Source organism: Oryx dammah, unplaced genomic scaffold, assembly GCF_014754425.2.
Source record: "Oryx dammah isolate SB20612 unplaced genomic scaffold, SCBI_Odam_1.1 HiC_scaffold_28, whole genome shotgun sequence".
Classification (NCBI taxonomy): domain Eukaryota; kingdom Metazoa; phylum Chordata; class Mammalia; order Artiodactyla; family Bovidae; genus Oryx; species Oryx dammah.
In genome coordinates this window covers 42,024,273-42,168,451 of record NW_024070212.1, presented here as the reverse complement: position 1 = coordinate 42,168,451, position 144,179 = coordinate 42,024,273, and the positions used below count along the sequence as shown (strand labels likewise).

General features: G+C 38.7%; 1 protein-coding gene and 2 long non-coding RNA genes across 3 annotated transcripts in view; 1 reads left to right on the top strand and 2 right to left on the bottom strand.

Annotated features, from left to right (window-relative positions):
• LOC120856817 overlaps positions 1-16,155 on the bottom strand; it is a 19,327-nt gene extending 3,172 nt beyond the window's left edge. The window contains exons 1-2 of the long non-coding RNA XR_005719491.1: positions 16,070-16,155; positions 8,597-8,602 (exon numbers count right to left, since the gene is read on the bottom strand). This is a non-coding gene — a long non-coding RNA (uncharacterized LOC120856817). The remainder of the gene's footprint in view (positions 1-8,596; positions 8,603-16,069) is intronic.
• A 56,464-nt stretch (positions 16,156-72,619) lies between these two features.
• PALMD (palmdelphin) lies at positions 72,620-133,891 on the top strand. Its single transcript, XM_040232241.1, has 8 exons — positions 72,620-73,114; positions 100,370-100,450; positions 106,163-106,287; positions 125,650-125,764; positions 125,902-125,935; positions 126,054-126,167; positions 127,937-129,031; positions 133,532-133,891. Exons 1-8 carry the CDS (start codon positions 73,070-73,072, stop codon positions 133,573-133,575), a joined length of 1,653 nt encoding a protein of 550 aa, XP_040088175.1. The 5' UTR covers positions 72,620-73,069; the 3' UTR covers positions 133,576-133,891.
• LOC120856816 lies at positions 83,545-104,556 on the bottom strand. Its single transcript, XR_005719490.1, has 3 exons — positions 104,475-104,556; positions 100,962-100,972; positions 83,545-83,555 (listed from the first exon to the last, which is right to left on the bottom strand). It is a non-coding gene; the product is annotated as an uncharacterized LOC120856816 (long non-coding RNA).
• Positions 133,892-144,179: the final 10,288 nt, after the last annotated feature.

Here is a 144,179-nt window from a genome sequence, read left to right as displayed (position 1 = left end):
TCCACAGATTCCCCCACTTCTTAACAAAGAACTTCCAGCCCCAGGCCAATTCCATGTTCCCAAACTCCCACCCTCACAAGTGGGCCCAGGGCCACTGATCCACAGGTAACCAGGGCTTCTGAGGTGATCTATGGGAGACCATAAGACAATGCCTCTCTTTCACTTGGGTTAATTTCTAAAGGTTGGAGTATTTAGAGTTGTTTCTCAGACTTCACTATTTAGTGAAATAGATTTTTCTATTTTTACTTCTGCTCTTTCCCTGTCAAAAGAGAAACACTCCACTTTTATATTCAAAATTATTTTCCTCTTCAGTGTCTAAGGCTTTATGGCTCAACTAAGCATAGGATCTGACTCTTTTTGGTTTTTGAATGAAGTTTCCACCCCGACCTGCTCAGCCTGTACAAACGGCTCTGTGAACTGCCCCGGGATCACATCAGACATCCACAGTGCCTGAACCTTAGAAGGAGCAAAGCGCAGGTCCAAGTTGATTCTCCGCTAGGGGAATTAAAACTAACTGAAGGAATAGGACAAAAATGGGTTGTATTAGACCCTCTTATAGATTCTTCCAGTTTAGAAGAGAACATCTGAAAATGATAATACCTTAACTCAAAGAAATAAATGCTTTAGAGCAAAACTTCCAACAAGGGGACAACAGGTGAGGAAATATTTTTAGAGATTTCTGTCCAATCACAGTCTAAACAGGATCACAGAACAGAGGTAGGCTCCTCTCTTGCTCATACACAGGTTGACTCTTTTTTCCTTTTTTTTTGGCTGTGCTAGGTCTTTGTTGCTGCACACAGGCTACTCTCTAGCTGTGTACAGGCTTCTCAATGCAGTGGCTTCTCCCGTTGTACAGCATGGGCTCTAGAGCACCTGGGCTCAGTAGTCAAAACACAGGTTTTGCTGCTCTGAGGCATGTGGAATCTTCCTGGACTAGGGAACAAACCCATGTCTCCTGCATTAGCAGGTGAATTCTTAACCACTGGCCCACCAGGGAAGTCCCCAAAAGATGGCTCTTGATGAGTACTACCAGCCTACCAAATAGCCTCAAGCTCTGAGTCCTGAGTAGTCCAGATGGTATCCTTTCCTGTCTCCAAGAAACTCAAATATCTGTACTCAGACCTGGCCAACTGCCACCCACAGAGAAACCTTCACACAGGTTTATTGTGGGAATTTTCAGATCCAAAAACAACTTGACATTTAAGTTCTGCCACTAATTACTCTAACAATCAACCCACTGTTTCCCAGTACCACCTCGAGCTTCTTTCATTTCCATCCAAGCTTTTTTTTTTTTTTTTCGAAACAAAAATCTTTTCTCACTTGACTGCCTTTGCATTCTATCTTCACAGATTTGTGAAAATATTTCCTCTGGACTTATTTTATTTTTGAAGCCAGCTAAGGCTGCTCTCTATCCTACTGCAAGAAGGCTTCTTCTCAAAGTGTATAGACCGTGGTTGGTCATGCCGCTGTTGCATTTGCTTGATGTGGAGAGGGGAGAAATGGGGCCTTTGACAGTTACAGAGATTTATACTGGATTCTTTACAGATGGGAAAGCCTCACAACTTTCTTTGAGGATGAATAGTAGTAACTTCATATTACAGATGGAGAAATAGAGGCACCAAGAGGCAAAGTATTATGCTTAAGACCAAGTACAGCTCTTAAGGCACAGAGACTGAGTTTGAGCCCAGGTCTGTCAAACTGTAGCTCCTATTCCTCATCCCCAAAAGCCTCCCATGGATCAGAAAGAGTTCCACCACTGGTCCTCTCCACACCAGGCAGGGTCCTGCCTTTAAGTTTAGCATTTCACTTCCCAACAGACATTTTAATGGACATTTCTGCATTTGTTATGATAGAGGGGGCTTCCCTGGTGGCTCAGCGGTAACGAATCTGCCTGCCAGTGCAGGAGACACAGGTTCGATCCCTGGGTTGGGAAGATTCCCTGGAGAAGGAAATGGCAAACCCACTCCAGTATTCTCACCTAAGAAAATTCCATGGACTGAGGAGCCTGATGGGCTACAGTCTATGGGGTCGCAAAGAGTCAGACACAACAGAGCGATGAAACAACGACAATATGATAGAGGAATATTTCTGTCTTGTCTTTGTCTCTAAATAGATGTCTCCATTATTTGTCTCATTTTGTGTTTTTTTTTAATATCACAGAGGTACATACTATCCTACAAAATATTAATGCATACTTTCTTACAAAGTCCTAGCCTGTTAATGTACTCTGTCTCTCCTGTAGGCTACACATTTGGATGAAATTACTTAGGAATAGTTAGCCAAATTATGGCTATTAGTAAGATATGAAATGAGACTGAAAGATTTAAATCTGCAGTCTCAAAAATCTTGTTTCTGGTTGATAGAGCTTTTACTTTCTTCAGTTAGTTGTAAAATTTCCTTTCTCCAAAGATGATTTTAGTATGATTGATTGGGGAAAAAATAGTGAGCCTTAAAATCTATAACAGATTGATAAGCTGCAATGAAGTAGAAAATCAATGTTACTACAAATTGGTAAATACTAGACAGATTAGGTGAAGGTTACATAGAGTCAAATATTTATATAGAACATGCCTAGAATTCTCAGTATTTAACTTTCCCTTTAAAGAAAACTTCCCTGAATTTAGATTTGTGTGGGTAGCTTTGCTAAAGAATTCTACATAAAAATGCTTAACAAGTGAGATCAGCTTAGTTAAATATTTGTGAAAAAATGAAATGTGTATGCAAGAATATAAATCCTTGAGTCAATACCACCAAAAGAAAACACAGCAGCTATGTGTAAATGAAGCAACAATTTTGAAATACTAAAGAAATTTGCAAAATACTATCTGGTTACAATAGTCGACCACCATCCTGCATGTAAAGGGCAAAGTGGCCAGGTTTCTTGATTTGGACAAAATTCATGTCATCTGCCTTGGGTGGATCCTCATTTAAAAGGCTGAGTTCTAAAGGTAAATAAGATGATATAAATTCATCTTTTCCTTATATTCAGAGCAGATCTGTGGTTTATCAGCAGAATCTGTTCTTAAAAAGAAAATATTAAACTATAAAACTTTCAGAAGAGCACATATGAGAAAATCTTCAGAATCTAAGACTAGGCAGAAATCTTAGTTCAGTTCAGGCCTTCAGTATGTCCAACTCTTTGCGACCCCATGAATTGCAGCACACCAGGCCTCACTGTCCATCACCAACTCCCGAAGTTCACCCAAACTCATGTCCATTGAGTCGGTGATGCCATCCAGCCATCTCATCCTCTGTCATCCCTTTCTCCTCCTGACCCCAATCCTTTCCATCTTCAGAGTCTTTTCCAATGAGTCAACTCTTCTCATGAGGTGGCCAAAGTATTGGAGTTTCAGCTTTAGCATAAGTCCTTCCAAAGAACACCCAAGACTGATCTCCTTTAGAGTGGACTGGTTGGATCTCCTTGCAGTCCAAGAGACTCACAAGAGTCTTCTCCAACACCACAGTTCAAAAGCATCAGTTCTTCGGTGCTCAGCTTTCTTCTTACATGTAGGCAATTAGTATGCCAATAATAGACTATATAGTTCTAGGAGCAAAGACTGACCATCCATCTTTATAGTTTCCACACCTTGTAACATTCTGTTATACCCACAGTGGGTGCTCCCTGCAGAGCTGCCAACTTACCTAGTACTGTTTTTTTTTTTTTTTAAACCAGTGCTATCATCTTCAATAAACATGAAATATTTTCACTAAAATATTCTGCAAATGTGGACAGGTGAATCAGATCAAATTAATTTTTTAGTTCATGTATAGATATCTTTATCAAAATCTGTACGGACATATAATTGGTGCTGAGAGAGTAATAATTACACAATAAAAATTACACAAAATCTAAGCATAAGTATTAAGAAGAGGTGGCAAGAATACACAGAAGAACTATACAAAAAGGATCCTAGTGACCCAGATAACCATGCTGGTGTGATCACTCACCTAGAGCCAGACATCTTGGATATGCAATCAAGTGAGCCTTAGGAAGCACCACTACGAACAAAGCTAGTGGAGGTGATGGAATTCCAGTTGAGCTATTTGAAATCCTAAAGGATGATGCTGTGAAAGTGCTACACTCAATATGCCAACAAATTTGGAAAACTCAGCAGTGGCCACGGGACTGGAAAAGGTCAGTTTTCATTCCAATCCCAAAGAAAGGCAATGCCAAAGAACATTCAAAACACTGCATAATTGCACCCATTTCACATGCTAGCAAAGAAATGCTCAAAATCTCCAAGCTAGGCTTCAACAGTACATGAACCGAGAACTTCCAGATGTTCAAGCTAGATTTAGAAAAGGCAGAGGAACCAGAGATCAAATTGCTAACATCTGCTGGATCACAGAAAAGCAAGAGAATTCCAGAAAAACATCTACTTCTGTTCCATTGACTATGCTAAAGCTTTGACTATATGGATTACAACAAACTGTGGAAAATTCTTAAAGAGATGGGAATACCAGACTACCTGACCTGCCTCTTCAGAAATCTGTATGCAAGTTAAGAAGGAACAGTTAGAACTGGATGTGAAACAACAGATTGGTTCAAAAGTGGGAAAAAAGTACATCAGGGCTGTATATTGTCAATCTATTATTTAACTTATATGCTGAGTATATCATGCAGAATGCTGGGCTGGATGAAGCACAACCTGGAATCAAGATTGCTTGGAGAAATAGCAATAACCTCTAATATGCAGATGACACCACAGTTATGGCAGAAACAAAGAGGAACTAAAGAGCCTCTTGAGGAAGGTGAAAGAGGAGAGTGAAAAAGCTGACTTAAAACTCAACAATCAAGAAATGAAGATTATGGCTTCCAGGCCATCACTTCATGGGAAATAGATGGGGAAACAATGGAAACCATAACAGACTTTATTTTCTTGGGCTCCAAAATCACTGAGATAGTGACTGCAGCCATCAAATTAAAAGGCGCTTGCTCTTTGAACAAAAAGCTACAAGAAACCTAGACAGCATATTAAAAAGCAGAGACATTACTTCACAACAAGGGTCCGTATAGTCAAACCTATGGTTTTTCCAGTAGTCATGGATGGATGTGATAGTTGAACTATAAAGAAGGCTGAGCACTAAAGAACTGATGCTTTTGAACTGTGATGTTGGAGAAGACTCTTGAGAGTCCCTTGGACTGCAAGGAGATCCAACCAGTTCATCCTAAAGTAAATCAATCCTGAATATTCACTGGAAAGACTGATGCTAAAGCTGAAACTCCAATACTTTGGCCACCTGATGCAAAGAACTGACTCATTGGCAAAGACCCTGATGCTGGGAAAGACTGAAGGCAGGAGGAGAAGGGGCAACAGAGGACAAGATGGTTGGATGGTATCACCAACTCAATGGACATGAATTTGAGCAAGCTCTGGGAAATGGTGAAGGATAGTGAAGCCTGGCATACTGCAGTCCATGGAGTCACTAAGAGTTGGACACAACTGAGCAACTGGAAAACAACAAAACATAAAATTCAAGAATTATTAGAAATAAAATACTAGAACATGCCTTGAGAGATTGTCCATCATAATTTTACATCAACATTAAAAGATCTTTTAGCCATTTTGTGTGTAAACATAGTGTAAATGCTATAATGTCTATAATTGTTTTAAACTGTTTAATGTGTTATACATGTCAATCCCCAATAACTCTAGCATATTATTTTAGTTGTAATATTTTGGTACATGTTTACCCTTCCATAGTTGCCAGATAACTGCAATATAAACTTTTCTAAAGCTTTGAATCTTTCAGGTATTGGTTCATTTGTTACTTTGGCAGAGCTAACAAATGTTCTCTAATTTTATTATCCCATTTCCTTTTGAATGACCAATTCCTCTTATTTTTTTATTTTTATATTTTGATATAGAAATTCACCTTGAAAAATCCATAAAACAAATATATGATGAAATTGACAAACATTCTGGACCTTACCATGAATTCTGACTTTGGAAGGCAGAGGAGAGGGATAAATACCATACAGTACAAAAAATCCATGACAAATTAACTGATGATAGTGAAAATTTTCATTTTTTAAAATGTATCAATCTATAACAATGTAAGATTATAAAAGAAAACTTCAAAGAAAAGCTGAAAGCCTGCCCTTATCTGTGTCCATTATAAACTTGAACTATATCCAGTCTGGGGAACTTGACCTTTATGTTAACTCAAAGCATAATCTCTAGAGACCAATCCTAAAACAAACATGGTGGACTCCTAAAGACGAACAGGAAATCCAGCATTCAACCTGGTGACCAAATCCCTGCCCAGGTCTCCAATATTCATTAACCTTGAGTTCAGGCACCACTGCACTGAGAGACATTTAGGAAACTTCTGTCCTGCTGGAAATTCTGAGATAAGCCAGAACTGGAAAGAACACTGTGAGAGAACCTAACAGACAACTCTAAAGAACAAAATCGGCTTTCACAACTGAATTACCAAGCCCAGGTAAATTGAGATGAGTGACAGGTTTAGCAGAAGAGAAATATCAAGAGAAAATTCCAGTGAGGAGAGGAGTGTAGCATGGGATGGGAAGCAGGAAGTGGAAAAGGAGAGTAAGAAACTAAAAGGAAAACAACTGCAACGAAGATCAAATCTGAGAACTTTGTAGGACACAGGAGGGCAGACAATCCCATCTCCCAACTTTCAGAAAGGCATTTCTCACCCCAAACTTTTTCACACAAATGTGCACACAAACACACATGCACACAAACACACATCGCACACTTTAAAAAGGTTAGATTACACAAGAGGGTTGATTACAATAAGTTACACTGAGATACCACAGAAAAGTGGCAGGAAAATATCCTTACCCAGCCCAGTGAAGTGGGGTGGGATGATGGAGGTAGGGTGATCAAGACCAAAGAGGAAAACTCCGAAAGGGAGCTTGTGCGTGTACCTGAGCTCTATAAGCATCTTCTTACCTGGCATCTGATTTCCTGACAGGTTGGAATAGTCCCAGAGCCCAGTGGTCGCTCAACATGACTGTAAGAAGGAAAGCTGTTGGCTAGCAAGTGAAGATGTCTGTTTGAAGGGGAGCTCTTTCCCACCCCTCCTCCAGTTTAGATCAAGAGAGATATACTAATGGATAGAGCTCTCTTTCTAAAGCCTTACTCAGACTTTTAAGCAAATCTTCCAAAGACTTATTAATATTGCTACTTTTTGTAACATAAAAATTAGAACTGACTTATTCCCAATTTATCTTAAATTATTAAATTTTTATTTCAGCATCCTTCTACCTGAGAAACAATGACTCCCAAACTATAGTGTCAATAACCTCCCTCCAAGGAGAGGATGAGGTGTATGAAGAGAGTAACATGGGAACTTACATTACCATATGTAGAATATAGATAACCAATGGGAATTTGTTGTATGACTCAGAGATCCAAAACAGGGCTCTGAATTAACCTAGAGGGGTGGGATGGGGAGGGAGGTTCAAGAGGGAAGGCACCTACGGCTGATTCATGTTGATGTTTGACAGAAAAAGAAAACAACAAAATTCTGTAAAGCAATTATCCTTCAATTAAAAAATAAATTTTTAAAGAATAAAAAAATAAATAACTTCCCACAAAAAAAAAATGCTGATTTTAATCCAAATTAAGCGGAAACTTCCTTGGAGAGTGCAATTAAAGATAAAATATATTGCCGTTCATGAGACAGAGGCTTTCACAGCGTCTTGACAGAATTCTGGGCCTTAATGATTATAGAAGATGTGTGAATCAGGCAGTTTATTAAAATCAAATATATGTGGTGTCACTGTGTGTATGTCTATGTATATGTCCAGAAAAAGAGAAATAAATATGGCAAAATGTTAGCAGTTATTGGATCTAGGTGGAAAACATAAGAATCTTTAATATCCTTTCACCTTTTTGTATGCTTAAAAAAATTATAATGAAATGTTGAGAACTTATGTGTATAACCTGAGCATTCCCATTCAAATTATCCTATTATACTATAAGTGTTTTTCTGGTACCTTTTTTCACCAAGTATATCATGGCTACTTTTCCATAGCAATAAAGGTACGTGTGCAGTATTATTTTCAAAAGAAGTCCATTGTATGGCTTTGCTTTAACTTTTTAAGACTAATTCTCAATTACAGATGTTTAGATAGTTTCCATTTGTTGTTATGTTAAATTAATGCTGTAGGCATTTTGCATACACGTCTTTGCTTGTATACAAAGCTAGTGGAGGTGATGGAATTCCAGTTGATCTATTTAAAATTCTGAAAGATGATGCTGTGAAAGTGCTGCACTCAATATGCCAGCAAATTGGGAAAACTCAGCAGTGGCCACAGGACTGGAAAAGGTCAGTTTTCATTCCAATCCCAAAGAAAGGCAATGCAAAAGAATGCTCAAACTACCGCACAATTGCACTCATCTCATATGCTAGTAAAGTAATGCTCAAAATTCTCCAAGCCAGGCTTCAGCAATACATGAACCGTGAACTTCTTGATGTTCAACCTGGTTTTAGAAAAGGCAAAGGAACCAGAGATCAAATTGCCAACATCCACTGGATCATGGAAAAAGCAAAAGAATTCCAGAAAAACATCTATTTCTGTTTTATTGACTATGCCAAAGCCTTTGACTGTGTGGATCACAATAAACTGTGGAAAATTCTGAAAGAGATGGGAATACCAGACCACCTGATCTGGCTCTTAAGAAATTTGTATGCAGGCCAGGAAGCAACAGTTAGAACGGGACATGGAACAACAGACTGGTTCCAAATAGGAAAAGGAGTGCGTCAAGGCTGTATATTGTCACTCTGCTTATTTAACTTATATGCAGAGTACATCATGAGAAATGCTGGACTGGAAGAAACACAAGCTGGAATCAAGATTGCCAGGAGAAATATCAATAACCTCAGATATGCAGATGACACCACCCTTATGGCAGAAAGTGAAGAGAAACTAAAAAGCCTCTTGATGAAAGTGAAAGAGGAGAGCGAAAAAGTTGGCTTAAAGCTCAACATTCAGAAAACGAAGATCATGGCATCCAGTCCCATCACTTCTTGGGAAATAGATGGGGAAACAGTGGAAACAGTGTCAGATTTTATTTTTTTGGGTTCCAAAATCACTGCAGATGGTGATTGCAGCCATGAAATTAAAAGACACTCCTTGGAAGAAAAGTTATGACCAACCTAGATGGCATATTCAAAAGCAGAGACATTACTTTGCCGACTAAGGTCCATCTACTCAAGGCTATGGTTTTTCCAGTAGTCATGTATGGATGTGAGAGTTGGACTGTGAAGAAAGCTGAGAGTTGAAGAACTGATGCTTTTGAACTGTGGTGTTGGAGAAGACTCTTGAGAGTCCCTTGGACTGCAAGGAGATCCAACCAGTCCATTCTGAAGGAGATCAGCCCTGGGATTTCTTTGGAAGGAAAGATGCTAAAGCTGAAACTCCAGTACTTTGGCCACCTCATGCGAAGAGGTGACTCATTGGAAAAGACTCTGATGCTTGGAGGGAATGGGGGCAGGAAAAGAAGGGGACAACAGAGGTGAGATGGCTGGATGGCATCACTGACTTGATGGACGTGAGTCTGAGTGAACTCCGGGAGCTGGTGATGGACAGGGAGGCCTGGCGTGCTGCGATTCATGGGGTCGCAAAGAGTCGGACACGACTGAGCAACTGAACTGAACTGAACTGATTTCCATATATAATCCCTAAAAGTAGAAATACTAGGTCAAAGAATGTACATTTCTTTACATTTTGAGACACTTGCAAGATTACTCTTAATACAATTTGCCGTTATATATTCCCTTCCATGGGCTTCCCTAGTAGCTCAGCTGGTAAAGGACCTGCTGGCAATGCTGGAGACCTGGGTGCAACCCCTGGATTGGGAAGACCCCCTGGAGGAGGGCATGGCAACCAACTCCAGTATTCTTGCCTGGAGAATCCCATGGACACCAGAGCCTGGCGGGTTATAGTCCATGGTGTCACAAAGAGTTGGACAGCACAGCGTTACCTTCCACAGTGCATGAGTGGGCCCATTTCCTCACAGTCTTGCTGAACACTGGTTACTAATTTTTTAAAGCATTTTCTACTGATAAGATGGTAAGCATTCTTTTAATTTGCTTTTATTTCATCATTGGTGATTTTAATTTTTATTTCATATGTTTATTGGCCATTTATAATTTGTCTTTTGCTTTTCTGCTGGAGTATTCACAACCCCCTTACTGATTTTATAAACCTCTTGTATAATAATCTCTTTTATAATAAAGCCATGTACTTTTTGTCTTTTAACCTTTTTTATAGTGCTTTCTATATCTCATGGAGATATTTTCATATAACCAATCTGAATTTTTCTTTGGATTTTGGCTCTAAATATCACTTTTAGGGAATATCCTTTTCCATCCCTAGGTTATGAAAATCTTGCCTGTATTTTCTTCCACTATCATTATGCCTTTTTTACATTTAAATGATAATATATTTAGACTTTAAATTGACATTAAATAGCCATACTTTTTGTTTTGTTCTGGTTTTCCCCAAACCAAGTAGAATAAGTACTTTTTTCCCCAACACCATATCTTTCCCAAGTGTCATTCATCAATAACCTCAGGATGATTAATTCTGCATCTTAATTCACTTTCTCTCTACTCCTAAATTGTTTGCCAATCATGGCCATTTGAATTCAGAAAGTACTACTAACACAAATATTCACGCAATGATATTTCAGGACATTCATAAACATTTCTGAAGTTCTGAAAAATCACTTCAAAACCATAAACAAGTTCCCCCAAAGTATCAGCTTTCCTGCCCAGCCACCCCCCAATTCCCATCTTCCAACCTCCCCCTCCCCACAACTGATAGGAAATGCACTAAGAGTCTCCACTCATTTAAGAAGTGAGCTAAGTATTCTTACCTGGAAAATCCCATGAACACAGGAGCCTGGCGGGCTACAGTCTATGGGATAGCAAAGAGTCAGACACAACTGAGTGACTAAACAACAACAGCTAAGGAAAAGGTAATATTTTTAGCAGTCTTGAGAGTTTATCAAAGTCTTCAACTCACAGAGGGGCTTCCCTGGTAGCTCAATTAGTAAAGAATCTGCCTGCAGTGTAGGAGACCCAAGTTTGATCCTTGGGTCAGGAAGATCCCCTGGAGAAGGAAATGGCAACCCACTTCAATATTCTTGCCTGGGAAATGCCATGGACAGAGGAGCCTGACAGCCTACAGTTCATGGGATCACAAAAGTCAAACACAACTTAGCAACTAAATCACCACCGACTCGCAGAGAAGGACGGAATTTTCTCCCAGGCCACTGCTGTTTCACGTGCTCTACACATGTGACAAGTCAGAGTGTAGCGTTTCCTTAAGAAGACTTTTCAGGTATTCTCTGATCACAGATGTGGAAGACAGGGAAACCTGAACCCAAGCGTAAAGAAAAAAAAAATCTGTCCAACAGTTTTTATTCATGTTTGTCTATGAAGTTTTTTTCCTCATTGTGAGTGTGGAGTCTATGTGTGTGTTTGGCAGAAATGAGATTAAAAGAGACATGTTTCTGTTTCTACAGAATAAAGTAGAAGGTCCTTTCTATTTTTTTCATAAAATGGTTAATGAAGTACTATAGAAAAATAGATTTCCATGAATCAGGCAGAATAAGCTTAAAGTGTTTGCTGCTTCCAAATCACATCTCCTCTTTCTCTCTCATCTGAAGCCAATAATCACGGTGTTTCACATCAATGAATTTGCTTTCTTTTAACACCTAACCTTGTTAGGCCTAAGGTTAAAAATTGCTCCCTGAGCATTAATCACAACTTTCTTTCATCTCTTCCAAGCAGGTCATAACCTGTCCCTCCAAGAATACCACCCTCCCCACCAATTTCTCCAGGGAAATAGGCATCATTCTTGCCTATGTTGGTCTTTTGTTGTCTTTTTTGCCCAGCCACTGGAATAAGGATGAAGTCATCCGGTTAAACAGGTTCATTTCTTCCCAGTCAAGAAAAACCAGCCCAATTCCTTCCATAAGATAACACTGTAAGCTGTAGTCATTTAGAGATCTATTACTGAGTATGTGACCTATGAGACTGAACCAGAAGGCACCAGAAATATAGCCCCATTTACTCACCTGTTATTCAATGATGAAAGCAAGTACTAACTTTGTGAAACTTAAGTGCTTACCTTCTACAGTCTATTTGCACTCATTAAGTTCACCGTTGGAGGATAGAAAAATTAGCATAAAATAGGATATCTATGATTACTTTTGGAAGTGTGGGCTATCAGCCAGTCCACCACTGTGCACTTGAATGATTTTTCTCTCTTTGGTCTTTGCCTAAATAATGTCAGTCAGTCCAGATTATACTGAAAGATTGGCAAGATACAGAAGAGAGTTGGGAGGTACCATACCTTTGGAAAAGGTATGATTTAGCCATGTGGAATCCACCCTGTTTCAGATAGGGAACTTTCAAGCTTTGGCATGTCTCCTTGTGCTGATCTGCCAACCTCCACACACTATGTTTTGAAAGTACTTCCTCCAACTGCTGCTGAATTGGCAGGGTGGACCTCCTGTGGATCAGTTTTTCCATTCTCTCAGTCCTACTTAAGCATGGTGATCTGTTGTCTGTCAGCCTTCTATTCTAGAACAGGCCCTGCCCTTGGCCTGTTCAGAAATCTGGGAGCTGTTAGAAAAAAGAGCCCTATTAATGGTGTGTACCATAAAGCCAGGCATCTAAGCCTTCCCCACCTCACCAGCCACATACCACTGACTTTGAACCAGCCAAAGGCAGGGGCAGAGCCCAGGATATGTAATCATTTCGTTTGTTTTTAAACCACATTCCTTTACTGAATGCTCCCTGTTCTCCTCACATATCCTGTGTGCATGTGATGTGTGACCAGAAGCCCTTTGGTCTTCATGAAGCCCGGGGGTCATCTCTCTAGACTCAGCCCAGAGCTATCAGTGACATCTCATGACAAACTTTTGATCCATTCCAAAGAAGGAATTTTACTTTAATCACCTTCCAAATAGAAAGTGAAATCAACCACTCTTTACTGAGTACCAGATCTTTGCCCAGCATCGTCTAGAACACTCCAAGATGGTACAAATGTGGTAAGTCATTATCCCTGACTTCAAGGTACTTAAAATTCTATTAAAGAGACAAGGCCACACCCAGAGCTACATGAGAAAGACAAGTAGTGACAGAAGTATGGTTTTGTCTTAGTAACATGGGAGATGGGGATTTCAAAAAGAAAAGATGTGAGATGGAAAGGTCAGGGAAAACTTCATGAAGGAAGTTAACCTGAAAAGATGAACTGATACTGTTTTGCATTGTAGAAAAAAAATCAGAAAGTAGGAAAACAAGTACATCATGATGAAAGGTTTTTGATGTTTTCAAGGGATAATTGGATAGGAAGTGACTTTTGCCAAAGAATACATCTTAATAATAGGAAGAGGTACCATTTAATGAGTGTATGTGTAAGGTACACAGTATAGTGTCATATCTGACATATATGAAATGGCATTTAATCTACACAATAAGTTCAGATACTATTATTCAGTTCAGTTCAGTTGCTCAGTCATGTCTGATTCTTTCTGACCCCATGGACTGCAGCACACCAGGTTTCCCTGTCCATCACCAACTCCTGGAGCTTCCAATGAATATTCAGGACTGATTTACTTTATAGTTGTCTGCTTTGATCTCCTTGCAGTCCAAGGGACTCTCAAGAGTCTTCTCCAACACCACAGTTCAAAAGCATCAATTCTTCAGTGCTCAGCTTTCTTTGTGGTCCATGTCTCATATCCATATCTGACTACTGGAAAAACCATAGTTTTGACTAAACAGACCTTTGTCAGCAAAGTGATATTTCTGCTTTTTAATTTGCTGGCTAGGTTGGTTATAGCTTTTCTTTCAAGGAGCAAGCATCCTTTTAATTCATGGCTGCAGTCACCATCTGCAGTGATTTTGGAGCCCCAAAGAACAAAGTCTCTCACTGTTTTCATCATTTCCCCATCTAATTGCCATGAAGTTATGGCTCAGTCAGTTCAGTCCCTCAGTCATTTCCAACTCTTTGAGACCTCATGAACTGCAGCACGCCAGGCCTCCCCATCCATCACCAACTCCCGGAGTTTACCCAAACTCATGTCCATTTAGTCAGTGATGCCATCCAACCATCTCATCCTCTGTCATCCCTTTATCCTCCTGACCTCAATCTTTCCCAGCATCAGGGTCTTTTCCAATCAGTCAGCTCTTTGCATCAGGTGGCCAAAGTATTGGAGATTCAGCTTCAACATCAGTCCTTCCAATGAACACTTAGAACTGATCTCCTTTAGGATGGACTGGTTAAATCTCCTTGCAGTCTAAGAGACTCTCAAGAGTCTTCTCCAACACCATGGTTCAAAAGCATCGATTCTTCTGTGCTCAGCTTTCTTTATAGTCTAATTCACATTCATACATGACTACTGGAAAAACCATAGCCTTGACTAGATGGACCTTTGTTGACAAGGTAATGTCTTTGCTTTTGAATATGCTATCTAGGTTGGTCATAACTTTTCTTCCAAGGAGTAAGCATCTTTTAATTTCATGGCTGCAGTCACCATCTGCAGTGATTTTGGAGCCAAGAAAAATAAAGTCTGACACTGTTTCCACTGTTTCCCCATCTATTTGCCACAAAGTGATGGGACTGGATGCCATAATCTTCATTTTCTGAATGTTGAGTTTTAAGCCAACTTTTTCACTCTCCTCTTTCACTTTCATCAAGAGGCTTTTGAGTTCCTCTTCATTTTCTGCCATAAGGGTGGTGTCATCTGCATATCTGAGGTTATTGATATTTCTCCCGGCAATCTTGATTCCAGCTTGTGCTTCTTCCAGTCCAGTGTTTCTCATGATGTACTCTGCATATAAGTTAAATAAGCAGAGTGACAATATACAGCCTTGACGCACTCCTTTTCCTACTTGGAACCAGTCTGTTGTTCCATGTCCAGTTCTAACTGTTGCTTCCTGACCTGCATACAGGTTTCTCAAGAGGCAGGTTAGGTGGTCTGGTATTCCCATCTCTTTCAGAATTTTCCACAGTTTATTGTGATCCACACAGTCAAAGGCTTTGGCATAGTCAATAAAGCAGAAATAGATGTTTTTCTGGAACTCTCTTGCTTTTTTGATGATCCAGCGGATCTTGGCAATTTGACCTCTGGTTCCTCTGCCTTTTCTAAATCCAGCTTAAACATCTGGAATTTCTCAATTCATGTACTGTTGAAGCCTGGTTTGGAGAATTTTGAGCATTACTTTGCTAACGTGTGAGATGAGTGCAATTGTGCAGTAGTTTTAACATTCTTTGACATTATCTTACCACTGTTAGCCTCATTTAAAGATAACGAAACTAAAGTTTAAGGTGGCTAAGTAGTTTGCTCAAAATCACAGGCAGCAGTAGTGTCAAGATTCAAATACAGTTCTGTTGGACTCCAGAACCAAGGCCTTGGCCAGGTTCACCCAGACTTCTGATGTACTATTATCACTCTAGGTGGCCACAAAATTCCCAGTCAAAGCCCATACTGCTCAAGGTTCCTAGAACCTCCATCCTTGAGTTATATTTGTTTAAAAACCTGTGATAGCAGTCTGCCTAGGAAGAGCATCAAACTATCTCTTCATGTGCTTTTATAATAAACAGACTGCAGTGCCCTGCTGGTGAAGAATGTGGATGCTCGGGCCTACAAGGTTACAGTGCTCCTCATTATAGTCCAAAGTAATCCCAGAATTTATGACCTATCCTTACATAATTGGCAATCAAAAAATCCCCTGCTTTGTGTATGGACAACACTTTCAGTAGTCTCCCCTTATTCCAAGGATAGGTTTCAAGGCCCCAGTGGATGCCCAAAACTGCAGGTAGTGCTAGACCCCAAATATACTGTTTTTTTCCTGTATATACATATTTAAGATAAAATTTAATTTATAAATTAAGTACTCTGAGATTAACAATAGTAGCTAATAATCAAACAGAACAACTATATATACTATAATAAAAGCTATGGAAATGTAATTTCTCTCTCTCAAAACATCATACTGTACAAATGCAATGCCTATTCCATCTTAACTATTTATCATGCACTGCAGCCATAACTTTTGCAGTTTGAGCTGTGACAGCAAAACTAGAGCAAATTTCTTTTTCCTTCTTCACAATTTCAAAGATAGATTTGTTCTTACTGTAAATCATAGCAACCTCAGAGTACAATTTTTTTCTTTCCTTGTTAAGTCAAGAACTTATACTTTTTCACTTAAAAGAAGCACTTTCTGGCTTCTCTATGGAATATCTGAATTCCCAGCATCCCTGCTCTTACATTTTGAGTCCATTTTTAAGTAAAATAAGTATTACTTGAACACAAGAACTGCAGTTTTGCAACAGTGGATCTGATAACCAAGATGGCTACTAAGTGACCAGCAGGTGGGTAACTTACATGGCATGGATACACTGGACAAAGGAATGATTCAATTCCCAGGTAAGAAAGGAGTGAGACAACATGGGGCTGCATCACGCAACTTGGAGTGGCATGCAATTGTTTATTTATGAAATTTTTTACTTAATATATTCAGACCATGGTTGACCATAGATAGCTGAAACTATGGGAAGTAAACCTGCAAATAAGTAGAGTAACTACTGCACTTAAAGCCCCCCACCCTGCCTGCCCACAGCAGCCTTACAGATTCTTTGACCTGCCTTAGAATAGATGCAAATACTTCAGGCCCACCTAGTCATGTCTAAGCCCAATCTAGATCTCTCAACTCCTCCATTGTGGGGCAGCACCATCCACTACCTAAACTATCTTTTACATAAACTGCACTAATGCCCCCCACAAATTCATGTTAGTCTTCTCCTAATGCTTAAGTAATAGTTTAGCAATGTGTCCATTTATTCAGTGTATTCTTATTAAATGCTCACTAGACACTACTCCCTGTTCTGCCACACAAACAGTATCATAAAAAATTTTTATTCCCCTTCTTGTTCTTCCCTATCCTACTCCCTAGAGGTTAGTTACATAACCCAATAACATTAAAGTTATGCTGTGAAAGGTTATCAGTATTAGTAAATGGGTTGTTGGCTTGTAGGAGGTGCAATCTAATAATTACAAGCCTATATCTTAGTTTTTCTAGGACAGAACCAAAAATGGATTCTACTGGCCTTGAGTATATTTTGATGGGAACAGGATAGAGCCAAGACTGCTGTCAGAGGGATGTAAAAGGAAGATAAGGAATTGTGGAGACAGATGGAAGAGGAGATTTCCAGGGTCCACCTGTTAAAGTTATCTGTTGCTACATAAAAAATTACCCCCAAATCTTTGTGACTTAACAATAAGTGGGCTTCTTGTAAAGAATTCACCTGCCAATGCAGGAGAAATGGGTCTGATCCCTAGTCTGGGAAGACCTCACAAGCCACGGAACAACTAAGCCCTTGCACCACAACTATTGAGCCTGTGCTCTAGAGCCCAGGAACTACAAAGCCCATGCACAGAAACTAGAGAGCAGCCCCTACTCACCACCACTAGAGAAAAGCTCATGCAGCCACAAAGACCTGGCAGAGCCAAAAATAAACAAAATCATTTAAAAATGATAATTATTATATCTCAAATCTTCTGTGGATAAGCAATGCACAGGGCACTGTGAGAAAATGGCTTGTTTCTGTTCATAATGTCTGAACCTCAGCTGGGAGATGCAAAGGCCAGGGGATAGATCATCCTGTGGTTTTTCCACATGACCTTGGCTTCCTCACAACTGGTGGCTAGATTCCAAGAGCAAGTGTCCGGAGAGAGAGACAGAGGAGAGAGAAAAAAGAAAAGCAGAAGTTGTATCCTTTTTATGACCTAGCCTCAGAAGTCACAAGGTATCACTTCTGCCATACTTGATCAGAACCTAGATTCATAGGATGGAGACCTAGGATCCACCTCCCGGGAGCCCCACCTCTCAGCGGTGTAAGTCACACTATAAAGAGAGCACAGGGAATTGAATAAACCTATCTGTATGGCCATCTTTATAAAATACAATCTACAATGCCACTTAGAGGTAAATCTGAATGAACTCCTAGATGATACAATGTGTGTGGTAACTAGATGTTTTTGCAGTCTCCCCTACAGGCATTTCTTGGTAGTAAACTTTATTAACATACCTAATGTTAATATTAACATTATTAAGCTGGAAACCAAGGTCCTCAGTATCCCCTCCTTTATATTGTTTCAGGTTGCTGCTGCTGCTGCTAAGTTGCTCCAGTCCTGTCCGACTCTGTGTGACCCCAGAGACAGCAGCCCACCAGGTTAGAATTGACCAAAAGAGAAACGAGTATGGGATTTGGTCACCAGAAGTGAAGCAGTGGGCATTACTCCATGAAGACTATTGAGGAGAGATACAGTGAGGAACAGTTGCTCAGCATGTTCTGGCTTATCTTTGCTCTCCTCCACCAGGTTTCCAGCTCTTCCTCGTCTGCCCATGCCCACCACCAGGCCTTTGGCTGTGGACCTGTAGAGGCAGCAACTGTACAGATCATCAGCTTTTCATAGACCTTACATAACTTCCTGTTCTCATTCCTGCTTCAATGGCTGGAAATACTTTGATTCTCAGATTTTTCCCTATGACTCCAACTTATTCACCTGCATCAGTGCCTTGAGAAGATGAGTTAGCCACTTTTCTTATTCTCCAGCTCCCTCTTGTTGAAGTTCAATATCTCAGCTAGTCCTACAGTTTTGTAAAGTCTAATTCCTACAATAAATCTGTGATTTGATAACACTCATAGTGTCTCTGTTTTGCTGTCTGGGCCCTGACTAATAGAATTCATCCTGAAAAATCTTGGGAGTATCTGGATCAGTCATAGCAGCAAATCCACCTCCTTTCTGTTCAGACAATGTAAATGCTAGGGCATGAAAAGAGCCCAAGAAGTCAAGAAGTGGAAGTGACAGCAAACCAAAGTAATAGTCCTCTGAACAAAGCCATTAAGTTACTGTGCCTCTAGCTCTGTGACGGCAACAGGTAGAAAGAGGTAGGTCTCACTTTTTTTTTTTTTCCTGTTAATAATGCCTGCATTCTGGAACCTGAGGCCCTATGAAGCTAGGAAATATATAGAATCATGAAGAAAGGAAGTGTTTCTTGGCAACTGACTAATCTATAACAACATTGTCACTCATCAACCTGAAGTTCACAAAAGCCACGCCTTGGTTCACACGGTCATCTAATACCTGAGTAGAAGAACACCCTCCAGACCTTGAGGGAAGGACCTGCCTGACAAAACAAGAACAGTGAGTGTCTGTTAGAAAGAGCTTCCTTTGTGATACCGAGAGAACAGAAACAGAAGGGCTTCTGTTTCAAGGCCAGTATCCCCTGGGGAGAGGACACGTTCCCCTTGGTTTTCCCACCTTCCCAATCTGGCTTCACTTCTTCAGCCTAACCTCTCTGAGCCCTGCCAGCAGGCGTCAATTAAACTGCCACCTACCAGACACCTGCCTGAGCACTCTGTATCATCGTTCCTTCTTATGAGAAGGTAGCAAGTGTCTACCACTCACTCCAACCTTAGTCTAGGACCAGAGGAGGTCATGTCTCAGCCCTTCACCAACAGGAGTAGAACTGCTCTTCTTTACTGCAAAATGTCATGTCAAAGCCAAACCTCAGTCTTAAATTTCCTAAAAGAATGAGTAGAGCTCTCAGGAAGGGGCCAGGCCAGTGAGCCCCTAATGCACTAAGTATGTTGCTTTTCTAGCCCACTCACGCTGGGAGAAGTAAAGAGTCTTTCACACAACAGCCTCAGCCTCATGTCTTTTTTCCAAAGCCATAGCTTGACAGAATCATCCAATTAACAATGGGCTGGATACAGGTAGCAATTATTAAATGACACTATTTGTGAAAGTAATATTGTATCTTAGATGCAGTTCTGTCAGAGGAATTAGATGAGAAAATGTCAAGGACAAAGCGCAAGTATTCAAGCCCACTGTTTTTGTGCTTCTGCTGCCCTCCAGAACATTCTTCCAAGTCACCATGATCTAAAGCCAATTAAGAGCAAAATCAGACAATACCATCTTAAAACTCATTTTAATTGAATGCATTGGAAATCCAGTGCTATAACGATACATACTCTAAAAAGGTAAGCTAAATTTAAAAAATCAGTTTAAATTTTCTTCGCATATGTGAAGCATCAAGTATTGATTTTATGTAACCAAGGGTAAGAAGAAGAGAAATTCACAGACAAGAGCAGTAGTTCTCAACTAGGAGTGATCTTGACCCCAGGGTATATTTGACAAGATCTGAAGATATTTTTGGGCATCACAACTGGCAGGAAGGGGGGATGCTGCCCCTGGCATTTAGTTGGTAGAGGACAAGGGCGCTGCTAAACATTTTATGATGCACAAGACTTCTCCTCTCACTAATAAATAAGTATCTGGCCCAAAATGTCAATGTCTTAGATGGGGAAATCTTGGACTAGTGACACCAAAAAATGAACTTAAATTCTTTTCAGCAATCATGAATTTTAAATAAAGTGTAACACTTATAATCTAAGTTCACACTTTGAACCCCCTTCACCCTCCTTAAGCCTGTGTACCAATCATAGTACTGATAGATGACCTATGGAATGAGAATTTAAAAAACACAAAACTCTGCTTACAATCAAGATAAGCATCTCCATAGCACAGAACCAGACAGCAATGTGAAATGGAGTGCCTTCCACACTCTGGGTATAGGTGCAGTGGCAGCCATGAGTTTGGTCCCTGTACACAATGGAGACATGGGAAAAGAAACCAAGTTTCACTGTATGAAAGCAGGTGGGAATGCATGTACACCCGTGGTAGAGTCATGACAATGTATGGCAAAACCAATACAGAATTGTAAAGTAAAATAAAAAATAAATAAATTAAAAAAAAAAGAATAAGTTGAGAAAAGCTGCTACACAGAATTCTCTGAAGCAATGTCTTGCAGGAAGCTGAATGCCAAGGCAGGTAAAAGAAAAATACATAAATATTGACCAGTACCTGAACCTAGACACTCAGTGCCTGAATCTGTGATATCCTTAATGTCACCATGAGATGGGGACTTGAGTCACCAACATAAGAACTGCTTCTGGTCTTTGAGCCGACAAGAGAGAGGGTGAGAGAATAAATCTACACATCAAATTCCAAACTGCATGAGAAAAATTAGCACTCAAAAAAGTTACTTTAAAAAATCAACGGAGCATAAATTTACTGTTAGTTGTTCAGTTGTTTCCAACTCTTTGTGACCCCATGGACTATAGCCCACCAGGCTCCTCTGTCCATAGAATTCTCCAGGCAAGAATACTGGAGTGAGTAGCCATTCCCTTCTTCAGGGGATCTTCCCAACTCAGGGATCAAACCTGGCTCTCCTTCATTTAGGCAGATTCTTTACCACTGAGTCACCCAACCAAGAGAGATTTGGCAATAGCCGGAGACATTTTTGATCATCTTAACTGGCAGGGTTAAGTGTACTATTGGCACCTAGCAGGTAGAAGCACTGGAAAATTCATCAGAATTCAGAATAGCATGATGAAAAAATTATTTCTATATGAAATAGTAGTTAAAAGACAAAAAACAAATTAACTAACAGTAGCTCCAGGAAGGGTATTAGAAGGAATGCAGTTGATACAATACTCAAAGATAAGGTAGATAAAATGGCTTAAAATATGAAGAAGTCTATGACCACTATTAAAAGAGCACTCTAAGTACAAGCAGGATAAACAAAGATAAGTCTGCATCTAGACATCAGAGTAAATCAACAGAATATCAATATGTAAAGAGAAATGTTTTAACAACTACCAGGGGAAAGGAGAGAACACCTAAAAGTAATGACAATAAACAAGTTTCTTAATGTTTTCACTATCAGTAGATTTCTCATCAGTAGCAATAGATGCCAGAAAATAACATAATGATATCTTCTAAAACCTTAGGGAAAGAATGCTTAACCTAAAATTCTATACTCAGCCACATAATCTTTCAAGAGAAGAGGCAAAATAAAAGTAATCTCAAACATAATAAAAATACCCATAGACTCTACATAAACAAGGCTCTTTTTGTGTAAATAGAGGCAAAAGTGTTTATGTGTGTAATATACATGTAAAACTGTATATAATCACATATATTTGACTAAAACACGTTTATTGCATGTATATGAGTGTACATGTTTATACAATTTTAGTTTCCAAACCAAGAGAGGAACAAAAACAGGGAGTATGTCTAAAACTATCACAACAATAAAGAAAGAGAGGGGAAAAAGAGGAAGAAAGAAGGAAAGAAATGAAGAAAGAGACAGAAGGAGGGAGGGAGAAAGGTAGAGGCAAAGGGAAAGGATGATAACCAGAAAGCAGAGCTGAGATAGTAGAAGCAAATCCAGTAGTGCCAGTAATCATAATAAATGCAAAAAGAATAACCGAACTGTGGGAGAGTGCTCGGTGGTGTCTGACTCTGCGACTCCATGGACTGCAGCCCACCAGGCTCCTCTGACCATGGGATTTCCCAGGCAAGAATACTAGAGTAGGTTACCATGCCATCCTCCAGGGGATCTTCCCAACCGAGGGATCAATTGAGCCTGCATCTCCTGCATTGACAAGTGGATTCTTTACCACTGAGCCCCTTGGGAAGCCCAAATAACAGATTATCAAGAAAGAAAAATATATAGTTTGCAAGAGACTTGTTAAAGTGCATAGAAAGTTTGGAAATAAAGGTCTAAGAAAGATACATCATGAAGATATTAATCAAAAGAACTCTCATGTTTCAAATATAAGTGTCAATTTCCTTCCTTCTCTGTAAAATAGTATGATGGTGCATCATAATGCTAGTCTCTCGAGGTTAGATGACATAATGTTCAAGTGTGTCACACAGGCCCAATAATAAATACTCAATCCTGTTGATTTAAATCTCTTATCCTGAAACAGTGTTCTAAGAGCCCCCATACCAGCTAAAGATTGTTCCTCCTCTTATAAACAGACAGCTTATCCTGGGAGTTAGCACCGCCTTTTTCTGGTGGCATGAGCTTCCAAACCACTTTACTTTCTCCATACTGGGAAACTGACAGCTTAGATTCAGGAATAAAGAGTCTATATTAGGTATTAATGCCTTTCAGGGTAAGGTATTCAGGGAATTTCACAGGTGCATTACAAAGATATAGAGACTAAATCAAAATTCCAACTTCCTGGGACTCTGGAGGGAAAGAAGTGTGTTTTATGTTCCATTCTCATCAGTGCTTAATATTCCTGGTAGATGAGTACACTAGAGAAACAACTTCTAAGACTGAAAGAAGCTCTGAAAAGAAGTCTGATCATACTGTTATTTACCAAATGGGGTCAAATTCTAAAATCCTGCTGGATGAAAAAGTACAAAATGTAAAATGTTATTATAGCTTTTAGAATTTTCAAACAGCAATAGCTTAAATTAAAAACAGTGTCTTAAAATTTAATCTGAGGGTTTCAGCTTATAATCTTCAGCATAGCATAATAGTCCTATGATAATAACATTTTCAGTTACACTTGGAAAGACAAAATTTGACCATAAATATAAGGTAGAGTTTGGTTTGACTTTAAATTATATAACAGCTACACCTGCTTAGATATAAGGGGTGCCTTATCAGACCTTCCGGAGAAGGCAATGGCACCCCACTCCAGTACTCTTGCTTGGAAAATTCCATGGACGGAGGAGCCTGGTAGGCTGCAGTCCATGGGGTCTCGAGTCGGACACGACTGAGCGACTTCACTTTGACTTTTCACTTTCATGCATTGGAGAAGGAAATGGCAACGCACTCCAGTGTTCTTGCCTAGAGAATCCCAGGGACGGGGGAGCCTGGTGGGCTGCCGTCTATGGGGTAGCACAGAGTCGGACACGACTGAAGCGACTTAGCAGCAGCAGCAGTATCAGACCTTCTGATAGCTTTTTTTTTTTCTTTCTTTTGAAAGGTTCCAAACCATGTACTTTCAATATCATATTTAGCAAGAAAGTATTTTCAAGCACCTTATCCCAACCCAGCGTCTGAAAAGCTGCCACTCTGAGTCAACATTGCCCTAAATTTTGGAGCTAGTGTGCAGCAAAATGCCAATTCTCACCAAACCTGCGTGAAAATTTTAACAAGATGTCCTCTACTTTTATTTGATGTAGCAAGAGAAAAGGACAACTTCCTTGCTCGGAACTGAGAAGTCAAAAAAATCAAAGGAAATATTTCCAATGGAAGAAAAAGCAATACATCACATTTGTAATAACTTCTTTCTTGCTAACCATAAGCTCCATAAAGACAAAAACTATGGCTAAACTGGTAATATTAGTACCTTTGACAGTAAATAATGCCTTTGATATAAAATTAGCTATCATAGAGCATGATCCAATAACTCAGATGGGATTCTCTTGGACCAAGCCTTCCTCCTTGATTTTTGTAATTGTTCACTTTCCCACTCTGAGTACCCCCCATCCCTCTCCTTATTCCCTCACTCTCCCTTTAAAATGCCCAGTAACCTCTTTATAAATTGAAGTTGAATTCAGTTCTGGACTCTTTTCTTTATTACAGTTATATATCACTGATGAAAATCTGTCTTTACCACTTTGACTACCGCCTGACTTTATCTTCAACAGTACTTGTATATTAAAATAAAATGACTTTTAAAACTGCCAACTTTAAGAAATAGAACCATCCCAATTTTTAAGGACTGTTCAATAAATCTATAAAGAAGGGGAAAAATGAAAAGAAGAAGGAGATGATAAAGAAAGCCATAATGGTTATTTTGACTTTAAATTGACTGACACAACTAAGTTTATAAGGGAAATTTTGCAGCTAATAAATATGAATCTTTTTGAGCTCCTCTGGAATGGAGAATACTAACATTGTGTCAGAAATAAATACAGAGAACCACTGCAAGCCTTCCTTCCTCCATTTATCCTTTCAACAAATTCTATTGAGCACCTAGTATATCAAGAACCAAGCAAGCAGGCAGAATAACCAGGCAGCCAAAAGCTAATGGAAATTAAAACTCAAGACTAATAAGAGAAAAGGAAAAAAGAAAACAGAGCCATGCATGCTGCTGCTGCTGCTGTGAGTCGCTTCCGTCGTGTCCGACTCCGTGCGACCCCATAGACGGCAGCCCACCAGGCCCCCCCGTCCCTGGGATTCTCCAGGCAAGAACACTGGAGTGCGTTGCCATGTCCTTCTCCAATGCATGAAAGTGAAAAGTGAAAGGAAGTCGTTCAGTCGTGTCTGACTCTTCACGACCCCATGGACTGCAGCCCACCAGGCTCCTCCATCCATGGGATTTTCCAGGCAAGAGGACTGGAGTGGGGTGCCATTGCCTTCTCTGAGAGTCATGCATAATTTATTATTATTCTTATATCTTATTAACATTTTAGAAACTAGTAAGTACCAGCACTGTGCCAACCACATACATATTTTTTTTTAACTTTTAACTTTTTATTTTTTTTAACACCATAAACATCTTGTATTGTGGTATATCCAATTAACAATGTGGTAGTTTCAGGTGAACAGCGAAGGGACTCAGCCATACATATACATGTATCCATTCTCCCCCAATAGAAAGACATGCCCAACCCCAGAACATTTTATCAAATGATCTGGGGATGGGCAGATCTGACCACTCAATTCTTACAGTCTTTCACATAGCTTCATACCCTATTGTTGCTCTCTTATCAATGTGAAAAAGAACACAGATTGTTAAATTGTTCCCATTACTGTATATCAAGTCTTGTACCATTCTGATAAAACCTTAGATTAATCTAAATTTATCTGACCTGGGAAAGTCTTCTAATATTGTCATCAGATTCAAAAAATGAATAGCATGAACCCTCCATCCTCCACAGTTAGCTTTCTCCTGGCTATAATCTTCATTTTTCTTGCTGGAGCATGCTCCTAGGAATGACACCATTGGTGCCAGTTTTCTGGAATGACCATCAGAGGCCAGGCAGCTACACAACTCTCCTGTGGTTTCTAATGCCAGAGGGCCACACTGGGGCATGGATCAGCTTTGCCACAGAGGATCCTCCAGTCCCACAACAGAATCTCTGGCTGCCACACTGAGAACCAGCAACTCTTCAAAGTTACTTTTCTGATTGCCCCCCAAACTCTCTTCCCAATAGTGTTTCTTTATATTTTTTGAAAAACACGTGTCAAAACCAATACAGTATAGCAAAGTAAAATTTAAAAAAAGAAAAACATTGATATGAGGGATAAAACTAGAGGACCACTTGCTCAAGTTCCTAGGGTTTTCCAAGTTGACTATAAGTTTTAAACCTAAATACTAGACTCTTAAGTAAAATCTAGCATGGAAGTCATTGATCCTGCTGTCAGATAAGTAGTAACATGACGCAGGCCACAAGAGAAAGTTTTGCAACATCACTACTTACCTGTCTAATGGGGAAGAAATCCTTTGGAAATCTCTAACAACCCAAAATCTGAATTAGTACCACCAAAATGAGAACCCTTAGCAATATTTAGCGGCTTGGAGAAATTTGATTTACCTGAAGAATAAAATTAAGCTTAAAAAAGAAGTTTTTGAATAAAATGATATTAATAGTATCAGACAGCCAAGTCTTTGGAGACCAAGAGAAATATATTGAGGTTTGAAGTCTGAGAAAGAGAGGCCATTCATAGAAGAAATTCATGGGGATGTAGAAAGCCGTGACCACAGAGGAAAAATCAATCCAGCCCTCAACTTCAAAGAGGACAGCAAACAAAGGGGAAATCTGAGAAGGAAATATATAGGGGATTGAGAAACTACACCATTAAAATTACTGAATATGAAGATGTCAAGGGGAGGGGAAACAGATAAACTAACTCAAAAGAAATTGAGCTTTCTACACAGAGAAAGCACACAATTTTTTGGAGAGGTCCAAAATTTCACAAGGAAAACGTTATTATTGTTGTTTGTTCTTTCCTATTGCAGCAGCCTAACTGGAAAGCAATAGAGTCAGCTAGAAAAACACAATGCAGGCTTCTGTTCTAGGGGAAATGGAAAAAAAAAAAAAGAGGTCCAAGGTTGCCTCCTCCTTACCCACTCTTGAGGCACATTTTTATACCATTGTTGGACTTTGCAGTTTTCCTCTGGTTGCCATGGCATCAGAGAGACAAATGCCCTGCTTCCATTTTAAAACTGAATTCCCTTACAAACAAAATTGTTTCCATTTGAGAATATTCTCACCCTCACACTCCATCAGAGCTGTTTCAAAAGAACGTGTCTTTTAAAAATATGGATGAAAATTCCTTGCATTCTTCTAATTAGGGAAGAAATACATAGTTCTTTTTTAAGAACTAGAAAATACAGAAAAATATTTTCTAAATGAAATCAGATGAGTTTGTGAGCTCTTCACCTACAGGTGACCAATGGCTCACATTAGGGCATATCTATTTCAGGTATTTTCTCTATGTAAATATATTTTTTGTTTTATATATTACAAAACTGCAGCCCCATTATGTATACAGTTGTGCATGCTTCCTTTTCATCACTTTATATCCTATAGATGTACTCTTCTAAAGCTGGGTTATAAAATTCAGAGGTGGTCTTTATAGAACTTTAGCATTTTTCTCATTTGCATCTTATATATTCTTATCTAAAGGAGAATTTAATAAGATGGCAGTCTGGCCTTTGTATCCCCATGAATCTAAATGTTTGAGAGAAGTTAGTAGCAGAAAAGGATGAGTTAACTGTGTTAGGAAATTCTTGGAAATTTTTGTTCACTTTCCATTACATCATGTCATTGAAAAGGGAGTAGGGATAGCATCAAATAAGGTTTGTTTGAACCAAAAAGGTTTGAGAAAGTAACTATAAAATGTTATGGGTTTGTTTCAACAATACATGTTCTCCACAAGTACCAGAGAAATTTACAATTAGCAATTCTTTAACCTATTCATTCTTGCAAAGCAGATCAAGATTACCAGGCTAGTCCCATAAACCAGGAAACTGGACTCTGAAGAATATAAAAATCCCAACAAAGAAGGTGTAGTAGTGGAAATTACATCAGTTTTGCCTCGAACAAATGTGATTCAAATCCAAGCCCTGCAATTCAGTAGACATGTGACCTAAAACATTGCTTTAATTCCCTAAATCTCAATTTCCTTATCTCTAATAATTTGGATTGAAAAACTACCCAGCCACAGCACTGCAATAAGAATTAAATGAGATGAAATGGGGGAAATGCTTTAACATCATGCCTGACAGAGGGTAGTTGTCTGGTTCAAATTCATACCCTTCTTTCAATGGCAACCTGAAATAAACTTAAAGCTCTACTTCAGAATTACACCATTTCTGTAAACAATGGTGTTTATGTTTTTTTATGTGAGTGATTAGTGATTCTACATTGTTTTTCTTACATTAACATTCTTGTTAACACTGCCTCCATTCTCCTTTCAGTAAAAGTTATGTAATGCAAAAAGTTTTCTGCTGAAATTTTAGAGTCAGGAAGAAAAGGAATGTTCATATTTCCAACAAGTTTCTTTTTCTGAATTCCCAGCTCGGTAGAGGAAACAAGTTAATTTGTGTACTGTCAAAGTCAAAAGAGAAAAAAAGACTTCCCCTGTTCACTATTAAGAAATCTCCTTAACTATTCTACCAGGACTTCCAGAATCAAGATTAAAAAGAGAAGAAAAAAAATTATGTTTCCACAGGTTTCATATCAATAGGAGGATGTTGAAATTGTGCCGGTAAACAGAGTAAGGAAGCAAAAGCCTCGTTAGGACCTAATTATTTTGTAATTAACCTACTGAAAGTAGATGCAATCCAGAGTTTGCTCAAGAGATTTTTGAAGATTAAGAGATTAAATTAAACCAATTATTTACTAAACCTGAAAATATATGGCAAGCATCAAAAAAAATTCTCATTTTTTAATATTCCTAGGGTTAGTCTAAGTCCTAATAAAAAGTAAAACTGTCATTATTTTCCTTTTGGATATTATCTTTATTTAGCATGTTTAAAAATCACTTGTATAGGTAAATCAATGTGACACTGGAAACGAATAACTTATATCCCATATTTATAGTCACCCTAAGTACAAACTACTAATGCTAGTACTAGAAAATTGATGATTAGATAGATAGCAAAATACTACTTCTGAACCATTTTTTAAATTAGTACTTAGATATAAATCTGGCCTAGTCTGCTGAGATAGCCTATAAGTTTCTATATAAGTCAGTGTCATTTTACAAATGAAAACAATACACAGAAAAGTTTTGTGATTTGGTTAATGATCTAAAGGCTTGAAAAAATGCAAAAAATAAAAAAGCTATAAAGACTTGAAAACTAAAATAAACATGTTTGGATTTTTTCCTGGGACAGTGATGAGTTATTGAAAGTTTTTGACCATGAGGCTTACATTCTCTCTAAGAAGTCTTAGGAAGATCATTCAGAAAATAGTTTGCAGAATAAACTTAAGGAGGGAGAAATTGTGACAGGAATTTTAAACAAAATTATTTGGCAAAAGGGTAATTTTAAAAAGAGACAAGTTTGCTTCAACTGAAAGTGGTTTTGTTTCAGTTTGCATTTGGGGTTTTTTGTCTCTCCTACCCCATTAGAAATTCCTTTTCTATTGTCTCCTTTTCTTTAGAGGAAATCTGGTCCCTGTCCCACCCCCTTCCTTCCCCCGTGCATTCTTGGAAACTCCTGCCTTGTTACATCTTATTCTAGCTTTAGATTCCAGCCTCTGGTTGTAAAACTTCTCTGCTGCTGCTGCTGCTGCTGCTGCTAAGTCGCTTCAGTCATGTCCAACTCTGTGCGACCCCACAGATGGCAGCCCATCAGGCTCCTATGTCCATGGGATTCTCTAGGCAAGAATACCTGAGTGGGTTACCATTTCCTTCTCCCAAAACTTCTCTATTTGTAGCTAAAGAAGCAGATTTCCTGATTGGGCATCATGTTTCACGTTCACCGCCCCCAGCCTTTCCCTCAGTACATATGTCTGAGTCCCTCAGAGGAGCTGCCTTCATGCACAGCCGTAGACTATAAGTCCTTTGTGAGATTACATCTCATCAAAAGAGTTGCAGAACATCTGTCATCCAGCATTCCCAAATAAGTCTTGACTTTGACCCCCACAAAATGTTTCAAACTGAGATGGATTTCTTTGCAGTGAGAAATCACAAATTCACCACCAAAAAAAAAAGTTTCTTTTTAAAATACCCATTCCTGAGGGTTTTGAGAACTAAGGTAGGTTGGCAAGGGTTGGCAAGAGCAGAGTCTGTGATTTAGGTGTTGCTTTCAAGGCCCAGCCTTCTTATAAAAGGAACATGGTTTCTCGTTCTCATGTGGTATGCTGCCTACCTAAGGGAAATAGGGTATTTTTTGTTTTTCTTTTTTGCTATGAGAATCTTTCTTCTTTGGGATACATGTTTTTACGCGCAATAAACTGAAAAAATAGGAATTTTGATGATAAAAGGAAAATATAATGATGTTTATTTTTATGTGATCAATAAGTAAACCTTCATGAACTAGTTAACACTCAAGAAAATGCCACATATTTGACAAAGCTCATTGACTTTTAAATTAAAAGAAATACTTAAGAATGTATCCACTAACTCTTCATTTTGAATATGAGAAAAAGGGAAACCTCACTTGGTAAGGGCATAATTCCTTGGTGAACGGAGTATAATAAAGAATATCCCAAAATTTATGTAATAAAAAAGTCTTCTAAAATACCTGGCAAGTCATTCAGTTTAGGGATTATCTCACATGAAAAATATTCAATAGGGACATTACTTTTGGACTAATAGGTTTTCTATATTCCAGCATCTAGTTAGCATGCCTTACTTATTAACTTTAATATGGGAGCTAAAAATACTTTTTCAATCTCTGGCACTTTCTCAGAGTGCTTATCAAATTACATTTGAACTTGCCTATTGTCTTTATCCACCACTAAGCTGTCAGCCTGGAGAGGACAGGGACAACATCTGACTTGTTCATCATTATTATTTCACTGACTAAAGATTGTAGGTTTCAGGAGCTCCTTGTTGAATAAAGTTAATGCTTTTAACATCAGAGTTGCTTTTTAAATAAACGGCTTATTTTTAAAATAATTTTGGGTTCACAGAAAAGTTGCAAAGATAGTACAAAGAATTCTGATAGGCCCTTATCCAGTTTCAGTTTGCCCTAGTGTTATCATCTGACTATCTGTCTCAAAACTAAAGAAGCCAGCTTCAGTGAATTACTCTGAAGTAAACTCCAGACTTTTTGCAGATCTCAATAAATTTTCCCATTAACATTCTTTTTCTATTCCAGAACCTGATGCAGGATACTACATTGTATATAGTTGTCATCTCACGTTAGTGTGACAGTTTCTCTGTCTTTCCTTATTTTTCATGACTTTAAGAGTTTCAAGGAGTATTAACTATACATTTTGTAGAGTATCTAGTGAGCGAGTAGTGAGTAAAGTCGCTCAGTCGTGTCCGACCCTTTGCGACCCCATGGACTGTAGCCTACCAGGCTCCTCTGTCCATAGGATTCTCCAGGCAAGAATACTGGAGTGGGGTGCCATTTCCTTCTCCAGGAGATCTTCCCGACCCAGGAATCAAACCCAGGTATCCCGCATTGTAGGCAGACACTTTAACCTCTGAGCCACCAGGGAAGCCCCAATTCTATAGAGTATTCTATAGAGTATCTATAGAATTATTTTTTTCCGATGTTTTTCTCATAATTAGTCAAAGGTTATGGTTTTTGAAAAGAAAGCTGCAGAAGTGAAGCGTCTTTCTCCTTATTTCATATAAAGGACACTTGATATGCATGTGACAACATGGTGATGCTAACCTTGGCCATGTGGTAAAGACAGTGTTTGCCAGGTTTCTCCACAGTGAGTCACTATTCTGCTCATTCCTTACCCTACCCTTTGGAAGTGAGTCAGTAAGTCCCAACCACATTCAAAAAGTGGAGTAGGGAAGTCCCCACACAAATTATTAGGAATTCTTCTGTTAGGAGATTTTTCTTTTCTTCCCCATTTACTTTTTTATTCAACCATTTATGTATGTCACTGTGAATGTATTCATATTTTATATTATAATCCTATATTATGATTTATCTTGCTGTGCAAACTATTGACATGCTTCTTTGACATGCTCCATCCTTTAATTTTTGGAATATTTCCTTACTCTTTAGTACTAGAAGATGCTCCAGGTTCATCTTGTATTTTCCCTAACCAGGCCCAGAGTCAACCATTTTCTAAGGACCCCTCAGTTCAGTTCAGTTCAGTCGCTCAGTCGTGTCCGACTCTTTGTGACCCCATGAATCACAGCACGCCAGGCCTCCCTGTCCATCACCAGCTCCCAGAGTTCACTCAGACTCACGTCCATTGAGTCAGTGATGCCATCCAGCCATCTCATCCTCTGTCGTCCCCTTCTCCTCCTGCCCCCAATCCCTCCCAGCATCAAAGTCTTTTCCAATGAGTCAACTCTTTGCATGAGGTGGCCAAGGTACTGGAGTTTCAGCTTCAGCATCATTCCTTCCAAAGAAATCCCAGGGCTGATCTCCTTCAGAGTGGACTGCTTGGATCTCCTTGCAGTCCAAAGGACTCTCAAGAGTCTTCTCCAACACCACAGTTCAAAAGCATCAATTCTTCAGTGCTCAGCCTTCTTCACAGTCCAACTCTCACACCCATACATGACTACTGGAAAAACCATAGCCTTGACTAGATGGACCTTAGTCGGCAAAGTAATGTCTCTGCTTTTGAATATGCTATCTAGGTTGGTCATAACTTTTCTTCTAAGGAGTAAGCATCTTTTAATTTCATGGCTGCAGTCACCATCTGCAGTGATATTGGAGCTCAAAAAAATAAAGTCTGATCCCTAGGTGTGTTTATAGCAGAATGTTATTGAGAAATCAAGGTCTGTGCAGACAGTACATGTTTCTCCTGAGATGTTATTGCTTCTAGACTCTCTGTGGACTCTTGCCTCAGTGGACAGAGCTAGGTGAGATATATATATATATGTATATAGATGTATATGTATATGTATACATATATGTGTGAACCTAAATACACATTTAATTTTTTCTGTATTAATTCATCTCTCTGTATATTAAACCACATGTGAGTTCACACTAATGTCTTTGACTCTAATCCAGTACCAGAGGGCTCATTCTAGCATTCCCCTCGTGCTTGCCTAGAACCTTCCACTCCAACGTGAGAAACATGGCTTCCGTTCACTTATTTGTTCTGCCCCAGTGTATATGTAAAGCAGGTTCATAATTGTTAACTCATACCTCCATAAGAAACAAATTTACCAACTAGAATACAGTGCTCACATATAGTTCTTTTTTGTCTTCAAGCTTACAATTTCAGTCAAAACTCTGTTTTTCAACTCAGCTAGCTCTTTTTCCCCTCCTAGACTCTTTCGTGCAGTCATGTTGTACATTTATACTATAGTTAGAATCATTGGCCAAAGTCTGCACTTCATCTTGGGATCTCTAATACCTTCATTGGATACACTGAGATTTACTGTATGTGATATACACTCTATACATTGTGACAAATACATAGTTAGGCATCCACCATCCCAGTGCCATACAGAATAATTCTATTACCCTAAACTTTTCCTCTGCATCCCTTTCGTAGTCAACTACCTCTAGACCAACTCCTGGCAATCCCTGATGTTTTGTCTCTGTACTGTTATTCTTCCAGAATGTCATATGAATGGAATGATAACAGTATGTAGCCTTTGTGATCTAGCTTCTTTCACTTAGTATAAAGCACTTAAGATTCATCATGTTGTTGGGTAAATAAATTACATATTCTTTTCTATTGATGAAAAATGTACCACTGAATGGATATACCACAATTTATTCATTTTTCTGATGAAAGACATTTTGGTTAAATCTAATTTTTTGTGAACATAAAGAAAGCTTCTATAAACATTTATATACAGTTTGTGTTTGAATAAAGGTTTCAATTCAGTTGGGAAATACCTAGGAGTATGATTACAGAGTCATAGAGTAAATCTGTTTAACTTTATGAGAAATTCCCAAACTGTCTTACAGGGGCCTTTTAAAATGTTATGATATAGATGGCAGAATTCAAATCATTTTTTTTTAATTTTTACTTTACAATTCTGTATTGGTTTTGGCATAGATTGACATGAATCCACCACAGCCAGTTCAGCTATAAAGTTAAACTGCAGCATTAACAGTTTATTACTGGGAGAGGAGCCAAGATGGTGAAATGGGAAAACCCTGAGCTCACCTCCTCCCATGGGAGCATATACAGAGCAACTATGAACAAGAATTTACAGAGCAACTATCGACAAGAACAACCTGAAGATTAGACTATTTCCAGAGCAACTATCAAAATTACAACTATTTACAGAGCAACTATCAACAAGAACAACCTGAAGATTAACAGAACAGATATAAAGAAGAAACTAAAATAAGATGGATGAGAGCAGCAGAGACATGGTATAATCAAGACACTCAGGTAGGCAACCCACAAAGGGAAGGAATATGACAATCACACAGGTCCTCCCCATGGAACTAGGGGTCCAACTTCCACAATGGGCTCCTCAGCCCAGGAGTCCTGAACTGGAAGTTAAGCCCTAGAACATCTAGCTTTGAAGGCCAGCTGGGCTTGCTTTCAGGAGACCCATAGGGTTGTAGGAAACAGACTCCATTCTTAAAGAGTGCACACAAAATCTCACACACTCTAAGACCCAGGATAGAAAGAGTCATTCCAAAGGAGTCTGACTTAGACCTACTTGCCAATCTTCAGGAGCCTACCAGAGAGGCAAGGAGCAACCAGGATTACCTGGGGATATAGATGATGATGCAGCTATTTGGAGGAGCTCATTCTACCACAAAGACATTAGGCAAGTGCCACTTCAGAGTCCTCCCTCTAACTTCTTAGCCCTGGGATCTGGCCCCACCCACGAGTCAGTCAGCACTTGTCCTGGGACAATCCTTCCCAAAGCCACGCAGTCAGCCCTGTGGGGACAAAGGCCCGCCCATGAGCAGTAGCTGTAGGCCCCCATTTAATCCCAGTCACCCCAGGACTTCCCTGGTGGCTCAGTTGGTAAAGAATTGACCTGCAGTGCAGGACACAGAGGTTCAATCCCTGGGTTGGGAAGATCCCCTGGAGAAGGGAATGGCAACCTACTGCAGTATTCTTACCTGGGAAATCCCATGGACAGAGGACCCTGGAAGGCTGCAGTCCATGGGGTCACAAAGAGTTGGACATGACTGAGTGACTAAACCACCACTACCACCACTACCCTCAGACTAAATCCCACCTACCAGTAGATTAGCCCTATCCCAGCAGGAGGAAGCAAGCTTAGGATCCCCCTGGCTCCAGCTTCACATGTCAGAGAGATATGGTATATGTATACCATGGAATATTACTCCACCATCAAAAACAATGTTATTTTGCCACTGGCAACAATATGTAGAACTAGAGGGTATTATGCTAAATGAAATGTCAGACTAAGAAAGAAATACCATATCATTTCACTAATATGTGAAATCTAAAAAACAAGACCAATGAAAAGGCATAGCAAAACAGAAACAGAGTTACAGATGAAGAATCAAACAGGTGATTTCCAGAGGGGAGGAGGCTGGAGGGAGGGAAGAAAGAAATAGGTAAAGGAGATTAAGAGGTAAAAACACACAGTTAGAAAGGAAATGAGTTATAGACATGAAATGAGCAGTGTGGGGAATATAGTCAATATGATGTAATATCTTTGTATGGTGACAAGTGGTGACTAGACTTACTGTGGTGCTTATTTTGAGATGCATAGAACTACTGATTCACTAAGATGCGCACCAGAAACTAACATAGTGTTATGGGTCAATTATACTTCAGAAAACACATACAGGGGAGAAGGATTTGGATGAAGGTGGTAAATGGGTACAAACATCCAATTATAAGATAAATAAATACCGAGGCTATAACATCCAACATAATAAATATAATTACCACTGTTAGATATTATGTATGAACGTTGGGTTAAGAGTAAATCCTAAGAGTTCTCATTACCAGGAAAAAATATCTTTTCTATTTAATTTGGTATCTATACAAGATGATGGATGTTCACTAAACTTATTGTGATAATCATTAACTTTAAAACTTAAACTTTAGAAACCATAGTTAAAAGCTCATCTATAGAAGATCTACAACCACTGGTGACTGGAGGATCTCAAGCCAATTATATGCAGTTAACATCATCTGTAAATAGTGTTGTATTACTTATACACAGAATTACCGGGTTAAATGGTCTTTGTCTTGAGGATGTTTATAGCCAAGTTGGTAATTCATAAAGACAACCTAATTTCAGATGAATAATGTGGTAATTCTCTAGAAAGCAATTAAAATTCTATAAATATTAATAAGCAGCCTGTTTGTCCTACTTTAAAGCATCATGCTTCTCAAAGATAAAGGCACTGGATGATCATTTTAAAAAAAAGACTGAATAATGGTTTCTCAACGAAACCATTTCAATTATCAATGAAGACTTCTGTAGATCGTATATGTTACATAGCACTTTTCAACTGACCTCCTGATTAAATTATTCCTAAAACATCTGCAAGTTATTCTCATATCATCTTGAATCTTATTTAAGTCTAACCACACACTTTAAGTGTTTTTCTAAATCTATTTGCTGAAATATAAACTAAATTGTCATTTCTTCAAAAGGCAAGACCATTTCTTCTGTTTATTTACTTTACTGTACAGTGTCAGAAAGTCCAGTGACAAATAAGCAGACATTTTCAAATACTCAGCTGTGTAATTTACATGTTGCCTATCTCTTTGGTTGTATCCCTCAAAGAGAGAAGATGAAAAAAAATTGTAGATTATCAATAGAAATAAAAGGTATTGTCCTCCTCTGTTCATGAATTCACATGCAGTTTCTGAACATCTGAAATAATAATGGACTTTAATTCTAAATGTATTTATTAAAATATATTTCTCCCACTTTTGTCTCCCCCACCAAGAAAATACAAAATTGTAGACCTAACCATTCTAGAACTTGTCTGTGCCTATACATTTTACACAGACTAAAATTTTAAATTTATAATGGGAACTATGCTCTTCACTCTGTAACTTTATTAATGGGAATAATCTTTTAATCATTATATCAAGCTATCTTCAATGTGGATCAATAAAAACAACTGAGAGGTAATTTCTTCTCTGAAATCAGGATCCAGGACCCACTTCAGATATGTGCAACCTCGTGCAGTCACAAAATCTCCAGAGTTACAGAGGCCCCATGTTTGGTTTAACCCTCTGCTGTCTCCCTCTTGTAATTCTTAATAATTTTTGAATTATTCAGAGGGCCTTCATTTTCATTGTGCACTGAACCCTGAAAATTATGTTAGAATTATGTTAACCAGTCCTGTTAAAATCATATTTTAATCAATTATCAAGACACTGTAAAGGCATTCTGCAGAACCACCCATACTTCTTCCTTCTACCAGATTCTAGTTTTAGGATCATAGACTCATGAATCAGTGCAAAGACTTGGTTCTGCAAAGACTACAGTTCTATAAATTTCTCTCTCCTTATTCATCAGGGATCAAGGGAAGGGAGGGAAAAAAGAGGGGAGGGGAGTTATAGCCAAAACACTCCTTTGCAGTGTTTATATTTAGACTGGAACTTTCTAATGGCCCAGATTAATGAAGAGGCTACTGATTTAAGGGGCTATATCTGGCAATCTGTTCCCGGACTTGAAATCAGAGGGAACAAGGTGCAACGGATGAGATTTGGTGTTAGTAGATTTGAGTGTGAATCCTATATTCACCATTCACCATAAGTTACTTAAACACTAAAGCTCAGGGGTTTGGTTTTTTAATTGTATTTTAATAGTAGAGATGATAACTCCCTGCAAATTTTTGTAAAATTACAAAAAAACATGGCTTATACTCCATATTATTTTGGAACTATCCTGTCTATAAAAATATACACTCGAGTGATTAAGACTTTAAATATTCCTTAAACCCTCTCTTTCTGGACCATTCTCATTTCAGGGTTCTCTTTGACTTTACCATATTACCATCAAAATTTGTCACATATTTATATCCTAGCTGAAAAACACAAAGGCATTGAGAATAGATTCCAGTACATAGGTTCTTTACGCTTGGAAGACCTTTATTAAACTGCTTGGAGAACTTCCTCTGGTGGTACAGTGGATAAGAGTCCACCTGCCAGTGCAGGGGACATGGGTTCTATCCCTGGTCTGGGAAGATTCCACATGCCTCGGACAACTAAAGCCATGTACCACAACCTCTGAGCCCCAGTGCTGCAAGTACTGAGACCCGCGTGCCTAGAGTCCACATTGTGCAATAAGAGAAGCCGCCACAATGAGAAGCCTGTGCATCACAACAAAGGATATCCCTCACTCACCGCAACCAGAGAAAGCGCATGCGTAGCAACCAAGACCCAGTATAACCAAAAATCAATCAATAAATGATTTAAATAAATAAGGTGCTTGGAAATGAATAAAAATAGATAGGAGAAGTGCACCAAAAACATGATTTTTCAAGAACTGACCTAATTACCTCACCAAAACCCTATAAATCTACATCTCTCCCTCTTGGACTGATTTTTCTGGCTTTCTCCTTCTGCTCACTATTTAAGATAGTAGAAATAAAAAGAGGCTTTTTAAAACTTTTTAAATCTAACTTTGCTTGTGAATCTTTACTTCTCCTTGGTAAAAAAAAAAGAAAGCTATATTTGAATTCATCAGTATTCACGGGACTATTAAATTACACGGTTTACTCCATTGGAGAGCATGTGTGCGTGCTCAGTCATGTCCAATTCTTTGCAACCCTATGGACAGTAGCCCGCCAGGCTTCTCTGTCCATGGGATTCTCCAGGCAAGAATACTGGAGCAGGTTGACATTTCTTCCTCCAGGGCATCGTACCAACCCAGGGAACAAACTTGCATCTCTTATAGCTTCTGCACTGGCAGGCGGATAGCTTACCACTGAGCCACCTGGGAAGCCCCTTACTCCATTTAAAAATATGAATTTTCAATGTCTCTACACTGAAGAAATCAGGTTAAAATATGTTTCATGCTGTTATCATCACCAAATGATGTAAGTAAATTCCAAAAGGATGCCATCACAGGGTACATTCAATGTCAACTGTGTCCAGAGCTATTTATAATTAAGTTTCAGTTGATGCAGGTTTTAAGTAAACAATCTAGATGCTTTATCAAATTCCACCATCAAAACTTACCCTGCCACAGTCACTTAAGCATTGAAACTTTGACTCAATGACTTTCATTGTGTGTGCCTGATTGTTGACATTGGCCCTTGAGAGGAAATGACATTAAACAAGAGGCTGGTGTGCCAAGGTGCACAGCCTTAGAGCCAGCCCCCTCTCACCCTACCTCAAGAAGTTCAATTCACTTAAAACCAGTTAGAAGATTAGTTTGTCCTATAAGACTCAGATCAAGGTTCTGAAGCTTCAGTAGGTTATTCCAATCTACTTTACATATTTGTTCCTTTCTATTATGACTCTGTATTACTTTCCAGAATAATGACATCAATCCTGTTACTTGATGAACTGGTTTTCCATTAAAATCATCATTGGATTTTAGGCTTAGTACCTTTGGAATTATCTCATGTATCCCTTTTATTTTACAGTCCAGAAAACTAATACCAGATTATCTAAGTGACTTGCTCAAATGTTACAACATGTTATTTGCAGATTTGGAGCTGGAACTTAGTGTTCTTTTCATTAGACAGTATTATTTTCATAAACAGTCAACTTTCTCTAAAGTTTATCATACCTGTCTGTGTCCTTTGCTAAAATCTGCCCCTTACTCACTTGCATCAGAATATGCTATGTTAGAGAAGCAAGATGCTCAAATATAGACAACAATCTCAGATACAAAAAGAATATTTTTCTCCATATTTGGGTAAAAACTAGGAAAATAATATTTATTTAAAGTGTGAAAATTCCCCCCAGGGATTTGCAGTACTTTGAGGACACCACATGTCTAAACATCAACAGATTGCAAGGCCAGGGGTGGGGGTGGGTGGGGTGGGTGCTCATATTAGCTGCCACAAACATGAAATATTGCACAGCAAAGTAATTTCCAGATGGCTACAACAAGATGGCAGGATGTGAATTTCTTTTCCTCATGTCTTCACCATTTCATTAAGGGTCTAGATATGCATTCATTCAAGTACATCTTATTCTTTGCCAAAACCAAAATACACATGGAATAATCTTCAGCTACTCTTAGAAACCCTATAGCTAATCCTAGCTATAGCAGGGTGTGTGACACTAGGCCAAGGGAGCCTACCAAAAGTTTAAAACACATGCTCCTTCCCTCAAATCTCATTACCATAGTACCATGCTTAGTCCATCCTGGTTCAATCTCCATCCCCCATCGCTAGTTCATAAAGATCTTTGGAGTCTAGCATCCCATGAGAACTTGTTAGAAGTACATTCTTAGGCTTCACCTAGACCTACTGGATCAGAAATATTGAGAGAGAGGGGGCCTAACAATCTGTCTTAATAAGACCTCCAGCAAAATCGCAACCACACTAAGGTTTGAAAACCACCAGGCTAGCCTATATCCCTTCACCTTATTTTTCATCAGTAATAAGAGAGAGAAGTATGAGGCAATAATAGTGTTTGAAATATAATAAGGGTTTAGAAAAAGTCTAAGACAGCTGCTGTAATAAATTTACTGAGAGCTAAATGAGTTGAACAAGTGAAAAAAAAAATGTCCTGTAATAATATTCAACCATCCAATGAGCAAAAATTATGCATCTCATTTCAAATTTCCTGCAGTTAAAAAGAAATAAAGAATGTATGAGTGCATGCACGCATTCTCAGTTGTGTCTGACTCTTTGTGACCCCCATGTGCTGTAGCCTGCCAGGTTCCTCTCTCCATGGAATTTTCCAGGGAAGCATACTGGAGCAGGTTGCCTTTTCCTGCTCCAGGGGATCTTCCTGACCCAGGGCTTGAACATTTGTCTTCTACATCTCCTGCATTGCGGATTCTTTACCACTGGACCACCTGGGAAGCCCCAAAGAATGTATAGGGTGGGGGAAAGGTCAAGATAGAGTGTATGGTCAAGTGTATCAGGTTTGCATTTTGTCACTTTAAGTAAATTTCCAAGAATCCCCTTTCTTAGGACAGGTGAGTTTGGAGCACAAAAGATAGTGCATGACATTTGAAAGGTGAAAAAGAAAGAGCTGTCATCTTCCTTTTGTGCTGCAAAGGTCAGGGCCAAACTCAAGGCTTTGCTGTGGCACCTGGGCATGTCCTTCTTGTCGTTCCACTGATCAGCACAGGGCAGCAGCCAAGCACACTTCTGCTTCAGCTTCTCCAAATCCTGGGACAGGTGCAGGTTTAGCTCTGTGACAGAAGTTGCCAGCTTCTCTTGCAGGATACACCCATCACCCAAGTTAAAGTTAGTGCAGATCTGTCTTAAGGACCATTTCGTATTTTCATTCCTTTCCAACTGCCCAACATGTGAATTTTCAATTCCTCTACCAGACAAAGAAACAAAAACCTACTATAAATTGTGCAATCAGCTCCCAAAATTGCATATGGTCAAATTCCTGAAGTAAATCCCTTTATAATGTGTGCTTATTTTTATATACTAGAGATATAGAAATAGATATAGATTATATAGATGAGAGAGTGAGAAAGAGAATAGTTCTTTGATCAAACTGTAACTGATACAGATTTAAGTACCTGGAAATGGAATGCTACTGCGGCAAAAATGTAAAATATGGGAGAGTGGCTTGAGATGGGGTGACAGGCAGAAACTGGAAGGATCTTGAGAAGAATGCTGGTGAGAGCCTAAGGGACCTAGAAGAGACTGATAATGAAATCCTGAGGGAGGATTTCAATGAGGGTTTAAAAGAAATTGAACAAATGGATAAACTGTGGAACAGCCAAACAATAAAAATTAAAAATATACATTTTTCCACAGTTTAAAAAAAATGATCAAGCCATAGAAAGACATGGAGGGGCCTTAAAGGCATATTACTAAGTGAGAGAAGCCAATCCAAAAAAGCTATGTGTGGTGTGATTCCAGGTGTATGATATTCCGGAAAAGGCAGAACTATGGAGACAGTAAAAAGATTAGTAGTTGCCAGAGGTTAGAGGGGAAGGACGGATGAATAGATAGAGCACAGAGAATTTCAGTTCAGTTGTTCAGTCACTCAGTCATGTCCAACTCTTTGTGACCACATGGACTGTAGCACGCCCTCCACCAACTCCTGAAGGTTACTCAAACTCGTGTCCATTGAATTGGTGATGCCATCCAACCATCTCATCCTCTGTCATTTACGGACAGTGAAATCCTCTGCCTGATAGGATAGCGGTGGATACATGTTATCATACACTTGTCAAAAGCCATAGAATATACACCACCAAGAGTGGATCCTAATATAAACTATGATCTTGGGTGATAAAGTGTCAGTGGAGGTTCCTCAGCTGTAACAAATGTCTCATTGTGGTAGGGGATGCCAATTGAGGGGAAGCTGTGTCTATGTGAGGACAGTGGGGTCATGGGAACTCTCAGTACTTCCCATACAATTCTTCTGGGATTCTAGCCCACTCCAGTATTCTTGCCTGAAGAATCCAATGAACAGAGGAGCCTGTTGGGCTATAGTCCATGGAGTCACAAAGAGTAGGCTGCATGGAGTCACAAAGAGCGTGCACACACACAATTGTTTTTTAAAAATAAGGTCTAGTTTAAAAGAAAAAAAGAAAATGTGGGAAATGTTATTGAGAGCTGGGGGAAAGAGTGTCCTTATAATGGAGTGGCAGGTAATTTAGGCATCTGCTGCCTGCAGTGATGGGCAAAGTAGAAAGTGTACCTGATGAACTCAATAATCTAGCAAAGGAGATTTCTAGGCAGAGTGCTAAAAGTGCCACCCGGCTTCTTTGTGTCCCTCATAGTAAAATGTAACAGGAGAGATGAATGAAGAACAATATTTAACTGTAAAAAGAAGCTAAGACTTGCTGAGTTCAAAAATGAAATCTTATTCTCAGCACTTCCAAGCTTCTCAAATTAAGAGGAGACTTCAGAACAGAGATCAAATACAGTAAAAAAAATATATATATATATGAGATCCTTTCTTAAGAACTTAGAAAGATCTAAGATGGTATCTGGGAAAGTTATTCAGTCAGCCAAAAGGTCCTCTAAGGTCTGAAACTAAGTCTCACAAATTCATTTCTTTAAAAAAATCCCTCTAAGACCCTGAAAGGTGATGTCTCTTAGTACGCTCACAGGAAGCTCAAGGCGAAGAGAGTGCTATCTTGAAAAGAAGTGTACATGTGCCTTTTGTCTAATAGAGTGGATTATAGTTGATTCACTTAAAACTCACAAAATTTGTAAAGAATTATGTCTTCTTTAATTTAAGGGACTGAGACGGTAAATGAGAGACCTTTGGATCCCTGAACCACTATGGGCAAGAAGCAGGTTGAGAGAACCACTCAAGTGCAAATACCAGCCATTTCTTATGGAAGAGGAAGGAAGGCTCAGAAGACAGAATCCAGAGCCCAGGTAGCAGAGGCAAGAGTCTTGGAGTATCCTTCCAAGGCAGTAGAGCTGAGCAGAGCTGAGCACTCATCAAAGAATTGTAGATGTGTGCCTCAGTTCAGTTCAGTTCAGTCACTCAATCGTGTCTGACTCTGCGACCCCATGAATCGCAGCATGCAAGGCCTCCCTGTCCATCACCAACTCCTGGAGTTCACTCAGACTCACGACCATCGAGTCAGTGATGCCATCCAGCCATCTCATCCTCTGTCGTCCCCTTCTCCTCCTGCCCCCAGTCCCTCCCAGCATCAGAGTCTTTTCCAATGAGTCAACTCTTCGCATGAGGTGGCCAAGGTACTGGAGTTTCAGCTTTAGCATCATTCCTTCCAAAGAAATCCCAGGGCTGATCTCCTTCAGAGGGACTGGTTGGATCTCCTTGCAGTGCAAGGGACTCTCAAGAGTCTTCTCCAACACCACAGTTCAAAAGCATCAATTCTTCGGTGCTCAGCCTTCTTCACAGTCCAACTCTCACATCCATACATGACCACTGGAAAAACCATAGCCTTGACTAGATGGACCTTAGTTGGCAAAGTAATGTCTCTGCTTTTGAATATGCTATCTAGGTTGGTCATAACTTTTCTTCCAAGGAGTAAGCGTCTTTTAATTTCATGGCTGCAGTCACCATCTGCAGTGATTTTGGAGCCCCCAAAAATAAACTCTGACACTGTTTCCACTGTTTCCCCATCTATTTCCCATGAAGTGATGGGACCGGATGCCATGATCTTCGTTTTCTGAATGTTGAGCTTTAAACCAACTTTTTCACTCTCCATTGATGTAAAATGCTATCGACCACTGACTCTGTGTGTGTTTCGTGTTTTTGCCCTTTTTGAAGAGTTTGAATTGCTATTATCCTGTGCCTCTCTAATGACTGTTGGGTACTGGGCATTGTAGAGGACAGAAAACTTGTTCATAGGTTTTCAGATCTCGAGGAACAGTGTGAGATATTGAGGGGGTTCAGAATCAGCCTCCCCAAAATATGCCACTTTGACAAGTAGACAGTTTAGATAAGGACCTAGCCCAGAAAGAGAGCTGCAGTATTACCAGTTGTTGTTGTTGTTGTTTAGTCACTAAGTTGGTAGCCCACCAGGCTCCTCTGTCCATGGGGTTTCCCAGGCAAAAATACTGAAGCAGGTTGGCATTTCCTTCTCCAGGGGACAGTATCACCAGAGAGAACGTCTTATCTGAGTGACTTATCTGGGTGGCCAGACAAATACCCAATTACCAAATGTGCTTTTCTTACTGTCGTGTGAATCATCCTCCTCCCTTTGATCCCACTCCTTAGCTCAAGAAGATATATTAACCACAATGGCCAGACCTGCCCTTAGGCGTCAATATCTTTCTGGGTCCCTGTACATAAGTAAATAATTTATGTTCGTCCTATTAATCTGTCTTATGTCAATTTTACTTTTAGAACAGCCAAAGAACCTAGACAGGTAGAGGAAGAATTTTTTTTCTCCCCAACGATATACGTGTTAATAAACTTCTGTTTTCCTCTTGTTAATCTGTCTTTTGTTACAGGTGCCCCAGACTAGAATTTAGAAGCTGATAGATAGAACGTCTCTGATATGGCTTAGAACTTAGAAGGAGAAAAAAAGATTTTCCTCCTGTACAGTGCCATGAGGAAACTCTGGCCCATGTGGAAAGGCCCATGTGGAGCAGAACTGAGGTGCCCAGGCAACAGTTATGTAACTAAACCGTCTTTGAAGCGGATCTTCAGCCTCTGCTAAACCGTCAGATGACGGGAGCCACACTGACATCTGATTTGCAGTGTCGTGATATGCTCCTCCTAAATTCCACAAAACGATGAGGGATAATAAGTGATTCTTAATATTTCAAGGCACCACAGTTTGGAGTGATTTCTTATGCAGCAACAGAGAACAAACACAGCAAAATTGGAAACGTAGGAGATCAGCGGGGGAAAGAACTTGAAGATGATAGATAGGACACCTCTGGTGTGACTAACCACAGGGGCCAGGCTGCTTAAGAAAACAAATGATGCTTAAAGGAAGGTCATGGTTTTCACTGGGAAGTTTCAAATGAAGACAGAGTATTCTAAGATATTCTGCTGTCCCTAATAAAGATATTGAAATGGCATAAATTCTTACAGTTAGAAAAGTATGGTTGGGGACTTCCCTGGTGGTCGAGCGGCTAAGACTCCATGACCCCAATGCAGGGGGCCCAGATTTGATCCCTATTCAAGGAACTAGAACCCACATGTTGCCACTAAGACTTGGAGCAGCCAAATTATTTAACTAAATAGAAAAGGAAATATGACTGCATAATAGTCATTCATTTTCAAAAGATTTTATGATCACACATTCTTAATAACTTACATATGCCTGGTTCTTGCACAGTTACTTTCAGATACCCTGTCAGAGAGTGACTATTAAGTCCATTTTTTAGATGAAGAAGCTGAGGCTTGAAAAAGTCACCTAAGCTCGCAATAGGAAACGGCAGAAGCATCGCTGGAATCCAGATCTTCTGGTTCAATGCATAGCTTTCCTCCCTCTGATCAAGTTGCCACTTGGAGAATACAAAAGAAATGTTAGTTCTGTAGTCTTGTCCTCTCAGAATTTAAAGCTTTGTTAAAAAGAAAAGATAAAGGGCTCCCCTGATGGCTCAGTAGTAGAAGAAATTGCCTGCCAATGCAAAAAACAAGGGTTCAATCCTGGATCCAGGAAGATCCCACATGACATGGAGTAACTAAGCTGCAACTACTGATCCTGTGCTCCAGAGCCCAGGAGGCACAACTACTGAAGCCTGAGTGCCCTAGAGCCCATGCTCTGTAACAAGGGAAGCTACCAAGATGAGAAACCCTGGTAGCACAACTAGAGAGTAGTCTCCCTACACCCCACCCCTACCTCCTCTTCCAACTCCACCCCACCCTGCTCTCTGCAACTAGAGCAAAGCACGAGAAAAGACCCAGTACAGCCAAAAATAAAATAAACAAATAAAAATTTTAAATGAAAATATATAAATAAACAAAGTAGGTCATTAATCGGAGAAGGCAATGGCATCCCACTCCAGTACTGTTGCCTGGAAAATCCCATGGACGGAGGAGCCTGGTAGGCTGCAGTCCATGGGGTCGCTGAAGAGTCGGACAAGACTGAGCGACTTGACTTTCACTTTTCACTTTCATGCATTGGAGAAGGAAATGGCAACCCACTCCAGTGTTCTTGCCTGGAGAATCCCAGGGACGGCGGAGCCTGGTGGGCTGCCATCTATGGGGTCGCACAGAGTCGGACACGACTGAAGCGACTTAGCAGCAGTAGCAGCAGCAGGTCATTAATGATAGCTAGCACTTTATTCTCATGGAAACAAAGGACCAGAGTGGATATTAAAGGCCATAGACATTTAGAGATGGAAGAGATTTGCTTGCAGTAGAGAAAAACTTCACCTAGGACAGGGGGTTTTAGTGGAGGAGTTTAATATGCATTATGAGAGAAGGAGGAACTGTTCCTTTTGAAGATATAGAAAAAATCATGAGCAAAGTTTCAAGTCAGGAAGCACAGCATATTTTGGAAACAGAAGTGAGACTATAGGCCCTAACGGTGGTTCTACTTGACAATTTTTCAACTTTGTGATGGTGCAAAAGTGATATGCATTCAATAGAAACCACATTTCAAATTGTGAAATTTGCTCTTTTCCACACTAGCGATATACAGTAGATACCCCCTCCTGTTACTAGGCAGCGTCAGTGAGACACAGCTGTCAGTCAGCCCCATGATCATAAGAATGAACAACCAACACAGTTACCACCATTCTGCACCCATACAACCATTCTGTTTCTCACTTTCAGTACAGTAATTCAACAAATTTCATGAGATAGTAACATTTTACTAAAAATTGGCTTTGTGTTAGATGATTTTAGTGAAAAGTAGACTAATAAAAATATTCTGAGAACATTTAAGGTAGGCTCGGTTAAGCTATGATGTTTGGTAGGTTAGGGTATTAAATCCATTTTCAACTTACAATATTTTCTGTTGACCGTGAGTTTATCGTAACCCCATAATAGTAGAAGATTTGTACTTGGATTCAACAGAATGTCCATACTGTATCCCAAAAGAACAACTAGAAGCAAAGTACTCTGGTGGCTGGTGGGAGGAATTTAAGTTTGATACCATATGTAATGGAAGGTCACTGGAGATTTCTAGACAAGGCGTTGACCCATAGAAATGGACATTCACAGAGGAAAATCCAGCCTCTGGCATAAATATAGTCAGACTTATTTTACCTTTCCAATTTGTTGATAGAAACTGTATTTGCCTTAGCAGGAGGCCTAGCATCTCTCTCCTAAAAATGGCATCCCATCCTAACCCTGGGAATTATCCAAGAATTCTAAGGGCTTTCACAGTTCAGTTCAAGGGGTCATTTGTTCTCCTAAATGCTAGGAGAAGGTGAGAATGGGAAGACCCATCAATCTACTAGGCCTATAACTGGGTTCACTGTCACAGAACCCCTGAAATGTCTAAAAGATGAGTGTCAGGGACTTCCCTGGCAGGCCAGTGGTGAAGATTCTGACCAATGGAAGGGGTTTGGGTTTGATCCCTGGCCTGGGAACTAAGTTCCCACATGCTGGGTGGTGTAGCCAAGAAAATTAAAATAAATAAAATAAAGGACAAATATCAGTGAGGCGAGCATTTAATTTATTTTATTTTATGAATTAATTAATGTGGGGTCAGTGACATCCATACTGGACCAGATTTCAGTCACGGCCACAGTGTTTCCCCACACTTGCATCTCAGTATTATTCCTCTTTAATCCTCACATGCTTAGCCATTGTCCCAAGAGCAGAACCTTGTGCCAGGGCAACTAGATCTGAAAAGGCATCCACCACCTGACATTCAGCATCAATCTGCCCTCCTTTAACACTTGAGCCACCTATTAAACCCAGAGCAAGAGCCATTCAGCCCTTCCCTTGAGGTCTTTCTAATAAGACTTAGCTCACTTGGTTGTTCTGAAAATTAAGTGTGTCAACATATGTAAAGAATTTATACCATCTGGTACAAAGCAAGTTCTCACTGAATGTTATTATCACTATTATTACATTCAAGACTACATCTCAAGAGGGCGGAAAACATCTTAGAGATACAGGCTAAGCATAATATTGTTTACAAAATGATTTCTAAAAAAAAAAAAATGATCTAGCTCTTATTAGTGCCTTAGAACCAAAATTTGGTCACTGTCCCTTTTCCATAGCAAAGATTGAGCGCTGCCAGTAGGCAAATATTCAGTCTAGGTAATCATTAAAAATGAGAATGGATGAGTCAGAATTTCCAATCCACACTAAGCTATATGTGTTATAAATAGGCTTTCTCTAATGGAGTGAGCAAGTCACAGCAAGGCAACTTTAGATAAGAAAAAGAATTGTGTTTTTAAAGAAAAAAAAAGTTGTAGAGTGAAGGATGGAATCACTTTATAAAGAATAAAATATAATTCATATACTATATGGATTTTCTGTGCCGATACTTGAACATATAAGTCCCTTTTCTTATCTCATTTTCCAAACTTCACTCAAGTTTTGCACATTAGTGTATACCAGTGAAACTAAACTCCTCAAGGAATATACCAAGTATCTCTGCCATTAGGAATCATGAACAGGACTCAGATGGGGCAAGTTTCCTCAAAGAAATCTTGATGGGTGAGCACTCAGGGCTACTAGCTGTGCTGTACACGCTGCCTTTGAACCGGACCTTCATTATTTGTAAATTACCCTCTCACTCAGAGCAGTAATGACCCAGGGAAGCTGCTTCCTGAGGATTAACCATTCGGAGGCGGGAGGATTTTAGGAACTATTAGCCCTTTTTCTCCTCCTCCTCTTCAGGAAATGCCAGACCCTTTAACAGGTATTACCTAAGTGAATACTGCCAGTCATTCAAGTTCTGGTTAACCTCAACTCCCCACTTTTATCCTTGCACTGAAACAATAGTTTAACTAAAACATTGTATTCCAAATCCTTTCCCCATTGCCTTCCAATTTCATTCTGTATCCCAAAGACAGCAGTATCTAGTGTTAAACTTTGACCTAAATCATCACCTCTCTTTTATTAAGAATTTATTTTCCTTCATTGGGGCTCTTTAGTGACACATCACGACTATTTTCTTTATAATATTTCACTGGGTTTCAGTAATAAAGCTGCCTTGGTAACGAAGAAAGTAATACTACAATCAAGCGTGACTGTGGGTGTCTGCCAGTCATACAGAAACAAAAGAAGAAAGCTCTGGAAAAGAACATGAAACTTAATGAGTTTGCTTGGCAGGTAGTCTGCCTGCAAACCCTGAATCCCTCACTGTGACAGCACATTTCCGCCTGTGCCCTGGGTGCCAGCACCTGTTGCCCTTTCCTCTCCCCTGTGGCTCCACAGGGCTCACTGTGGATCCATGTGTCTGAGGCTGTATGTCTCTCCACCCTCTGGGGACAGCGACTGGCCAGCTACAAAGCAGGAGTGACTGACAAGAGATGGAAGCTTCCTGTTTCAGAAGGTGTTTTAAATTCCAGAGGAATATCTGTGAGCTGGAGAGGAAACGCTGAGGGGCCCAGCATCTGATGAGCAGCTGATCACACTCTGGATGTCGTCATCATGGTGTGTCATTTAAGCAACGGGTTTGAAATGGCTAGACTCCCTGAAACCGGAGGGCCAGAACCAGGCCAAATTAGCTCAGCTTTTCATCGGGGTAATGACTGTGATCTTTTGCATTCCCTAGAGTACTTTATATTCATGGATCTTAAGGGGAGTTTGCCGACAATTAATCTCAGCAGAGGCCTGTGAGTTTCAGCATGGACAATGCCTCTCATATACTTATTTCTAAGTCTATGGTGTGCACTCACGTGAACTGCTTGCAAGAACCAAGCCTAGAAAACCATCATAGTAGTAGCAATATTGCACCTTCTAATAAACGATTCTATCGATCACTCAGTTGTCCATGCTAAGTCTAAAAATGGAGAAGCACAAGCAGAGTAGCTTTAAATCAGAGCCTTTACCCAACAGTGATAAACGCACCAAACTGCCCAGCAGTCCCAGTTATGAGCTTGAAATCCGAACACCTAGAAACCAGGCCTGGGACTGACCAGTCTTCTATGAAATGTGCTATCAGCAGAATACTCTTTTAGATCCAAATAATATTCCTGAGAGAGAGAGATCAACAAAACAAAAAGATAATTTCACAAACATGGTGAAAATGGCAGTTTTCTCAGGAAAGTTTATTATCAGTAGTTTTGACTGTGAATGGAAAGAAAGATCACAGAGTCACAGGGTTTTAGAGCAGGAAGGGGTCTTGGTTAACATCTAGACCAATTTCCTTATTTTACCAAAACAAAAATGTAAACTAACTCTCCCCTCCCCCACCAACTATCAGCCCATTAAGAACACATTTCTGGACTTCCCTGGTGGTATACAGTGGATAGAAATCCTCCTGCCAATGCAGCAAAAGTAGGTTTGATCTCTGGTCTGGTAAGATTCTACGTCGCAGAGCAACTAAAGCCCGTGCTTGTAACGACTGAGTGTGTGTGCCTAGAGCCTGTGCTCTGCAATAGAGCAGCCACTACAATGAGACACCCATGAACCACAAGGAACAGCAGCCCCTGCTCATGGTAACTAGAGAAACCTGCTCCAGCAACGAAGACCCAGGGCAACCAAAAATGAAATACATTATTAAAAAAAGAAGAAGAAGAAAAGATTTCCACTGAAGGGGAAAGAGGCAAGTAGGACCAGGACACAAACATTTTCTGGGGAGACCAGAGCTTTGTGAGATTCTTTCATGATGATACTGGCCACAGGGATCAAGATGCTGAAAGAGAAAATAAGAATAGTGGAAGGGCAGATGGAAGGAAACCAAATCAGTATCATTTCATTTCCCAGATTCTGCTAGACGTTCCTTGAATCTAGCCTGGAAGGTAACAAACAAAAATGAGGATACCAGGTCTAAAGTGAATTCAACAAACTATAATCCAATGTCAAATAAAATTGCCACATGCATTTCTGGGGAACCTCGAAGGTACTCCGTAAAATGTGGCAATAAGTATATGCCTTTTGCCAAATATAGATTTGGCCCTATGTTCCCTCATAATAATGTTAAACAAAATGTGAATGAATAGAGAATTAATAAAACTGGGAGGCAGCGTTCTACAAGCTTTCCACAAATTTCCTTACAAATTTAGGACTGTAAAATATAAAACTAAAAATATGTTCTATTTGACAATTAAAGTCTGCCATTTTCCAAACTCTTTGACAAGGCTACAGTCTCACACTGCTTCTAAAAATTCCTTTCACAGTTGCCTCTATAGAAGTTTATGCTCTGCACTATTCTTAGCTCTCAGCTAGGTCTCAGCAGTTGGAGAATTCCAGGGAGTCCTCAATGCCAAATTCCAGGACACAAAGCTAATACCACTGTTTTAAACTTCTCTTTTTAAAACAAATGCATAATTTTAGGTTTTAGTTATCAAACAAATACTGCTTTTAAATATAATGTAAGTTAAAACAAATATTTTTCTATAGCAAACTGAAAACAGCAACCATTTCAATGAAAGTTTATGGCAGAGGTGGCAATGTAGGTGATAAATATAATATGTATATTTATATACATCTTTTAAAAATAAGCTTCAGATTTAATATGTATTCCTGCACCAAACTTTCGAAGAAAAATTGATATTTCACATAATAGAGCAATTTGATCACTAAATTTAATAGGCTATACTAGATTTCTCATCTTCCCAGAATAATTTATGATCAAATATTGATCCAATAATAATTGAGCATCTAAATGCTTATGAATAAAGCACTCAAAAACCCCAGACTTCATGGAGCTTACATTCTAGTAGAAAAAGACAGACAATTATAAAAAAAACACACACACACATTAAAAAACAGACACATGTGGGGACTTCTCTGCCAATCCACTGTTAAGACTCCATGCTCCCAATGCAGGGGGCACAGGCTCAATCCCTAGGTGGGAAACTAAGATCCTGAGTGCTACACACAACACAGTCAAAAATAATAATTAAAAATGTTTAAAATCAAGTAATTAAATTAAAAACAGTGAAATTATATAATATATAGAAGTAAGAAGGTGGCAAACAATATGTGAAAATAGAACAGGGTGAGACAATCAGAGTGGAGATGCTTTACAATTTTAAATAGAGGAACCTAGGTGTACATAATTGAGAAAGTGATGTTTGAAAGGCTCCCGGAAGTGAAAGAGCTGGTGTGGATTTCTAGAGAAAGAGGATTCCAGGCAGAGGCCTGTATAAAGGTCCTGAGGTAGAGAACATCAGCTGTGTAAGTAGGAGGGGAAAAGGAAAAGATGAGGTCAGAGATTATTAAAGGCTCAATTCATGCAGGGCTGTGTAGGCTGATGTTAGCATTTTGGCTTTTACACTGAAGGTTATATGTAGAAAAGGGATATGATTTGCCTTATGCTTTACAAGGATCAATCCATGTTGAAACAAATGGTAAGAAGAAGAAGCAAGGATGGAAATGGGGAGACCAATGTGGGGTGAGAGACAACAGAGGGCTTGTACTGGGGTGCCAGTGATAGAGATGATAATAATTGATCAGATAAAGCACAAAGTTTAAACGTAGGGCAAACGAGATTTTCCAACTGATTGGATATAGGGCAAGAGAGAAGAAGATCAAGGGTATCCCTTTTAACTGCTCAGAGCAGTTAAAACAGTGATGTTTCCATCGACTGAGAAGGAGACAAATGGAAAAGTATTGCAGGAGTGAAGACCAGATATTCAATTTTGGATATATTGTTTGTGATACTGATTAGCTCTTTGAGTGGAGATTTCAAGAAGGCAGCAAATAGAGGCAACTATTTAAAAGAGTTTTGCTGCAAAGGAAAGCAAAGAAATGGAGTGGTAACTAGCAAAAAGAGCGGACTGAGTAGAAAGCTTTGGTTTTCATTATTTGTTTTAAGATACAAAATATAATAAATAGTATATTTGTATATTGGTAATAATGTTCTAAGAAAGTGGAAAACTAAGGAAGCAGAGAGAGTGAAAGGGAAGAATTGTTGGGACTCTGATCTTTGGAGTGCTGCAGTCCATGGGGTCTCAAAGAGCCGGACATGAGTTGGTGACTGAACAACAATAACAGAATGATCTTTGGCAGGAAAAAAAGATGGGATCCATCACACAAATGGGAAGACTAGCTTTCTTTCTAAGGAGAAACAATAGAAACACATGTATAGGGTCAAGCTAAAGGATGAAGATGCTGCAGACAGATATAACTGGAGGTTAGAGGCTGGAGAACTTTCCTTCAGATGTGACTGAGGATGATGGGGGAGGTATTTGAGGTTTGAGGAGAGATATGAAAAGAAAATAGCTGGAAAACTGGGATAGCCAGTAGACTAGGAAAACCATTTCCAGGAATCATTCCATTTCCAGGAAATATCAAGCATCAGAGGCCCATGTGAAGCAGACAGTCAATTTACAGTGGGACAAATCGTTGCAAATGATATAATGAGGCAAGGTATTTTTTTCTTCTCTTGTCCTGTTGATTCATTGGTGTAAGTATGTAGGAGACAAATGGATTTAGAAGCTTTTATGAGGAAGAACACTGAAATGAAAATAGGCAGGGAAATATACACAGGTGTGATATCCTGTTTGCAAATGGAATTCAAGCTTGATCAAGAGTGAAGAGAGGTCATAGAGAGGGTGACAGTGAAAAAGTTAGTGAGATCCACGGATTGCAGATCTAGGTAAAATCAAATTGTTGGAATCACAGTTCCAGAAAGAGGGAGGTAGAAGATAGAAAGTACTGGTCATAGAGGGGGAAGAGATGATGAAAACATTACAATTATGGGTAATGACAAGATTCAGAATAATAATCTTTTTATTCACCCAGAAAAAATTACTATAGAGAAGAAAAATAGGATGTGACCAGAAGAAAATAAGAAAGGATTAAATGCAGAACTGTTGAAAGAATCTGCAGCTTTTCAGAAACGACTGCTAAACTGCTTCTCTGGGAATTTTGTGGGTGTGGAGAGAACAGTGACAGGTGGCAGACAGTGTGAGAAAGGGGCACTAGGAAGATTTCATTTCTCAAAAAGAACTATCTGCACCTACCTCTTTAATTCAAAATTTACTTGAGTCATAAATGCTCCTCTTTCAAAATGCATCTAGTGCCTCAGTTATCTACCCCTGAGTATGAATTGTAATCATCAGACTATTCTCATGCTTTCTTATCTCTGGACTTAGATATGAGGAAGAAGAAGCTCTGGGTAGAAAAATGAAAAGACGGAGTAGACATTTTGAGTGATATTCACACCAGGATTATTTTTAATAACCAAAAGTGGAAACAACTGAAATATTCATTAACTGATGAGTAGATAAATAAAACATGGTATGTTCAAACAATGGAATATTATTTGGCCACAAAAATATATGAAGTCCTGATATATGCTACAACATGAATAAACTTAAAAACATTTTGCTAAATAAAAGTCAGAAACAAAAGGCCATATATTTCATACTTCCATTTATAGGAAATGTCCAGAATAGGCAAATCTATAAAGACAGAAATTGTATCAGTGGTTGCCTAGGGCTACACATACAAGAAGACTGAGGGTGATGGATAAAGGGTATGGGTTTCTTTTTGAAGTAATAAATATGTTCTAAAATTGATTATGGTGATGGATAAACAACGGTGAATATACTAAAAATTCTCTTTAATGGGTAAATTATATGATATGTGACTTATATCTCCATAAAGTTGTTTTAGAAAAAAAGAAATTTCAAATAAGTTTTGGTGGGCTTTGCCCAGCTGGAGGACAGAATTAAAATAAATTCCGGGAAAGAAACTTTTGGAAAACATTAAAAGGAGCTTTATCTTTCTTGGAATTTGACCTAGTGAAAAGTGAAGTCACTCAGTGTTCGACTCTTTGTGACCCCGTGGACTGTAGCCTACCAGGCTCCTCCGTCCATGAGATTTTCCAGGCAAGAATACTGGAGTGGGTTGCCATTTCCTTCTCCAGGAGATCTTCCGGACTCAGGGATTGAACCCGGGTCTCCCACGTTGTAGGCAGACGCTTTACCGTCTGAGCCACGAGGGAAGTCTACATGTGTGAATGTGTGTGTGTGTTCAGTCATGTCCAGCTCTTGCAACCCCCTGGACTACATGTAGCCTGCCAGGCTTCTCTATCTATGGAATTTTCCAGGCAAGAATACTAGAGAGTAGGTTACCATTTCATACTCCAGGGGATCTTTCCAATCCAGGGATGGAACCCGAGTCTCTTGGTCTCCTGCACTGGCAGGCAGATTCTCTAGCCCTGCATCACCTGGGGAGCCTGTCATACACCATGTTGCTGCTGCTAAGTTGCTTCAGTCGTGTCTGACTCTGTGCGACCCTATAGACAGCAGCCCACCAGGCTTCCCCGTCCCTGGGATTCTCCAGGCAAGAACACTGGAGTGGGTTGCCATTGCCTTCTCCAGTGCAGGAAAGTGAAAAGTGAAAATGAAGTCGCCCAGTCGTGTCTGACTTGTAGTGACACCATGTACTGCAGCCTACCAGGCTCCTCCATCCATGGGATTTTCCAGGCAAGAGTACTAGAGTGGGGTGCCATTGCCTTCTCCATCATACACCATGGAGCTCTCTTAAATCAGCTCTGTCTCCACCTTGGGGCTCCCCAGCAGAGACATGGACTGACTGATCAAATGCAGGCTATTTTGACATGGGACTCCCTTGACTTAGGAACTCCCCATCAGCCTATCCAAGACTCTTTCAAAATTGCAGTGAGCTCTGAAGTCTTTCTACACAATCCTTTCCTTTCCCATCTCCTTTGACAGGTGGCAGACCTGTACCACAGTCTGTTCCCCCTGCCTACTCATGCTCCCTCTCTATAAATATCTGGGAAAGAATGAGTCAGAATTGAGCCATACAATTATACACCTGTGTCTCATTCAAATACTATCTTTTATAAACTTTTGAAAGTGTTTGTAAAATTTTCATGTTTTAGACCTATATTTTTATTTAATTCAGTAAGGAGAATGATCAGGACTGGGTGGCCTCTAGAGCAAGCCTCTAGTGGAAATAAACTCACAGCTCTTATCCCTAATGGATGTCTTCTGAAACATCATAGGAAGGACCTTAAAGACAGCAGTTGACTGCTACCTGCCAACAAGGTAAGGTATCATTGATCCAGAACTATGAGGAGAGGGATCTAATTCAAAAAGATCCCTGAGTTTTCAACTTAAGACAATTTAAATATTATATCCTCAGAGAGGCCTTGCTTGACAGCTTGGTCTAAATTGGATAAATACCCTATGACTTCCCCTTAAGAACCTGCTTGCCTGTGCAGGAGGCACAAGAGAGGGGTTCGATCCCTGGGTTGGGAAGATCCCCTGGAGAAGGAACTGGCAACCCACTCCAGTATTCTTATCTGGGAAAGCCCATGGACAGAGGAACCTTGGGGGCTACAGGCCGTGGGACCGCAAAGTCAGATACACCTACCATTGCTGCTAACCCCAACCAGTAACTTTGCCGAAAGCCCTGAGTTATTTTCTCTATAGCACTTAACACTATATAAAACTGAGCTTTTAGATAAAGGTAAACTGTGTTTACTTTTCTCGTGTCTGTTTTCACCACTGAAATGTAAGGCTCAAGAGAGCAGAGACAGCGTCAGTGCTACATAGAACCCTCTTGCCAGCCACATGTACAGTGCCCAAGTCACGGCAAATACTCAACAAATACTGGCTGAGCACATGAATTTAACCATGCCACAGCAGTCATTTCCCTAAGGTGTATAGCATTGAAAAGGTTCACACTTGAACAGACTTTTAAAACTCAAAAGATTTTTAGTCATCATTTGATTTCCATCAACATGTTTGAACCAAGATTTTATTTGTCATTCCAAGCGATTCATCTTTCCAACTCACCACAGAGGCACTGATACAACACCAGCTGACACACACAGGTGATATGCAGGCTGTAATTCGCATAAAGACCCTACTGATATCCAGCAAGTTGAAGGATTACTTCTTTCTGTACAGGAGTTGACCACTCAGTAAAACATGAATGCTTAAGTTCGCATTCCTTTTAGACTATGGGAAGTGTTTTCATCCCTAAATGTATTATTCAGATTGACCTAAACACTTTGAGGGGTGGTAAATTCATAAACATACCTAGAGCCATTTAGTTATGTTTTACCTACAAATAACAATGCTATGGTTAAAAGGGAGGAAGGAGAAAGAGAGAGGGACAGATGGACTTTGAGGATACAGGTAATAATCAGGAGCTCTGTGCACACTTGGATGAGAGAGAGAAAGTAATTCTGGCCATGCTATGAGATTAATTGCACATGCTGCTTGAATCACAATGTTGGCTATAAGCTTCAAATGAGCTAGCACTTGTTTGGTGGAATGAACCAAGGGCTATTGACAGAAGCAGGAATAAAAGCTGCAGTAAAAGTGTTGTGAGAAGCAAGGATTCTCAACTAGTATTGCAATACCTTATCAAAGTGACTTTGGAAAAATCCTAGTCTCTTTTCAAAAATGTTTTTTCTGTAGAGTGTTGAATTTACATTTTGATATTGGAATAACCACTGTGTGCTAAAAGATCTTCCCCAGGCCACATCTATCCTAGAGAGCCAGGGTTACTATCAAGGATATAGTATGCATTGCAATGATTTTTGACACTGGAACTTCCAGCCTGTGATGTCACTCCACTCCCCAAAGTCGAAATCCTTCTCATCCTCTTGGATCCCTGAAGTATGAAACACAAAACTGAAAAGAAAGAAAAGGAAGGAAGGGAGAGAGAGAGAAAGAAAAGAAAAAGAAGAAGGAAAGGAAAGAAGGGAGGGAGGGAGGGAGAGAGGAAGAAAGGAAGGAAGGAAATGTATTGGTTTGGGCTGCAGTAAGTATAAAAACAAAACTAACTGTGAATCAGCTAGCATTTAGGACTTCTCTATAGGAGTCAAATATTTCTCCCAAATAGAGAAATCAGTGAGCTGCGATGTGATAGCTATTCAATCAGCGAGAACATTTTGCTCTTTAGTGTAATGAAACTTGTAAATAAAGCTAAGCTCTGGATTAGTTCCCAAGGGGAAGATCATGCAATTTGCTTTGGTGGAATGTCAAGACGTAAGGGGAAAAAGTGATCATCAGTAAACAAATGCACAAAACTGAATCACCACATTCTTTTTTGTGGACAAACCCGTCTTTATTTTGAGCCCTATGTTAGGAAGTCAATAACTTGCCATTGGGGGCTACTATTTGTAATGCCCTTAGTGCTTCTCTGTACATTTCACCCACTGTGTACCCATGGCATACCATTTCTCTGCATTCCATTCATCAGCACGTGCATTTGCACTTGGGAGATTTGTGGGAAGAGAGAGAAGACCAGCAATCACCCAAAGCTTGACACAAAATTGAAAGTGTTTACATCTCACAGTTGGAAGTGAGCTGACTACTAGCTCTAGGAAACATACTACTTATTTCATTAGACCATCATAAAATGCATTTCTGTCTTCTTCACACACGGAGATTTGGTAAATTCAAACAAAGGAAAATGGCTCTGCTGCATACCCCAAAAGGATGTGATTTTTATTTCATTTATATCCATTTCCAAAAAAGATATGGAAATAAAAGAGGCAGATAAGAATATAACTTGATAAAAAATCAAATGTCAAATGGGCAAACTATAGTAAGTTAATAAAGCCTTGGACAAAGTTAACTAGAGATACTCATCTGGCTTGACCTTTCTTTCCCAACTGAATTACTATTCTTCTCCTATTCAGGGGCTGCCTTTAGAGGGCTGGTTGCTATTGTGGTACCATAATGGCTTAGAGTTTCATTTTTAAGAATTCCAGTCTTTCAGGAACAGAGTGAACTGCTCTTTGGGATTTCACTTTGAAGGAAAATTTCTATGTAATTTGCTTTTAAATTTCTCTTCTGAAAATATTTTTTATAGAAGAAGATTAAAACTAAATGATATATATTGTTGTCAACTACACTTCAATCAAATACATTTTAAAATAAAATCAAATATATACAGAGGGATATTTTTGTTGCTTAGATCTTTTTTTAAAAAAAAAAGTGGCTGTTGGACAATTGGTGTAGGTATAATGTGGCAGCTATCTCTGTCACTATTTGGACTAGACTCTTAGAACTTCAAATTTCATAGGAAATAAGGATTCTAATTAACCAGCTCTAAGGGAGGTCCTACAGATCTGTTTGTGGCAACTATATTTCTTGGAACATAATGTTCTCTTAAATTCTCACCCCACCCACACAACTGCATGACTGCATACCGCAATTCTTTCAGTCTTTGCCCTGGGCGGGCATTAAGCAATCTAACTCCTACAGTTAGAATCTCACCAGAGAGAAGTCGAAAGAGGGAAAGAGGAGAAGAGGGATGAAAGGAGAAAATCTAATGATAACAGATCTAATCACAAAACTGCGATTCTTCATACTGTGCTAAAATAGAGTAAACCTCCTAAATGAAAAGGTTTGGGGATTTTTTGGTTTTGTTTTGTTTAGGTTCTTTTTTAAAGGCCTGTCTAAGGCATGCAGTAATCACTGGCCCTTACATAACATCCATCTCTCCAAAGAGAGACCCATTAAATATTTTAGAAGTAAACTTTCAGTTGGCATCTTTCAAAACACTTATTTCCAAAAATCTTCAGGCTAGAATTACCATTGTCTGGAATCCAATATGTCAGTAAAAACCTCAGAGCCTTCACTCTTAATAGCAAAATGGACTGATGGGTAAACACACTGACAGCTGGCTCCTTTCTTGCTTTGCATGCAAATCCTCTTTAACATAACTGGCTCACGCCCTAGCTTTCAGAGTGATGGCTCTGCCTAGTAGCCAATCTAATTGGATAAGCTTATAACATATTTCCATTATAACAAAGAATCAGACCAAGACCTCCAAGATTTCCATAGACAGCCTAATGGAAAGACTATTGGACAGATAGTGCTACCATTTAGTGAACTGGCTCCCTGCTCAAATTAGTCAGTCCATCTAAGCCTCAGTTTCCCCATGTTAGAAATGAACCCATCTGATAGCTTCTTGGCTCACAGAGAAGGATGAGACTCTGGTCTTTCTCCTAAACAAGTCAATCACAGTATTAAGTTATGTGTTGAGAAAGATGCAATTATGTGAAAGCACTAAAAGAAATAATACTGTGCCTGTAAGATTTAATAAGCCTTTCTAAGAAACTGACTTGAACAATAAGAAATTAATACCAACAGTTGCCATTGTTGAACAACTATTATGCTCCATGATCATATTTAACTAAATATCATTTAACCTTGATAAAAAAATATATGAGAACTATTATTACCATCAGTTTACACCTGAAAAAATAGACTCTCTGAGATAGTGATTTTTCCAGGTTCACTCATCTAATAAGTAGAAAAGTTGGAAATAAGCCCAAGTCTCTCTGATTCCTAAACCACCTATATTTATTAACTTTCTAATTAGGATATCAAGATTTTGATGTATACGAATTAGTTAAGAATCATTAACATTTATAATGAAAGTGAAAGTGTTAGTCACACCATTGAGTCTGACTCTTTGTGACCCCATGGACTGTAGCCCAACCAGGCTCCTCTGTCCATGGAATTCTCCAGGCAAGAATATTGGAGGTGGGTCAGAAAACGAAGATCATGGCATCCAGTCCCATCACTTCATGGGAAATAGATGGGGAAACAGTGGAAACAGTGTCAGACTTTATTTTGGGGGGCTCCAAAATCACTGCAGATGGTGACTACAGCCATGAAATTAAAAGACACTTACTCCTTGGAAGAAAAGTTATGACCAACCTAGATAGTATATTCAAAAGCAGAGACATTACTTTGCCAACTAAGGTCTGTCTAGTCAAGGCTATGGTTTTTCCTGTGGTCGTGTATGGATGTGAGAGTTGGACTGTGAAGAAGGCTGAGTGCCGAAGAATTGATGCTTTTGAACTGTGGTGTTGGAGAAGACTCTTGAGGGTCCCTTGGACTGCAAGGAGTCCATTCTGAAGGAGATCAACCCTGGGATTTCTTTGGAAGGAATGATGCTAAAGCTGAAGCTCCAGTACTTTGGCCACCTCATGTGAAGAGTTGACTCATTGGAAAAGACTCTGATGCTGGGAGGGATTGGGGGCAGGAGAAGAAGGGGATGACAGAAGATGAGATGGCTGGATGGCATCATGGACTCGATGGACGTGAGTCTGAGTGAACTCCGGGAGATGGTGATGGACAGGGAGGCCTGGCGTGCTGCGATTTATGGGGTTGTAAAGAGTTGGACACGACTGAGCGACTGAACTGAACTGAACTGAGCCATTTCCTTCTCCAGGGGATCTTCCCAACCCAGGGACTGAATCCAGGTCTCCTGCATTGCAGGCAAATTCTTTACCATCTGAGCTACCAGGGAAGCCCTAATATTAATAATATATGTGTATATATGTAAACAAACATATTTATAATGTGTATAAATATGAATAGCTTTTGAATACCACATACCTTACATAATAAACTGGGGTCTTATAAGCCTGTATGTGGACAATTTGGGAAGTAAGTCATTCCATCATCTGCTAAGGAATCAATATCTGGGGAGAATATTCACTTTGTATATGATGAACTAGAAAATCAAGGACTGTTTACTGTACAGTTTCCCTTTTGCCTTCCCACCCTCCAACCTGACACATTCTCTTGATTAATTAACTCCTAATTGTCTAAATCTAAAAGAGTCAAACATTTGGCTCAGCTCTCATTTTTGCTAGGATGACTTGGCTGAACTCTGGCCTCCCCTCTGTCCAGTGTCTAACTTTGGTGACCTAGCACTTTTCACACAGTGTTTACTTGTCTTTTGTTTACCTCCTGTCTTCTCCACTGAAAAGAGTTCATTGTCTTATTCATCTCTGACTCTAGCAAATAGCATGAAGTTAGTTACATAGTCAGTAGATGTTTAACCAATGTGTGATGTATGGATAGGAGAATGAACAAATGATCAGAACTCAGGGTACTTGGGCTTCCATATAGCAGTGACACCCCTTTACAATTTCATATCCAGTTCCATAATTGATACCTGTGACAGCCAAACTGATCTTTGAAACTTTTAGGGAATACAGGTATTTAAGATTTAAATATGAAAACCAGGAATTCCCCTGTCTGAATTCAACAGTCTAACAGAATGATAGAATCAGTGACTCCTTTATGGGGAAGATAGTTCCTCAATGATCAATTTCAATTTCTCCATTTGTAATTATGATCCCAATATAGATATAAGGCTATTCATTTTGCTATACCAACAAAACCTGAGATTCAAACTTAAAGAGAAAGTAAGAAGGTAATGCAAAAGTTCTGAGGCCAGATGGTAGCTTCCCTGGTGGCTCAAATGGTAAAGAGTCTGCCTGCAATGCAGGAGAGCAGGGGTTAGTACTTGGGTCAGGAAGATCCCCTGGAGAAGAGAATGACTACCCACTCCTTTGAAGGGCCCCCACTCAATATTTCTTTGTGCAAATCTAGGACAAAAACTTCCAGCTACACAAATGTTAAAACTTGCAATCACTCTCTAAACTAAAATCACAAAATTGAGGAAAAGCTACAAAATAATTTTTCAAAACAAAAAAGTTCAAACTTTTCAAGTTTAAAGAGTAGCTAAGTACACACAGAGGCAAACTAGACAGTTTCAGTATCCAGTTCAGTATGTGTAGTATCACATATTGTGGACACCATTCAAAATACTTACAACTTCAAGAACATTCTTGATCCAAATATTTTAAATATTGTCTTGAATTGACTGAAAATGAAAGCCTCAAGCAAAGGTATCACAGTGGAACAGGACTTTTGAAAACACCCAAACCCGAAAACAATGCCAAGGGAAGGGCAGCTTCCTTACACTGTTAACAAAGGCAGGAAAATGAATAAGGTAAATGTCCTCACCAAAAGCTCTGACTCAAAACAATACTCTCAGAGTTCAACTCAGATGGTCCTTTTATCCTCTCTATGGTGCACACTGTACACGGTTATGAAAGCCACTAGGTCTGGATGTGTGAGTGGTGAATTGAATTTATTTTGTTGAGACACCTATAGCGCTTGATCATGATGGAACAGTAATTGTAGACCCTAGACTCTTGCTTTTCTATGATTTAAATCATGCTAACACCTTTTTACAATGCTAATTATATTCATGTCTATTTGTAAACTGAGTCAAAGGAAACTAAAATATAAGATTCTAAATATGTTAAACATTAACTTCTCATTTTATGTGCACATGAGAAAAGAACACTGGAATTTTGTTTGATGGGTGCTTGGGGAATTATTTTGCTATGTATGTTTCATTTGTTAATAGGTTTGTTTGTTTTCCTGTGACTATTTTGGACAGGCTATTAGATAACTGAAGCTGCGTTCAGAAAATGCATGTTTTCTTCATCTCCAAAAAGTCCAACAATTATTCTAAATATTCTTTCTCACTAAATTAAGTAGTTGTTTTAATTCTAGGAAACTCAGCATGAAAGAACTTTAAGTTGCTCAAAGAGAAAACAGATGCTTAACCACATACACTTTTTGAATATCCACTAGTAGAATTTTGGTACAAGTATACCTCTGGTGTGCTTTGATTCATGGGGTCAAAAAGAGTGGGATGTGACTGAGCGACTGAACTGAACTGATACCTCTGAATACTTCACTTACAGAAAAGTTGTAATCTTTAAACAAATTCCTAAGGAAAAATAGTTATAAACTGTGTGCAGTTTTAAAAACTCAGTTCCACAAATTACCAAAATGATTGAGTTGGCTTGTCATGCATAGTATGCTATTCTAGGCATGTATTAATATATGTAGTTAAACGTGATGTTATGGTGGCTTATTACAACTGAGGGAAAATAGAGGTAGGATGATGTAATGGGCTGGAGTGGAACTTTGGGTCTAGACAAGCCCAGATTTAAATCCTGGTCTCACTGCACACTGAATATGTGATTCCCTGATAGGTTACTGAATCTTTTCAAATGTTGATGTCCAAATATAGACAAAACCCTTCACTATGTGGGAGTTACACCTCTTGTGAAAGAAGACAATAATCCAACCAACCAACAATCAAAAAGAGTGCATTATATAGTATTGTAAAAATGATAAGGGCTATGGCAAAAACTCCTAGAGAAGGAAATGGCAATCCATTCCAGTATTCTTGCCTAGATCCCATGGACAGAGAGGCCGGGAGGGCAAAAGTCCATGGAGTCACAAAGAGTTGAACACGACGGAGCAACAAATACATGGCAAAAAATAGAGCAAGGTGAGGGGGATTGCTAGAATCAGAGAAAGAGAGATTTGTGGTTTTCTATATATCTTGCCTTGAGAACCCCATGAACAGTATGAAAAGGCAAAATGATAGGATACTGAAAGAGGAACTCCCCAGGTCAGTTGGTGCCCAATATGCTACTGGAGATCAGTGGAGAAATAACTCCAGAAAGAATGAAGGGTTGGAGCCAAAGCAAAAACAATACCCAGTTGTGGATGTGACTGGTGATAGAAGCAAGGTCCGATGCTGTAAAGAGCAATATTGCATAGGAACCTGGAATGTCAGGTCCATGAATCAAGGCAAATTGGAAGTGGTCAAACAAGAGAAGGCAAGAGTGAACATCGACATTCTAGGAATCAGCGAACTAAAATGGACTGGAATGGGTGAATTTAACTCAGGTGACTATTACATCTACTACTGCGGGCAGGAATCCCTCAGAAGAAATGGAGTAGCCATCATGGTCAACAAAAGAGTCCAAAATGCAGTACTTGGATGCAATCTCAAAAACGACAGAATGATCTCTGTTCATCTCCAAGACAAACCATTCAATATCACGGTAATCCAAGTCTATGCCCCAACCAGTAATGCTGAAGAAGCTGAAGTTGAATGGTTCTATGAAGACCTACAAGACCTTTTAGAACTAACACCCAAAAAAGATGTCCTTTTCATTAGAGGGGACTGGAATGCAAAAGTAGGAAGTCAAGAAACACCTGGAGTAACAGGCAAATTTGGCCTTGGAATGCAGAATGAAGCAGGGCAAAGTCTAATAGAGTTCTGCCAAGAGAACACACTGGTCATAGCAAACACCCTCTTCCAACAACACAAGAGAAGACTCTACACATGGACATCACCAGAGGGTCAACACCGAAATCAGACTGATTATATTCTTTGCAGCCAAAGATGGAGACACTCTATACAGTCAACAAAAACAAGACCAGGAGCTGACTGTGGCTCAGATCATGAGCTCCTTATTACCAAATTCAGACTTAAATTGAAGAAAGTAGGGAAAACCACTAGACCATTCAGGTATGACCTAAATCAAATCCCTGATGATTATACAGTGGAAGTGAGAAATAGATTTAAGGGACTAGATCTGATAGATGGAGAGCCTGATGAACTATGGAATGAGGTTCCTGACATTGTACAGGAGACAGGGATCAAGACCATCCCCATGGAAAAGAAATGCAAAAAAGCAAAATGGCTGTCTGGGGAGGCCTTACAAATAGCTGTGAAAAGAAGAGAGGTGAAAAGCCAAGGAGAAAAGGAAAGATATAAGCATCTGAATGCAGAGTTCCAAAGAATAGCAAGAAGAGATAAGAAAGCCTTCTTCAGCGATCAGTGCAAAGAAATAGAGGAAAACAACAGAATGGGAAAGACAAGAGATCTCTTCAAGAAAATTAGAGATACCAAAGGAACATTTCATGCAAAGATGGGCTCAATAAAGACAGAAATTGTATGGACCTAACAGAAACAGAAGATATTAAGAGGTGGCAAGAATATACAGAAGAACTGTACAAAAAAGATCTTCACGACCTGGATAATCACGATGGTATGATCACTCATCTAGAGCCAGACATCCTGGAATGTGAAGTCAAGTGGGCCTTAGAAAGCATCACTATGAACAAAGCTAGTGGAGGTGATGGAATTCCAGTTGAGCTGTTTCAAATCCTGAAAGATGATGCTGTGAAAGTGCTGCACTCAATATGCCAGCAAATTGGGAAAACTCAGCAGTGGCCACAGGACTGGAAAAGTTCAGTTTTCATTCTAATCCCAAAGAAAGGCAATGCCAAAGAATGCTCAAACTACCGCACAATTGCACTCATCTCACATGCTAGTAAAGTAATGCTCAAAATTCTCCAAGCCAGGCTTCAGCAATATGTGAACTATGAACTTCCTGATGTTCAAGCTGGTTTTAGAAAAGGCAGAGGAACCAGAGATCAAATTGCCAACATCCACTGGATCATGGAAAAAGCAAGAGAGCTCCAGAAAAACATCTATTTCTGCTTTATTGATTATGCCAAAGCCTTTGACTGTGTGGATCACAATAAACTGTGGAAAATTCTGAAAGAGATGGGAATACCAGACCACTTGACCTGCCTCTTGAGAAACCGGTCAGGAAGCAACACTTAGAACTGGACATGGAACAATAGACTAGTTCCAAATAGGAAAAGGAGTGCATCAAGGCTGTATATTGTCATCCTGCTTATTTAACTTATATGCAGAGTACATCATGAGAAATGCTGGACTGGAAGAAACAGAAGCTGGAATCAAGATTGCCGGGAGAAATATCAATAAGCTCAGATATGCAAATGACACCACCCTTATGGCAGAAAGGGAAGAGGAGCTAAAAAGCCTCTTGATGAAAGTGAAAGAGGAGAGTGAAAAAGTTGGCTTAAAGCTCAACATTCAGAAAATGAAGATCATGACATCTGGTCCCATCACTTCATGGGAAATAGATGGGGAAACAGTAGAAACAGTGTCAGACTTTATTTTTGGGGGCTCCAAAATCACTGCAGATGGTGACTGCAGCCATGAAATTAAAAGACGCTTACTCCTTGGAAGAAAAGTTATGATCAACCTAGATAGCATATTCAAAAGCAGAGACATTACTTTGCTGACTAAGGTCCGTCTAGTCAAGGCTATCGTTTTTCCAGTAGTCATGTATGGATGTGAGAGTTGGACTGTGAAGAAAGCTGAGCACCGAAGAATTGATGCTTTTGAACTGTGGTGTTGGAGAAGACTCTTGAGAGTCCCTTGGACTGCAAGGAGATCCAACCAGTCCCTCTGAAGGAGATCAACCCTGGGATTTCTTTGGAAGGAATGATGCTAAAGCTGAAACTCCAGTACTTTGGCCACCTCATGCGAAGAGTTGACTCATTGGAAAAGACTCTGATGCTGGGAGGGATTGGGGGCAGGAGGAGAAAGGGACGACAGAGGATGAGATGGCTGGATGGCATCACTGACTCGATGGACGTGAATCTGAGTGAACTCCGAGAGTTGGTGATGGACAGGGAGGCCTGGCGTGCTGCGATTCATGGGGTCACAAAGAGTCGGACACAACTGAGTACTGAACTGAACTGAACTGATAGTATGGTCAGGGGAGACCTCATTGAGAAGGTGATATCTTGGCAAATACTTAAAAGAAGGTGAGAGAATGAGCCATATAGGTATTTGGAGTAAGTGACTTCCTAAGAGCCTAGGGCGGAAAGGGAGAATCTAAGCTGTAGATACAAATACATGCATGCATGCATGCTCAGTCACTCTAGCAATGTCTGACTCTTTGTGACCCTATGGACTGTAGCCCACCAGGCTCCTCTAGGTGTCCATGGGATTCTCCAGGCCGGAACACTGGAGTAGATGGCCACGCCCTCCTCCAGGGGATCTTTCCAACCCAGAGATTGAACTTGCATCTCCTGTCTCCTGCATTGGCAGGCAGATTCTTTACCCACTGAGCCACCTGGGAAGCCCCATAAATAAATGCAGTCTTGGCATATAAATGGCATTAGAATGAGATGAAATGAGATCCCTAGGGAGTGAGTAGAGAATAATAGAAAAGGAAAAAGCACCAACAACAGAACCCTGGTGTTCAGGTTGGGGAAAAGAGAAAGAATCTGCAAAGAAGGCTAAGAAGGAGAGACCAGTAAGGTAGGAGTAAAATCAAGAAAGCGCGCATCCTGGAGGCCAAGTGAAGAAAGACATAAAGAGGAATCAGCTCTGCTCAATGCCGTGAATAGTTCAGGTAAGATGAACACCTACCCTTTAGATGGTCTTAAAGCCTATTGTATTTCCCTCACTCAGCCTCTAAATCATAAAGCTCAAATTACCTATCAAAGAAATAGGCATATTGTCAACTCAACTATATAGAAAATCCTAGCATGACTATAAAGCAGTATCCGGAATCTCTTGGAATTTATGTGATCACCCCATTTATTAACACATGTGTGTGTTCTAAGTCACTTCTGTGGTGTCTGACTCTTTGTGGTCCCATGGACTGTAGCCCACTAGGCTCCTCTGAACATGGGATTCTCCAGGCAAGAATACTGGAGTGGGTTGCCATGCCCTCCTCCAGGAGATCTTCCTGACCCAGGGATCAAATCACATCTCTTACATCTTCTGCATTGGCAGGCAGGTTCTTTACCACTAGAACCACTTGGGAAGCCCTTATTAATACATACCTGTTTCTTACTTGTGTATAGCAGTTAAATCCCATCCCATACTAGAGACTGAAAGGATGTGAAAAAACTCACGTGGCCCAGTGATGTGGGAGAGTAAGAGACAAGAGCAAGAAGAATAGAAATGGACTGGTCCATGGGGGTCACAAAGAGTCGGACACAACTGAGCAAATGAACTGAACTGATCACATAATAAATCTGAGGGCCAAGATGCTTCTAATGATTCTATCAGAAATAAAGAGTTTTCAAAACAGCAGTTTGGATATCAGTCCAGTTCAGTCGATCAGTCATGTCTGACTCTTTGTGACCACATGGACTGTAGCAGGCCAGGCTTTCCTGTCCATCACCAACTCCCAGAGTGTACTCAAAAACACGACCATCAAGTCGGTGATTCCATCCAATCATCTCATCTTCTGTCATCCCCTTCTCCTCCCACGTTCAACCTTTGTCAGCGTCAGGGTCTTTTCCAATGAGTCAGTTCTTTGCATCATGTGGACAAAGTTTTGGCGTTTCAGCTTTGGCATCAGTCCTTCCTTCAGGACTGATTTCCTTTAGGATGGACTGGTTGGATCTCCTTGCAGTCCAAGGGACTCTCAAGAGTCTTCTCCAACACCACAGTTCAAAAGCATCAATTCTTTGGTGTTCAGCTTTCTTTATAGTCCAACTCTCACATCAATACATGACTACTGGAAAAACCAGAGCTTTGACTAGACAGACTTTTGTTGGCAAAGTAATGTCTATGCTTTTTAATATGCTGTCTAGGTTGGTCTCCAGTGTTCTTGCCTGGAAAATCCCAGTGACAGGGGAGCCTGGTGGGCTGCCATCTATAGGGTTGCACAGAGTCAGACACGACTGAAGCGACTTAGCAGCTTAGCAGGTTAGTCTTGGCTTTTCTTCCAAGGAGAAAGTGTCTTCTAATTTCATGGCTGCAGTCACCATCTGCAGTGGTTTTGGAGCCCCCCAAAATAAAGTCTCTCACTGTTTGCATTGTTCCTCGTCTATTTGCTGTGAAGTGATGGACAGGATGCCATGATCTTAGTTTTCTGAATGCTGAGTTTTATGTCAACTTTTTCACTCTCCTCTTTCACTTTCATCAAAAGCTTCTTTAGTTCTTCGTTTTCTTCCATAAGTATGGTGTCATCTGAGTATCTGAGGTTATTGATATTTCTTTCAGCAATCTTGATTCCAGCTTGTCCTTCATCCAGCCCGGCATTTCACATGATATACTCTGCATTCAAGTTAAATAAGCAGGGTGGCAATATACAGCCTTGAGGTACTCCTTTCCTTATTTGGAATCAGTCTGTTGTTCCATGTCCAGTTCTAACTGTTGCTTCTTGACCTGCATACAGATTTCTCAGGTCAGGTGGTCTGGTATTCCCATCTCTTTCAGAATTTTCCACAGTTTATTGTGATCCACACAGTCGAAGGTTTTGGTGTCAGCCATTAGAGATCTTTATTCTCCTCCTTTGCTCTATTTGCTTTCCACAGCATTTATCACAGTGGCTATCATGAGAATGTGCCTCTCAGACATCCAACTATTGGAAAATAATTGACCACGGGGTCCCAGCTGTTGTACTCTGAAATCCATCCCTGTATTTGCTCTAAGACCATGCTTCTTAAGAGTTACTCCCAGCTGTTGATTGAATCTGGCAAGAATGCTAAAGTAGGGTCATTCTTGGGAGACACAGGACATCTTGGTGGCTGACTTTGGCTCCAGTGCTCTCTGATGGACTTGCCAGTCTTCCTTGAACTGCACGATAAATTGGGCTGTTTCCACCCGATTTTCCTTCTCTCTTACCTTCACTCTAGTCAGATTTGCACCATGTTCTGACCATTCTCCCAGACCTCCCCATCTCCAGCCTTTGCTGTCTACCTCCCCATTCTCTCTCACACTGTCAGTCTCCTAATAAAATCAAACATATTTAATCCATCTTGGCATTTGGACTCAGACTAACAGTCACCTTCTCACGTCATATGTTTTGCTTGTTTATTATATTTTATGTTTTACTGCCCATTAGAAAGTAAGTTCCAGCAGAGCAAGAATTTTGTTTATCCATGTATGTCAAACATCTAGTAGAATGCCTGGTACATTGTTGGTGCTCAACAAATATGTGCAGAATAAATGGACAGCAAAGGCTTACAATTAGCAAATTAGCAAATTCATATTATCAGTGAAATAATTGAATAAACACATGATGATCCCAATCAGTTATCACAACTTTGCTCCCTCCTCAGTTCCCTGATCCTCTTATTTAATCTAGCCCTTCCCTTACACTAGAAAATACTTGGGTTTTCCCATTACAGAAATGAGATTTGAGAGGTAAATTGTTTTTAGGAAAAGATCCAGGTTAATAATTGGATGACTGCCATCTGTCCTGGGCAGCCAATATGCAATTTTGACTGAGATATTTATCACTATCATTCTCTTGTCTTTAATTTCAGCCAGGATCTGCAGATAAACAAAACTGAAATTTTTGATGGTTAAATATTCATCCAATAGCAATCAAACTTGGTCCATACCTGATCAATTCTCCCCTTCTCTAGTCTCCCTAAATGTCTCTTGAGGATGGATGATAAGGACAAACTATTCTCAAATATAACTCCAGATTCTAGAAACAGGGTTCTGTGGTGGGATGGCTTTCAATGACAATATGGGGAAGTCTTTTCTCACTGGGGCCACTAAGTTTACTTAAGGAGATCCCTACAGGGTTCCAACTAAGGGGTTTAAGCCTAGCTCTAAGTGTTCTGGAAGCTAGATGGAGGAGGAGGCTGGGGGCCCAACTCTTTCTCACAAAGGTGGATGTAATCTTCAGCCTATTTCTTGGGCACACCTGATGAATGACTGTTAGAAAATCCAGGTTCCAATCCTGGCTTTGCTGCTTATTATCTGTATGGCAAATGACCTCTCTGATCCTCAGCTCCCTCATTTTTAAAATAGGGCTAAAATCTTCCAGCCTCTTGTAAGATAAATCTAATGTAAAGCATTTGCCTATGGAGGGTACTCAACAAATATTAGCCATTATTATTACTGACATCAATAAGGCAAAGGAAAGTAAACCATTTGTTCAATGTTTGGGTTGTCCTTTTAACTTCTTTAGCTGAATGTTGATATGAAAGTGCTTGACAGCATCTACACACATAACAATGAGGTAGATGGTTATTAGGATTTATTGCATCAAAATTTAATTAAAGAAAGAGTAGGAGAAAGAAAATAGACAAAGTCAATCAAAAAGCTTCCAAGATTGCTTTGAGCTAAGAGTTTCACTGGGCTTGACTTCTTTTTTCCAAAGGGCCAGAGAACTCTCACATGGTGTCAGACTACATGAGTTACAGAATGTCTCATCACACTTTCAAAGTCTCCACACTCCTTTCTCCTGCGTAACTGGTGAGGTCAAAATGGCTACCTTCCTGAGTGTCATTGCTGAACAAGGTGCAAGAAAGAAATGCATCCCATAGAAGTCCAAGACAGAAATAACAGAGAGTGGTCTTGACAGTTAAACCACACTGAACACAGCTGATGGACCAAGTTCTTAACAGAGTCACGTCACTGTCTTTAATTTCTCCATGACTTAAAGATTCCAAACTTTGAAACAAACTGCTGGAGTAGGAGGAGAAGGAAGAGGTGAGGACAGCCTGATGTAAATTTACCACTAGATTAAATTCTAAAGTTGCTCCAGAATTTTGTATTATTATCTGAAAGCAATCAAAGAAAGAAAAGCAAGCAAGTGACTTGGCCCAGTCAAGTTAAGGCTCTGTCTGGTAGAGAGAGAGTAAGGGTCAACAACTTTGTACAAACACACACAGAGGTCTGGTTGTGTGTGGCTAGAGCAGAGGCTGATGAAACACAGAGCGTGGGCTCCTGGTGCTACTCCTAGAGAAGAATGAATTGGGTAAGGAACAGTTAATAAGAAAATGTGCCTTGCTCACTGTGCACATTGCAACAAAGAGCTGGCAGCTCCTGAAGGAAAAGGGCTTGTGCCGCTGCCGTTCAAACTTGTCAGTCAGCCTGTGCCAGCAGCCTCAGCGTCTGCCTCCCCGGCACACCCTCATTACATGTGTCTGTCTGGGCTGATCTGTGCATCTGCTCAGAGACGCTCCTGCCGAGTCGGGGATTTCTGCTTTTCTCCACCGGTGCAGGAGTGGGTCTCTCCTGGCTTCTCTTCTGTCACCTCCCCTCCTCTCCCCAAGGAGGCTCCTGCTTTATGGTAGCTTTGGACTTCCCTCAGTGGCTGCCTGTCCCCGACTTCTAGAATGGAAGAAGCTGAGCTGGTGAAGGAGAGACTCCAGGCCATCACAGTAAGTCTGCCTAGTTATAACTCACGGGGGTGCTTGCTTACAGGGACGACAGACACGTTGCTTGCTGCCCCTGCTGCTGAGCCCTGTTAGTGAAAAAACAGAACTGTCACCTTTCACGGGCAAGTCTCTGCCGCTCTCTTAACCCTGGTGACCCTCTCTAACTCTTGGGCTTCCGAACCTAAGTAGAGAGCAAATGTTCTTGATTTTTTCACAAAAACTGTACCTATGTTTTAAATAGCAGTCAGAAGCTTTTAAGGCAGTTTGGTTACACTATCATGTACCTGAAAAACATAGATTTTCCTTACATTTATATTTGACAAATACTAGATGAAGAAACTGATCTTCAACTTGAAAACTTTTTAAAACAATTAACTCACCAAAAAGTGAAAATCTTTTAAAAGGAGAAGAAAAAAGAAATTAAGAAAACAACTGGAAGCTTTTTATTTGTAGTTGTGGTAGTGTGTTCCACAAAGCCTTACAGAATTAAAATGAATGTCGTTGTACCTTAGCTAAGGATTAAACAAGAGAAAAGTAGGTAAAAGCACGTATCAGATTAATTCTAAGATATCAGTTTCCAGCAGAGTCACAAACTGAATAAGATCCTGATAAAGGAATGTAATGCATGCAATGCAATGGATTTGGAAAATATTTTGTTAATACCAGGAAGGAGAATAGTGCGTTTTTTATGTTTGTTCTGGGAAAGAGTCAAAGTATGAAATGAATTACTTTCCTTAAGTGATCCAGCTTTTTTTCAATTTTACAAAGTCCTCTATCTGGCAGTCACCTGGAAATCTCTGGCACAATCATTTATCATTGGCTACAACTTATTATATAATTCTTTTAAAGAAAAAACACTTTAGAAATCAACATTCCATTTTTTTAGCATTTTCTGACACTGAAATTAGCTGTCAAGAGTACTGTTTAAAAACTGATGCATAATATCACAGATGTGGGTTTATTAATTTAAATGTATATTGGACATTACTATCTATAAAAATAACTCTTTACTGTCTTGTGAAAAGAAAATTGATGCAAAATTAGAGTGAATAGAAAGATATTATTCTTTGCTCTTCAAATTCTCATAGCATAAATTATTATTATGCTAAGCCCAATTTAGAATTTTTATTAAATAGATACAAAGTTTCAGTTCCCCCCAGAAAATATTCAGTAACTTGAAATATTTTCTCAGCCAATGGTTTAGGAACCAAAAGTCCACAGATAAAGTTGGCGATTTTCCATAAGCCAGTGCTCTCGAAATGTCCAACTCCTAATTAGTACATTTTCCTTTCTTCAGAGAACCTTGGTTTGGATTATTGTTTGTTTTGCTCTGTTTTTTTTGTTGTTAAACTCAGCCACTGTTTCAGCTGTCTTGCTTTAAGGGACAGGAACTGGGCCCTGCTCTGTTGTTTTTGGCGCGGGCCTTTTACATTACAGCTGTTGTCTAAAGGTTACTTTATCAGGCTGTGTGAGTTGTGTGGGCACAAGCTCTGCTTTTCCTGACCCTTCTATCTCCTAATTAACTAAATTAAATCATATATCCGATGAAATCCACCCGTAGCTCCTTCTTCCACATTTTCCTTTTTGAATCGCAGCCTACCCTTACTTCAGCCCTTATTACGCGTGCTGCACTTTATAACTCATACTGAAGCAGCACATGTTCTAAGGGTAAGACCGCACTCAGGAAAACTAGGAATTTTCACTGAGGGTTCCAACTTCAAATAAAACTAGGAAAAAAGTCATAATGCTTTAAATATCTTACAAGCAGACCAGAGAGTAAATAGGTTCCTGAATATACTGGTGTGTACTTTTATGATGATTAAAAAATAATAATAATAATAACAACTAGTTTTTGGATTATTTCATTAGCTTAACCACATCCCATTAGAAAGAATAAGCATATCTAGAAAGTAAAATTACAAAATAATTATATTTTGTATATATAAAATCGTAGAGAAAAAATTGAGAAAAGTTTATGGGGACAAATTTCCCCTAGTCTATATCTCACTGGACCAAGTCCAGTCACATAGGTCACCAGTGAAGATGAAAAAAACGGAGCATTAGTGTGTCCATGGAAACAACACATCCACTCATCTCCCTCCCGGACGCCCTGGGAAATGCCAGCTCTCTCCACCCTTGCCTTACCCAGGAAGCCACCTCAACTATTCCCCTTCCCCCTAGGGAAATGAAAACACACAGTGTCCAGAGAGTTTTCAGGGATTGTCTCGCTTTTAGAAGCACTTAAAATCTTCAGACTCTCAGACCTAGACTAAAACTCAGAGACAATAATCTCATTTTAACTGTTTTCATTCTATTTCCCTACACTGAAATACGTTTTATATTTTAAGAACAAAATTTTATACTTTAAGAACAAAATCAAAAGACAGTTGCCCAATGTAACCAAACACAGTGATTCAGAGACTTCACTTTATTAGAAAACAAAACTTTCAACATTCTAAGATCTATTTGATTTTCATACTAAAATTTATTCCTCTAATTCCTAGCTGAGAAATGAAATAATCTTCACTGTAATATTTATTCCACATGATTTTGAGGGTCCAAAAAGTCATTATTTCTACTGCAAGAAATTTAAAAAATAAATGTATATGCCTAAAACTTGGTAAAACCAAGTGCCAGTCTTCTTCCTCTTTTGAAAAGAAACAGATTAAACACAGCAAGTAGATGGAATGTGACATTAGACTCTCAAATTGAAAACTAAATTACTGTGATGGTGCCTTTACTTCTCATACCAGTAAGTTGCATTTTAGATTATTCAGAAGGCTTCTCAAAGACTTAAAGGGAATAAAAGAAAAAATTATGAAAGTACACAGAAACAATCGTTTAAATAGGGTACTTCATTCGGTTGGAGAAGGAAAGAGCAACCCAGTCCAGTATTTTTTCTGGAAAATTTCATGGACAGAGGAGCCTGGAGGGCTGAAATCCGGGGGGTTCACAAATAATCTAACACAACTGAGCAATTGAACATGCACTCCATTTAGCTATATCAAGTATGGATTCTATTTTGTATACTTACTCTCGTGTTTCTCCTTTGTTACCTTATCCAGGTACAGACATACCTCAGAGACACTGCAGATTTGGTTCTAGATCACTTTGATAAAGCAAATAGCACAATAAAGTGAGTCACATGAATTTTTCAGTTCTCACTGCAGACAATTCTTATGTTTCAACTATGTAATATAATACAATATTACTATGTCTAAAAAATAACACACATGTGTGAGTGCTAAGTTTCTTCCATCATGTCCTACTCTCTTCTACCCTATGAACTCCAGGCTCCTCTGTCCACAGGATTCTCCAGGCAAGAATACTGGAGTGGATTGCCATCCCCTCCTCTAGGAGATCTTCCTGACCCAGGGATCTTAAGCTTCCTGCATTGGGAGGCAGGTTCTTTACCACTAAGCACCAGCTGGGAAGTCCACAGTTTAAGAAATACTTTACCGCTAAAAAATGCTAACCATCATCTGAGTCTTCTGAGAGTTGTAATCTTTTTGCAGTAGTAGCATCAAAGATCACTGATTACAAAGACAAACAGTGTATGTTTTCACTTGTATGTGAAACCTAAAAAAGTAAAGCAAATGAACAATTATAACAAAGCAGAAGCAGATTCACAGATACAGAGGAAAAACTAGTGGTTACCAGAATAGGGAAGGGGGTGGGGTAGGGGGCAACCCACTCCAGTATTCTTGCCTGGAGAATCCCGTGGAGGGAGGAGCCTGGTAGGCTACAGTCCATGGGGTCTCAAAGAGTCGGACACGACAGAGCGACTTCACTCACTCAGGGGCAAAGTAAGTAAAGAAGATTAAAGGTACAAACTATTAATTATAAAATAAATGTTATAAGGACATAATGTACAGCACAAGGAACATAGTCAATATTTTATATACCTTTGCATGGAATACAATCTATAAAAATATTGAACGGCTAGATTGTACACCTGAAACTAATATAATATTGTAGGCTAACTACGTTGTTGTTGCTTAGTCATTAATCCGTATCCAACTCTTTTGTGACCCATTGACCTAGCCCACCAGGCTTCTCTGTCCATGGGATTTCCCAGGCAAGAACATTGGAGTGGGTTGCCATTTCCTTCTCCAGGATATCTTCCCAGACACAGGCATCTCCTGTGTCTCCTGCATTATCAGGCGGAATTCTTTACCACTGAGCCACCAGGGCAGCCCTCAAGTCACTATACCTCAATTTAAAAAAAAAAAAAAGACTGCTCACAAAGGGAAAAAAAACAAGAACAAAGATCACCGATCATACATCACCATAACAAATATAATAATGAAAAAGTTTGAAATATGGCAACAAGTGAATTTGCTTAGTTGTGTCTGATTCTTTGCGATCCCATGGACTATAGCCTACCAGGCTCCTCCATCCATAGAATTTTCCAGGCAAGAATACTGGAGTGGGTTGCCGTTGAAATATGGCAAGAATTACCAAAATGTAAAAGTGATCAAATGCTGTTTTAAAAAAATGGTGCCAATAGACTTACTCTGTGCAGAGTTGTCACAAACTGTCAAACTGTTTAAAAAAAAGCAGTATCTATGGAAATAAATACTATATATCTAGCGAAATAAAACTGAAGCACAATAAAACGAGGTACATCTGTGCCAGCTCTTAACTTACTAAATTAATAAGTTAATTAATCTCTTAGTACCTCTTAGCCAAAGAGTTTGTTTTCACTTATAAGTGGAAAACAGAATATTTCAAGCTAAGTAAATATAATATTGATTAAAAAGTCTCTTGAGGCTTAAGTTAGTACACAGTATTTTAACAAATAGCTGATTTTTATACAAAAGGAGAACTATTAAAGTAGTCTAGCAAATAGAAATGCACTTTAAATATTATCAGAACTGAGGCTACCAATGTCTCCAGTGTTCTCTGAAAGAATGACCTGAAGGACTGAGTTATGTCTACAGAGTTCCTCTCTGGAAGTAGACATGGTACACATCAAAGAATGATGAAATGGCCCAAGTGGAATTTCCCACAAAAACAGAAATATCTTCTGATAATCAGTAATATCCTTACATACTTTTCATACCCTCCTTCCCAGGCGACACATTTTCTTATTTCCATTCCCATGGTGGCATTAGGAAAATATTGTTACTAAATAACAGGGGATACTCAGGCTGGAAAATTCATGGATCTTAAACTGCAGGAGATCATCAGTTCAGTTCAGTTCAGTTCATTTCAGTCGCTCAGTCGTGTCCAACTCTTTGCGACCCCATGAATCACAGCACGCCAGGCCTCCCTGTCCATCGCCAACTCCCGGAGTTCACTCACACTCACGTCCATCGAGTCAGTGATGCCATCCAGCTATCTCATCCTCTGTCGTCCCCTTCTCCTCCTGCCCCCAATCTCTCCCAGCATCAGAGTCTTTTCCAATGAGTCAACTCTTCGCATGAGGTGGCCAAAGTGCTGGAGCTTCACCTTTAGCATCATTCCTTCCAAAGAAATCCCAGGGCTGATCTCAAAAGTAGTACTTTTGGGCCGGGGTGGGGGTGACAGTTAGTGAGCTCAAAAAATTTCTGAGAACTAGAATCAACATATAGAGAACAAACCCAGCTGAGGAGAAAATGGGTAAGAATAAATCTGACATTTTTACTTTCATCCAGGTTTAACTTTTAGCTGTTAGAAATACACATTATCCACTCATTCTCTCATTCCTTTTTTCAATTAAATGTTATACTAAGTGCCAAACCTCGTTCATTTTTCACTTCAGCAATGTATGTACTCAGTCTCTTAGCCATGTCTGACTCTTTGCAACCCCATGAACTGGAGCCCACCAGACTCCTCTATCTGTGGGATTATCTCAGCATGAATATTTCCTCTTCCAGGGGATCTTCCCAACCCATTTATCAAACCCACATCTCTTGTGCTCTTGCATTGACAAGCGGGATTCTTTACCACTGAGCCACCGGGGAAACCCTCAACAACATGCAATATTTACTTAAGTCTCGCGCTTTTAAATGAAAAGAAGTGAAATAAGAGGAATTAGGAGTGTCAGAGGGGCTTCCCTGATAGCTGAGTTGGTAAAGAATCTGCCTGCAGTGCAGGAGACCCTGGTTCTATTCCTGGGTCAGGAAGATACCCTGTAGAAGGGAAAGGCTACCCACTCCAGTATTCTGGCCTGGAGAATTCCATGAAGTGTATAGCCCATGGGGTCGCAAAGAGTTGAACACAAATAAGTGATTTGCACTTTCACTTTCAGTAGTGTAAGAAGTGGGATGGGATGGGTTGCAATTTGTAGTAAAATGGTCAGGAAGGGCCTCAAGGAGAGGGTGACATTTGAACCTGGATGAAGGAGGTGAGCTTGTCAAAAGTTAGACAATGGCAGTAATCACAAGAACAAGCACCTGCCTAGGACTGACTTCATTTGGTAATGAGCCATATAAAGTCCTGACACTGGAATTTGAGCAACAGAGCCAGATTTGCCAGCCAAAGCTGCTCATGACGCAAAATAATCAAGAGCTCTACATTTCCCCAGATCCACTCCCTATTTTGTTCCACTCCCAAGGAATTTTTTCTAGACTTGTAAACGTAGGAATGTAGGAGGTAGAAAGTTCTTTGTATAAAACAGAAATCTAGTCAATACAAGTGAAAGTGAAGTCGCTCAGTCATGTCCAATTCTTTGCGACTCCATGGACACCAGGCTCCTCCATCCATGGGATTTTCTAGGCAAGAGTACTGGAGTGGGTTGCCATTTCCTTCTCCAGGAGTCAATACAAAGACTACTATTAAAACAGTAAGATAAATACACGTAGATCCTAGTTACTTCTCTTTTCTAATTCATTAATTCTGTTTTTGGCTATGCTGGGCATTGTTGCTACCTTCGGACTTTCTCTAGTTGTGGCACATGGGCTTAGCGTTTAGGCTCTTGACTATAGAGCTTAGGCTCAGTGGTTGTGGCACACGGGCTTAGTTACTCCTTGGCGTGTGGGATCCTTCCAGGTGAGGGATCAAGCCTGTGTCCCCTGCATTGGCAGGCAGGTTCTTAACCACTGGACCACCAGTGAAGTCCCTCTAGTTACTTCTTTAGCACATGCTTCCTCTCACTGGACACTCCACCTCATCTCATTAACCTTTTTCCCAATATCTGATATTTTCTAACAGTTAACATAACAGTTAATGACCTCAAAGCAGGATCTGCCACATAATTGGTGAGGCCCAATACAAAATTAACATGTGGGGACCCTTGTTCAAAAAGTATTCAGAATTTCAATGTGGTAACAGCAGAAGTTTAAAAGCATTCACATGAAGCTCTAGGCCCCTCTGAGAGTGGTGCCGCCATGTCTGACTTCCCAGGTCACATGTCCAAGAAGCCCAGTCCTGCCATGGACATCTCTCTCCTATTCATTCCTTCTGTACAAATGAGAGCTTGAAAACAAGTGCAAACCAGCCTGGATCTCAACAAAAGTTAGACCTTAACATGTATTTGGATCATTGTGTTGTTTAGAATTCTAAGGACACCTTAAAGTAATAATGACTAAAAGAAGCATAGTGAAACATTGTTTCACTGCACCTCATGGTTAAGACAGCTATGGAAAGAACTCCCAATTTGTCATGACCATCCCAAGATATTCACATAAAGATGGTACATGGAGATGTAGGAATCTCCTAAGCAAAGACGTCCTGTGCCAGTATATTCAGTATAAAGCCTCTGCACAATTTTCCACAGTGCTATGCTAAGATTACATGTTTCTTCCAGAGAGGGAAAGGTTTCTTAAAACAAAAGTACTATGCCACATCTCTTTGCCAAACACAATAGCCCACCCACAAAGGAGACTGTGTGATGAGGTATAATAATTTTGATGCCTTGTAAAGGAAACTACTTTTTGATAATCAGGGATGGTTTTTCCAGTGTGCTGTGGAGTGATAATGCTGCTCCGCCAAGCCCTCTACTGACAAGGATCCCCATGAACTTCCTCAACATTACTAGATGATGAAAAGGAAAAGCTGCTTCTTTAGAAAACTGTGATTAAAACAAGCCAGAGACTAGGTGACTAAATCTAACAAGAGTCTAAACAATACAGTGTAGTTCAGGCTAGAACCAAAGCAGAGTTTCCACTTCCTAATCTACAGACTGAAACGACCTCAGTTCAGTTCAGTCGCTCAGTCGTGTCCGACTCTTTGCGACCCCATGAATCGCAGCACGCCAGGCCTCCCTGTCCATCACCATCTCCCGGAGTTCACTCACACTCACGTCCATCACGTCCGTGATGCCATCCAGCCATCTCATCCTCTGTCGTCCCCTTCTCCTCCTGCCCGCAATCCCTCCCAGCATCAGAGTCTTTTCCAATGAGTCAACTCTTCACATGAGGTGGCCAAAGTACTGGAGTTTCAGCTTTAGCATCATTCCTTCCAAAGAAATCCCAGGGCCGATCTCCTTCAGAAAGGACTGGTTGGATTTCCTTGCAGTCCAAGGGACTCTCAGGAGTCTTCTCCAACACCACAGTTCAAAAGCATCAGTTCTTCGGTGCTCAGTCTTCTTCACAGTCCAACTCTCACATCCATACATGACCACAGGAAAAACTATAGCCTTGACTAGACAGACCTTAGTCAGCAAAGTAATGTCTCTGCTTTTGAATATACTATCTAGGTTGGTCATAAAAATAAAATAAGAATATTTTAATTTATTGAACTTATTTAAATGGCAGTGGTGTCATTCTGGGAAACTCAAGAAGTTTCCTCACCAGGAGCCCTGTGATATGTCAACTTTCCTAAAACACCATAGGAATACTTTGAATGAGATCCATACTTACAGTTTTTTTATGCAAAACCCCAGTGACAGTGAAATTCACTCAAACCATTTTAGACATAGAGCCAGGTAATTTTCTGAACCTCTAGCTTCTGTCTTAAGCATGAAGTTTTCAATGTGTAACTGCATCAATAATTGACATGGAGTAACACAATATGTTAAAAGGAGACATAACAGCTCCTCAAAATCAATCTATGCTACCAAATCTAGATATAAAGACATCTCAAGTACAAGAATTCTGCAATTAAAAATAATAATAACACCAAACTCCGAGTCCATCTCTTCTCTACCCCACCCCTCTTGGCAGCCACAAGTCTGTTTTCTATATTGTGAGCCTATTTCTGTTTTGTAGATGGGTTCATTTCTGTCATATTTTAGATTCTGCAAATAAGTGGTACCATATGGTATTGTCTTTCTCTTTCTGACTTACTTCACTTTGTGTGATAATCTCTAGGTATATCCATGTTGCTGCAAATGGCATTATTTCATTCCTTTTTACGGCTAAGTATCTGTATATACCACATTTCTTTATCCATTCATCTGTCAATGGACACTTAGGTTGCTTCTGTGTCTTAGCTATTGTGAATAGTGCTGCTCTGAACACGGCCTTCTCTGGTGGCTCAGTGGTAACTAACCCACCTGCCAATGCAGGAGACACTGGTTCAATTCCTGGGTCAGGAAGATCCCCTGGAGAAGGAAATGGCAACCCACCGCAGTATTCTTGCCTGGAAAATCTCATGGACAGAGGTGCCTGGTAGGCTACAGTCCATGGGTCACAAAAGAGAGTCAGAATGACATTGACTAAACAACAATGAACATGGGGTGCATGTACCTTTATTTTTTTATCTTTTTGATTATATAGTTTTGAGAGTTTGGGGTTAGTAGATGAAAACTATTACATATAGAGTGGATAAGCAACCAGGTCTTACTGTATAGCACAGAGTACTGTATTCAATATCCTGAGATAAACCATGATAGAAAAGAATATTTTTAAAATGTATACATGTATGTATAACTGAATCTCTTTGCTGTACAGCAAAATTAACACAACTTTGCAAATCAACTATACTTCAATTTTTTTAAAAAAATGGAAAAAATAATAACTTTGGGGATTAATATATACATACTACTATATATAAAATAGATAAACAACAAAGACTTACTGTATAGCACAGGGAACTATACTCCATACCTTGTAACAACCTATAATGGAAAAGAATATGAAAAAGAATACATATACATATACATATACATGGATATGTATATATATATAACTTTATATGTATAACATATATATGTATATAATTGAATCACTTTGCTGTATACCTGAAACTAACACAACATTGTTAATTAACTATACTTAAATTTTAAAAAGAAAAAATAACAATAACAGCACCTATTCTTGTATACCGTTTAGGCTTAAAAAATAAAGATAAAATATTCATATTCATTATCTCATTTGTCCAAACAGTCCTATGAATATTTTCAAAAGTAGATGTTACCATCTCCGTTTTATAGGTTAAAAACCTAAGATCAAGGAAAGTTAAGCAATTAGTTAAATAGTGGAAAATAGCAGAATCTCTGCTCATAACATCACAATAAATTCTAAAAAACATCAAAACCACAATCTTCAACCTTGTTCAGAACTCCCTCTGTTTTTCACTCTTAATAAAAGTTTGAAATGGAGCAAAGAGAAGACTCTTTGGAGGTTCTTCTTCATTCAATCACATTTTCTAACCTAAGCTTTCTCCACTCAATCACATTTTCTAACCCAAACTTTCTTCATTTAATCACCTTTTTTAACCCAATCCTACAGTCTCTTATCCTCGTTCCCAAGCTATTAGAAGTAGAAGTGGGAAAGGAAAGAATGTAATGCCATTTCAGAAGCAGTTGTTATCACTTTAACAGTGCTGAGAAGAACCATTTTTCAGAGCACCTCATACTCTAAGCCTCTGTTACTTTCTCCCCAGCCCACTGTCGTAACAGTCTCTTCCCTTCCAACCAGGATTTCTTAAGGCAAAGACACTGTTGCATCTCTCATAGCCCCTCAACACCAGTTGAAGCACAAAAAACCATCATGAATGAATAAGTGAGTGAATAAAGATCATCAGGCTGAAAAGGGGGGAGGAACCTAATGATTGCCTGCCCAGCTAACAGATTTTTTTATTGAAGACCTGGTCACACCCTTTGATTATGCAGGGGCTTATTTTGTGTTTGTTGTGTATTCTTATTTTATTTTGTCACTATTCATTACAACAAACAGGAAAAGATAGACAAATGAATAAAAGAGTAGAACTTTAACTGAATTCTATTTAGAGATCCGTCAGAATTTGTTGTAAAGCCGGGAAACAAGAATAAGATTACTAAATAAAATGAGGTTTGGAAATTTTGTGCTTTTTAATTCACTACATAAGTACTAATGATAACTACATCCAAATCCCATGGCTAACATAAGAATTAGGGTTTTTCAAAGGTAATTTGAAATAATTGTAATCTTTGAAATACCTTTTTTGAAAGGTAATTATTTCAGAAATAATCACAGGACCAAGAGAAAACTTAGGGATTTCTTGGTCCACTTTCCCACCCCCATTACAACATGCTCAAGAGTCGCTCATCCAGCTTCTCCTTGAGCACTTCCAAAATCAAGTGGATTAATATCTCTCAAAATACCCTACTCCATTTAAGAAAACTCTCTGTGCTGTGTTCTGACCTATGTGCTGGAATCCAGTTTCCTTTAACTTCTTCCCAATCATCTTGACTCTAGTCACTGAAGCTGTATACCTTCATTTTCTTGATTTCAATCATTCCTCATATCACAGGCTCATTCTAGAAAGTGAAAGTGAATGTTGCTCAGTCATGTCCAACTCTTTGCAACCTCATGGTCTGTATAGTCCATGGAATTCTCCAGGCCAGAATACTGGAGTGGGAGAGCCTTTCCCTTCTCCAGGGGATCTTCCCAACCTAGGGATCAAACCCAATTCCCCAGCATTGCAGGCAGATTCTTTACCAGTCCATGTCACTCTTAAAATTTGGGGCTGAGAGTTGAATAGAACACTGACCTGTACAAAGCGTTTAATGCTGTATATAATCTCCCTTGTTTGGAGAATTGAATTTCTACAGATATATTTGGGAAGTGATACAGGGTATTATAAAAAGCATTATCTTTGGAATTTATAGAAAATTAGGCTTGATACCAATTCCAACATTAGACCAACCTTATGATTTGGGGACACTGATAAACTCTCTGGTCCTCGTATCAGTATCTCTAAAATTAATAGCAATTAAATTGAAAACTCAATATTCAAATATACAATGAATATACAAAAGTCAAAAGCTTCTTGAAAAACAAGTCAGAAATTGTAATGTAAAAAAGTAAGACATGACCAAGCATGCATGATGTAATGTGAAAGTAATCCATTCTTGATAGCTACATTAAAAAAAAAAAAAAACAGTTAAAGCCTAAAAATAATTTTATTTAGGAAATGTAAAGAATTTATATGAAGAAATCTTTATGTTTTATACCTACTAAGGAACTGTGCAGGATATATATAATGAAATTTTACTAAGTGATATATATGCCTAGAGAGACACACTGTTTCTTGAGGTAAAGTCTGAAGACAAAAAGGGTTGTCACATATTTTCAAATTTATTTTAAGTTTAATGCAATTCCAATCAAAATCTCTAAGGAGGCATTCTTATTCACTTCTGGTGGCACCATGAAATTGTTAAAACAGGATAATTCAGCAATCAGTAAAAGAAAACTCAGAAACTATTTTACCATTTGACCAAGAATATTATTAACAAGGAAACATACAAATACTAAAGAAAAATAAGAGATGCATATAAGATGTATTCTTAAGACATTCCTAAGATAGCAAAACCATTTCTTAGAGTATTTAGTGAAAAGTGGAATCCAGTTCAATGTCCAAAAGTAGGAATTAGCTGAATAAATACAGTGCACATATACAGGTTTGAAATATACTTGCATATATGTGTGTGTGTATATATATATATATAATGGAATAATAAGTATCCATTAAAAATAATTTAGAAGACTAATGATGTGGTTTTCATGATATATTAAGAGAAATAAGATTACAAAATGTGTAACAAACAATTCCAGCTTTATATGAGGTATAACATTTCACGTAGATGTAAACCCTATATAACAGTATCAATCTCTGATTATCTCTGGATCATGATCGTTACTATTAGGAGTAACTTTTAAAATTCTACCAGTGTATCTGAGTTTTTATTTGCTTCTTTGGCTGTTTGTTTGGTTGGCTGGTTCGTTGGTTGATAATTTTGTTTGATAGAGAGTGATGAAGCATAAGGAACCAGCTGAATTTTCCATTTAGTTTCTATCGAAATTTAACAAAATGATTGCAAAATTCAATGGGAAAAATAAAGTACTGCTACTAATCAAGACCTTTTATTGGAAAGCAATGAAGGAAAACTTGCCGAATAAAATGTTAATTTATCTCATTGGTGGTACATAGTATTAGTACCAAAATCTATAACTAAAGATACACACTGATAAACTGAAGCCAGGCCCTAGTGTACAATTTTTAAATGTGAATGATAAAATTAGCAAATAAAAAAGTAAACCAATAAGAAAGAATTATTTGATTAAGTTTCAAATTTAGTTAAAATTTGGGGGAAAATAGTTAGACCCTCAGCATTTACCATAAGTCAAAATCAATTCAGCTGGATTTAAGAGTGTTTAAAAAAACTCTTTAGAAAACTAAAAGAAAATATAGATGAATAATTACTGTATCTCAAAAAGTAAAAGATATTAAGAATATAAAAGCAAAAAGGAGGAGGAGCTTCCCAGGTGGCACTAGTGATAAAGCACCCATCTGCCAATGAAAGAGACATAGGGACAAGGGTTCATCCCTGGCTCAGGAAGATCCCAAGGAGTGGGGCATGGCAACACACTCCAGTATTCTTGCCTGGAGAATCCCCACGGACAGAGGAGCCTGGCAGGCCACGGTGCATAGGTTCACAAGGAGTTGGACAGGACTGAAATGACTTAGCACAGCACAGCACATAAGAAAAATAACTTTCAGTATTTCTAGAAACAACATAAATTTTTTAAAAAAGTAAAGGAAGCTACGTGACATTATTTACAACCAAGTATGGCAAACAAAGGGGGCTTCCCAGGTGGTGCCAGTGGTAAAGAATCTGCCTGCCAATGCAGGAGAGGCAAGAGGTGGCAAACAAAAGGCTGCTATTCTTAATTTCAAAGAACCCGTGTGTGAGTGTGTGTGTGTGTGTGTTCAGTCACTTCAGACTCTTTGTGAGGCTATAGACTATAGCCTGCTAAGCTCCTCAGTCCATAGGATTCTCCAGGCAAGAATATTGGGTTGGGTTGCCTTTTCCTTCTCCCAAAGAACTCTTTTAAATTGTTAATTAAAAAATTAATAAGCTTTACAAAAAAAAATGGACTTCCCTAGTAACTCAGCTGGTAAAGAATCCACTTCCAATGCGGGAGACTCCAGTTTGATTCCTGGGTCAGGAAGATCCACTGGAGAAGTATTCTTGGGCTTCCCTGGTGGCTTAGTTGGTAAAGAATCTGCCTGCAATGTGGGACACCTAGGTTCGATCCCTGGGTTGGGAAGATCTCCTGGTGAAGGGAATGGCTATCCACTCCAATACTCTGGCCTGAAGAATGCCATGAACTATCCATGGGATTGCAAAGAGTCCGACATGACTGAGGGACTTTCACTTTCACTTTACCAAAAAATAGGTGGACATCACGGCTTCCCTAGTGAGAAGAATCAGCCTGCAATGTGAGAAATGTGGGTTCGATCCCTGGGTCAAGATGATCCCCTGAAGAAGGAACTGGCAACCCACTCCAGTATTCTTTCCTGGGATATCCCACAGAGGAACCTGGTGGGCTATAGTCCCTGGGGTTGCAAAAGGGTCAGACATGACTTAGCAACTTAGCATCATTGCCAGGTAGTCATCACAAAAAGTTTTTACATAATTAATACAAATAGCCAAGAAAATTATACACAATATAATATTTGACCACAGTAATCTTATAAATCTCATTAAGAGATCAAAATTAGACTAATTTTGCTCTATTTATGCTGCTTAAGGATCTTTCACATATAATATTCCTATTTAATAAGAGTGAGGTAATATACAACTGCTTTGCAGAAATGTAACTTAAAATAACTTTTCACTGAAGCTTTTTACTAATCTGGAAACATCCATACCCTTTGACTAGGTAACTACATTCTAGGGACCTATTCTGAGGAAATAACTAGACAAAAGTGGTCAAAATTTTATAAACAAGGAATTTCATCATACAGCTACTTATAACAGCAAACGATTAAAAACAACCTAATGGGCGGAAAAAGGGAAACTGATTAAGCAAGTTATGCTCTTCTGAATAAAGCTGAGTTATTTTATTAATAAAATTCAATACATGAGAAATGTTCATGACAGTATTAGGCGCAAAAAGTAAAAACAAAAAAAAAAACTGCATAGGGGCCTCCTTGTGTGGTTTGTGCATGTATTTTTATAAACACAGTTATTTGTTTTAAGCATTTTGAAAAAATATTGGAATAAGATGTACCAAAATGTAGATAGTAGTTATTTCTAAAGTAGTGGGATTATGGGAGATTTTTATATTTTTCGTTAAAGCTGTCTAGATTTTTCAAACATTCAAACATGCAATTAACATCCTATAAGTTTCATAGTTCACCTTTATTAATAATAAAATTAATCATTAATTTGGGTTCCTCGTTCCTAACAGACAAGATGTTTGAAATCTTGCCTTGGTCATCTTTTATTTCATTGCTTCCCAAATCTGGCTGTTCGTTAAAGTCATCTGGAGCAGTTTTTAGCAACAAGTCATCCATTGCACCCCCACTTCACCCTTGAAATCTCTGGCTCAAAGAATTAGCTCAATATGTTTATGTTTACTTGCTTATTGGGCTTGGTTTTATTTTTCTATCTCTATAGTTTAAAAAAAAAGTTAGGACAATCACTTTTAAATAAGTATTCCTCTCTGTTCACATTTACACAATTTTAGCAAAGAAAAAAATAAATTTTGTCCAAAGTCATGCTGAAACCAAGATATACTGAATTCTCATGGTCTAGATACCTATGCTCCTCAGTTGCTTTACCTGCATAACAGGAATAAACATGGTCCCTACTTCCTGGAAACTTAGGGAAAATTATACTGTAAAAACCATACTGGAAAAACCATAGCCTTGACTAGATGGACATTTGTTGACAAAGTAATGTCTCTGCTTTTGAATATGCTGTCTAGGTTGGTCATAACTTCCCTTCCAAGGAGTAAGCGTCTTAATTTCATGACTGCGATCACCATCTGCAGAGATTTTGGAGTCCCCTAAAATAAAGTCAATGGCACCCCACTCCAGTACTCTTGCCTGGAAAATCCTGTGGACAGAGGAGCCTGGTAGGCTGCAGTCCATGGGGTCGCTAAGAATAGGATATGACTGAGCGACTTCACTTTCACTTTTCACTTTCATGCATTGGAGAAGGAAATGGCAACCCACTCCAGTGTTCTTGCCTGGAGAATCCCAGGGACGGGGGAGCCTGGTGGGCTGCCGTCTATGGGGTCGCACAGAGTCGGACACGACTGAAGTGACTTAGAAGCAGCAAAATAAAGTCAGCCACTGTTTCCCCTGTTTCCCCATGTATTGGCATGAAGTGATGAGACCGGATGTCACGATTTTAGCTTTTTGAATGTTGAAATTTAAGACAATTTTTTCACTCTCCTCTTTCACTTTCATCAAGAAGCTCTTCAGTTCTTCTTCACTTTCTGTCACCCTGCTTTTTTAACTTATATGCACAGTACATCATGAGAAATGCTGAGCTGGAGGAAGCACAAGCTAGAATCAAGATTGCTGGGAGAAATATCAATAACTTCAGATATGCAGATGACACCACCCTTATGGCAGAAAGTGAAGAGGAACTAAAGAGCCTCTTGAAGAAAGTGAAAGAGGAGACTGAAAAAGTTGGCTTAAAACTCAATAAACAGCTAATCATCATCATCTGCAGTTCTTAAAAACTTAAGCAAAAGAAATACTTTTAAATGTTTTTTTAATAATCAAATATTATCTCTTAGATGTTCCTTGTCTAAATACAAGACTGTTTAATAATTCATTCTACAACTTTGAAAAAGGATTAATCAATACATTTAACAGTCTTTAAATATTCCTAATTCACCTTTGTCTCTGTTCAAAAAACTGAGTCACGTATACCTATGACTAACTCATGTTGATGTATGGCAGAGGCCAACATAATATTGTGATGCAATTTTCCTTCAATTAAAAATAAATAAGTTTAGGGAAAAAAATAGGTCATATGCCACCTTCAGCCTTCTGATGTCTCTTCACTTCACCTAGATTCCAAGACTATTTGACATTTTCCTGTTGTGTCTATAAATGTTTCTGCTCCCTGAATTGAAACCCATCAGAGTCTGAGCAGCTATGTCTTCAGTGGTTTATTTCCTCTTGGGCTTTGAGTTTCCTTTAAGCATATTTATTCTACAATTTCCAGGATCAAGATTATTCTCCTTAGTCCAAAAAAAAAAAAAAAGTAGTAAAATAGGAGTGAAGTAGTTCTAGTTTATCTCTGTCTTGCTAATATTACACTGTGTATCTCAGCAGTAGTCTTTTTGCTCTCAACATAACTTTTTATATAATTTATTTTTACACACATGCTTTTTGTACCCTTAGTGTTTCCCACATCTTCTCATCCCCCTGCATCTGAACCTTATTTACACTGTTACAAATGGGTAACCACCTGTTCATCTGTATTCTTGGTTTCATGAACTTTGGGGAAGCTCCCAGTAAAAAAAGTGTTTAGTTTGGTTTTGTTTAGTTTTCCTTCTACTTGAGATCATTTTTAATTGTGAATCAATATTTCCATTTGTAAATTGCCTATGCTTCATGATCTATGGCTCCTCCTGAAATGTTTGACTCTTTTTCAACAAATTTTTACAATGATTTTTCAAGAATTTTTTTCAAGAATTTTAAAAATCTACTTTCACTGAAGTGTAGTAAACCTGTAACTATGCTCAGTATTCTTTTCTGTGAATATTGGGTTAGGGCATCCCTTTCCTTCAAGGTTACTATTATCTGCACTTCACAAGTAAGTTCTGCATTGTTGATAGTATTTAAATCCAAACAATTAGCTTCTATTATTGTTCTTTGACACCTTAAATAATGAAAATATCAGCAAATATAGTCATGAAGTTATAAGATACTGCTACCAGAATGAATCTGAAACCATTTGCCTAACTGAATTGGTCCAATTCACCAAGTTCTATTATCAATAATATCTCATTGGTCCCCAAATAAACTTCCATATGGATTCCATTCCTCCAATACCCTTAAATGAAGATGCTTCATAAGGCTCTGTCTTTAGCTGTCCCTTACTTTTCATAAATATATCTCTTGTCATGCTTTGAGATAGTCTCCTAGTCTCAGCTATCGCTTCCAAAACTCTTGCATATTTATCTCTATTTCTCACTTCTGATCTCTCTTCATCTAACATTTCAACTACCAGCCATATTACTCCACCTAGTTTTCCCTAAGACACCTCAAACTTGCTGTGAACCACCATCTTTCCTCCCAAACTCTCTTTTCCTGAAGTACCTATTTCAGTTAATGATTCTACTCTCCTCTCAGTCACCTGGGCATCAAAGACTTGTACTCCCATTTGACCTCTTCCTCTCCTGCATCCATACATTATCAGTTGCCAAGTCCTGCTAATTTTAACTCCTTGGTATCTCTGACATCCACACCTCCTGTAACCTCTTGTTCCAGCTCTCTTGATTTTATGTATGAGTTGTAAATGATTATCCCCTTCAAGTTGTCCTCCTTCAATATCTACACAATCAGGCTATTTTAAACTTCTTAAAATGTAGTTTAAACTCTATCATTCCTTTCCCTCTGAAAATCTTTCATTACTCTCTATCTCAACATGTAAATTAATTCTAAACTTCATGCCCTGCCTTTCAGTATTTTCTATTGAGGATTTATCTTCATTTCTTTTTCTTATTTTATTTCCCACTACTCTCTGTTCAGCAATTTAGTTTCCAGACTTTTTATTTCAAATAATGTCCCAATTTTCTACATCAGGCCTTTGCTCACAATGAGCTTGAATGCCTTTTCTCCCCGCCCTCCAGTGCCCTGGCAACTACCCAAAGTATTATTTTATTTGGATGCTTCTTAAAAGCCTCTCCTAACCATATCATGATCTAGATAGCATCACTTCTTGTCTCACCTCAACTCTCACCATACCTCACTTGTGCCTTAGTGATGACATTTATCACTTTATTTCTTATAGGTCCCTGCACAAATGATTTTCCTTCTTTAGGACATGTAACTGCCTTGGTGAAAGTATTTACTCCTGAGTAATCTTCAAACATTGAACAACTCTTAGCATTGCCTTGACAAAAGCATTTGTACAGAAGTCACTAACTATTGAATAAATTAAAAATTTAATAACTCAGGACCAATCCTGCCATCTTGATAGATTCAAGCATTTAAGAATATTAGCTAATTGTTAATCAGTAATACTTCTAAAATACTCACACTCTTATATATCAGGATACTTTTATCAAGTATGTGATTGCAATAATATCAATGCATCATAGATGGTTGCAACAGCTATATAGCTGTATATGCTAAATAAATTTTCAAAACAGTTAAGATGGAGGCCTTTATAGATTTGAAATTTGTGGGTGTCAGCTGCTAAAATATTCCAATTTAGATAGCTGAACATCTAGGCAATTGTTCATTGAACAAATGTCTTTATTAGTTGAACACTGGAGAAGTAAACAGTAATAAGTTATTCATATTGGTTAACATCAATAAATATTGATGTGTTGGATTATGATAGGTGTATCTAGAGATGCTTAAGTTTCTGGGGAAATTCTTGGAAGCAGATGGCATTTCACATCTATTAATGTGTGTTCCATGATAATCTGAGAAGCAATTATCTGACTGTAATAACTTTTGGTATAGTAACAATAAAACTACATGACATCTTAAGCTTAACTTATAGTTTCAGTTCAGTTCAGTTCAGTCGTTCAGTCATAGCAGACTCTGTGACCCCATGAACCACAGCATGCCATTCCTCCCTGTCCATCACCAACTCCCAGAGTTTATGCAAACTCAGGTCCATCAAGTCGGTGATGCCATCCAACCATCTCATCCTCTGTCGTCCCCTTCTCCTCCTGTCCTCAATCTTTCCCAGCATCAGGGTCTTTTCAGATGAGTCAGTTCTTCACATCAGGTGGGCAAAGTATTCGAGTTTCAGCTTCAACATCAGTCCTTCCAGTGAACACCCAGGACTGATCTCCTTTAGGATGGACTGGTTGGATCTCCTTGCAGTCCAAGGGACTCTCAAGAGTCTTCTCCAACACCACAGTTCAAAAGCATCTCCTGTGCTCAGCTTTCTTCATAGTCCAACTCTCACATCCATACATGACTACTGGAAAAACCATAGCCTTGACTAGATGGACCTTTGTTAGCAAATGTCTCTGCTTTTGAATATGCTATCTAGGTTGGTCATAACTTTCCTTCCAAAGAGTATGCATCTTTTAATTTCATGGCTGCAATCACCATCTGCAGTGATTTTGGAGCCCAAAAAATGAAGTCAGCCACTGTTTCCACTGTTTCCCATCTATTTGCCATGAAGTGATGGGACCAGTTGCCATGATCTTCATTTTCTGAATGTTGAGTTTTAAGCCAACTTTTTTTTTTTTTTTACTGCTTTGGTGTTTGTTTGTTTTTTTTAATTTTACTTTTACTTTATTTTACTTTACAATACTGTATTGGTTTTGCCATACATTGACATGAATCCACCACGGGTGTATACGAGCTCCCAATCCTGAATCCCCCTCCCACCTCCCACCCCACATCATCTCTCTGGATTATCCCCATGCACCAGCCCCAAGCATCCTATATCCTGTATCGAACACAGACTGGCACTTCGTTTCTTACATGATAGTATACATGTTTCAATGCCATTCTCCCAAATCATCCCACCCTTTCCCTCTCCCTCAGAGTCCAAAAGTCCGTTCTATACATCTGTGTCTCTTTTGCTGTCTCGCATACAGGGTCATCATTACCATCTTTCTAAATTCCATATATATGTGTCAGTATACTGTATTGGTGTTTTTCTTTCTGGCTTACTTCACTCTGTATAATCAGCTCTAGTTTCATCCATCTCATTAGAACTGATTCAAATGTATTCTTTTTAATGGCTGAGAAATACTCCATTGTGTATATGTACCACAGCTTTCTTATCCATTCATCTGCTGATGGACATCTAGGTTGTTTCCATGTCCTGGCTATTATAAACAGTGCTGCAATGAACATTGGGGTACATGTGTCTCTTTCAATTCTGGTTTCCTCGGTGTATATGCCCAGCAGTGGGATTGCTGGGTCATAAGGCAGCTCTATTTGCAATTTTTTAAGGAATCTCCACACTGTTTTCCATAGTGGTTGTACTAGTTTTCATTCCCACCAACAGTGTAAGAGGGTTCCCTTTTCTCCACATGCTCTCCAAGCATTTATTGCTTGTAGACTTTTGGATTGCAGCCAATCTGACTGGTGTGAAATGGTACCTCATTGTGGTCTTGATTTGCATTTCTCTGATAATGAGTGATGTTGAGCATCTTTTCATGTGTTTGTTAGCCATCCGTATGTCTTCTTTGGAGAAATGTCTATTTAGTTCTTTGGCCCATTTTTTGATTGGGTCGTTTATTTTTCTGGAATTGAGCTGCAGGAGTTGCTTGTATATTTTTGAGATCAGTTGTTTGTCAGTTGCTTCATTTGCTATTATTTTCTCCCATTCGGAAGGCTGTCTTTTCACTTTGCTTATGTTTTCCTTTGTTGTGCAGAAGCTTTTAATTTTAATTAGATCCCATTTGTTTATTTTTGCTTTTATTTCCAGAATTCTGGGAGGTAGATCATAGAGGATCCTGCTGTGGTTTATGTCGGAGAGTGTTTTGCCTATGTTCTCCTCTAAGAGTTTTATAGTTTCTGGTCTTACATTTAGATCTTTAATCCATTTTGAGTTTATCTTTGTGTGCGGTGTTAGAAAGTGATCTAGTTTCATTCTTTTACAAGTGGTTGACCAGTTTTCCCAGCACCACTTGTTAAAGAGATTGTCTTTACTCCATTGTATATTCTTGCCTCCTTTGTCAAAGATAAGGTGTCCATATGTGTGTGGATTTATCTCTGGGCTTTCTATTTTGTTCCATTGATCTATATGTCTGTCTTTGTGCCAATACCATACTGTCTTGATGACTGTGGCTTTGTAGTAGAGCCTGAAGTCAGGCAAGTTGATTCCTCCAGTTCCATTCTTCTTTCTCAAGATTGCTTTGGCTATTCGAGGTTTTTTGTATTTCCATACAAACTGTGAAATTATTTGTTCTAGTTCTGTGAAAAATACCGCTGGTAGCTTGATAGGGATTGCATTGAATCTGTAGATTGCTTTGGGTAGTATACTCATTTTCACTATATTGATTCTTCCAATCCATGAACATGGTATATTTCTCCATCTATTAGTGTCCTCTTTGATTTCTTTCATCAGTGTTTTATAGTTTTCTATGTATAGGTCTTTAGTTTCTTTAGGTACATATATTCCTAAGTATTTTATTCTTTTCATTGCAATGGTGAATGAAATTGTTTCCTTAATTTCTTTTTCTACTTTCTCATTATTAGTGTATAGGAATGCAAGGGATTTCTGAGCGTTGATTTTATATCCTGCAACTTTACTATATTCATTGATTAGCTCTAGTAATTTTCTGGTGGAGTCTTTAGGATTTTCTATGTAGAGGATCATGTCATCCGCAAACAGTGAGAGTTTTACTTCTTCTTTTCCAATTTGGATTCCTTTTATTTCTTTTTCTGCTCTGATTGCTGTGGCCAAAACTTCCAGAACTATGTTGAATAGTAGCGGTGAAAGTGGGCACCCTTGTCTTGTCTCTGACTTTAGGGGAAATTAAGCCAACTTTTTCACTCTCCTCTTTCACTTTCATCAAGAGGCTCTTTAGTTCTTCACTTTCTTCCATAAGTGTGGTGTCATCTGCATGTCTAAGGTTATTGATATTTCTCCTGGCAATCTTGATTCCAGCTTGCACTTCATCCAGCCCAGCGTTTCTCATGATGTACTCTCCATATAGGTTAAACAGGCAAGGTGACAATATACAGCCCTGATGTTCTCCTTTTCCTATTTGGAACCAGTCTATTGTTCCATGTCCAGTTCTATCTGTTGCTTCCTGACCTGCATACAGTTGCTCAAGAGGCAGGTCAGGTGGTCTGGTATTATAGTTTACCCTGCCATAATGAAACTAAACTGTTACCATATTACTTTTCAGTAATGCTTATAGATCTTCATGAAATTTGGCAAAAGGATAATAATTTGCAGTTGATGAATATCTTATGAAGAAAATGTACTCATATCTTAAAATAGAGTCATGCCTATAACATTAGAAAATTACCTTCTTAACTACCTACACTGACATGAGAAAGGCATCACATTACCTCTGAGTGACAAAACATTGGGATTCCTTAGCAACTCTTCTATAAGCACCCTGTTGCCGAAACACTTCAGATGCCCTGCCTCTACACACAGCTTTCATTATGTTATTACTAACCCAGGATGAAATGGCCAGCACAAACTGGCTACCAGCAGGGGTGGGCAATCATTGCTGGGTTCAGCAGTCATGGTCATACATACATAGTGTGCTCTTCTCTAGGGCTGTCCATGGAGAGAGGGGGACAGCTCCACACCAGCATGCAGGGAACTGAAAGTGTATGTATGCCTTTCTAATGAGAAGCCCCTCCAGGACTGGCTGTCCTGGCACTGCCAACACACCTCAGTGGTTCACAATAGACAGGACAACTGGGGAAGCTGACTAATTTCCCACTCAGGGAAATAATGTAGTGAATTAGCTAAGAGGCTGAACTCGAATTGCCTGGGTTCAAATCTTGGCTCTGCCACGGTGGTGTTTTTAGTCATTAAGTCATGTCCAGCTCTTTGTGATGGCAGAGACTGTAGCTTGCCAGTTTCCTCTGTGGAAGGGATTTCCCAGCAAAAATACTGTAGTAGGTTGCCATTTCCTTCTCCGGGGGATCTTCCCCACCCAGGGATCAAACTTGCATCTCCTGCATTTGCAGGCTGATTCTTTACCACTGAGCCACCAGGCACCAGCTGTGAGAACTTGGATTGGTTAATTAATCTCTGGAAACTTCTATTTCCTCTTCTATAAAATGAAAATTATTACACTATGTCTTTGTTATCATAACTAGTAAGTGTAATATTATTATATCTCTGTTATTATGACTATTAAGTGAAATAGTGCCTGAAAAATACTTACCCAAATGTTTGGCACAATAAGTTTAAAATATTACTAAGATTTGCTCAATAACAGTTTCAAGATATAGTGAAGAATTGACTCAAAGAGATCTTCACAGTTTTTACTCCTAAACAACCAGATTTCATCCAAATATACAAGTGAATCTGAAAACCCAGGCTTGTTGCCAAGCTCTTTTTTTTTCTTCAAAAGAACTGCTCATGAAGTTAAAAAAAAAAAAAAACATACTGATAAGGTCATATACGCTTCTTACACACAAAGAGAAACACGGCATATATTTGGACAGCAATGTACGTTCAAATGAATTCTGTTACATTCAATAAATGTACCTGAATTTATATATCAAAAAGGAGTTTTTATCTTCAAAGGAGTTACACCAGGAAGCCATGCACTTGTTTCCATATTGCTGCCAAATATTTTTGGAGCTCTTCTTTCTAAATTACCTTCTCAGCCTGTTTCAAATTCCTTTAGAGGTCTTTATTGGCAACAAATGTTTACTTTTGGGAGTTTTCCATTTTGAAAGCAGATTTAGCATCAATTTTTATAAATAAGATGGAGGATAATGTCACCTCTGGTCAAAAAATAAGGAAATATGGGCCTTTTTGCATGGCTTGTAAAATATCTCAAACAATTCCAGACAGGAAAGTTCTAAAGCATTTCAAACCAGTGGAACAATTATCAGAGTTAATGTGTTGCTTTCTGTGTGATTAATAGGTTATGTGTTTATTTACTTAATTTTATTAAACAAATACTTATGGAACACTATGTGTCAAGCATTGTTTTTGGAGCTTTTGCATATATTCGCTCCATTAAGGCTCATGTCTTAGGCCGTATGTACCCTCACTACCTCCATTTTACAGATAAAGGCAATGAGGCATTAAGTTAAGGATTTTGTCCCAGGATGCATAGCTAGTAAATGGCAGAGCCAGAAACTGAAGCCAGGCTTTCTACTTAGTATCAGGCTATATCTTTTAAAAAGTACAACTTCTGTGTATCAACAGTTTTGCTCTCTGGGGTTTTAAGGTATTGTAGTTTAAACTTGTGACTTGCATTTCTCTAATAATTAGAGATGTTGAGCATCTTTTCATGTGCTTTTTAACCATCTGTGTGGCTGCTTTGGAGAAATATCTATTTAGATCTGCCCATTTTTCAGTTGGGTTGTTGCTTTTTTTGATATTGCATTAGCTGTTTTGTATATTTTGGAGATTAATTCTTTGTTGGTTGCTTTGTTTGCAAATAGTTTCTCCCATTCTGAGGGCTGTCTATTTGTTTTATTTATTATTTCCTTTTCTGTGCAAAAGCTTTTAAGTTTAATTAGGTCCCATTTGTTTGGTTTTATTTGTATTACTTAAGAGGGGAATCAAAAAAGATCATGCTGTGATTTATACAGAGTTCTACCTATGCTTTCCTCTAATAGTTTTTATGGCCTTACCTTTATATCTTTAATCCATTTTGATTTTATTTTGTGTATGATGTTGCTGCTGCTGCTGCTAAGTCACTTCAGTCGTGTTCAACTCTGTGCGACCCCATAGACGGCAGCCCACCAGGTTCCCCCGTCCCTTGGATTCTCTAGGCAAGAACACTGGAGTGGGTTGCCATTTCCTTCTCCAATGCAGGAAAGTGAAAAGTGAAAGTGAAGTCGCTCAGTCATGCCCGACTTCGCGACCCCATGGACTGCAGCCTACCAGGCTCCTCATCCATGGGATTTTCCAGGCAAGAGTACTGGAGTGGGTTGCCATTGCCTTCTCCAGTATGATGTTAGGGTATGTTCTAAACTGGTACAGCCACCATACACCAAAACAGTATGGAGGTTCCTTAAAAAACTAAAAAGTGCTACCATATGACCCAGCAATGTCACTCTTGGGCATGTATCTGGAGAAAATCATAATTTAAAAAGATACATGCACCCCAATGTTCATTGCAGTACTATTTACAATAGCAAGGTTATAGAAGCAACCTAAATGTCCATCAGCAGAGAAATGGGTAAAGAAGATGTGGTACATACATACAGTGGAATATTACTCAGCTAGTAAAAGGAACATTATAATGCCATTTGCTGCAACATGGATGGACCTAGAAATTGTTATACTGAGCGAAGTAAGACAGAGAAATAAAAATATGATATTGCTTGTATGTGGAGTCTAAAACAAGCCTACAGATGAACTTATCTACAAAACACAAATAGAGGTACAGATGTAGAAAATAATCTTATGGTTACCAACTATAAGGAAGTAGGGACAAACTCTCCTTTGGGATTGGGATTGACACATACACACAACTATATATAAAACAGATAACTAATAAGGGACCTACTGTGTAGCACAAGAAACTGTTGAATACTCTATAATGATCTACATAGGAAAAGAATCTAAAAAACAAAAGAATGGGTATATATATACATATATAACAGATTCACTTTGCTGTACACATGAAACTAACACAACATTGTACATCAATTATACCCAATAAAAATTAAAAATAAGAAACGTGGTGAAAGATACTATATCTCTCCATGAATTTTTTTAACCTCTGCTAGAAGTCCTTAGTGTTAACATGCATTATCTGATCTTCTTTTCCCTCTCTCTTCCCATAGCAACGTTTACAGGAGGAAACAGTCACATTTTCTAGCTCCCTAATGTTCTAATGCTCTGTAGGCTATCCTGTTTTCACACATAAGCAGCTCTTTTACCCAGCAGCTTCTTCAGTCTTGCGCCAAGAACGCTGTCTCTCCTCACAATATTTCCTCATGCTTATTTCAAAACTCCCACCTTAAAATTCATAGTTTCCATCGCATCATTCCATAGCTCAATCTTGCTAGACTCAATGGGGAATATAGAAAAGATGAAGGGGGAAGGAAAGTCATTAAAATATTTTTAAATGCTCTTTGAAAAAGCTCTTTATATCATTTTCCATCAGTAAGATGCTTTGCATATCTCACTTCACTTTCTTTTGCTTTGAAATAAGGGTTTCCAAAGCAGCTTCATACCAATGCCAAGAGCATACCACTGGCCAGCCATTCAATAATGACAACATCCCCAGGAAACATACTTAAGCAAATTAAAAAAAACTGATCATGCTGGAATATTTTTTATTTCAGGATAAAAGAAAAATACAGGAAGAAATCTCACAGAAGCGTCTGAAAATAGAGGAAGAAAAATTAAAGCACCAGCATTTGAAGGTAACCTATGACTTTAACTTCATTTCAGTGATTCTGATTCAAATATTCTAATTGCACTCAAAATTCAATAGTAAAGATGCTTTAAGGAAGGAAAAAAATCCCAACAGACTTATACTAACACTTTAAGAACCATAGGGGAAGAACAACAAGCTAGTATTATTTGCATAGGAGACTAACACCTTCTGGCAAATGTGGAAAATTGAAAATATGGCTTTATTACTTTTATCCTTTATTACTGCATTTCCTCATTTTCTTGGTAACCTTAAGAATTCAGTCTTAACACTTTGGCCCTAAGTAGAGTCTTGCTTATTATCCATTGGGAGTGGATCCAGCTGGGAAGTTCCTTTTGAAATCAATGAAAGGCCAGCCTTTACCCAGGGGGTGTAAAGAATAATTGTCTGGCCTGCTCAAGGACATTCACATTTAAGAGTTCAGTGCAGAGGACTCAGTGTTGTCTGAGTGTGGTTCAAGGTACTGTTTATTTTGTTTTGACAAAACATGAGATCATAACCAAAAATAAATCTCCATTTTTAAAATCAGACCTTACATCTTTCAGGGTGTGGTCATTTTGTAATAAAAGCACATTGAGTCTCAACATTTTATTATGTAGCTTAGTCACAGGATGCAACCCAATGACAAACAGGAGCTCCTGTGAACAGGCCTAAGCAGGAAACTATTTATCTGGCAGCACTTCTATCAGTGGACATAATAAGTCCCTCAATGAAACAGTGCCACATATTCATGGGGTCTACAGTCTTTTGCTAAGCTTGTTGAATTCTGCTAAATCCATCTTTCTGATGGATCAAGTAATCACCTCTTGAGAGAAGAGATACAATTTAAGATTCCAGTTAGCTTCATTTCTCTGGACTCTGTTTGCTTCTTCACTCTTATACAAATTAACATTTCCAATGTTTGATGAATAATTTCAAAGTATAGTCAGCCTACTATCCTTACAGTATGTCACATTGAGTTTACCTGAGTAGGAGATATAGTCAAGAAATTCAATGTGTACTCCCAGAAAAATCAATGAAATAACAGATTTTACCAAGTTACCTTGGTACAAGTCAAATGAAGTCAAAAAAATATATACAACAATATTTGAGATAGGCAATTTCTAACTGCAAAATCTTTTTTCCTCTCTGTCTCCCTCTCTCTCTCTCTCTCTCTCAAACACACACACACACACGTATTTTGTATCTTACAGTGAACTAATTACTGTTTCTGAGTAATTTCTATCCTTGCAGAATGGGTAGCCAAACATCAGAAGAGTTCACATTAGGAGAAAAGGTTAATATATCTCCTTTGTTCATTGTAGGAAGTAAATTTCACACAGGAAAGCTCTAACACACTGAGAGGTCCATTTCTGAGCTGATGCTTCATTTCAATACTGAACCAAAAAAAAAAAAATCTGAAAAGTAATCTATAATCTTCTCTATAGGTTTGCCTTCTGGAACCCAGGAGATCTCCTCTAATACAATTCAGTCATCAAAGCATGTTTTATGCTTTGGACTGCAGTACACAGCTGTGCAGATTGTATACTGTGTAAAGATACCTGAGAGACGGGGGTGCTGAAATCCTGCACAGTTCCTTGGAACTGTGCACCCTAGCATAGGGCTGCTTCTGTCTGGACGAAGTTTCTTTCTCTCTGCACACAACTGCAGTCCACCTTCCCAAGCCGTGCACTGACCTAGCCAGGAAGGAGTGGGGAGCTGTACCATTTCCTAATTTGCATGTTCATGCCTTAGAGAACAGTAGTGGCCCTGAAAGTTTCAGCCCTTCTGCTTGCAACTTAGTGGGAAACTCAAGGTTAAATAAATAATTAGGACAAGTTAAATGATTTTTTTTTAATTTAAACATAAGTATAAACAGCAATTTTTTAATCTGGGGTGGTCAAAAAATGTTCTGTTAAAGGTATGGGATTTAACCTGAGTCTTAACAGATAAATAAAAGGTCTTTTGGTCAATAAGCATTTATTAAACAAGCACCTATTATGTGCAAAGCACTAAGCTGAGCATTAAGAATATAAAATATGTGTGATCTGCACCCTTAAAATGGTAACAGACACCTGAACTGATAATGACATTTATAATTTATACTGTGATGAACACTATATTTGAGGCATCAACTGCAAAGGGAACATAGAGAGAGTGGCTGTTCCAGCAATCATATTCTTCCAAGTTCTGCAGAAAGTGGTTGGCTATTCCAAACAGCAACTAGGCATAATTCCACAACAGGATTCAAAAATGTGCAGAAGTATTTTAAAAATTGATTCTAAAATATGTTCACCAAGTCAAAAAAGCTCTGTTGGCTTCAGCAATTACCAGTCTTTCATTTTCTTCTTCATCTACTTGTCTCCATTCCAGTGACCATCCTTAGCACTTTCTTGGTTGCAAATTATTTCATTAGACTTCAGCAACCCATTTTTAAAAAGACAAATGTAAATATTTTCAAAGTGCTCCTTCTGTATCAACAGCACACACACACTTCAAAAGAGTTGTGGGAATTCACTCTAATATCCTATCGGTCCGGAACTTGACATTCATACCAATGACTTTCTTGAAAGGGAGTTTCCAGGGCCATTATCAGCATTCTCACATTCAAACACTCCTGAGGCTTGTTCACTATGTATCATCTTGCTTAGTATCATGATCACAATCTCACGCCACCTAGAAACACACTAACCTAAGCATACTCAACCTAGAAAACTTTTCTTATCTGGAAGTCTATTTAAATCATGGTATAAAAAACTAATTTATTCCTAAAGTCTCTGTAACTGCTGTGTAGAATATAGAAGTGCTGGGAAAAAATTGCCAAAAGATTTACTACATGCATGTCACTTATATTTTCATTTAGTTACTATAGATTTTGATCCTGAATGTCATTGCTGTGAAATAGATTTTATTCTATTCATCAGCCTCACAGACTGAAGTGTAAGTCTAAATTGTGACATAAAAGAAAAAAAACTGTTGTGATTACAATTTGTACCATATCATGTTGATTGCCCATCCAAATTACATATTTTATATTTAGATGCAAAAAATTCTCTGCCAGAGTTAAATAATTCCTGAATTATGAATGAAGTTTTTAAGGGTAAAATTAAAATTACTTTTAGTCCTAACCAGACTGAGAACCATGAATGTAGCCCAAGATAACCTAATTCTGTCACAGGAACCATTCACCACCCTCTGTAACTTGGCATCATGAGACCATCCCATCTGAGTATTTCTTATAGTGATGTGGAGGTAATTGACTGAAACTATCCTTATAGGTGGTTTGTAAGAACTGTAATTTACTTTGATGGTTGTCATCTATCTTCTTTACTGTGCATTAGCTATCATCATACTTCATCAAATAAAAATAAACTAAAATCAAGGTAAATTCTTAAGTGCTTATATACTCAGATTTTCTTGACATATTATCAAGAGATAAATCTTGACCTTTATTAATAATACTTACTGTGTCTGTGGGAACATATTTTTATAAACAACTAAACAACTATAATTAAGGGAAAAGATAACATTGGGAGAAAGAATCTGGCTACAAATTGCAATAATACAAACTGCTCTTACAGGGTGTGTTATCCACATCCAATTGCTTAAAACTTTGAAAAAGCCAACACAAATATGATGATCTGGGGTGAGGTTATTATTGATTTAATAATAGGCTCTATAGGCTATTATAACCTCTATAGGCTTCCAGGCCCTCTCACTGTTTCAACTAGAACAGACCACATTTCATCTACTCTGTAAACTGTAATTCCAAATAATATGTATTTGCAATCAGTATAATTTTTTAATGTCCTTTTGTAACTATATAACCCAATCAACTTGTTTAAATTTCTTTTAAATTCAGAGATATTTGTAATCCAGTTGTATTAATTCTAGTATTAAAAAAAATTCTTCTTACTTGCTTTCATTCTAATCATGGTGTTAGAGAAAGAAGTCTCAAAATAATAAGGAAAATTCTCATTCTTCTCTCCTCACCATTTTAGACACAGTACGTTCCCAGGAAACAATCATTGAACAAATAATTTTAAAGTGGATTAGATATATAGTGATAACACTTTTCTTCAGGGAGAAAAAGAGAAACTGAAACTCTTTGAAAATAATATTTAACAGGTTTTGCTTGAGACATGGACAAGAAGCTAGCTAAAACTTCTCTGAAATGTATAGGTCTTCTTCATTTGCTTTGTCTTCTGAAGCTCAAGTCCAGGAATGTAATTCTTTCATGCAAATTCAAGGAGACTTTTTTCCATCTGATGAAACATAAATCTTTTTTGTTTTGTTCAAGTTGACAGGAGTTCAACTCACCAATATTTAAACATATTTATGAATTTTGTGGATTATATTATTGGGACAAGTAGGGGGCTGAACTGAAGGGATATCTAGAACCTAAAGAGGTTCTCAGAAAAAAGAAAGGATGCTGGGTAGGTAAAACAATAAATGTCAACCACAGAGACTATCACTGAATTAGTTTAAGATACAATAAAGGAAAGGAAAGTGAAATCATTCAGTCATGTCCGACTCTTTGCCACCCCATGGACTGTAGCCTACCAGGCTCCTCAATCCATGGAATTTTCCAGGCAAGAGTACTGGAGTGGGTTGCCATTTCCTTCTCCAGGGGATCTTCTCAACCCAGGGATTGAACCCAGGTCTCCCGCATTGCAGGCAGATGCTTTACCATTTGAGCCACCAGGGAAGTCCTTTCTAGAGAGATGATATGGGGTGGAAGGTGGGAGGGGGATTCAGGATTGGGAGCTTGTATACACCTGTGGTGGATTCATGTCATTGTATGGCAAAACCAATACAGTATTGTAAAGTAAAATAAAGTAAAAATAAAATTAAAAAAAAAAAGATACAAAGCCATCTCTTGTTTTGCCCACTAATTAAATTAATTCCACAAAAGTGTTTTTTTGTTTTTTTTTTTGAGCAGTCACTGTGTATTGTCACTGGGATACCTAGCAAATGGCTTCAAGGAACTTGTTACTTTGACATCAGATATGCATCCATCAACCCAACAAATAATATTAAGGCACTACCATGATAAGTTTCCTATATAATGTTAAACACACAGTAAACATAGAGTAGATGTAAATATTGGAGAAGGCAATGGCACCCCACTCCAGTACTCTTGCCTGGAAAATCCCGTGGATGGAGGAGCCTGGTGGGCTGCAGTCCATGGAGTCCTAAGAGTCGGACACGACTGAGCAACTTCACTTTCACTTTTCACTTTCCTGCATTGGAGAAGGAAATGGCAACCCACTCCAGTGTTCTTGCCTGGAGAATCCCAGGGACAGGGGAGCCTGGTGGGCTGCCGTCTCTGGGGTCGCACAGAGTCGGACACGACTGAAGCGACTTAGCAGCAGCAGCAGCAGCAGCATGTGATTCTGAAGAAAGAGTTCTCTGAGGGTGAAGTGGGTCTGTCAGAGAGGGAGGGATGCAAGGGTAGGAAAGAGATCTCCATAAAGAAATAGGACCTGAGCTAGACCTTAGAATATGCATAGGACTTAGATACATAAACACTGGCTTTATAAGAGGGTCAAGAAGGGTGCAAAGTAGGAATCAGATTTATTCAGGCAAGGCAGTGAGAGAAAAAAATTCTCTTTAATATTTCTACTATTAAAAATAATAAGTTTGAAAGCATTTGGAATTTGGTTTTGGAGATTTTGGAATGTTTGATATAAGACTATTTCTTTATGTTTCCTGATATCAGAAAAAAGCTTTGAGGGAGAAATGGCTTCTAGATGGAATCAGCAGTGGAAAAGAGCAGGAAGAGATGAAGAAGCAAAATCAACAAGACCAGCACCAGATCCAGGTTCTAGAACAAAGTATCCTCAGGTATGGCCCTCTCTGAGATTCTCCACAACTACCTTTAACTTGGCTTTGTCCCAGATTGAATGTATAAAAGCCATTCTCTTTTTTAGGTGCATAATCAGATCTTCCACTTGAAATGCTGATAAAGACTATGAAAACACACCACAAAGCAACAACATATATTTTGCTGTAAATGTCCCCAACACACAGCACCACAAAACTTATTTTTTAAATACGTATGGGTGACTTACTCATAGCTCTCAGCCCATTTTGTCATCTACAAAATGGTATTAATGACATCTATCTTTCAGAATTATTGAACAGATGAAAAATGCATGTGCTAAACTATTAGCAGCTACTTGAACTCAGCAAAAGATCAAAAAACAATTCTTCACAGCCTCAACCTTCTTTCTCTCTCACCTTAGGATAGGCGATGGTTATAAGAGCGTGTGCACACACGCTCCGCCTTATCACCTCTTCCCAGGCCCTCCCCACTCACAACCATGTACTTTGGAAGAGAAGAGACTACAAGACTACCTCACTACCGTTTTCTCTCTTCTACTTCCCTGGTTGGTCATGGGGGTTGACTTCACTTCTCAATGTCTTTCCCTGCCCATAATTTACAATTATCAACAGTAAAGTGTCAGCAACTTCTAATATAGCAAATAAAGTTTTTAATTGGCATGGTTTAAAATGAGGTGTTGGACATGAAAAAAACTGGAGAGCTCAAATATAAGATGGGATTATTAATATTATTACAAAATATAAATAAGATAAAAGAAAGAGATGTGAGAAATGTCAAAAATCATTTGTTAACCCACACATAGAAAAAAGATGGAATTTTTTTTGTGGTATAATAATGACAATAATTTAAAGCCTAGACATCTTTAAAACATAGGTAACTTTCAAAACCTTACTCACTACAAATTTGTTATCTTTAGTGAGGACCATAGGAAAGATCTAGAAAATAAAAATATCCAGTATTTGTGCTATAGCCACTTTTTGTCCAAACGTACCACACTGTGCAATCAGATTGCATTAGGCCTAAAATTGACAACATGGAAAAGAACTTTCTTTTCTTAACTGATTTTTATTTTACTAGCTTAATTTCATACACTTGTGTATTTAATAGCTAAAATCATTTATGGTTCATTCTTATTCAGATGTTTTTTAAATTAAAAATTCTTTTAAAGTTATATCTTGTCACTGAAATGTTTATATTTTATAAACCTCTTAGCTGTTTGTTCAAAGATACATCTGCTTCTGAATGGCAGATAGGATATACTTCAAAAAATAATTCAATAAATGATTTCTACAGTTTGGAAAACTTGATTATTCATAAAGCATCTCTTTGCAAAAGCTTCCTAACAAAGTCTGGTTTCGCTGATGATTGCTTTCCTCATTCTTCCATACACAATCCTTATCTCTGAAGGAACCCTGAATTTAATCCCTGTAAACCCTCATCCTGTACAGATACCTCCTTGCTTTCCCTCAGAGCCCCTTCTTTGAAGTCTTTCCACATACTGAACACCTCCAACTTTCTCTGCATCTGATGAAATTAAAGTGGCTACGTATACTCAAACTCCATTAACAAGTTTGGCTGCTTTCTGAGTAATCCCGGAGAATTTACTAGGACTCTCCTGATTGCTTTCAGGCCTTGCCTGAATGCTCTGAGAAGCACATAAGCTTCTGGTAGTTTTGGTAGTGACTTGCCTAGTTACAGCTCCTATGTGACCAAATAAGGAAGGAAGGAAGTGGAAAGAAGGGAGAAGAGGGAGAAAGGAAGCAAAGAATAAGAAAAAGAAGGAAGAGGATGAGAAGTGAGAGGCATAAGAAGGAAAATGTATTTGCCGAGTCATATTATGCATCAGGCCCTTTGCATATATCATCCCATTTAATTCTCATAACCCTGTAAGGCAGGTGTTATAATCTTCACTTTTTAAAGAGAGATTAAAGAACTCACACTGTTAGGAAGTGGCAAAATAAGAAATCATCCAATGCTGCCTATAAGATAATGGCTCATAGCAACCTCTGTGAACTGAAAAGGTGTGATCTTATTGGAACTTTTTGAAGCATGTAATGTCCCTTGGTTCTCCTTTCTCTACAAAGTCTTTACAATACTCGGGACCTTCTTCTGCACCCAGTTAATGTTTTTGTTGAATTACCACTTCTGGCATCTCATTGAGACTTTATTTTAGATTTTTAGAATGTCATTAACCCATCAGTGCTCCTTTATTGGAGAAGGCAATGGCAACGCACTCCAGTACTCTTGCCTGGAAAATCCCATGGACAGAGGAGCTTGGTGGACTGCAGTCCATGCGGTCGCTAAGAGTCAAACACAACTGAGCAACTTCAATTTCACTTTTCACTTTCAACTTTCATGCATTGGAGAGGGAAATGGCAACCCACTCCAGTGTTCTTGCCTGGAGAATCCCAGGGACGGCGGAGCCTGGTGGGCTGCCGTCTATGGGGTCGCACAGAGTCGGACACGGCTGAAGCGACTTAGCAGCAGCAACTCCTTTATTAACACCAAATGATTTTAATCAAGTATAAATAATAATAGCAGTAATAATTGTTGGTCCTTAAATAGTCTTGTGCAATTTATAAAGCACTTGGACTTCCATTAAGTCATTTAATATCCACAGCAATCCTAGAATGAAAGCATCAACACCTCCATTTAATAGATTAGGAAATAGGCTCAGAGAGAATAAGGAACTTCATTAAGATCACAGAGCCAGTAGAGGATAGATTTGGGTCTCAAAACAAGTCGGGTTCAATGCTCTCCAGCTGTAAAATTAATAGGGAGCTGTAGGAATAAATGCTCGGAAAGCAGTAAAACACCTAACAGCAGACTGCATTGTTTAAGGAATAGGCTTAAAAAGATGTATTTGCAAAGATCTGGTAAAGAATTTACATCGTTGTGACCCATAAAGGCATGTCTATCTTATTTAAAATCTTCAGGGAACAGAACGTTCTAAAGCAACATACAGAGACCAAAAATACTTATCTGTGCTTTGACAGTATTAAGCAGCCTCCGCTACTGCCCAGCATTATAGAAATCATGTTCCAAAGCAGCTTTACCTGGTAACTGAACAATTTCTTCACAGATATTTCTAAAGCTGCTAAATAATCAGGTGCATGTTTTAAAATTCATTCTTTTTCAGAAACAACCACCCACAGTACTTAAGGAGCTTTTATTACTGCTAAATACAGTACATTTTCCTGTAAGCTCTGAATGGCAACCAACTGATGAGGCTGAACTAGACAGAGCCATCTTCTTTCCTTAAGCAGAGGAGGTATCTCCATCCCTGGATGTGATCTATCACTAACTTAGGTGCCTGCTTAAAGGTAACATTTGCCGTCTGCCAGGTCTCTCGGCTGCAGGATAAGACTTTAATAGGAACATCAAAATAGAAATGTTGCTATTACCTCAGAGTCTGTAGCAAAGCCAAACTACCCATGAAGTGTGCATTTGTTTTACGTCCATGGTTTCATGAGATCAACTGAAAAAGCATGGTCTTTGACATTCAAATCCCTGTTCTGCCAACCATAGTTCATAAGCCTGGCCATGTTCTTTCATCCCTTCATGCCTCAGTTTCCTTGTCTGTAATAGCAGACCATCATAAGCCACTTCACAGGGCTGGGATGAGTGAAGCAACTTCAAAAGTGTCTGATTCATGGTAGGCGTGCAAAAATCATTAGATACTATTTCTCACTAGGAAAAAAAATAATTTAAATAAGGACAGTGCCTGGAGCTTTGGAGATTTTCATCTTACGGCCAAGACTTATTTCTTCGCACTTCGCTGGTGGCTCAGTGCAATGCAGGAGACTTGGGTTCAATCCCTGGGTCAGGAAGATCCCCTGGAGAAGGAAATGACAACCCACACCTTTCTTTATGCTAAGACAAAGCATCTTTTTCTTTGAGTAGTCTAAGTTTATCCTCAACTACGATTCTTTCCATTTGGAAAATAATTAATTGGTTTTCTTTACGGTTTGAAGACTAAAATGTTAATATCAGATAATTTTTACAGAACATTTGTTGTAGACTAGGCACTGTACTATGCACTTCATTTATATTATTTCATGAATTCTCACAACCATCTTATGAGATAGATAACATTTAACAGGTGAGATTTATAGAGGTTAGCTTGCCCCATGTCATACAGCTAAAAATTTAAGAGCCAGAACATAAAATCAAATTAACAGTCCTACTCATAAAAACAAACTGTGTTCAGGATCCACAGCGAAATTTTCCAAAAGTTAAATCCTGTAAAAGCTATTCTCTATAGTATTTTTGGTCTTCTCAGGTGACGCTAGCAGTAGTAAAGAGCCCGCCTGCCAATGCAGGAAACCTAATGAGACATGGGTTCAATCCCTGGGTCAGGAAGATCCCCTGGAGAAGGGCACAGCAACCCACTGCAGTATTACTGCCTGGAGAATCCCATGGACAAGGAGCCTGGCAGGCTATAGTCCATAAGGTTGCAAAGAGTTGGACATGACTAAAGCAATATAGCATGCATGCACAGAATTAATTTCCAATCCATGCTATGACTTCACTCATATATGCATCATTTTATAGAGAGATTTATATGACTTTATCATATTAAAAACGTTCATAGGTTCCCTGACTCACACATAACCTTTAAGTAAAGTATGTCTGCACATTTATCCTCTCGTTTTTCCTTTCAGAAAGAGGCAACATTTCAGAAACTAAGTGGGTTTCCATGGTTTTTGTTTCTGAGTCACACTTCAGCTCTGGAAAAATATTCATGAGCACTCTGCCTGGTGCCCTGATTAATACCTCAGGAGGAAATGTTCCCAGGAGAAAAACTATATTGAACATCTTCTGAATCACTTTGTTCAAATTAGGGTTTCAATTTGCCTCCCCAGTGAGCCCTTAGGGTGACCACTGAACCATTTACTTCCTGGCTGTAGGCACAGGTGCAAGTCCGGCACTGACTTCTCGATCCAAACATCCATGTGCAGATTGTTGGTGGCTTAGAAATCCTGTTCTGTCACTTCTGCTGCTTTCCTCCATAAAATACCTTCAGCCAAAAGACACCACAAGCACCAAAAAGAGTCCAAAGGAACTATGTCATTCACTTGCCAGGTTCTTCTTTGCTATCCAGCTTCCCTGAGGTTCTCCATGACTCCTTCTGCCAAACTGCCTTGCACCAAGCTCCCTATCAGACACTAGCTATTTTCTGAACTGTGTCCAAAGACTCCTGACTTCAACTGGAGCACACAGAGTGCCTGACAGAAATGTCATAAGCATAAAATGCAAAAGGTTAACTGTCAAGGAAAATGATACAAATACATTGCATTCCCTTTGAGAAAGATTATCTACTTGTGATTAAATGTTCCCGAGTAAGAATTTTTGTTTTGATATTCCAAAGTACCCTTCTGATCTTCTGCCTTTCCTTAATGCACTTTCATTTGTCTCCAAATAGATAGAAACTGCCTTCCATGTATAGTACTGATAGGAAGGGGCATGTGAAGCATTGGATTTCTGTGGGATTGTATGCCATGAGAAAACCTGGAAAGCGGGCTGTTACAGTAGCTATAGGCATCCCACATGACTTAAGGAAAATTCTTCCACAAGTGGGGACAGAATAGTAGAAAATGCATTCTGCTCAACAGTATATAAAGCAATAATCTACTCAGTTAACTCAAAAGATAGCAGGCGAGATTCAGTTTCAAAAGGAACCCAAGCATTAATGCAGTAACATAAGTTAAATGGCTTTGTTGCTGGTTCAGTTCTGTTCAGTTCAGTCACTCTGTCATGTCTGACTTTTTGCAACCCCATGAACTGCAGCTTGCCAGGCCTCCTTGTCCATCACCAACTCCCAAAGTTTACTCAAACTCATGTCCGTTGAGTCGGTGATGCCATCCAACCATCTCATCCTCTGCCGTCCCCTTCTCCTCCTGCCTTCAACCTTTCCCAGCATCAGGGTCTTTTCCAAAGAGTCAGTTCTTCACATTTGACTCAAAGTATTGGAGTGGCCAAAGTATTGGAGTTTCAGCTTCAGCATCAGTCCTTCCAATGAATACTCAGGACTGATTCCCTTTAGGATGGACTGGTTGGATCTCCTTGCAATCCAAGGGACTCTTGAGACTCTTCTCCAACACCACAGTTCAAAAGCATCAATTCTTCGGTGCTCAGCTTTCTTTATGGTCCAACTGTCACATCCATACATGACTACTGGAGAAACCATAACTTTGACTAGATGGACGTTTGTTGGCAAAGTAATGTCTCTGCTTTTTAATATGCTGTCTAGGTTGGTCATAACTTTCCTTCCAAGGAGTAAGCATCTTTTAATTTCATGGCTGCCGTCACCATCTGCAGTGATTTTGGAGCCCCCAAAAATAAAGTCTATCACTGTTTACATTGTTTCCCCATCTATTTACCATGAAGTGATGGGACTGATGCCATGATCTTAGCTTTCTGAATGTTGAGCTTTAAGCCAACTTTTTCACTCTCCTCTTTCACTTTCACCAAGAAGCTCTTTAGTTCTTCACTTTCTGCCATAAGGGTGGTGTCATCTGCATATCAGAGGTTATTGATATTTCTCCTGGCAATCTTGATTCCAGCCTATGCTTCATCCAGCCCAGTGTTTCTCATGATGTACTCTGCATATGAGTTAAATAAGCAGAGGGACAATAGATAGCCTTGATGTAATTCTTTCCTGATTTAGAATCAGTCTGTTGCTCCATGTCCAGTTCTAACTGTTGCTTCCTGACCTGCATACAGATTTCTCAGGAGGCATGTCAGGTGGTCTGGTATTTCCATCTTTTTCAGAATTTTCCACAATTTGTTGTGATCCACACAGTCAAAGGCTTTGGCATAGTTAATAAAGCAGAAGTAGATGTTTTTCTGGAACTCTTGCTTTTTCCATGATCCAGCAAATGTTGGCAATTTGATCTCTGGTTCCTCTGCGTTTTCTAAATCCAGCTTGAACATCTGGAAGTTCATAGTTCACATACTGTTGAAGCCTGGCTTGGAGAATTTTGAGCATTACTTTACTAGTGTGTGAGATGAGTGCAAATGTTGCTGGTTATGGTTTATCAAAGCTTAGCTCATTATTATTTCTATCCAAATTTAACCCCTACCTAATGCTCTTGTTTCCCTGTGCAAACCAGTTATCCCTTTATGAAATGAATGTCACATCAACACACTGATACATGCTACATGGAAAATATTGCCTGCTAAATATCTCTGCCTTCCTGCTCTGACCCAGCCAGCCACATCTAGCATCACATTACAGGGAGACAGACAAGCCGCTCTTCTGTGACAACATAAGAGTGAAATTAAAGAGAAAAAAATGGCAAAAAAGGAGGAAAAAAATCCCCACCATTTGTTTCTTCTTAAATTTGCTGTAGTCTGGAAACACTCAAGAAATTATTCCGAGGCAATTATTTGAGTTGAAATCATTCCAAGCATGTTTTTCACTCCGCATATTTGACTAACTGGCTTACAGATTTGTAATAGTTCATCTGTTGTTGTTTTCAATTTCCCAGATATTCTGATTATTTTTAACTCAGAAGCTTTTTAAGTTTAACAAAAGAAGCTATTAACCAAATTTTCAGCAAAAAAAAAAAAAGAGGGAAAAATCTATCTCCCCCACAAAAAAGTACAATTCCTAGCTATGACTACATAGCTTAATGAATGAATGATGGATGGATGGATGGATGGATGGATGGATGGATGGATGGACTTGAAAATACTACATTATATGAGAAGACCATCTCAAGACTAGACAATAACTTGGACATCAATAAACTAAAAAAGAAAGCTTTGAATTAAAAAAAAAATAGTGTCCTTGGATCTGAGACACTTGTTGATGGCGTGTTTTACCATCTTGTCATCATTTTACCTTCTTACCTTTCCCCCTTTTTAATGTGCCTTTTTATTTTCTTATATTCACTTCCCAGCTTTCTCTTTTGCTCATACTTGCCAATCTCATGTATATGTTAGTAGAAATAAGAATTTAAATGTTCACCTAAAATAAACACTCCCCCACAACAATGGTAGGCTAAAAGGCAGATTAGAATCACCTCTGAGAGTGCTCTCATCACCCGATTGCAATTCAATAATAACAACTATCCTTTATGGAGTACATATTACATAATAAGCATTATTTTGAGAATGACAATTCTTTGGGGGAAATCTAAGTAAGCTTGTTTTACACATTAGATCACTAAAGCACAGAAAGCCATGAGCCTTTTAACAGATGACCTAGGAGTCACACACAGTCACACACAGATCTTTCTGACTCCAGACCTTGTCCATCATGTTTCACACTGCTTATTCCTTATTTAATAAATAATAAGCATTTATTAAAAACCTGCCACATATGTCTTTATTCTTCCAGAAGCAATTCAAGAATCATAAACTCCTCAAAGCAAATTTTTATTTGTGTTTACCTCTCTTTACATTCTTTAACTTTTCAAAGAACTCTGACATTCATTACCCCATTCAAAATAATATTCAGTAACTTGAAACACAAATTTAAGGCTGTTATCAGGGATGTCATAGAACTATGACTCTGAGTAAAGAAAGAACAAACAACTGAACAATCTGGAAAGTGGGAAGAGCGTTTGTTTCAGTTATCCATCTTCCAGGTGGTGGGCATGAGGAAAGAAGGTTCAGAAGCAGAGACTCATGTGAGAGAAAGGCTCTATGTTATCATGGGGCCTAGGCCTCCCCATTCCCCAGGAGAGTCCCCAGAGACTAAATTTACAGCTTGGAAAACTTCCACACCACCCTCTTGCAATGCCTCTTTTGTCTGACATAAAGCAAATGTCACTTAGTTCATTTAGACCACCCAAGGCTAACTGGTCTTTGTTGGTTATTCTGTGTTATATTGAGGTTGGGTTTTATATTTTTGGTGTTCAAATAATAAGAGTCCTATTCTTGGCATCAAGTATGAACAATTAACACTAGGAGCAAAGTAAAAATGAAGTGAATAGAAGTGAAAAATACAGTGCCTTCTCTATAATACTTTTAGAGATAAATGTTAAGGGTTACAAGACACAAAGCCAGTAATTATTTCTGAATGGAGACAGTCACTGGCTGTATATATCACTGAATATGTTTTGTTATTTTATAATATACAAGTAGTATATTCACTAAAATATTTTCCCTTATGATCTATTTTTTTAAGGAAAAAAAACTTTACAAAATCATGGATAAGTGTATCTGCAGTTAACTTCCCATGACCTAGCTACAACAGTATTTGAAGGTCACTCAGGAAATTCATGCCACCTATGTAGAGGTCAATTTGAATTATTATTATAGTTATTCAGCTCTTAATAAGTGTTTGGCATGTCCTGCAAGGTTCTCTCCAGGCTCTAATTAAAACCACACACCCTGCTTCTGTCTGGCAGAACATTTGAAAAGCTCAAAAGTAACCAATTTGCCGTATCACACCAACATCCAGGGTGTGGGTTTATTTGCGTTCATTTGAAAATTACATTTGTAACTTGGACATAAAAGCACCTGATTCTCTGAAAACCAGTTTGGTGTCTTGTTTTTCATGGCACATGCAACCCTTAATTTACAAAATAGCTTTTCTGCTAAGTCATTCTCTTTTGACATTACCTGCCTACCAGGCAGTTTCAAATCATGGGAGTATTGTCTGCCCATAAGATAATTGTTAATATTTATAGAGTTATATTAGGAGATGATATTCACCCATGCAAAAACTGCCCTCATGTAAGTATAAATTATTCAGTTTTTCTAAATATCTACTCTGTTCCCAATTATCAGAGCAAACTGACATTTGTTTCAATGTCCCTGTCAGGCCAGCTCTCCGCTTGGAGTTATCTTGAAGCTATTGTGCTGTATTTGCTCGTCCTGTTCTTCAGTGCTCAGGATTAGAGGCAGTAGATTGGCTTGGGGAAAACAGTGTTTGCTGTATGCCAAGTGCCCTTTAATCTCTGGCAGACTTACCCATGGCATGTGATTATTTGCACTGGTGGGTTAGAGCTTTCTTGTTATACCCATGCTCTTGAGCAGGGGCTGATTGTAAGGCAATTCTTCTCCTATGTCCATGCAGAGGGGTAATCTCCATCTTTTTTGATATATTTTTGTTCAGCTTGGTGAATAAAATGTGCCAGACATTTAAAAGTTTGTTAAATGTTTGATGAAATTTATTGGACCTCAACTTTAAAAATAAAACAGCCTATATTCATCTGGATGACATACCTTTAATTTTATTGAGAAAATACAGCTTGACATTCTCATTGGCCACATTATCTATACAGATAAAATATCTATAATCTCTGACCCATTATAACAATGTAGCTGCCCATGACATGTGACAACATACTATAGTCAAGAATATCTGACTGAAGTTATCAGCTGTATATACTCAACAGTATCCACTGCAATTTGAGCTATTTTTAGATCAGTTATGATTAAAAGATAAAATAAGATTTCCTTTTTTCATTGCAGACCTTAGCCTTTCAGTATTAACTAGTTATTGCCAACACAAAACATGTCAGATTTGATGTGTCATTTAGAAACACATAAATTCTTTAACTACCAGGAGCAAAAACTGATTTATTTTCTATTTTTACTGGTAAACTACCTAAAGTGTAATATACTAATGACTAATTCTGCAAATCAACAAACAAGTTCTGAAAAAAAATTCATAAAATTTGTCACATCAAGATTCATCCTCCATAAGGTTATGTAATAATTTGCATACTGGTTTTATTGCTTAAAAGACTCTAGAAGAACAGTGGCTTAAACAATATTAGAAAGGTTCATTTTCCTCCTACACATACCGATCCTAGCTGGGAGAAATTCTAGGGAGGGGAGCAGCAACGTTACATAAGATTCAAGAAACCCTGTTTCTTTCTGTCTTGTTGTTTTGTTACCCTCTAAGAGATGCCCTTGGTCAAGATCAAAGGAAGCTGACCTCACCACGTCTGCATTTCAGCTTAGGAAGGAGAAGATAAATGGAGAGCAAACAGCTCTATTTTAAGGATATGACCTGAAAATTGCAGAGGTCACTCCTGCTAGCATCTTATTGGCCAGAATTTAGTCACATGATATCATTTAAATGCAAAGAATGGGAAATATAATCTGCAGCAGAGCATCAGAGAGACAAATAAAACTCAGGGAGTTCTATTACTAAAAAGAACAGGAGGAATGGACTTGGGGTGAGCGGACGGAATCAGCAGGTTGTCAAGGCAGACTAGGACATTCTTTCATGAATTAGACATCATTTATTAATCAGACACTACCCCATAAATATTATGAATATTCTAATAACGCTGAAGCACTGTTGTTGTTTTCTGACTAGAACCATATTTTCAAGAATGGTTGTGTCTCTGAAGCTATAGTAGCACAATGCTTGCTCTAAAATAATTGATATTAAGGTTGAAGATCAAATCTAAAAACGGACCTGGTAGATTTCCTCTTTCACTAGATTTGTCAGAGATGGCCCTCCTCTCCTTAGAAAACTGAGGAGGAGAGAGAGCTAACTAACCCTTATTGAAGAATTTCTCTATGTCAAACCCTGTGCTGCTGCTGCTGTTGCTAAGTCACTTCAGTCATGTCTGACGCTTCACGAACCTATGGACTGTTTCCCGCCTGGCTCTTTTGTCCGTGGGATCCTCCAGACAAGAATCCTGAAGCAGCTTGCCATGCCTTCTTGCAGGGGGTCTTCCCCACCGAGGGATCAATCCTGCGTCTCTCACATCTCCTGCGTTGGCAGGCAGGTTCTTCGCCACAAGCGCCATCTGGGAGGCCCCATTGAGGAATTTCTCTATGCCAAGCCCTGTGCTAAAAACTTACAAACATTATCTCATTTACCTCCTTAAGACAACCCTTTGTGCATACTATTTTTATTCCCCAAATGAGAAAACTGAAGTTTGGAGGGGTTTAATATTTACACCAAGTGTGTTAGTTTTGATAAGAGCTCACTTTCTATTTTCATGAGTAGGGCTGGAAGAGAAAAAGTGGACCTTCACACACAAAAAACTCCAAAGCATAGGTAAACCAGCAGCCACCTCCTGTTTTCCCAAGATTCAGTGCAGAGGAAAGGAAAGAACCTATGGCCCAACGGAAGAGTCAACGGTTAAAATTGCTCACCACTCCTCACTGAATTCAATACCTTGTTGGAGGCAAACTTATCTGAAAGCCTGTGACTCTCCAGAGAAACTAGATTCTTCCTTATCCAGCTTGGGGTAGGGTTGGAGAGGTGGTCCTAGCACTTCTATCAGCTATTCTCAGAGGTACATCAGTAGTGGCCTGGCCTGGATCTAAGACCTGCTGGCTTAGGCCATCCCAGAGAAGTGTAAATTGGGACCTCTCTTTGGGTATAGTCCTACTTTTAATAATAGAGCTTGTGATACCAAGACATAGGTAATTCATCAGTCCTTTCAAAGTAAATAGCTAAAGCCAGTCATAAATTTAATCTCAAACATAGCATTGGTGATTACATTCAAACTGTGGTATTATAATCAAATTGCATAACTGGTTTTATATTTAAGACCTAAAGCTTCCATTACTTTGAACAATAATCTTATGACCAAGCAAATAAAGTGTCTCCATCAAGTAGCACTAGTTTATGAAACCTCAGACTCTTTGAAAAAGGATATTCTAAGCACTCTCACCAAAAAACCAAACTCAAGCAACCAAATAGAAAAATGATGAAGCCTGGACTTTAATCCTGGTTGTACTGACTGGACCACTAAGCCGAGACATTCTCAGCACAGCAAAATCATTCTAATGAAGATCAGGAAAGAAATATTACCTTTAGAGGTAATGAGTCAACATTGTTACATGTTGGTAGACTCCAGCTAGCATTTCAACCCTCACTTTATTACTATGGAAAGTAAAAAATCTTTTCATACTGATTAGCAAATGAATGTTGCTTGTAAGTTCATAAGAATCCATTTTTTTTTAAGTTTTGTTCCCACAGTGGCTAATTAGCAAGGAGTTAAGAGCTCAAGCTCTACTGGCAGAGACTTGATTTCAAATTCCATCCTCCCACAGGCTGTCTGAAAAGATCAGTTGCCTTTCTAGAGGCTCAGCTTGCTCATCTGTCAAATGGAACTAATAACAGTACCCATGGGGGCTGTTATAAGGATTAATTAGGCCAGTGCCTGGTAAAGTATAAATACTCAATACATATTAAATGTTATTATAATTGCTAACAAGTGAAGTGCTGTAAGGTAGGGCACAGATTCTTAAAATTTTTTTTCTCTGAATTCTCCTTTGGCCCTAATAGCAAACTCTATCAGGTTGTTAGTCCTTGCTAATGCCACCAAAAACTGAAAGAGATAAATGGACTCCTTAGCAGCAGAAAAAATTGCCCTCTGAAATAACCCTTTCTTGGCACATCTAGCATTTCTGTGCTGTCCTTTTCCTAAGACAAAAAAATTGCACATTGGAATTGGACTGGGGACATTATCTCACGATGATTAAGGGAAGTTATTACTAGAACAGTGCATGAAACGAAAGCTACCTGCTTTCACCTAGGGAGTTCTTGAAAATAACCCTATTTTTCTCCAACAAATAGGGAGAGGAACAATTCCAATAATGGATAGCATTACAAATCCTTTTTCGGAGAGTTTGCTTATCTAAACTGGCACATGATACCTGCTTAACATCTCTCAGAAACTGAGGGAGAAAGGTACTAACTCATCCATCAGACCCCACCTAACAGCCCAGGAGGCACCAGGAAGGACATTTCTCTTTCTCTGCTTCCTGTTTCTCACCAAACTGAATCAGCATTTCTAGGAACTCAGTTCCCATTGAGAAAAGTAATACCTTCTAAAGATGGGAATGGCAGCACTTATGGAAATTCTAACCCATCAGCTGAAAGATAAGCAAGTGAAGGTTAGAGTTATCCCCCGTGATCTACCCAAAGCTTTCCAAGTTAAAAAAAAAATTAGTTTTACATATACATGTGTATATACTATAGATTTATATTTATAAGTAAACTAAAATTGTATGCACACATAAAAAATACAGACAGAGGTACACATAAATGTGCATATACAAGTGTATCTATACAGACATACAGATATAGACACATTTATTACTCCACTTCTTCACTTATACTTGCTAAATTTTCTCTCCACCAGAATCTTTGGAAAAGTATTGGATATGAGGCCCTAATGTAAGCCCTGCATTTTTGGAGCTTCAAATCAGAGTTAAATATCCACTTAATTATGAATAGTCACTGAGTCAGGAAATAAATAAATATATATGTATATGTACATATATATATATATATTGGAGTGGGAAATGGCAACCCACTCCAGTATTCTTGCCTGGAAAATTCCATGGACAGAGCGGCCTAGAGGGCAGAGGAGCCTGGCAGGCTACAGTCCGTGGGGCTGCAAAAAGTCAGACAGGACTGAGCACAAACACACAGACTAATTTATATATATAGACAGAAAGAGACTTGAAAAGCAAGTTAACCCAATTAATAATTTTAAATAAAAACAGGATGATCAAATTCTTTTCAACAAGTAATAAATTTGGATCCTATATTATGGCTAAGTGGAAGAGAAAAATAATGAGGAAAAAGTAAAAATATCCCAAAGACAAATACTTAAACATCCTTTATAAAGCATGTATCAAGCACCTATACTAGACTAGGCAATGTATTAGGTGTCACAGGCTTATCTACCTCAACACCATTGACCATCTGAATGAGATAAGTCCTTGTTGTGGGGGTCTGTGCCCTGTATTATAGGATGTTCAGCAGCATCCCCAGCCTCTACTCACTAGATGCCAGTAGCACTTCTTAAGTTGTGAGAACCAAAAATGTCTCCAGACATTGCCAAATGACCTCAGGAAAGAAATCGCCCTCAGTTGAGACCCACTGTACTGGCTATACAAAATAGCACCTACCTACCAGTTGTAATTTGTATATTCCTTAAGAATCCTCATTCCTCAAAAGCTTGATCCATTATCTGATATGGAGCTTGTGAGACCTCCTCTTCTACTGCTGGGCTACTGCAGCACCTGCCCCTCAGAGCTCTGATCTTGTGAGAAGAACCATGGGAGAGAAGCCAATTCCCTACCCTGGGCCTCCCATTACTCCCACTGACATCCTAATCTTTTAGAAAGCTTTTTCAAAAGAAAAAAAACCTCTAACATTTATCCCTTAGTTATATTTATGTTGTCCACAAATAATATACAGAAGTATCACATCAACATATAAAAATAAAATATTAAAGTGAGAATTTTAAGAAATTTTCTGTAAAAGTAAGCATCTACTACAGAATTTTGCAATTCCAAGTAATTAGCACCAAGATGCTTCCTTATTATTCTGTTTTACAGAGAGTTGGTTGTAGCTAAGTGATAAAGGAGAGAAAAGTGTGTGTGTTTGCATCTATTTTGTTTTCACGCATGCACCGTGATGTGTCATTTGACAGCAGCCTCATATTAATGCAATTTTTACCAAAGACTGAAAACCTCCAGAAACATTCATTAGCAGTTATTCTGATGATGCTGACAGGCTTTCAACCTCATATTCTTACCATATTAATCTAAAGATATTCATGAGTACTGCCTGACATTACATTATCCATGGGCCTCTTTACAGAGGAAAGCAACTACAAACACCAGTGCCTTTCATACTCCCCTGAGATGTAACTGCACAGGCAGAGCAAGAGCTCTATCTCTGTACCCCAGGAATAGAAAGGAACAATGACAGGAGAAAACCAGCATTAGCCAAGTGTTCACTATTTCTTTTATTCCTTATTAAACCCTACAAATCTGCCTGCAACGCAGGAGATCCAGGTTCAATCCCTGGGTTGGGAAGATCCCCTAGAAAAGGACATGGCAACCCACTCTAATATTCTTGCCCAGAGAATCCCATGGACAGAAAAGAGTCTGGTAGGCTACAGTCCCTGGGGTCAGAGTCGGACACGACTGAGTAACTAACACACACACACACACAAACCCTACAAAGTACTTAACATTGCCCATGTCGCTAAATGTTTAATTGCCCCAGGATTCAGTCCTTGGAATCCCTGACTTTCTAGAAAATTTCATCCACTCCTATGGCTATAAATACCAACTCCTAAATTTATATCTTCAAACTCAGGCTTAGTTAACCTCCCAACGTTTATATCTGTCTTCTCCGTGTCACCATTTGACTGTCTCAAATTTAACACAGCCCCCACCAATCTCCTTCCTTCTCCTTCCCAGATTACTATTTGACTACTTGCATTCACAGTTTTCCAATTGTTCAGATCACAAACATTCAAATCACTCTGGACATTTCTCTTTTTTCACATCTCACATGTAATCTATCAACATATCCTGGCAGTTCTTTCTTTTAAATATTTCCAGAATCCAATTACTTTTTACTATTCAACCAGCAAGGGACTCTGGATTAAGCCATCTTTATCTGAATTATTACAACAACTGAGACCTCCCTGTTTGCTTGCTCCAGTTTATTCTCCACAGAGCAGCCAATGTAATTGTTTAAATTTCAAGTCCTGGCAGGTTTTTCCTCTTCTCAGAATTCCCAAAGGCATTACCATGCAGAAAGCCCTGTATGATCTGGTGGCCACCTCATCTGTGACTTCATTTCTCATCATTTGCCTCCTTAATCCCTCAGCTATTATTTCAAGTTTTGAAGTTACTTTTCCTCTCTGTGAAGTACACTCCCTTTAACACTCCTGTGTGTCTCTCCCTTATTTCCTTTATGTCTCTGCCCAAATGACACCTTGTCAGAGATTCTCCATCACCACACTATCTAAAATAGAACACCCTTCCTAGGCACCCTCTGTCTCCTATATTCTTCTGTTTATAACCCTTAGCTTCTTTCTTCAAGGAAATATTTTTCTTTATAAATAAATGTATGTATGTATATATATACATTTGTTTATTATGTATATATATGTGTATATGTTTATATGTATATTTGTAAGTAAATATATGAGGGGTGTGTGTGTGTGTGTGTGTGTAAAGTTCAGGGCTAGATTTAATCTGGGGCCATACATATATACATTTTAATGAGTTGGCAAATTTAGCCATGGCCAACTTTTTGTATAGCCATGAGCTAGAAATGGTTTTTACACTATTAAAATATTATAAAAGTTAAAAAAATAAAGATGAATAAGCAACATAAACCATATGTGGCCTGCAAAACCTAAAGTATTTACTATCTGGCCTTTATAGGAAAAGGTTGCCAGCTCCTGTATTCATATACTATCCACTAGAATGTAGTCCTTGAGGGCAGGAACTGCTGTGTTCACCATTACATCTCAGCATGCAGGATAGTGCCTGGTACAAAGTAAATGCTAAACAAACATTTCTAAATGAATGAAAACAGTGAGCCTTAGTGAGGTCTTGTGACTTGTCCAGGGTCACCCAGGAACTTGATAGATGAACCAGAATTCAACCCCAGGTCCACTTGATTCCATAGCTGGAGCCTGAGAGCTTTATGCAGCAATGACTTGAGCCTTCTTCTTTTCTACCCAAAGGCTCCCCATTAGATTATCTCTAACATGCTATCAGATAAAGGAACCTGCAGAACAAGACGACAGAAGAGAGACATGATGTATTGCAGAAAACCTTTGATAATTACACCAACATAACATTTACATCTGATATCAATTATATTTACTTTTAAATACTTATTTGCCTGTGGGACTTCACTGCGACATACGGGATCTTCCATCTTTGTTATGGCATGCAAGATCTTTAGTCGTGGCATGCAGATCCAGTTCCCTGAGCAGGGATTGAACTCCCGACTGGAGCACAGAGTCTTAGCCACTGGACCATCAGGGATGTCCCTCAACTATGTTTAATGTGCTTTCAAAGACATCACCTCTTCTTAGCTTTACCAAGTTTCTGCATCAAGTAAGGTGTATACTATATCCTCATCGTACATATTGCAAAACTGAGTTTCAGGAAAGTTTGAAGAATTGGCTTTTACAAGTAGTGAGTAGCAGAAACAGAGCAGTCCAGATCTATCACTTGTAGTATTCAACTTTCCATTCTACCAACCAACATCTAGCCCCACAACTCTACCAAAGGGCAACTGTACTACTGCGGATATGGAGGGATTTTAAGAGATTGGCATCACACATTACTAACTTCTAAGAAACCAGAAGTACTGCATTTTACTTGGAGTTTTATGATATGCAAGAGCATCTCAGCTATAAACAGCCAACTACCAACAGTTATAGGCAGCAGGCAAGTCAGAACTTTGAAATGAAAGCAATAAGTGGAATGATCTGCTTGACCATATCTTGGACTTTTATTCGTGTGACAGCAGCACAGGGATTTTGAGCTGCCAGATGCATGATCATCTTAACGAAAGAAGTCAGGAAAACTGACGATTATCTTAGCTGACACTAATACCCACAGCTGTCATCTCCTGAACTAGCTGCTATGTCTAAGCAGCCATCCATTGAGGCAGCTGATTTTAGAGCTCAGAGTATTTGCCTGAGAAATTATGTGTGTTTCATGGATGCCCAGGGCCAGCTTTCCTAACTTTGTGAATGCCAGTGGTAGTGTGCTTTTATTCAGGAGAGAGGTCATGATGCCACACCCTGGAATTAACTTCAATCTGACACACAGCTCTAAACTAGTCAAGATACCAGCTCAGGATGTGACAATCCAATTTCAAGCGTCTGTTTCTGTCCCTATGAGTTCCCTTACACTTTGTTAAACCATGTGATAATTTATTTTTTTTAATCTAGGAAACATAGCCTCTATAAACAACAGCAACTGAAGCCACTGTACTAGATTTTGTCCATTTCTCACCTCTTCACTCACTGTAATAGAACACTACTCACTATAACAGAACACTACTCACTATAATACAGCAACTTCTAGAAAACTAAAATTAAGATGAAGTGTTATTTTCAGTGATAGGATATGCAGGGGTTGTAAGTGTTAAATAGTTATGATTTTTAAAACAAATATAATGATTATAATGTTATAAAGTGTTGCTTGGCTAGAAAATAAAATTACAATGTTTCTCCAAGTAATTTCTATGAAAACTTGGGTAAGAAAAATTGGCAATCTACAGTATTAATGACAGATGGACCATTCCTTTTGGTCCAACTTTAAACTTATGTCTCTTTGTAAGAGAAATCTCTCGATTTCATTTGGAAGTAACGTTAGTAGTTGTAGTGAAGAAAATGGGACCAAGGGTCAAATATTTTACCTGAGAATCCCCCTTGTCAAAAACAAACAACTTGAAAAGTAAGTCAAAGTCAGGTATTGGGTATCTTCCATGTACTTAATGTGATGTTTGGTATAATGCTAAGTTCTTATATGGTATCTGGATACTTACATGCAATATTCCAAGTAAAGTTGATATATGGGAACTATATCTTTGAGGGCTTCGTATTTGTATTGTTTTAAACAATATAAAGTATATCTTTGTTCAGACTTGAGAAGGAGATCCAAGATCTTGAAAAGGCTGAACTGCAAATCTCAATCAATGAAGAAGCAATTTTAAAGAAACTGAGATCAGTTGAGAGGACGACAGAAGACATAATAAGGGTGAGCATTAGCTGATTTGAAAATTATGACTCCCTCCCAAAATGATTCCACAGATAGTATATAATTCTTCAAAGTATATTCACATTTAGAATTTTTTTTAAACTGTATTAATCATGGAGAATTCTTTTCTCTTATAGTCTGTGAAGGTGGAAAAGGAAGAAACATCAGGAGGTATGTCTTGAGCAGTCTATGTTATGTCAAACTAAGATATTTTTTGATTAGCCTACTGAAATTTTCCTCTATTATAAGTATATTCTAAATGTATTTTGAATTAATATGAATTTTACAGAGTCGGTTGAAGACATCTATGCTAATATCCCCGACCTTCCAAAATCCTACATACCTTCCAGGTTAAGGAAGGAAAGAAATGAAGGAATAGAAGATGATGAACAAAACAGAAAAGGTATATAAAAACTTTGTCTTCAATGGTAGGATCTCAAATTCATATTTTACAATATCAAATATTAGCAACTTGCTGTACCATCCTATCCTTCCAGGTTAAGTAATGGTCCATTTTACAAAGTTCCATGAGGTAAGTCACTTGTATAAGTAGCAACAATGGGGTTACAGTATTTCTTCCATGTATTTTATTCCTCAGCAAACTAGATAAGGACAGGGAAGATAAAGACCTAAAGGAGACAAGAAGCTCTTGAAACAAAGCTCCCTTGCTCAAAAATATCTCTCCCAACATATTCTGTGTAGTAGACATTAGAATAAGATTAAATGGATGAACAAAAGTATTCTCCCTGAGGTCAGGCATTATTTACCCCTATGTGACAATGGTTGCATGAAAGTAATGTCAATGGCCCAGGGAAAACTAAGACTTGTATCGGGGCAGAGAGGGAACCTTTGAATTTTAGAGTGAAAGAGAAGTGACACTTTACCTTCAGGGAGCAATCATTCATTCATTCAACAAATACTCAGTGCCACGCTCAATACCAAGCTCAGTTTTCACACTGGGAATACAGTAGTGAATAAAACAGCAAAAATCTCTGCCCTCATTCTAAGGGAGAATAAAAGCTGACATTCTAAGGGAGACAATAGATTAAAAATTAGATAAATAAATGAAATATATTAGGAAGCAACAATGCTAAAGAGAAGAATAATGCAGAGAAGGTGGAAAGGGCACATGGGGGTGAATGTATTACAATTTTAGTTGGGTAGCCAGGGAAGGCCAAGAACCACCAGGCTGGGAGGAGAGATGAAATGCAAGATGTCTCCAAAGAGGAAGATGGGGGACACAAAAACAGTCAGTGCCACATTGTAATGTTGCCCAGGATCCCATTAGCTTTACTCTGCCAGTCGTGATCCTGGCCATTAGGATCCTCCCTGAAGGAGGAAACGGCAACCCGCTCTAGCATTCTTGCCTGGATAATCCCATGGAAAAGGAGCATGGTGGGCTACCGTCCATGGGGTCACTGAAAGTCAGCACGACTGAGCACCTGAGCATGTATACATGCATCAAGATCTTGCCAGGGCCATGAAACAGATGGCAGCTTCCCCCAAACAACCATTTCCCCCCAGTTCAGTTGTTTTAATACAGCTGATACTGCTCTATTTTGAGCCCTTCTTCTTAAAAGTGGGAGTGAAAATGAAAAGAAACATAAGGCAAAATGAAAAGCATGTGATTCCAGCCTTCTTCCTGCCTCTTCAGTACCAGTTCAACATTTAACCACCTCCCAGCTATGAAAACTTTAGAACACACCTCTCTAATTTCAACACGTTGCAGGGCTGTACAGCAAGGATGTAGCATAATAAAATATACCTTGCTCAGCCTTTACCAACAGTAATGCACAGAGTAATATATTCTTCCTTATTAAAAAGAAAACTCTGATTCTTCCTACTGAGCAATATAAAAGAATGTAAATCTGTTGTGTCAGATTTTCTCATTAGAAAGGGAACATCTTTTGGTTTCCTAGTGAAAATCCTTACCATTGGAACAATCAGCTTCCCTTCTTCAGTCTTTCCCATTTTTTAGTAATTTCATACATCCTTGCACAAAATTCCATGGCATTAAAGTTTTAGTCTTTATATGTTTAATGAATAAATCAGAAATTTTAAAAAGATTTCTCAGAATGTCAAAATGTATACTGGACATAAACATTATGAAAGCAAGTTACTTTACAACAGGAAAAACTGACTAAATTGGAGATCAAATCTGTCTCTCAACAGCTTTGTATGCCATGGAAATCAAAGTAGAAAAAGACTTGAAGACCGGAGAAAGTACAGTCCTGTCTTCAATACCTCTCCCATCAGATGACTTTAAAGGTACAGGGATAAAAGTTTATGACGACGGGCAAAAGTCAGTCTATGCAGTAAGCTCTAATCACAGTGCAGCATACAATGGCACCGATGGCCTGGCACCAGTTGAAGTGGAGGAACTTTTAAGACAGGCTTCAGAGAGAAATTCTAAATCCCCAACAGAGTACCACGAACCTGTATATGCCAATCCATTTTGCAGACCTACAACTCCACAGAGAGAGAAGGTAACTCCTGGACCAAACTTTCAAGAAAGGATAAAAATTAAAGCTAATGGACTGGGTAATGATGTGAATGGATCCATACACAACATGGACAATGGACTTGCAGAGGAGAGAGGTAACAATGTCAATCACATCAGCCCAGTTCGGCCGATACCTCACCCCCGATCAATGCTTCAACAAGCAGAGGAGATGCCCCACATCCAACAAAAGAGGCTGATGACTCCTTGGGAAGAACCAAATGTAATGCAGGACAAGTATACTCCCTCTCCAAAGGCAGGACCGAGTCCCAGCAGAGAACCAGTTGAGAAGTCAGAACGCCAGGGTTCTTCACCCCCTTGCCAGGAGGATGAGAAAGACATTAGGTATAACATTGTTCATTCCCTGCCTTCTGACCTGAGTGAGAAAGAGCCCGTGACAATGATTTTCATGGGGTATCAGCAGGCAGAAGACAATGAGGAGGAAAAGAAGCTTCTGACAGGGTATGATGGGATCATCCATGCTGAGCTGGTTGTGATTGATGAGGAGGAGGAGGGTGAAGGAGAAGCTGAGAAACCAGCCTACCATCCCATGGCTCCCCACAGTCAGGTTTTCCAGCCTGCCAAGCCAACACCGCTCCCGAGAAAGAGACCAGAAGTCAATCCTCATGAAAACACAAACCATAAATCTCCCCATAAAAACTCCATATCTCTGAAGGAACAAGAAGAAAGCTTAGGGAGCCCCATCCATCATTCTCCACTGGACGTTCAAATAGCAGGCGATGGGACTGAGGATCCATCCTTAACAGGTAACAGACGTGACAAGGCTTGTCACTGCTGTTTAGTCATGTGACAATCTTCTCTTTGTGTTGTTACCAAGCCTTCTTTTTTTTTTTTAATTTATTTATTTTATTTTATTTTACTTTACAATTCTGTATTGGTTTTGCCATACAAAGCCTTCTTGCTCTCAGCTTTTTCTGACGCTTCATAGACTAGCAGATGCTAAGATTTTTTTTTTATTAATGTTGATATGAGTTATTATCATCATAAGCGAAGTGGATAAGTCACTTCAAAAGAGAAAGAAAGTGAAACAAAAATCTGTTGCCTTTTTTAGGTATTGCATTGATTGACCTTAGTGACTTGAAATTCACCTTCTGCCATGGTATGGTACTGTGTATGGATGTGTTTGAATCACTATCACGTTGTCATCAATATTAGATCTTTTCCCAGATGAAATGAAGCCAGCCCTTTTTTTGTGCCTCTTCGTGGTTTAGATTTCCTACTTAAGTTAACTAATTGCCTTAATTTTGCAAGAAAAGACACAAAACAAATTTTATTTTTAGCATGATATTTTATTACTTTGCTATATCTTGTTTCTCTACACTTTCATAATTTTATGAACTTTATGTCCTTCATTTTTCTACATTTTACAAAAGGTATCAGTTTATTCTACATTATAATATTTATGTCACATAATCTTCCCTAACTTAGACATTTTATTTTTTTATTTTCTAAATATTTGCATTCCATACGTTCTCATTCCCTGTAAAGTTTTATAGCTATCGAGCTTTTTTAGTATTGAATAGAAAATAACACTTTTTCTACAATAGTGATAGCTCATCAATTTTATATTCTTTATTATCACTTGAATATTATATTCTACTTATTTATGAACAATAAATAAAAACATAATCAAACTAATTATAATAGCTGTACTTACCATGCCTAAAGACATAAATCAAATTATCCAGACATAAGTACTGGATCTGTGAAAGGGATAGTCATTTTAAATGTTTTAATGAGAGTATTCTCATTAAAAAGCAGTAACTATTAAGTCCCAGCTTATCCAGCAATCAAAGAACCTGATAATCTTGTAGAACTGTGGTAGCAACTAATTGGTAGGACAATTCAGAAAGGATTTTTCCTCTGTAACCCAGCAACCTAGTCTTAGGTTGCCAATGATACAATAAAATGGACCTCTTCCCTTTCTATTAGGTAGTTAAATTAGGCATACCATTTGTAAATTTGATTATCTGAAGAATTTCTAACCTATTGGTAAGTGTACACTTACATTATCTGACTTCCCTGGTGGCTTAGACAGTAAAGCGTCTGTCTACAATGTGGGAGGCCTGGGTTCCATCCCTGGGTTGGGAAGATCTGCTGGAGAAGGAAATGGCAATCCACTCCAGTACTATTGCCTGGAAAACCCCATGGACAGAGGAGCCTGGTAGGCTACAGCCCATGGGGTTGCAAAGAGTCAGACACGGCTGAGCGACTTCACTTTCCTTTCCTTTTACATTATCTACCTAAATCAGAGTTTAATGGTGTGTCCCCACAAAAGAAACCTACTAAAACTAAAAGTTCCTCTGTTTTGAGAATGAGCTTTGTTTATTGATCACATTTTGCATCTTAAATCCATTTTTTCAAGAATAACACAGAAAACTTAGAAAAGAGGAACACACTCTTTATGGTCAAGAGCAGTGGCATTACCCACTATAAAACCTCCTATTTTTTAACTTGGATATTAGCCAGCTCCTTCTGAACACCCTTATTCCTTCTCCCCTACTTGTGTCAACACATTTACCACAGAGAAAAATATAGGAAATGACTAATGTTTCCATACAACACTAATCATGCCACTGAGCTAAAATAATGAAAACAGGAAGACTTTTCCAGACAAAGTAACAATACAAAGTTATGTTCTATCAATCAAAGAAAGCATCTTATAAACAGAATCCTCCAAATTCCTTGCTTTCTATCATAATACTGTTTTACATTCTTGTTTTCCAATTCAGCATGTGGATTACAGAACTGATATTTTTAAATGGGTGTTAAAAATAAGTAGATCATATTGACCTCAGGGTCATCCATATACATAGAATTTGTAGCCACCATGCATTTTAATTTCACAAGCACCAAGTAGGTTAAGCTTCTCTCTATCCCCCTTCCCCCAAAATGCATATTGATACTTGGAAATCCACCATTTAATTCAATTCCTTTATTATGGTATAGGTGCCCTACTAAATATAAACATTCCTAGTAGGTACAGTAATAGTTAAGAACTATAAGTCTCTTTCATTTGTACAAATGTTATTATCAAAGTCTTATCTAATTTTTAACTTGGAAAAGAGCATGAAGGAGAAAGAAAGATGGAGAAAAGTGGAACCTGGGGATCCTAAAGACCCAATTTAGTTAAAACTTTGAACAGGATGAGACATGACAAGAAAATTTAGGAAAAGTTACATCCATTTGCTAAGTAAGTAAAACAGGGTCATGTTCAAAATATCTGGTTCAATGCCAGATACATCCACCAATATGTGGCCATGTAACGCTTTACTGGGACTTTATTACTATCCCCACCAACTGAACAATTGGCTCCCTTTGGTAATCCTCACCTACCTACTTTTGTACTTCTAGCTCTGTTCTCCCTTCTTATAGATGTCAGTGGCATTTCAGAATAAATAGGTAGGGAACCTCAGCTCCAGGGGATTCACAAGCTATTGGTGCCAGAATTGCCAACCTGTGGCAACCATTAGAAGCCAAGGGATACTGAAAGTAAGGAAGCAAGCTCTCTTCTGCCAAGTTAAAAGCAATCAAAACTGTGTCTGGATTGCTATAGGAAGAGGAAATAGAGATCAGAGAAGAATAGAAAGGAAAAGTAAAAAGAGAGGTGATAACTCAGGTTTTTTAGCTGCTATACCAAGGGGCTTTCTCATTGCCTGTCCCCACGCAGCTACTTGGAACTCACACCATCTACTAACCATAAGCCTAAAGAAAGAAATACCAGACTCTAACAATCTAGAATTCTTTTTTGTAACCTTAAGAAATGGGACAGTGAGCTACTAGATTGCCTCACTCCTGAGGATGCAGACATCCAGGATGTCCTTTAACAATTCATTGAAGGTCTACAGCAATTGGGTAGGCCTGCTTTACTGACTCTAAGTTGAGTTGTAGTTCAAGGAGGAGGAGGAGACTTTGCCCTTGCCTTAAAAGAGACCTTCAAAAAGTCCCTTAAAATGAACTTTGCCCCTGCTCTTATTTTGGTACGGGAAAGGTAATGGTACAGGAAAGGTAATGGTCCAAAGACTCAGAGTAAAAACTATAAAGACTTGCCTTCTGCCTTCCGTTTGCTTCTTGATGTGGAGGTACACTCCTGTCATTAGGTTTCACCATCCAACATCTCCCAGCAGTTGGGACCATCTTCCTGGCTACAGAGCAAAGGAAAATTATCTCAGCTGGTCCTAAATTCAAGGAAATATTCTTGATCCTGCCACTGAAAATAATCATTTCCCTTAAAGTTCCCAGGCAAATAAAGCTCTTTGGCTTCATTTAATGACAACATTTCGTATAAGAATAATGACAACAAGATTGACCATGGTCTTGTGATAGTGTTGGATCCCAAACTTTCCCGTATTTGTGAAACAGAGCTTCTTAGAAGCAGGGTCACTTCATTTTTCAATACTGAACTAATATATAACTGTGAAATGAGAGAATATGATTTCCTTTTTGCTTTTTTTTTTTATTAAACAAAATTTCCAAACAGCTAAATAGCTGGTGCTTCAGCAATATTCCACATGAATGTAATGATTGGTGCCTTGAAAGCATCTCTCAACTTTTGGAACATGACTGAGGCAGCTATAATCAGGTCTTAACTATTAAGAGCAGTGTTATGAATTTTAAATCTATATTTTTAAAATGGCTTGTATATCTAATACATCATTAACAGTGAAATATTCTCAAAAAGATAAATTTGCCATTTGAAAGTACTTATATCTTGACAAAGACATTTCCTAATGACTCCAACTCCTAGTTACTAGTTCACATTGTTTCATTATTTAAAAAATTTGTTCTTGCCATTCTATACTTAAGGATGAAGCCTCTTTTGACAACTAGATTTGATAAGTTAAAAAATAACCCAACCATCATGAATTAGGGCTTATATCAATGCCTTTTTCTCTTCAGTAGTACATAGCTCAGAAATATGCACAAAACACAGTTGTTGACCCATAGCTATTTACCTGTGGCTAATAGTGTTAATGTACACTAGTCCTGTATTTACTCACTTTATGCTGTGTTTGCTTTATTAATATTTGTAGAAATAGGTTCCTTCTAGTTCTGAACCTGCTTCTTCCCTAAGTTAACCATAGCTTATTATTTCTACTATCTTTTTATGCTACTAAAACAATGCTCACATTGTTGGATAAAATCATCTGAGGTATGTTTCAAACTTTCCTGAAATCTATGAAATGATCATTTAGAGTGAAAATTAAAGCTTTTTATAACTCTCTATTTTTTTCTTTATTTTACAGCATTAAGGATGAGAATGGCAAAGCTGGGGAAAAAGGTTATCTGAGAGGTGTACCATCTACATAAACATCCATTGAGGAAGAAACTAAGAAACATTTGCAGATTTCTCTTCTGGATATTTTGTTTCTTTTTCCTAAGATACAAAAAATTATAATTATAACCATATTATGCCATGTGGATAAGCAGTAGTCGTTATTTGAAAAAATTCCAAAAAATGCTGGGGAGAACAAATGCTTAACTTTTCCAGTTACTTGATATGATTCAGTGGAGGGGAAACCAACATATTTTTATTGTATTGATACCAAAGCATTTCTAATAAGAGCTTGTTAAATTTACAAATAAAGTTATTTAAAATAGCCCAACTATATTTTATTAACTGACATTGTAATTTTGCCAACACAAAGACTGAGCGATTATAGGAAGTCACTGTGCCTTATCACAGAAATATTCATCTTCAACTCTGAGAAGTAAACACGCCATCCCAAGTCAACAAGGACTCAGGCAACTACATCCCCTGTCAAGGAACAATTCAATTGAGACTTAAAGTTCTTTGCATACATTTCAAAGGTGCATGCAATAATTATCCTCTTATTTGGGGACTGGATTTGGATTATCTTACTGAACTGAACTGATTCACGTACATGACTTTAAAGTTGATAACCAACATGTTCATTCTTCTCAAAATATCTTCGTTCATTCATTTCAATGTGAATTCCAGGGTACAGTGACTGATTATGGCCCAAGGCTGTTGGATGGAGGACTTCTTAAATTCTCAACACTGCTGCTGCTGCTGCTAAGTCACTTCAGTCGTGTCCGACTCTGTGCGACCCCATAGACGGCAGCCCACCAGGCTCCCCGATCCCTGGGATTCTCCAGGCAAGAACACTGGAGTGGGTTGCCATTTCCTTCTCCAATGCATCAACACAAATCTGGTCTAATGTTCGACCAGTTCTTATAAATAACTCAGAATCCTAATGTTAAAACTTACTAATAAAGTGTACCACACTTAATTCCTAAGTATTTATGGCAAGATGTTAAATCATGATTTGAAGGATAATTCCATAACAGTTCTCTCCTACTCTACCTTCTTATTCTGTCTTCCATCCAACAAGCTTCCAAAATCCACTCAAACACATCTTCCCTTGGATTGCCAGTGCAAATTACCCAGGTCCTGCCAAGTCTTTCAGTGAATAGTCTGTTTTTCTCTCTCAGGGAAAACACTGGTAAATTTCCCTGGTAAGTCCATGATGAAATTATGTTAGCTACTGATGTGGAGGTAATGAGCAATAAAAGAAGCAGATCCTGATAAGGACAAGAATTTACCTGGGGAGCATCAGCCTCAGATGATCTGTTTGCAAAGGGCAGTTTTTCTCTAAGAGGAGAGAGCTCCTCAGCTGGCCTGAAATGTTCTGGGAAACCTGAAGGGTCAAATTTCAGAAGCACCTTCACAGAAACACCCCTATCCCAGGTCCAAGCGTACCATTCCTTCCCTTTCATGCCTTTGGCTTTAGCATAAATAACCTGTCAAATCTGCACATTCTTTTGTAGCTCTGTCATCCTCGTGAATAAATCACTGGGTTTTGCTTTTGTACACAGAAATTTATTAGAACACTGCTTAGCACCAAGGAAGTGGTCAACAAACAAATGAATGAGTAAACAGTTCAGAAGAGGGAAGATGTAATCTCCAAGGGAGGCTTTGTAACGCCAGTTGGTCTCAGGCAACATGAGCCAGAATCTGACTGGCAGATCATCTAGCCACTTACCGTGAATTATGACCAGGGCTTGTATGTAGAAGTGGCCCAGCATAGCCAGAAGGTGTGGGAGGCAGGAGCTGACCTTTTGCCTGGGGATGAAGCTGGGGTTCCTGTGAAACTGGCTGCCAGGTGGGCAGGATGGGGCTTGAGTGCAAACCTGGAGCTAGTCAGTCAGAGCTGCTGAGGTGAAACTGGGCCACCCACATACCAATTCACTGGTCCCTGTACTCAGTGAAAAGGAAGGAAAGCTGGAAAATGGAAGTGAGGTGCCTTCTTGGCCTTGCAGCATCCCTCCACTACTCTCTATTGACAAAGTGTAACATTGGGCTGCCCTGATGGCTCAGACAACAAGGAATCTGCCTGCAATGCAGGAGACTCAAGTTCAATCCCTGGGTTGGGAAGATCCCCTGGGGAAGGGAACGGCAACCCACTCCAGTGCTCTTGCCTAGAAAATCCCTTGGACAGAAGAGCCTGGGGGTCTACAGTCCATAGAGTAGCAACGCATCAGATGCTACTGAGTGACTAACACTTTCACACCTTCTACAATTGCTTCAGCTAGCAAAGGAGAAATGCTTACATAACAAAACAGGACAAAGAAGGTGGATGTGGAGATGAGGCATTAAATGATGAAGATAAAGATGAGGCGTTAAACTGGCACCGTCCAGCCATTTTTCTACTCACCTTCCATATTTATCCTTCTACATATATTCAACCATTCAAGCAACTAAAAAGACAACTGTTTCCATCTAATAAGAGGCAGTTATCCGTTATACAAAGAACTCACCTTCTCCCCGAGATGAGGAGACACATGCTCCAGAGTTGTTTTATCTACAGTTAATTATATTCACATTATTTCAAAGAACAGCTTTTGATTAAAAGAAAAATTCAGAGGATAATATAAAGTTCCCATATACTCCTCACCCAGTTTCCCCTATTATTAACATCCTATGTTCGTATGGTACATTTGTTATAATTAATGTATCAAAAATGATACATTATTATTAAATAAGGTCTCATAGTTTATTCCGGAGGAGGCAATGGCGACCCACTCCAGTACTCTTGCCTGGAAAATCCCGTGGACGGAGGAGCCTGGTAGGCTGCAGTCCATGGGGTCACGAAGAGTCAAACACGACTGAGCGACTTCACTGTCACTTTTCACTTTCATGCATTGGAAAAGGAAATGGCAACCCACTCCAGTGTTCTTCCCTGGAGAATCCCAGGGACGGGGGAGCCTGGTGGGCCGCAGTCCATGGGGTCGCTAAGAGTCGGACACGACTGAGCGATTTCACTTTCACTTTTCACTCTCATGCACTGGAGAAGGAAATGGCAACCCACTCCAGTGTTCTTGCCTGGAGAATCCCAGGGACGGGGGAGCCTGGTGGGCTGCCGTCTATGGGGTCGCACAGAGTCGGACACGACAGAAGTGACTTAGCAGCAGCAGCAGCAGCATAGTTTATTCAGATTTCCATAGATTTTACCTAATGTACTTTCTCAATTCCAGGATTGTATATGGAAAACCACATTACTTTTAGTTGTCATGTCTCCTTAGGCTCCACTTGGCTATAACTGTTTTTCAGACTTTCCTTGTTTTTGATAAGTTTGACAATTTTGAAAATTACCATCCAGGTATTGTATAAGATGTCTATCTACTGCAAATGGTCTGATGTTACTTTCCTGATTAAACTGAGGTCATAAGTTTGTGAAAGGAAGACTAAAGAGGTAAAGTGCCATTTTTATCAGATCATATCAATGATACATACTTTCAACATGATTTATCACTGTTAATGTTGACCTTGATAAACTGGCTAATATAATTTAGTCAGAGTACTTCACTGCAAAAATCATTCTTTTTTGCTGTCTGCATTGGCAGGAAGTCACTACGCAGAGCCCACACTTAAGTAATAGGAAGTTAGGCTCACTTTCCTTGAGGACAGAGTATCTGTATCAATTATTTCAAATTCTTCTGTGGAGATTTGCCTATTCTCCTTCATTTGTTGATTTATTCAATCATTAATTTAAATCAGTATGGGCTCATGCTCTCAATATATTAATGCTATAATCAATTAAGAAGAGTCTATCTCCAAAAAAAAAGTAGAGTTTATCTCTGATGATACTCTTTGGCTGAAAACAGACATTTTTCCTTCTCAAGATTATTATTTCATGCTATGCTTTTTTCCATTTCTTTACTTTCAACCTATTCATCCCTTTATATTTTAATAAATCATATCATGGGTTTTACTTTTTTATCCATCTGACCGTCTCTGCTTTTAATTGGAGTTTTTAGTCCATTAACATTTAATGTAATTATTAATGTGGTTGAGTTTTGGCCTACAATATTATTATTTGTTCTCTCTTTATCCCCACTGTGTTGTTTTGCTTTTGCTTTTTCGCTCTTGTATTTTTCTTTTCTAGCTTTTAAATTAAATTATCTTATGGAGAAGGAAATGGCAACCCACTCCAGTACTCTTGCCTGGAAAATCCCATGGATGGAGGAGCCTGGTGGGCTGCAGTCCATGGGGTCTCAAAGAGTCCGACACAACTGAGCGACTTCACTTTCTCTTTTCACTCTCATGCATTAGAGAAGGAAATGGAAACCCACTCCAGTGTTCTTGCCTGGAGAATCCCAGGGACAGAGGAGCCTGGTAGGCTGCCGTCTCTGGGTCACACAGAGTCAGACATGACTGAAGTGACTTAGCAGCAGCAAATAATTTTAAGATTTTATATCATTTTTTCCACTGGCTTCTTATATATGTCTTATTTTTTGTTTCTGTAAGAATTACAGTATACATCTTGAACTTTTCACTTAGAACTAACATTGTATAACTTCATATAAAATGCAGACACCTTTCAACTGTATGAGTCCATTATCTCTTGCCATCCTTTATGCTAACTTGTTATATGCATTATATCTGCATACACTATAAACCCCACAAAACAATGTAGACTCTGTTTTTTGCTTTAATCAGACATATTTTTCATAAAGAACTTAGGTTGTAAAAGTCAAAGGGATTTTTTATTTACTAACTGTTTATCATTTTGAGTTTTCTTCATTTCTTTCCCAGGATCCAGCTGTCATTTCTCTTCAGTCTGAAGAACCTTTTGCATCTTGTAGTGCATATGTGCTAACAAATTCTCTTAAACGTCCTCTCATTTCTGTTTCATTCTTGAAGGATATTTTTTTCTGCAACTAGAATTCTTATTGACCCTTTTTCTCTTTTGGATGTTATTCCACTCTGTCTGGGCTCCATAAGATCCCTGTGCTGTGCTTGTGCTTAGTTGCTCAGTTGTGTCCAGCTCTTTGTGGCCCCACGGACTGTAGCCCACCAGGCACTTCTGTCCATGGATTCTCCAGGCAAGAATACTGGAGTGGATTGCCATGCTCTCCTCCAGGGGATCTTCCCAACCCAGGGACTGAACCCAGGTCCCCTGCATTGCAGGAAGATTCTTTACCGTCTGAGCACCAGGGAAGTCAAATGTTAACCAAATCATTGTTCCCCTTTCTGGAATGCTTAAGTTTTCTCTTTCTGCTTTCAAGACTTGCTCTGTAATTTTTGCTTTCAAGAGTTTGATGATGATTTGTATAAGCATGACTGTCAACATTCTCCTGCTTGAGTTGTTTTCCTGCATCATGAATCAGTAAAGTTAGGCCTTTAGTAAATTTGGGGATTTTCCAGTCATTATTAACTTAGATTCTCCTCTCCTGAGAGAATACTAAAGATGCTATCATTAACAGGCCTTGGTATTCTGGTCATTTCTCTCTCAAAAATTTTTCCTTATTCTGTTAATTTCCATTGATCTATCTTCAAGTTCGTTGGCTCTTATTTCCTGTCATCTTCATTCTGACATTCTCTCCTGAACTATTTCAAATACTGTAAATTTTTAGCTTCTCTATTTTCATATGGTCCTTTTGTATTGTTTCTATTTCTATGCATTTTTATTTAGAGCAAACAAGTTTCTTTTTAGATAGCTGAGAGTAGTTATAATACATACATTAAAATTCTTATCTCCTGAAACTAATCATGTAAGGAATATCAAAAATTGGTCTCCGTTGATTATTCTTTCTTTAGAGCAAGGGTTGACAAACTATGGCCCAAAGGCTAAGTTCATCCCACAACTTGTTTTTGTATGGCCCAGAAACTAAAAATGATTTCTCACATTTTTTGAAGGACTGTTTAAAAAAAAAATGCTTATGCTACAGAGACTATAAGTGGGCCGCAAAACCCAGAATATTTTCTATCAATCCCCTTAAAGAAAAAGTTAGCAAACCCTTTCTTTGGAGAATGTGCCAGAGTTTCTTGATTCTTCTTATATCAGGTAATTTTGGATTATCTGTATCTGTATATCATAAAGTAAAATACTGGATCCTCATTTATTTTTCCCCAATGAAAGTTGCTTCTTTTTTTTAGCAGGCAATAGCTGGGTTGGACTGCACACTCTTGCTACTTACGTTACAGCTCCAATCTCAAGTCAACTTTTTCCATCTGATCTAGCTGCTTTGCATCGGCTTTATGCATGTGAACATACTCAAGGATTCATCAGAGCTGTGGGCAAACAGGGTTTGGGATTCCCTCTCTACTGTTTTCCTTTTCAGGAAAGGAACCCTCCTCCTCTCACCCCACTCCCTGACAGCTACAACTGGTCCAGCCATCAATCCTCCGGATTTCAATGCCAGGGACTCTGTGGTTTCCCATGCCATTCAAAACCACACACACAACTGACTTCAACTGTTCTGAGGCTAAAAACAGCGAAAACAGGGAACTTCAGACAATTCTCCTCCTCTGAGTGTGGACACCTCATCCAAATCTTCCTACTTCTCACCACTCCCTGGGGCTTTTAGATAGCTGCTTTTTGAAGTTTACCCTAGTTTTCTGAAGGAGAGTCTATTTTGCAGGATCTTAGCCATTACTGGCAGTAGAAATCACATATTTAGAATATATGGGTTCAGGAAATTCTTATTCCCAGAACTTGATTACTATGTCTTAGCATCTGACTGGGAATCAAAAAAATTCTTTAGGTTCTTGCAAGAAATCCAGTTCAGTTCAGTTCAGTTGCTCAGTCGTGTCCGACTCTTTGTGACCCCATGGACTGCAGCCTGCCAGGCCTTCCTGTCCATCAGCAACTCAGAAACCCAGAGTACAGTACAATTTATTTTACATGTGAATAAGAAGACATATTAATGTGAATTCTTTTACATGTGAATGTAATGTGAATTTCTTTTACACGTGAATAAGAAGAATATCATATGAAGACAATATACTTCTAAAGATATGTTCTAGGAACTACCTCTCCTTTAAACTAAAGCTATATAACCAGGCACAATATAAAAGTACATTAACTTATTTGATAATGAAATAAGAAATTAAGCTGATACCAAATTTAAGGCCAGCAAAAGGTATAATCCAAGAGTTGTAATTAGATAAATTATTTGTTTTACTGGGGAGAAATTCACAAAAGATAGAGTAACCATTTTAAAGTAGCATTTCTTATATTCACAGTGTTGTACAACCACCACCTCTATCTATCTCCAAAACATTTTCCTCACCCCAAAATAAAACCTTATATCCATTAGGCATTTACTCCCCACTTTCTCCTCTATTCCCTTCCCTCAAGGCCCTGGCAACTACTCTGCCATCTCCATGCATTTACCTATTTTGGATATTTCATACAATCATAATATATGACATTTTGTGTCTGATTCACTTAGCATAACAGTCTTTTGTTTGTTTGTTGTTCCTCTTATTCTAGTCTTTCAATGTCTCCGGTAGCCATGGAGAAGCATATGTTTTGAGGGTTCATCCATCTGACAGCACGTATCAGTATTTCATATATTTTTTATGGCTGAATACTATTTCACTAAATGTATGTATCACAACTGCCTTATTCATTTATCTGCAGATGGGCTGTTTCTATCATTTGACAATTATGAATAGTATTCCTATAAACATCAATTTTTTATTGTGATAAAATATATATGTAACACAAAATTTTCCATTTTAACTACTTGCGTGGATACTATTCACAGTGTCATCATCACAAGTAAGCATCATCACCGTAAATCTCCAAAACAATTTCATCATCAACAGAAAATCTGTATCCATTAAACAATAAGTCCCCTTTCCTCCCTCCCCACAACCCAGCCCCTGGCAGTCACCATTCTACTTTATATCTCTATGAATATGATTAGTCTAGATACTCCAAGTAAAAAATTACATAATAGCTGTCCTTTCTTGTCTGGCTATTTCACTTGGCATTGTGCTTTCAAGGTAAACATCAAATCTTTTACCAAATAAAAACTACACATTTCATAGCTTAAAAGCTACCAAAGTTTAACACTATAATCAAAAGCAATGACATCATCAACAACCTGTTCAAAGTATCTTTTGCTGGCACCACTTCATTTCTTCTTTGCAACTTCCCTGTGAGATGGGCCTTACAGATGAAGGCATGAGGCTCAGAGATGAGTGACTTGCTCAACGACATGAGTCTCATAAACCAAACGTATATATTCAGGTCTTCCAATTCCACTCCCAAACTCCCAGTCCTTCGTAGTTACAGGATTAGCTGCCTTCCAACCCACCCTTTATAAGGATGGTCACGAGAGGCCTATGTAGAAGAAACAGTCAAGAAGCCTCCAAAAACAAGAAAGATTTTGAGCCACAAGTTGATAAGTTAGTTTTTTCTAGGAAGAGGGGAACAGAAGGGGCATTCCAGGCAGGTGACCATCTGACCTGGGTGTAGAGATGAGCCCGGTGGATATTGGGCAAGGAGGAAAGAAACAGGATATGCAGAGTGACAGGATGTAACCTAATCTGATTTGAAAAGAGTTTAGAAGAAATCTTTCTTTCATTCCCATCTACAATGGATTATCTTAAACAAGGACCTTTGTTTTGTTTTGTTTTTTCTTGCTTCACCAGAATACACAGATAAATAGAACCTCAGTCAAAACTTACACGTCCCCCTTGGGCTTCCTAGTTGGCGTCTGCTGCATCTGTTTTCTCCCACTGCAGCCTGTACTGGGGCAGGCGGTGGGTGGGATGAATATCACTTAACACACATTTGAGCCCAAATCCTGATAACCAAGTAGGAATTAAAGTGAGTTTGAATCATTTATTCAAAAACTTATGCCATAGGTTACCTATGTCCCCAAGAATGATTTTCAAAGATAGGAAAGCAATAAAAAAAAATAGTATCAGTTATGAATGTTACCCCAACCATAACATTCCAGAATTTGTTTCTTAAAAAAAATACCTTATTTTTATTTTATAGAAGAATCCATCTTGAAGAACAAAATTCAGGCTTTGCTATTAGGGCCAACATGGTTTAAGATATAATGGCATTTAGTTTAATAATCACTCCTATAAAAAGATATATTTTGAAACAACAGATTGTTTATTACAAAAACATGAAGGAAAATTGAGAGGAGTAAAGATTAGGCATTTTGGAGACTTCCTTGGTGGCTAAGACTTTATGCTCCTGAAGCAGGGGCCCCAGGTTCAATCCCTGGTCAGGGAACTATATCCCTCATGCCACAACTAAAAAAAAAAAAAGTCCCTCATTCCACAATGAAGATCAAAAATCCTGTGTGCTACAACAATGACCCTGTGCACCCAAATAAATAAATAAATAAAAATAATATGTATTAGATTATTGGAGCACAAAGATGCCATACTTACTTAAAAAAAAAAAGAAGAGGCATTTTCAATTTGTAGATATAAACCATTCATAAGCAGAAGAATCATAAATTTGATATTAATGAAAAGGTTTGTTGGTCTACTAAAATTAAATGGTAAAGACTTCTTTGGACAACTCTGTTTATCAATTGATATATCCAGTGTCAACAGACAAAATTAGTGAAAAAGAAAAGTAAACAGGTTAGCCTCAGCAATGGAAATCCAGTAAGGATATGTAGTTGAAAACCAAACACACCAAGGTTCATCTTTTCCTTAAACAAATGTTTCCTTGTCAAATGTAATTTATTAACCTTTAAGCCCCTCATAATTGAAAATTAGAGGAAAACATTTTAGTATACATTTAACTTTCTATGTTTGTGTGCTCAGTTGCTCAGTCATGTCCAACTCTGTGATCTATATATTTTTTTTAATGCTTTAAATGTGTATGCATGCATGCTCAGTCACTTTAGTCATATCCAACTCTGCAACCATATGGACAGTAGCCCACCAGGCTCTTCTGTCCATGGGACTTTCCAGACAAGAATATTGGAGTGGGTTGCCATCCCTCCTCCTGGGGATCTTCCTGACCCAGGAATCAAACTGAAATCTCCTGCATTGCAGGCAAATTCTTTACCACTGAGCCAATAAGAAGGGATGCTCACTCAGTCGTGTCCAACTCTTTGTGGTCCCATGGACTGTAGCCCACCAGGCTCTTCTGCCCACAGAATTCTCTAGGCAAGGATACTGGAGTGGATTGCCATTTTTTCAACTCCAGGGGATCTTCCGACCCAGGGATCAGATGCAAGTCTCTTGCATCTCCTGCACTGCATGCAGATTCTTTACCACTGAGCCACCTGAGAAGCCCTATGCTTTTATATAAAGACATTCAAAAAGAAAGCTTAGACTGTAAGTAGCCTGGCACTTATAGAACATGAACACGTAAACATCACATCTCAAACCCTAAGCTACTTATGATAAACACCTACAAAAAGGACAAAAACATATCATTTTACCCAGAAAAAGCTGTAAGATACATCACTGAGGCTATTACTTATACCAGATAGAATTTAGGTCCTTGCACTAATCGTAATTTTTTTTTAACATAAAAAAGTTTAGGAAGTGAGAAATAGATTTAAGGGACTAGATCTGATAGATAGAGTGCCTGATGAACTATGGACTGAGGTTCCTGACATTGTACAGGAGACAGGGATCAAGACCATCCCCAT

Excerpts from the sequence above, each read along its gene's own strand:
- PALMD (XM_040232241.1), top strand. The coding sequence starts at position 73,070 with ATGGAAGAAGCTGAGCTGGTGAAGGAGAGACTCCAGGCCATCACA. Across the intron at positions 126,168-127,936 it reads TGATGAACAAAACAGAAAAG|CTTTGTATGCCATGGAAATC; the intron begins GTATATAAAAAC and ends GTCTCTCAACAG. Across the intron at positions 129,032-133,531 it reads TGAGGATCCATCCTTAACAG|CATTAAGGATGAGAATGGCA; the intron begins GTAACAGACGTG and ends TTTATTTTACAG.